Below are 128,134 nucleotides of genomic sequence, written 5' to 3'. Positions count from 1 at the left end.
CCGGCACTAACACAACAGAGAGCATGGAAACAGGTAGAAACCCATGAACAAAAAAAAACTGTAAAACACAAGGCAACCAAAGGGCACAGTTTCTTACTGGCTAGTTTAAGATGTTCAGCTGTTATATTGTCCAGACCGCAGGCCTTATTACTGTATCTCCTAGCTTTAATACTGCTTCATGGACTTCAGCAGGAGTAACAATCACATCATCGTTAAAATCTATCCACTTCAAACAGATTACTCTTTACACAGTTGAACAGCTCAGAATACTGTTTCTGCAATAACTGTGAAATTTCATCAGAACCACTCACACCATCTATATTTGATGAAGAGATGTTTTATGATTATTGATCATTTTTATTTCCTTCCAGAAATCATTAACATTATTCTTTTGCAGCTTCTTTTCTTTTTTTTTGCAGAATCTGACCTTATTATATATTTGTTTCTTTTAATTGGGGCCTATTTAAAATTTAAAATTAGCATCACTGCGTTTTTTATGTTCAAACAGAGGGCCATGTCTACGTTTGGCTGACTCAGCCCATATCTTAAAAGCCATTCTAGCCTCTGCATGGAGCTCTTGAATGTGATAATTCCACCCTGGTTTAGCATTACATACTTTTGACCTATGTTTGTGGAGAGGCCTGCTGGAAATACAGAGAGACTCCACAATAGATTCATACAGGGAAGATAAATCATTACAGTGTTGTACATTCTTGCAGTTCCTGTCCCAACACAATAGTGCATCTTTTGGCACCTTAATATTACAGATCAAGGCATCAGAAAGATTCACATATTTATCAAGATCTTTCTTGGTCAGTTTAGACCAGTCTATTTTCCCTGCACTTAAGCTGTTATCCACAGGCAACAACACTGGCAGATTGCCTGTATTTAGACCACACAAAAGGGTACAGTATGTGATCGGTGGTAGCCAGATCATAACCAATCTCCATTTTATCTATGAGTCATGAGCATCCACTGTACAGAGGCAATGATCAAGCCAGGAAGTTGATTGATTGATTGATTGATTGATTGATTGATTGATGTACTTTATTTAGTAAGACATGAGAACAACAGTACATGGAAGTACAAATTCACAATACAAGGTCTACTAAACTGGAAGACTCATAAAAGCACAGAGCTTGTTTCAAATGAGTTCCCCATGCACACAAATCATGATGAAAGTATTGTGCCAAGCTCGCTAATATAAGCATAACTACTATCAAGCAAAAGTACCTTGCTAGATAAAATCAATCCACTGTCTAAACAAAATTGCATTAAATGCTAAATCATTGTTAGGCACTGTGCAGGTGTCTGAACTGTCCACAGGCACAGCCCACCTCTGAGCCACAGAGTGAGTGGACAGACATGGTGGCAACTTATAATGAGCATTAAGACAAGGTTGCAAAAGTTGAAAGTGCTCCTATTAAATGTACCACAATATTTCTAATCCAAATGATCTGAAATTAAACAATCTGAGTTTTTTTGCACTGGTGGAAAACTAAAGAACCGTACAAAACCTTACAAATGAGGCCTCAGAGGCGCACCTTTACTGCTTAGCGTTAGCCTAATTTGACTCTCAGAGCTAACACTGAAGATTTTACAGTGTTGAGCTCGTTAATGCAAAATATTACAACCCAGAGTAAAACACGTGAGTAAAATGAAAGGGGATGTGAATGTGTGATATGTTTTAAAGGTCTATATTCCGATAGCCTTCTAAACATCTTTCCATCTCTTTAACCACTAAACCCTATAGGTTACTTGTTGACTGGTGTATCCCAGCCAGGGGTCTATTGGCCCCCTCCTAAATACACTTACAATAACTCTAGCCTACGTACTGTATACAATATAACCTGTTCTTTCATAAACCTTCCAATAATCATGTTTCAGCGATTGTCTTAGTGAAAGTTGAGGTTGCATGTTATTGCTAGAGGAAATCTTAGGAACACTGAGCCCCCACCTCCTATGAAGTCAGCAGACTTAATTCCACGAATGGATAATAGTTTTGCGTTCAGCACCGGAGGGTTTCACGCTAATTACTCTGCTTCAATGGATTTAACCATGAGCCTCTCTAACCCGTGACGATCATGAGAATTCCTACCCCTCACTTTTCTCCACCAGATCGTGCTCTGAGGACCAGTCCTTGGAAGCCAGCGAACCTGTCAGAGGAACTGTTCCACTGCAATCTAATTATCTCATTTGGGTGAGCTGACTCTCTCTCTTATATATCAGCAGAATCACTGATAGTCTGACACAGCATCACCTTTCTATTTTATAGGGAAATGTAGTGCCTTTAGGCTTTGTATATTTAATTATATGACACTGACAATGTTTAGCTACTATGTGGCTGTGATTGTGATTGTGTTAATTAACCAAATAGCTTATTTATGTTGGTAATAATGATGCAATAAAAATGTATTAATTCATTTTAAGTCTGATTTTCAGTTAGACTATTTGGGAGAGGAATTTGTTTACGACCACTAAAACATATGGAAATTGGACTTATTCATGCTATCTTTGACGATGTTATTATGCTATGCTATAAAGTTTATAACTGGTTTTCAGGTGGATGCTGTGTAATAATCATACTGACGGGATGCCTCGAGGGGACTTCAACATTTACTTTGCCCACAGACGCGGTGGATATGTCAGAGCTGAAGAGTCAGTGAATTAAAACATTATAATAATAATGATAATGATTTTAAAAAAAAAGATAATATATATAATTATAGTGCCAAGTTAATGCAAAGTAAAAAAAGAAAAAGTTGTGGAAGCAGAATTTACTGTTTAATTTTATGTAAATTGTTAGTGGCCATTTTCTCTTCATTGTGCTGCTTTTGACCCACAGGGCTGTTGGCATCATTCTGCTGGTGATCATCCTGGCAGCTCTTTTCATTCTGGGCTGCTGGTACTTCAGAAGGAGGAGTGGCTACAAACTTATCAGGGTGCGTGCATCAAACTTCTATGCAGATGTAAGATCATTTACAACAGTGGTTCTCAAACGTTTTCATGTCAAGGATCCTCAAATTAAAAGTATTTGGTTGCGGATCCCCATCTGAAAATATTTCGTGCCAATGGGATCAGGGACCCCCAAAAGAGATTTGTGTTGTCAAAATTGTGGTGCGTTGTGATTTTGTATTTATGTATTTATATTAGAGTATAAAATAGGGTTAAAGTGGTTGAACTGATTTTTTTTTGTTCCAGGTTTCTTTATTGGTATTTTCTACCTTCACATACAGTTCAATAAGACAAAAGCATAAAAACATGGAAAGTGGTTAAACTGATTTTGATGCTATATTAACTCATTTGACTGGGGATCCCTATAAGGACCCCTGGGGGTCGCCGGACCCCACTTTGAGAACTCCTGGTTTACAACAACTTCATTTCTCAGGGAAAGCCACAAGTTACAACTATGCTTGTCCACCTCAAGCATCACAATGCAAACCTCATGGGAGTTGTGAAAACTTGGTTGGCTACAGCTACTGTAGCTACTGTACCTTGTGATGTTATTGTCTATTCATAACCTAGCATCACGATGTCCTGCTGATTACTTATTTCCAAATGTCTCTTTTCACTCTCCTCTCCTGTCTTTCCACACACACACACACACACACACACACACACACACACACACACACACACACACACACACACACACACACACACACACACACACACACACACACACACACACACACACACACACACACACCACAATTACCACCCTCCTCTTTCCACTCCTCTCTCTCATTCCTTCCCTTTCTTCCACTCATTCTATCTAAAGACCCAGAGGCCAGGCTCCCCGGGTTACACAGGAGGTCAGTACACTGAGGCTGGAACCTCAGCAGAAAACAAGATGGCTCTAGGTGACTTTGGAAGCCTCCAGTCTGTGGTAAGAGACAGGCAGATTTTATCAGAGACTGAATTGCCTTTTCCTTAAATCTGCTCACCTTTGGCTGAATATATATATAAAAAAAAGACATGAATGAACCAACAGGAAAAAACAAATTGGAACTATAAAGTTAACAACACAAACTATGAATGCCAGTAATGCTGCTGTTAATGATATAACAAGAAAGGAACGGCAGGGATGCTGAACTGAATCAAGTTATTTCTCCTGTCACCTTTCAATAGCACAGTGTCCATAATAGCAATACACAATTCAAACTTATTATAACAGTAAATGTGGGCTTTCTGTGGATGTATGGGAATTCCAATTCTAACAGATTCTCAAGCATTTCATTGTAACACAAAATGTAAGTGTAGATGGTATTCAGAAAACCTTGGGGCACTGATTGCATGTGGAGCATGTGAGGCTGATGCAATGGATGCCTGCAAAACAGATTATGTCACAAGACTAAAGGGGGGATTATACTCTCATTTTCATATAATAGCTGGTACAAAAAAGTATAGACTCTTTAAATCTTATTTGTTATTTAACAGATTTTGTCTGTTTCACTTTTTTGGTATAGGTTCCCAATGCACCTCCTGCCTATGAGAAGATTTCAGCTGGGCCACTACCTCCTCCCTACTCTCCTTGAAAAAAAGCCAATATTGTGTATAATACTCTGAACTTTATTTGTAATCTGTCATTGTTAAACATCAATGAAAAGCCTCTTTTTCCATAGTGTAACACCAACTTGGTTGATTGTATGGTTCCTGTGTATCATAAATACGTCACCTTGCTCGATAGTAACATTTTAGTATTTGCTGTTAAAAAATTGTATATTTCCTCTTTATATCTACACATTGCTTATAGATTTCTTCAGTAAATATGCAACAAAAATAAGGGATTAAACACCGCAAACAAATTCATAGGGGACAGTTGCATTGTTTATTTCCATGCAGAAATGTCCACACAATTCAATGAAAATGTACCCACTAAATATATCTGAAAAATCTATGTGGAAAAAATAAATAAATGTAACATCAAAACTGATATGGGCTCAAACATGTACAGAATTACAAATCTATTATTTATACTGCTTAAATGCAAAATGCTTCTTTCAGACTGTTATCAAATTGACAGACAATATTGTCGTAATTGACAGAGTAAAGTAGTTGTGCCAATGAAAGGGATAATGGCAATAATTTCTTAATGCAGCATCTAATGTCATTGAAAATATTACGACCACATTCAATTGAAATTTGTTTTATCTACCCTGTCAACCAAATGATTTGTTGGTTAGAACATGAATAACTGGCCCATATTAAAAACAACAACTATGCAATCACAACATTCACCCCGGGCAACAGCATGTTTCAAAAATTACAAAACCATCACAGTATACATTTCCAATCTGCCATTTTTGAGAGCCCAACATACTAACAGTATGACCTAACCATAGGATGTAACCTACTATAGATTAGATGAATATCAGGTATGGTGGGCCAAACTAGAGCTGAAAAACTGTTCGACTACCCCCAAGATAACTATGAACAGAGGTTCTACATCATCACACAAAATTAAGCTGCTGGAATATCAGTGTGGACAGATCATGTCCTCACATTAGCTGGCTCACAGTCTCAGTTCATTGGTTCACTTATGTCTCCCTCTGCAGACTTTACAGTGGAATTGTTTGTGCAGGTGGTGGGCAGTGCTCTACCAGAGGAACTACTAGCAGACACCACCAGTGTAGCCAGCGGTTTGGGGCTAATCACTGACATGCCTGCTGGATTGACTGGGCCTTGAACTGTGTTTAAAACAGCACCATCTGGACTAATGAGTAGCTTGGATCCAATAGTGGCATGCACGGCTGAAGCAGAGTTCTGTAGAGAGGGCTTTCCAAGTGCTTTATTGGTCAGAAAGATGGGTGTACAGACGGGCTCATGTGTTTTAAGTTCTCTGTTAGGCTGAGCTGGAGTCATTAGTACAGTGGTGTTGGATGGAGGTACAATTGCCACAGGCGATGCTTGTAAGCTATTGAGGGTGCTTCCAATTGGTGTTACTGTAGCAATAGGCAGTGACTGCATCCTGGATGCAGTGCTAGCAATTGGTGGGACAGCCACTGTTGGTAATAGTTGCGTCCGTGTGCATGCTAGTATTGGTTGCATGACTGTTGCCACCTGGTGTTTGATTGATGTATTGGTAGGTCCTGTGTGCAGTGAAGCTTGCTGTATCACATTCATAGCAGTAGACGATGCTGGAAGTGTAAGTGTTTTCAACTGGTGCGGAAAACCTGGACTCAGAGTGCCCACTGATACCGTCTGCTGGGTAGCTGGAGCAGGTGGTAAGCCTGCTAACTCTGCTGAAGAGAGAGGGGCTAGAGTTGATGTACCAGGACTGATCGAGGCAACAGCGGAGGTAGTGGGTAAGATAGGTGAGGATAATGGTGGTGCTGTTAACCTGGGAAGGACAGCTAGGGCTGATAAAGTAGATGTATGAGGTGAGCACTGTGCTAATGTCGATGTCCCAGCAGGTAACTGGACTGCAGGTAGTACAGAGGTAAGATCTGGTGCACTGGTTATAACTGGTGAAATTAGGGTTGATGTGCTTGCCAACAATGGCAGGGCTGACACCAGGGTTGGTGTCCCTGAAACAGGTGATGCCAGCCCTTGGGGAGCTGGCAACCTGGGCAGAGCTGACACTACATTGGTTGCACCACGTAAAGGTGAGCTCAAGGCAGGTGTTCCTGCTAGTCTGAGTGGGGTTACAGTAGGAGTAGTTATCAGCACAGTTGGACCTGTTGCAGGTGCGCCCACTACCACAGAAGAACCTAGGGCCGGCGTATTGGGCAACCTGGCTGGGGGTGAGGCAGGTATCACGGGCCTTCGTGAGGCATCAGTCATTGGGCTGGGCCCCTGGAGTAGAGCTTTTACTGGAGTGGTGGTGGTGGTACTAGTAATAGGCACTGGTGGTGTTACAGGGCTGGAAATGAGGAGGACATGGCTGCCGGGTCCTAATCCCTGGGGAGGTACCACAAACCGTGTGTTGTTGAGGAGAATCTGTGTGCCAGCCGCAAGGGGTGTGGTGGTGTTAATGACTATTCTCTGCTGCATTGTGCTGGCAGCAGTGGTGGTAGATGGAATAGTACTGGTTGAGAAAGGGTTGGTGCTACCTGTAATACTGGCACGCTTTAATGTGGACGCAGGTGTGCGAGGGACAATGGAAGGAGTAGCTGGAGCAGGTACACTTAGGACATTTTTAGATTGATGGACCAGAGTGGGCATGGTGGTTTTGCCAGGGTTCATTTGTGCAGTAGTAGTGACTTGAGCAGATGGGTTGGTGGCAAATACTCCTTTGCTCAGACTAGCATCTTTCTTGATGACGCAGCCTGGGGGAGGGGTGAAAACAGCAGCCATGGATCTGGGAGGACTTGGCTGGGGGACAGTGGTAAAGGATGAGACACCCTGCACATGGGAGCTGGTGGAAGTAGAGGTGACCATGTTAGAGCTCTGGACTAGAGCCATTCCGGCTGTAGCTGCTTGAGAGCCTGTCATAGAGATAGACACTGCTGTGCTCTTAGGAGACTGTGGCAGGGCACCACCAGCTTGTCCGAGGCTCACTGTTCGTCCTGGCAGTCGGATTTGAACACCTGGAAGTCAATAAATTACCATGAATGAGAAAAGATAGAATTATCAAATGGATACACCACAGAATAAATAGTCTAGAACAGCATTTATGTATTTATGCATGTTCAAACAAAAGTAGACAAATCACAGTGAACACACAGCTTAGCTGACACTGCTACACCAATCCCAGTTCCCACAAAAGTAGTCAGTAGGGTAGGCGGCGATGGCTGATCTAAGCAATCACACCTGGCCTGAGTTATATATGAGTTATATATACTTCATCGACCTGAGTCCCACAGGGGTCACTAGGTCCCCTCATTTATTCCCTCTTGTCTACACTTAATATTGTAGAAGGAATTTTGAATATTCAATATCTAAATATCTTTGTTGGAAATAGCCAATCTAAAAACGCGTCACAAGCAACATGCCACGTGAGCTTGTGGATCTGTAGAATTTTTCATCAAATGTTCAACTAACTATAGGCACACTAGGGTTCATGTAGGTTAACTAGACTCTTAGCTGAGTGTGATAACACACCTATTGTGTACAGAGATAATTATTTTTTTGATTGAATACTTTATTAGCCAAAAACAGCACGGAGGTACAGTAAAAATGTAGGCTAAAAGTATCAAAAAAGTCCTGGGGACTTGTTTCCAATGTGGTCCTATGTATTCAAATCATCAATAGAGCATAGCAAATTAATACATGTCATCAACAAATACAAATTGTTGTATTTACAGAGGAGAAAAAAGGAAAAGCGGTGACAGTGTACTATATGACCCCTCATTTCAATGGGAATTAATATCTAACTACACTGCTAAATTTGGGGGGGGGGGGTACCAGATCGTGGGTGCTCCCTCTGATGTTGTGGCTGTGGGTGTGACTCCCTTTGGAGAAGTAGTTAGATAGGTATGAGGGCACCGTTCCTCTTGAGCATCTTAAATACCAATCCCATTGATATTTACTTAACCCTGTCTTCTACCCTGAGCCATCCCAAACTAGCAAAATGTGTTGGAATTAGGTGGGTCATGGGCTTTAGGCAGAGTAGTAGTCGTAGTCAGTAGTCTGAAGCTTAGTTTTTAGTGACATTCAATGCACACAGGATAAAGGCTTGGGATGAGCTAAATCAAAGTGGATTATTCTACAGCTATTAATAAGGAATATTTGATTATTCTACCACTTTTTAAAATAATAAAGAGTTCTTTCAGTAGGAGTTGTGTGGAATGCAGCGAAACATAAAATGATAATGTACCTGTGGGCAGAGTAATACTCTGGACCTCTGAGTGGTTACTGCTAACAGGTTGGCCCAAACTTATTCCCATCTTCACTGGTTCACTTGGTATTGATGTAGTCAGTGGCTGTCCACCAGCGCCTGCAACTAGCCCCTGCTTTGCAATGCATCCCATAGAGGTGGTAGTGGTGGTGGTTGCTCCTGCAGATTGGCTGATGAAGACGAACCTTGAACAAGGCAGCGACGTTGTGGAAGAGGAAGTGACTTTGTGTAGAGCTGCGTTTGAGGAGGAAGACGATGAGGAAGAAGATGAGGGAGCGACTAGAATTAATTTGGTCAATTGAGACCTCTCGTCTGTACTGGCACATTTTACCCCCAGCTTGCACTGTGCCGGTGTGGTAGCAAGGGGATTACCAGAGCCACTCAGTGACGGGACAATCACAGTGTTTTTTACCAGTGGAGCTGGAAATTGAGAACCAGACGTTGTAGTCACTACTTTCTGCCCAGAATGACTTACTACCATGGGTCCAGGGGAGAGGTTATCGCCATGGCAAAAGGTAACAGTGCTGCCTGATGTTTGACTCCTTAGGCCTACAAGAGGAATAGCTCCAGTGACCAGAGCTGGCCGTGGAGCTGTGACCGTAGAGGAGCTTGTCACTGAATGGACCTGCTGTTGAGGCTGCACTTCTGACAGCTTCAACCCTGCTGGGAATGTGCATGAGGATGTCTGAGATGGAGCAGAAAGGGAACAAGGAGGAGAGGTCTGGGATACGAGGAAGGCTTTGAACTGAGGTGAGATGGTGATAATTGGGCTGGGAGGCAATGACCCAGGAGCATTCTGGTCTGAGGATGTTTGGACTTTGACTATACCCGTGTTTCCCCCTCTAGTGGTGACGAGAATGGATTGAGAGTCACGGATACACACAGTCTTCAGCTCCTGCTTAGGGTCTGTAGGCCTAGAAGATTCAGTAGAAACTGCACTGGTGGGAGATGTGGCAAGCGACCAGTTCTGCACAATGGTCTGTGGTGCGTTTGCTTGAGTACTGGAGGCTTGTGCCACCTTGAGGCTTGCTGTATTCAGAGGGTTCTGTTGCAGATGAGGGGAAACAGAGGGAGATGGATTCCTTACTGCCCTGGCATCTTTAAGCGGAGCCACTTGCTGCACAGGGATTCTACTATCTGGAATAGTAAACCCAGGTACGTTGGTAGTCATACATAAAGGGCCAGCCACTTTAGAAAAAGGAGCTTGGGTGCTCTTATGTAGTTGCTGTGAAGATAATGTCTCTTCGGTTTTCTGAATGAGAAGGCTGGACGGCAGAATTATCACTTGCTGCATCCTCTTCTCTCCAGTGTTCTGATCCATAATAGACTGAACAGAAATGTTTACTTGGCTGTTGTCATCTTTCTTCAAAAGGTGGCCCAGTCCCTCGGGCGCTTTGTACACTACCTGAACAGGACTCTTTGGTAAAGTTGCATGGGATGGTTTAGTCTGTGGGGATTTGGGAAGAGCTGTTGTTGCTGTGGCTATTATTCGTTTATGTACCCGAGTCTTTTGGGGTCCTTGTGAGTGCAACTGTTGGAAGCTCTGCTCAGGCTGAGATTGGGAACTTTGTGCTCGAGTACATTCGCTGGCAGCCACCATAAGTGAAGGCTGGCTCATCACCTGCACTTTGCTCTGACCAACATTGCTGCTGACCCCCAGGTAGTCAGCAGGCCTCTTCATTAAGGTCACTTTGTTTCCCACACTCTTAGCCAGCAAGGTGGGGATGGGTGTGTAGCCTTTAGGGAGACCAATTGTGGGGTGGAGGATAATGGATCTAGATCCCAGTGAAGCTTGAGTTGCAGATGCCGTAGCCAATGTTGAATATCCTTCCCTGGCCTGGTCTGTTCTGTTTAGTCCGGATCTAGGCTCCAATACAGAGTGTGGAAGAGTAGTCATATTGGCGTGGTTTCTTTGCCGCAGAGTGAGGTCCTCATCTGTGCTGCTGAAAGAGCGTTTTAGGTGGTTGGCGGTGACAGTTGTCATCAAGCTGTCGTTTGACTGACCCTCAAATTGCTTTAAGGCTCCTGTAAAAAATATTACATGTACATTTTAGGATAAATAGTTGCTTATTTACAACACAAGTGAAGTGACAGATTGACTGGGGGTGAAACTCTACTACTCTAGGCTGATTTTGTTTTCCAGTTCAGGTTAAAAACTGCAGCAGGGTCAAATCATGGCGGGCTACATACGTACGACTGACCTTATAGTACTCCGTGATGTAAGCAACACAGCTGCAACTAATCAAATAAAAATGTAATCTTAGTTCGATTTAGGTGTGTCATTGTGCTTTGACAATAGGCTCTGCGCATAACAGCAGTTCTCTTTTCCAGAAGTTGGCATAGACATTTCCTGTTCCTGGAAACACAGTCACACCTCGCGACCTGCCTTTTTTACCCCCGGTCTCAGTAGCGGGGGGCGGGGAGAGACATGAGTTGAGTGAAACGAGTTGGGGAAAACGCAGTCCCCACAACATCATTTACGATTCTGTGCCTATCGGTACATAACTCGGACGGCGCTTAGTCGACTAGCAGACCATCGGCCGGTCGTCTGGAGGCGCTCGGGCGCGCCTCCTCGGCCTCAAGGTCTGCTGAGTTGGCGCGCCTCCGTCGCGGTCCGGTCCAAAACTCTACTTTATCGGGAGAGTCTGGGTAAAAAAAAAAAAAGTAGTCCGCGGTTGTTTGAAAAAGTATTGTCCCAAGCGGGAGTCAAACCCAGACTCTCAATGCTAGTGGATTGGGAATCTAATGATTAGCGAGGTGCGCCACTAAGGCCGGTGCTGAGAATGGGTATTTGGGCTGGATTAGAATGTGACAACCCCCAACGTTCCCAACTACTGAGACCGGGGGTAAAAACTGTTCGCCACCTTCATATGTGTTTCCGGTTCAAATCTGCTGCTGAGCCAATCAAATGAAGACATGAGAAGACAAGCCGACCCGAAAGGGAAAATGTTTAGAGGGAACTACAGTGTTGACTACTGTCTATGCTTGCACATTGGCGCACCCATGGCTCTGAGCACGCCAAATCTAACACATCCATTACGGTATACATTTTATTGGATGCAGCTGCTTTGCTTACTTGCCTGCCATGTTTTTAATTTGCTGTAGTTTAACCTGAACTGGAAAAGCGTTAGGGTTTGTTAACTACAAAATCAGCTAAGGATTTCATGCTCCTTTAAAAGTAATCAAATAATCATTTGTCAACGTTTGACTGAATTCCACTACCTCCAGTCCATAGACTTCTGGGGACACCATGGTCATCCTCTTCAGCCCCTCTATAGTGGTCCTGGAGGGAGCACACTTCTCCTCCTATACTGTTGTCTTCATCCTCTTCTGAAGACGACGACACACACTCTTCTCGCACAAAGTTATTGTAGTCTGAATGTTTTCTGAAGTCGTCAAATTCCTTCTTCAAGCGGAGTCTGATGTAGGGGGCAGAAGAAAGTTGAGACGAGGTGTGTTTTAGTCTTACATAATATTTAGCTGAATACTTGGAATCATACGGAACTGGCACAAAGAAGTCTTGCACAGACACAAATGTGATCGAAAACAGTTTCTAATATCGCTGAAACTGATTTGCAGAACAATCACATTTTAGGACAAAAATGGAGGGTGTAGAATTCTCTCTAAAGCCAGTTTAAACTCCCTGGGAAAACCTTGGCTTCCTCGAATACAAAACAAACCATGGTATGCTTTGGAAAATGGTCAGCAGAAATGTCAAGTACTGTATATAGTGAGTCATAGCAAATAAGCAACAGTAAACATGCCAGACCACTAACATGCTCCTTTAGACAAGGGTTTAAAATAATAACTTTAGTTAAGGTTAGTTGGTATGGTTAAGTAAGACATCTTTGGTGCCGTTACAGTTAGGGTAAGGATCTGGGCAGGGAATGCAGTACACCATGTTAATTATAGCATGGCATATTATATGTGGGTGAGTTTTTGGAAGAAAGTGGATACAAGACTAAAAACATGCGAATGGGAGCCACTCGAGCTTGATGCTAGTCATACAGCAATAACACTTGTTTCTCGCATATATTTAATTATCGGGAATCATACAAGAAAAATATTGTTTAAGATCCAGTGCCACATGTCTATTACCCCATCATTATTGGGTAATGGGTATAATTATTGTGTGTATATACTTATATAGTATACACATATACCGTTTATTGTTTTATTCCAAGATTTGCAAGTGTTAAAAAAGCCAGACACACTTCAGCTCACAAGGAATTCCAGATTGGGACCTCAGGATGGCCCACTTGTAATCTTACCAAAATTGGCCCATCACTACATGTCTATCTGCTTTGCTAAATGAAAATAGTGATCTTTTAAAATACTTCTATTAATAAAACACTGTTTCACAACAACAATGCTGGTTTAACTAAAACAATAGCAGCAACAAGTAGCGTTTGTTGGATTATTAATTAATGTTTCAATTCTCTTCAATATACATTTCCTGGTTGCCAACCCAGGGCACAGCCAGGAAAGGACAGAGGCGCACCACCTACAGTACGTAGATGTACTGCTGCATGAAGCGGAGCTAACAACACTGCAGAGACCCTCAAGACCCTGATGCCAGACAGGAGGGTGTGGAGGGCAGCGATTCAGAGTCCCAAGTTGGTGTTAGCTAGACTGCACTCTCGTATGATCGCATCGCATCGTATCGTTGAGGTGCATTCACATCAGGCGTGACACATATATTATTTTGAGCCATGCAATTCAATACTAGTATTAATGTGATGGGAGGTAAATAGTCTTCTTGATAGTTTGTCATAAGATTTGCCAGAGAAGCTAGCAGTTTACAACAATAAACTGGCAAGACATCCTCACACACGTCTGTTATTAAACTAGGAGTAATGTTAACTCCATAGATGAATGAAACACAGACAAAGTATAAAAATCGCGGGACTAGTTGCGTTTCCATCAACCCGTTTTTTTGCACATTTTGGATTTTGCGCATAAATCCCTGAATGGAAAGTGAAACACTTAAATAAAAAAGAATCTTCATATTTCGCAAAAACAGTTTAGCACTTGAGGGGGGGGGGGGGGGGGGGGCTTTATTGAAAAAAATAAATGCACAAATGGGGGATGGAAACAAGTGCCGAATAGGTTTTGAGGTAGAAAGCAATGAGACTAGGCAGTCCATATAAAATATTTTTGTATAGTCTAAAAGAACCTCAAAAATGTCCAATAATATGCATCTCACTTGACTGGTAAAATAGCACCACCTACTGCTTATTTTATGAACTATCTCCCAAGAATCACATTTTACTAGTGGATGGAAACGTGCATAAATTCTCATTTAGTTTTTAAGACTTTCTGACGTTTTATGGAAACCCAGTCACTGCCACTTTAATCAACTCAGATATACTATCCATGGAAACCAATACTTACAAACTGCAAATATTCTCCAGCAATAATCTGTCAGAAACTAAACAGTCTGAACTGAGAGTGATGATCACTATCATAAACATATATGTTACACAGTTCAGCTCAGTGACAGAGATAATCCATGGGTGAGTCAATATATTGCCCCCTGGACATTGCATATGGATACAAAATAAATGACTATCGAGAGCAAGTAGTTGATATAATGATACGCATTTCATTAACACAGTGACACACACTAAAACATGAACGGGACGCAATTCACGCCTATCAAGTCAACCAACTACTCAGGACACATCTTGAGACTTTGCAGTGGAGTGTACGATGTTTCGCAAACATATCAAACAATTTCAGTTTGTTTTTGTAGATGCAAATTAGTCATTATGAAAATTGTCTGTCTCGAGAGTCTGAGGAGAGGAACATGACTGAAATAATTTAGCAACTACAGTATTTCATGCACTTGTCTTCGAACAACTATGAGCCAGTGAAATGTGCGGTTTTCTGCTGTGAATGTTACATAAATTATTTATTTAAAAAATGAATGCATGAGAAGTTTGTAAGTACTATGTTTAAAGATTTGACTGGATGATGAACCCTAGGCCTCGGGAATACCTGTGGCATATCAAGATAAATTACATTTCTGACATGCTTGATTCAAAGCAAAATGTAGTATTTACATGGTTAGAAAGATGAGAATGTCTTCATCCCACGCATGTAACATCCAACTGACTTCAGTGAAACATGAAAAAACACAAATTGTAACAACATAGGCTTAACAAAATCCACTTCATATTTTGCCCCTAAAATTTACTCAACGAGTTGTACCTGTTTCTCTGGTAGGCCTTGACCAGTTTTGGCTCCCATGGTGAAAGCTCATTCAGTAGTCTGATTAGAGTGATATGAAGTTCCTTCACTGATTCTTTGTTGAAATACCATCGGCCCTGTTAATCAAATACAAGAAAATAGCTTCTCCATCAATTTCCTTGTGTTAACAAGTTAAGAAAGATCTGAACATTTATTTCTCTACATAGGCTACAATTCAATTTCTACATTGGCTCTGTGGAAAGTATGGGTACAGGTGGTAATAATAAATGCTACATTATGATTTACAGAACTGTTGCAAATGCTAACCGCTCTCTTTTTTGTGCTTTCCAGGGAGTCAAGCTCATCTTCGGTCTTACTGATCAGCCTCCGCAACTCTTCAAGACTGGTGCACACTAACTATATAAAAGAAACAAAGATTAACAAAAAAGGCCAGAATAATAACAACCAAAGAATTGGAAGATCGAGTGAATGAAGGCAGACTTAATAGCTAAGAACAGTGTTTTACAATAATTATATATTGGCAGTACAGTAATCAATAATAATTCTGTTGAAACAAGAAGGTGTATTGCATCAGAAGTATGACTACCTTAAATGATGGCTCAACTGGAGATTCATCTTTCACTTTCTTTGAAGACTCAAGCTTTTTTCCTGTCAACAAATCAATCCATTGAATCCATTAGATCTTTTACATATTTCCAAGGAAATACTGATTGAAACAGAAAAGAAAAAGTAAAGAAAGTGTAGAATCACACAACATCTGTAGTGAGCTATGCCATATTGCAATTCTTTCTACTGAAATGTAATTATATCTCTATTGCAATGCCAGTGGATGGTGTGGTGAAATGGAGAGCTACTGTAGTTGTCACCTGTTTTGGGTTGTTTCCTCTCGTCTTTTCTCTTGATTGTTGAAGCAGATCTTTGCATGCTGGATTTAGCAGCTTGGGCCTGGCACTGCCTCACTCCATCCGGCTGCTGCAGCTGCCGGTTCCCCCCTTTCACCCGCAGCAGCTGCTCCCTCCCTCGCCCTTTCTTTCGTTTTTTTTTCCTACTCCGCATCCTGTCATTTGCTTTTTCTTCACTTGAATTCTGAGCACTCTCACATGACGATTGTGGTGCCAAAACTGAGGTGCTACAACAACAAACGTGCTCCTCAGATTTAAGTGCAGTGTTGTGTCTAGAACATTCTAAACAGGAAGACACTTTGTGTCCATGGTTGGGGCTATCTCCCCCCATTTTGACCTCTGTTACTTTGCCTGGTGAGGCAAGGTTCTCAGACCGAGCTGGGGACCTGCCTGTATAGCTATGCTCCCCTACACTCAGGCAGGGCTCCCAGGTCTCTGCCTTGATGGTTCGCCCTGAGTCCAAAGAGAAGCTCAGCTCCTGCTTCACCGTGAGTGTGCTGGGTTGGTGGTGGTCCAACTCCTGTGACTCTTCCTTAAAATTCAATCTGAAACTTTTTCCTCTATTAGAGTTTTCAAGATGTGTAGGGAAAAACAAAGAGTTATTGTGCATTTTCAAGTTGGACTTTGAATCTTCACTTGAGTCATCTTCATCTGAGGTCTCTGTATCAGACCCTTCCTCGCCCTTCAAAGGCCACGAGTTAAATCTCTCACTGTTCAATTCTGTGCCGCCATTTTCTCTTTTGAAATCCATACGTTTCTCTTCCCCCTCGTTCCCAGAGTCGTCAGATTCCCCCATTTCTGTAGAGATCCCGTAAAATGTCCTCTTAATTTTCTTGGGCTTCGTGCCATCAGACCCCTCATCCTCTGTGGCCTCTGTCCCCAGCTCTGGTTCAATCCTCTTCACCCAGACAGGGGGTAAAGGGAAGCTGGGGGGCATGCTGGGGCTTTGGCAGTAGATCCTCAAGTCCGCCCCACAGAAATGGGGGAAGTGTATGTAGGCATTCTCCATGCTGTCATAGCCTAATATAGACTCCCTGCACTCGTGAATGGGCTGGGCAAGGACAGCACCCTGCACATCCTTCTGTGTCTCATACACATTGTCACATAGCCCCTTGAGCAGCCAGACTCGCTGGTAGAAGGGTAGTAGGTGAAAGGGGGTCTCCTCCAAGGGGTTCACTTCTCCCAGGGTGCTAAAGAACTGGTGGCAGAGCCCCAGCTGCTCGGCACGGGCCGGCTGGTCATGGGACGCCCCGACTGTCTGGTACCAGCCCTGGACCCGTTGCCTGAGTTCTGACTCCCAGCGTCGATAGGGCAAGGAGGGCCGTCGGTTCAGAGTTGCCCTTCTCTGGGGTGGGCAGAGCAAAGCAGACATGACCTTGGAGAGGAAGGGGCTGCAGCGGGGCATCAAAAGACAGCGTTCCAGCTCAAAAAAGACAATCTCAGGGAGATTAAGGGCAGTCTGGGCCAGGCACAGTAAGTGCCCAATGGCAGGGAGCTCCCACAAGGTTTCCAACTGGTGTGGAGATGCCTGGGACAGCAAGTTCCTTTCCCACTCTTCCACCTCCTTGGCTGACATTTCCTCTGCCTCTTTCTTATCCAGCTCACGTTGCCTGAAAGACCAGGGAATAGATGTTGAAGATTATGATTTGAATTTGTATCAGAGTTAAACACATACATACAAGAATACATTCTATGTTAGCAATATTCAATCCACTCTCTCACATAAACACAACTACACATCAACTCTAAATTTACCTTTTCTCCTCCTTTGCTCTCTGCTGCTCTTCCACCCGAAGGGCCTGGACCATGATGGACTCATGACCGCCAACTGTGAGGGTAGCCAGGCTACGAGGTGCTGACCTTCTCCTGGTGGACGTGCCCCCAGAACCTCGCTCCTCCTCGGCACCAAAACGTCCTTTAGAGGTAACAGCCAATGTTGTCTTCTCTCGCAGTGTCCTAGTTGGACAAATGAATTAGACCGATATGGTCCAAGTTACTTTAGACTGCTGGTGGTTTCAAACAAAGTAACATGTTCTGCCCACAATAATTGCTTAGGTAATTAATTGGCAAAGCAGCTACTCAAGTATATATCTAAATAATTTTTCACATTTTTGAATTTCAATCAGAAATGTGATCTTTAGGCTGTTATGCGGCAAATCTGGATGTAATATTTGTGCCATTTGTTGTTGCATAAAAATCACATCAGGACGTCCGTCATGTTTGTGACCAAATCTCAATTCAGCCAATCAAATCGTTGGGATGTCATCTGTTTGTAATTTTAATATAGGATTGTGTTATAACATGATATCACATGCCACTACATCATGCTAATGTTTTAACTAAAGTTGATTTTTGTACGATAATCCATACATTTTTAATTTAAAGGACCTAAAGATTTAGAGCATTACATAACTAACTAGTATAGTACTAGTTCATTTGACATAGGCTAAAGCAATTTCAGTAATGTCAAAGGCATATGCTTTTAAATGCACAGCTCTAGTATACATTGTTGCTGATTGATCTGTAACTCACCTGGACAGCAGTGTAAGCTTCTGCTCTAGCATGATTTCCAGCTTCTGGGCCTGTTTGGAGATCCAGTGGTCCACCCCATGGTAGCGGTAGCAGTTCTCCAACATCAACCTGAAGTCTGCAACAAACTCTGTGATGGTCTCATACTCACGGCCGACAAACTTCTCTTCCATTCTCCGCAGGCACATTGACTGTTTGAGCTGAGCCTGTCCTCGACCCCGGACTCCACCAATGCCATGCTGGGCCTCCAGGTGGCCAATTGGATTGAGAAATGGGCTGGTTATTGCTTTGTGCTTGTCCAAGAGAAAGCCAGTGAATATCCTATAAGCCTGCTGGACCTCATAGTTCATATCCTCCTCAAAGCTAGTGCTGTTGGTGGAAATGCACACCTCAGGCAGAGAGAGGTCACTATTGGATATCTCTGATATGCCATCATTGCTCAGTGCTAGGAGGTCTCCAATGCCCAGGACATCACCACTGCTACTGACACAGTGAGAATCTATGACAGTTTCCAAATCACAGGTGCCATTACTGAGTGCTTCTTCAGTTATGACCATGTCTGTGCCTTCAGTGTTGCTGCCACTATGCCACTTTGGATCTGAAGAGGACATGACACTGTCCTGTTGGGAGCCTGGCTCACTCAGTCAAGTTCTGGTTGTGAAACAGTTGGTGACTAGAAGTTATTGCCGCTGGATCCGCCAAGTATCCATGGTCCATGGTGCCAGGTGCATGCACCTATGAAGGCACAAGATTCATTGGCCCTCATACTGTAGTACAGTATTCCTAGAGACAGTTGAGAGGTGATGCTATGATATGCAATAGGAAGACGTGCAACCAAAGCATGAAAACAGGTCACACTGAACCTTTAATTTTCAAGCAACAACCACAGCAGTCGCTGGTAACCTTACTATATGTACTGATAGACTTTACAATACAATTAAGTAGCTAACTTAATTTGATGCCAACTTATCTATTACTAAAGTCATGACAGATAACCACACTGCTAAAAAATAAATAATTCAGCCTTGAGATGCTCTAACTTGAGTTTGAAGCCAAATGATTAAACTGCTAAGATCATAAACTTTTTTTTTTACTCGACGAATAATTCTGCACCTAGCTTACTTAGCTAGAGTTAGCATGGAAGCTAACGTCAGTAGGGCAGACATACATCCAAAAAGTCAGCAAAGTTTGTTCCTTGTTTTGACTTGTTGTGGTTGCATAGGAAACTCAATCAGTTGCGATGATCACGTGTTTAAAAGCAAAGCGATGACAAAGTGCCAGAGAGAGACCCCAGCTAGTTGAACAACATACCTCAGTCTCCTCTCCAGAAACACTGTGTGTCTGCTCTCTGCAAGCCAGCCTTCGGCAGCCTTTCAGCGAGCAACTAACTAGCTAGCCGGGGCTAGCTTGTTATTGTTTCCTAACTGAGGCCTGTGCCTTAGCCGCACATTTAGATGACAATTTTAATTCAATTTAATATTATTGAGCCTAGGAAAAAAGTACTGAAGCATCCCCCACCTAGCAGCAAGCGTGCACAGAATGAGTGGCAGCTTGGCTGATGACAGCACGCTGGCTTAAAGAGACGTTAAGCATTAACAGATGTCATCTCATAATTACTATATTAGCCGTCCAGCTAACCACAGCTAGCCTCTTGACAGGCTCGAAAACATTGGATCGTTTTTTGAAAGAGTAAAAATTGTGCAAGTGACGCAGATGAAATCCAACAAATATCAGGTGTTCAAGAAGAAAGTAGTCAACTACTGCACTGTTGAAAAATACTTTGGAACGTTATCCGTTACCATAGAGCTGCGTGCGGTGCGCCCGATGCAAATGTGCGCAAACTGACGTAGTAGCGCGTGCCCCTACTAGCACTAATGTTTATATATTTTTGTTTCATAATAATGATGCTGTCTAGTAGTAGTACCTGTAACACACGTATAATTCACTGTGTATTATTAACCTTACATTGATCTGTAAAGACCTGTCAGGCTCACCCGATGCAACATATTGAGTTAAATTACATATTCATGAATGTATGAGTGTGTATATTTATTTAGTATGATTTAAAATTGCTGCGCACAATTCTGAGGAAACAACATTTCAGGTTGATTTAAATACACATTTATAACTTGTTCAGTTATAATGACAATCCTCATTCACTGAGATTGCTTACAGTCAGGAAGACGCTGATACCAAAACGCTCGCCCTAAAACACAGTTGCCCCGGGGCATATCCGGCGACCTCGGAACGGTCGCCATCTGGTATTCCGAAAAGTAACCTCAATAAAGTAAACTATGCCGCCTAAACCTAACCTAATTCTTAAACGTAACCTCAGTAAACTATGCCTACACAACCCATTCCTAAACTTAACATCAGTAAAAACTATGCCTATAATAACCCTAAACGTACGGTATTTCTAACCGGATCCTCAGTGAAACAAATACCACAATACAAGAACCGCTGGGGGCGAGCGAGCTGTGTTCCGTGAGCAGAAATAACGGAGCAGAAATAAGACTTCCGGTTGACTATCTCTTCAGAATAAGAGTACCCTCTAGAGTAAAAAGAAACCATTGAAAATCATTGAAAAACGGTTCATTTGCACATTAAAACTATAAATTAATCATTTAAATAACGGTCACCTTATTTTAACTGAAGCGTTTGTTGTTCCCTTCAGATTGCTGTGTTGACATCCGTCACATCTTAAATGAACAGCGTTTAAAAAGACGTTTCGTGTATGTGTGTGTGGGGTATGTATGTTTGATTGAGTGTTTAACCCTCTCTTTGGACAGACTGACTAAAAAGACTAAAAACTGCTGTTTGGACGCCATCTAGTGTCCATCAGCAGACACTACATCTGTCTGAGGATATGGGTGTAAAATGTATTTCAGATCTCCCGTTGGAAAAGTGACGCATGTGCATACTCTCTATTGATTTTATCCCACTGTTAGGGTTGTTTTATATATATTTGTTTAAGACTTACAGTAGGCTGCCATGTCCCACTGGAATACAGTGACTGATATTAATTAATATGGGACCATACGTAAAATGAAGAATACCTTGTGATGTCAGTGACATTTTATTACAAATGAAAATAAAAATAAGAAACAGTGCAGTAACAATACGTTTTCGTATAGCAGCAATTTTGCATGTACAATATAAATATAAATATATTGTCTGTCGGGCGGAAACCTCATTATGGCCCAAACTGTAGGGGTGTTTTTTTGGGACGAGCGTTCCGCAATGGTAGATAAGCAAACTGAGAAACAGGCTAACGACTAGCCTCAGTTAACAGGCTGAACCCGCTGAAGCTGCGTGATGCTATCAGTCAAAGATGGTTAATTTAGCAAGATACGCATTCTCCGGTTTACCTCCCGTTTCTGCGTGACGTTGGTGGACACGCCTTTTTAGGAGACCGGAAGCAAGTTGGAGTCCACTCACGCAGAAACGGGAGGTAAACTGGAGAATGCGTATCTTGCTAAATTAACCATCTTTGACTGATAGCATTACGAAGCCTCAGCGGCTTCAGCCTGTTAACTGAGGCTAGTCGTTAGCCTGATTCTCACTTTGCTTATCTACCGTTACGGAACGCTCGTCCCCAAAACACACCCCTTACCGCTGCGGGTAACGGCGACCCCCGTGGACGGTACTGCAGATATATAAAAATAGACGGATTCCATGTAATCTCAACATTGCATGCATGGCGCATTTAATAGCATTGTTTCATCTTGATTGATTGATGTACTACTTTATTTAGTAAGACATGAGACCAAGGAAGTACATATTCACAATACAAGGTCTATTAAACTGGAAGGCTCATAAAGCACTAAGCTTGTTTAACAATTAGATCCACACGCACATGATTGTGTATTACATTCCCATATTAGGAGACGAACCCGGGCCAGGGTGAAAACCACGTATCCTAATCGCTGGACTATATGGATCTGACGATAGATGACTTCCAGAAAATACTAGTATTTTGGTCTCATGTTGTTCCTACGACACCTGATGCCTTGGACGCCATCTAGTGTCCATCAGCATATTAACTTCTATACAATCTGAAATACCTTGTGGTGCACGAGAAAAGCTGAGGTTCCGCAATTAATAGATTGCGGGTTTGAATCTGGGTCCCGGTTAGTATTTATTTTTGGTCAAAGTAAAAAGTTCAATATTATATTACACATTTGTATTGCAAGAGTGTTTGAAAATAGCAGATCTACAAGCGACGCGTTGTGAGCTTGTAGATAATAGGCGATGCATATGCAGGTATGGTTGCTTATTTTGTGGTCTTGTTTTCCTAGACCTGATTGCTTATTTCTCTCACAAAATATGGCAACACTGACGTCCGTCCATACAACAACGCCGACACGCCGTTCATACGACGTCTATACGACGTCCAGGTCAGACCTCAGAAACGACCAAAAAAAACGCAAAACCAACCAGACATTTTACACTACGCCGACACGCCGTGCCTACGACGTCTACACGAGGTCCAGGCCAGACCTCAGTAAGTTTCATGTTGTTTTCACGACACCTGCTGGCTGAAAAAAATCAATGCATTGTTCTATGTCAAGGACCCCCATTTTATTGTATTTGGCCGTGGATGTGGACCCCCATACAAGATTTGTGTTTTTAAAATGTTTCTAAACTATCTAAATACAACACTGTTTGAGAAACTAGTTGAAAACTCTATAGCCACCAAATGTTTTAATCTAATGATCCAAAGTGACAATAACAGCCACTGTACTTGATTACAAAAAAATAGTATAGTTCTGGTTGATTAGAACTGCTCTAGTTTTGGTCATAAAACTAAGAAATTAGTTAGTGGATGTATTTGGAGATTCAGTCAACCTGTCAAGGTGAGAGGTCTTATATTCAAACATCTAGTTCATTAGAAATGGCTGGTGGTGCAAGAGAAAAGCAGAGGTTCCATAACCAGAAGACTGTAGGTTTGAATCTTGGTCCCGGTGAATATTTATTTTTGGTCATATGTTTAACCGTGTGTACAGATTACAGTTAATATAGTAATATAAGACTTTATTTATATGATAGAAATGGAGCGGAGTTGTAAACACCAGCATACCGTTGCTCATTGAATCCTGGAAATTACATCTACTCTGTTAAAAAAAATCCCGGGGAGGGGGGGGGGGGGGGCAGCGTGGTCAGGTTTCCAAAAAATATTTATATACATCCAGGATCCTGGTGATTCATGACCATAGAACATTTGATTCTGTGAAAACATAATTTTTAAAACGGCAAAACAAAGGGTATTTATTAAATATAGTATATCATATAATTAAATATATATTTTTCTTCACAGAATCAAATGAACAATTAAACAATGAACAATTAAATAAAAAAAGATAATGACATAAATACGTGTATTTATTTAATTCATTGTATTTTTTTTATCATTGCGTCTTTTATTTATTTCATTGTATTTTATTTTTTTTGGACCTATGGACTTCAATAGTGTAAGGGTGTAAGCTATGCCCATCTTCCTTTGAGTGGCATACAGCACACAAGATAACACAACCAACAACATTAATGTAATAAGCACTTTTATTGCTGTACAAGTGTTCATTTTATTCAAGCTTTTTGCATAATGTAAAATTATCCCATCCATTCAGTAGCAGATGGATACCCTGTAGATTGCCAAATCATTCCCATGAATCCGCGTCACAGCAGTCATTTCATTCACAGGATCCCAATTAACAGATACGCAATACAAAGCAGAACCTCAGCAATTCAAAGAAAACATTTAACAAAGGGTTGAAATTACAGTTTAATCAATATCAAAATCAAACAAAATACATTTTGAAGAACAATGATCTTTTTTCATAAAAAAAAAAAACTCCATTTAACTTGTGGGATGAATACAAACTACTTTAACAAATTAAAGTAAACCCCCAAAAAAAGGCATGGGTAAAGGTTTAAGATGTGTTTCAGACAAAGACACTTCAGGTAACAAAAGACAAATACCCTAAACAGAACAAAAAAAGATTCCCAATCCATCAAGCATTAAGACTTGTCCATGTATCCCAAAATATAAATCAAATGTTACATTATTATAAAGCTGATATGCCAGCTGGTGAGGTTTATTGAAAGTATTTTGAAATGTTCTATTCTAGGCTGAAATGTTAATATGGTGAGGCAACCAAATGTGTATTGAACACAAACTATAGACTAAAAGAGGTTATTCAGTATGTCAGTTTAAATTGATATTGTATGGTAGTTTATGTGAAACTTCAGAAGTCTCCCACCACTCCCTTGAGTTCATCACAATTTTTTCTTCTGTGCCCAAGAAACTTCAATTCAAGTCAGTACTTAATAAGCGTTGGTTTTCCAAGTAATCTCTAGCAGCACGGTTAAATTTGACCAAAAACTGTTTGTGTAACAGTGGGAGTTCACTCAGTTTTTTTGAATAGTAGTGTAAGGTATGGTATGAATTGAATAGTCAACAGAATAGGCTTTCTTTTACCTGTTCTTCACTCCTAAAAAGCTGTGCTGTGTCTTGGGCAATGAATAAACTTATACAGAAGTGATGTTGAACACATTTTAAAAGCAAATTGGGATGCTCTTTGCACTGTTTTTATTCCACCCTGTTTTCCTTCAGTTTAAAGTAACACATTAAATACAACCCTTGATACCACAATTTCACTGATTTTTAGAAAGAAATGTATACATTTAATTTGTTAGTCACTCTATCTAGATTTGTTTTTACATTATGTTTATCTATCTCATACTCATAATTAAATAAATGCTTTAGATCCATTTGTCATAAACAGTGTTAATCCACTGAGTTGATTCTCTCACTAGACAGTGCAGCTGAACCTATCCAAATGCCTACTAACCACTTTCAACCTGGCATCCTTATTTTGGGCATGTCATTATAGGTGAACATTCACCTATAATCACAATATTCAACGATTCTTAGTTTCTAAAACATAAAAAAAAACATATAGGAAAATAGCAGATCTACAAGCTCACAACGTGTCACCATGTGACAGGGTGCCATTCACTGCTGAGACTGAAGGCAAAGATGCAATTTATCAGCCAGATTTGTTTAAGTATAGGGCGTAAGTGGCTAGTGCTCAAGTTAGCTCTAAATTATTTCCAAAAACAAGACCCAATAAGGTTTTTCCCCCCATCTTTTGCATGATTATTAAAATGTAATATGGCCTTGCCCTCCTGGAAGCATGTGGTGAGAAAACCTTAGCTCTGTGAATCACTGAAACAAGATGATCTAATTGGCATGATGCTTTCCAAGAAGTCCACATCTTGTAATCCTTGTCCAAACAGAATGCTGTTTACCAGTGTGACCATGGTACCATTATGAGAAATCCTAGATTAATAGGATATAAATCATTACTGGATACATTTTAAAAAGGCATCTACTTTGTAGATTGTTCTAGTAACATTAGTAATGACAGCTGCATCAGTCAGCATAATTAAGCTTAATTTATCGCACAGCGGTATTGCTTGCTGACAGTAAATCCGTTCTTGTCGGCAAGCAAGACTGTCACACTACAGAGTATAAATTAGGAATTACAAAAAATGGCAACTATGCAACATAGCGTTAAGCCTAATTTATACTTGTGTTGCGTTGAATTGTTAGCTTGAAAATCTGTTATTTTCGGCGAGCAACACTGTTGTACAACTAAGTATAAATTAGACTTCAGTTGTGAGCATCTGTTTTATAACAATCCCATCACAATAAAGGTATAGGCTTTAAAATGCATTAATAGAACAACAGCATGACATGACAAATAAAAGTCCCCATGACAATAAGGATATTTGAAAAGTTAACAAACTAGGCCAAAGCTTCAAGCTGCACAGTGCTGGCCAACAACTCGGGTTACAGAACAGTCTGTCTAAACACAAGGTCATGAAGCCAAGGCCCAGGTTTATAACTGGGGACCAGTGTTATCCAAATTGGTCTGCAGACTCCTGTAAAGACAACTCAACTCATTTTTAATTTCTTCACCGTCAAAATTGAAGTGATTTCTAGAGTAGCAGCTGGCATATATACTGTACATACTGTACAGAGCACTGAGATTATTTTGCATAATGTAGTGAGGAAAGGCCCTCTCTTGTTTAAATGTTGAAAGGAACACAGGGAGGCCTGATGTCTTGCGTGGTGAGCAATATCATTTACGTTTAGCACACCTCAAACTTTTCACATTAAATCAGTTTCAAGCAATGCAGTAATCTAATTCCTTTGCTCACCAGATGTTACAACTCATGCATATACAAAATATACAGTGGGAAGTATTGTTTTCAAAGCCTTCAACTGCAGTTGAAGGCTTTGAAGTCTAAATCTTTCAACGGACAACTCATTTAAGTAAAAACTATTCTGTACATTGTGGCACTTACTAGCATCAGGGCCATCGAGACACTTATATCTGCAACGTAAACCTTTTGTGTATTTTAGGAGGCATGGCTTTAAGGCAGGAGGCTCCTTCTGGTTCACAGGTCTTTTTTTAGTTTGGTAGAAGCCGAACTGGATTAACCACTTGAACCCTAGCATCCCTTTTCTGGGGGGAGCATTAACCAAAAATAGATGATCTACAATCTTTGTTTGTAGATTGGCTATTTTTGGCAAAGAGGTGGTGTAGAGGAGAATTTGTGAATTAGTTTACCAAGAATAGAGGGTTTAAGTGGTTAAGGGAGTACTACTGGGCATAGTACACAATGAGAGGACACTCCTATCCATTACAAACTGATAAACCTGTTTTCCACTATATCCCAGAATGAGTCAACAATCACATACTCTTAAATCGTATGAGATTTTACATCTTAATTGCCATTTCAACCATGTGATTCTTTTGCAGTAGAAGTCCAACATGCTAGTAATGACCAACATAAAACAGTACAATAGACACCATTTAGGCTGTCTTTTTTTTTTTGCATAGATTTCATTAGAGAGTGCCATTCATTTCTGAAACTGAAGAAAAGGAGACATTTCTTTCATGATACAGCAATGCGAAATGACCAGCCAGACACAGCTATTACAGAGCTAGCTCAAAAACAAATCATGTTAGCAGCAGAGGGAGCTAGACTGCAACCAAAATGTGATGTGAAAGATGACATCTGAAACAAAACAACCAAAATGTGATGTTGAAAGATGACATCTGAAACAAAAACAACCATTGTTTGAGTATTAGGCTGCTCTCAAACAAAACGTTCCCCAAATAACTATACATCCAGAGGAGGACTTGACACTGAAATGTCTGTTAGGTTAGGTGGCACATTCACCTGAAGAAACACTAGTCTGTCTTGAAATGGCAATTGTCAGATGTCTTTCAAAGAACTGAAATACACTGTTTCTCTCCATAGATATCTGGGGATAAACAATAAGTGTGATATACACACAAGTGACAATTAGCCATAGTTAATATGGTTGAGCCATACCACCACAAACTTTAAATCTACCTTGACAAGAGCACATGCAGTGTACAGTTTTGGACATACAAGGTTTCTGCCCGACCGCGATGGGTTTATAGATAGTGAATATAGCTATGGGTGGGGGTGATCTATGGGGTGCCGTTGTAGGCTATTTAAAAGGTCTAATACCTCCCTTGTGTCTTTCATATTATAGCCATAGATAGTGCAGTCTGTCATGTTAACTTTGTTTTACTTTCAAAGTAAAAGACTACAAGAATTGTTAAATAAGAGTTCAAACCTATGGGTTGTTGTACAGCCCAGGATTTACAAATGAAGAATGGGAGTCCTACTTATGTTGCAAAGCTGGCTCTAGTGGCACCACTGAGAAATGTAAGAGTACAGCAGGATTAGTCTTTCCACAATCTGGGAACACATTCGGTTAAAAAAAGAAAAAATATTACATTTATATTCTTTTTGATCAAAAACACATATTAATGGTTGGGGCCAGGAAGATTGCTTATCCAATAGCACAGGCATAACCTTTCACTTACGTGTGCTAGGCATGTCAAATACATTGCCAGAACAATACTACTGTACAGTATATACAGTATTGACCATGTCTGCTTACTTCAGATTGTTTTGCTATTTAATAATGTTTCCAGTGATTCTCACTTATATCATTTATAGTGTACTTATTTGAGCTTGACCAATCTTTTTGCCTGCCATAGCCAAGACGAATATTTCAGTTCTTCAGTGGTGTTGTCAGAGACAGCTTTTTAACATAAACATGAATGGGGACTTAATATAATGTATATTTCTGTTTGTGTTATGTTCCCATCCAAATTTCAAGTAAAGTTTAAGATTTTTTTTCACATGTTAAAAATGTTTGGCTCAAGTGAATACATAGGTATACTGTAGCATTTTTACTTTTGGGTAAGATGAAAGCTGAAATGTCACTGTTTTCACATAAATTGAGAAAAATGTCTCTAAGCAATCATGAGATAGAGTAAATGTTACAGTTTTATGTTTCTATTTAGCTTTTCTGGTACTACATAAGATAATTTGCATAAAATACCGGTAATTGGATTGAAATACAGGGCCTATATCTTGTGGGGTTGTATCTAACAAGTCTAGATGAATGAACTTGACACAGTTTATGTGAGAGTAAGTTACATTAGTAGTTCATACAATCCAATGAAAGCATTATGCCTGTGCTAAGGTTGGATGTGGCTAAGATAACATCCTTGCAATTATTGAATCACAGGGCATTTTACTGTCATTCAAGCACTTGAGTCCACTTTGCCATTTGACTCCTAGCCTCAGCAAGCTAGAAAAGACATTTCCAACCCCAGATAACGCATTATTCGAACTTTTCCTGTAGGTCTCCATACATGCGGTCACTTGTTATGAGACTTCAAAATCTGGCTGTTATTGACATTCATGTAACATGAGATTTTGGGGTGGACTGATCGCTTAAAACAATACCATAATATTTTGAATTTTAAGACTTAAGATTTGTTGAGGCGTATCACGTTACAAACATGTCACATTATAGATTACATGATATGATTATAGATAGATAAGTTACCATTTTGTCCTTGAGTTACCCATTAGCCTCTCATTTAAATTCATGGGTACCACTTGCAATTATCTAATATCCCAACAGAAGCACCCCCACCACCCCAATTCAAAATGTGTAGTTTGAAAAGTAGGACTAAAATTCAAAATGTTAAGGTATGCTGCTAAGCTCAGGTAAGAGAGACAAGGAAAAAACGGTCTCTTTATCCCTGAGAGTCAGGGACTCACTGAAGCATTGATTGCAATAACCCAACATAATCCCAACAGTATACCATATAATCTGTAGTGCAGATTATGGTAGCATTTTTGGTTATTATATTGTTAGCACAGTCTGGTGGAGCAGGTCACACCAACATTTCACACTCACACGCATACTTGTGTGAGTGTGACAAATACATCTCTTGAATCGTGAATCTAGTCTATGGCATGTCTTTCAGTAGAATGTGACAGCCATTCTGCGAACAGCTCCTACCCCAGTGACTGTTTATAGAGAGCAAGGGAGGTAGACATGCAAGGCCATCCATACAGAGATAGAAAAAGAAATTAACAAAATAAGTTAGCAAGAGAAGGTGGGGGAAAGAGAGAGAACGGGGATTAGTAAAATAAAATAAAGTGAAGAGAGAGAGAGAGAAAGCGAGAGAGCGAGAGAGCAAGAGAGAGAGAGAGAGAGAGAGAGCGAGAGAGAGAGAGAGCAGACAGAGTGTAAAAAAAAAAATCTTCCCACGCCCTTTTCATCAAACCAGGAGTGACCACAGGGCTTGTAGTTGCCAGTGCACTGGTCAGTGGTCGGTAAGTTAGTTGGTCAGTCTTGTCAGATCTACATACTGCAGTTAAGCTTGCTTCTGGCGTGTCTCGGCGTGTCTTCCTGCTTGGTTAGCCACTAAGCCTATTGACACAGTGATGGTGGTCTCTCAGGCTGACTGGGAGGAACCTGAATGTGTGTGTATCACTCTGTGTGTGTGTGTGTGTGTGTGTGTGTGTGTGTGTGTGTGTGTGTGTGTGTGTGTGTGTGTGTGTGTGTGTGTGTGTGTGTGTGTGTGTGTGTGTGTGTGTGTGTGTGTGTGTGTGTGTGTGTGTGCGCGCGTGCGTGCGTGCGTGCGTGTTTTGTGTGTTGTGTGTCGGAGTGAAGAGGCAGCAGGCCCATCAGCCAATCCTCAGTATCATTCCTTGACATCTCATCTCTGTGTTTCGGGCCACTGCAGCCATATTCTTCTCCTCCTCAGTATCAGCCTCTGTGATTGGTAGCGTCCTCAGTATCGGTACATGTCATAGGTACTGACCCAGGAAGAAGGAAAGGCCCACGCGGGAAACCTGTGCAGGATGTCCGCCAGCTGAGCAGTCCTCTGGTCCTCACCGAAGAAGTAATGAGATGAGATGGCTACGGAGATCATCCCCTCTGGACCCGATGGGTCTGGGTCTCTGGGAGGCTGAAAGGAGGAGACAGAAGGAGAAAGTACTGATCAACGTTAATTCATATGGTATAATTTCATATATCAGTACGGATGACTGGTCAGTAACTGGCAAGAGGCAATGGGGAATGCTTTGTGTGCATTCATACACACACAATAACACACAAAGACCTACTTATTGTCGTTGCCTGAGGAATTAATCCAATGTAGTTACATAGTTACTATTTAGTTACAAGCTCTTGTTAATACTTTTCATTGGTTTAACATTTATAAAAACCCAGACAAACTTTCCACTTTCACTTTCAACCTGGCGCCCTTATTTTGAGCTTTAAAAAAGAAAAAGAAAAGAAAAAAAATCAAAGGAAAATAGCATGAATTTCAGATGTACAAGCTCACAATGCGTACAACTTGCAGATCGCAAGACTTTCGCTACTTTTGCATGACAGTGTCATACAGCACAAAGTAGTAGAAGTATAAGATAGGGCATTCATTTATAAAAAATAAAATAAAAAAAACCTAAGATGAAATATGGAGATACAAGCTTTCTGCCCGACAGTGACGTTCTAACGTTTCTCTGACTAGTAATCTGCTGTAGGGATCAACCACTGAGGCGCCAAGGTCCCATTTCACATGATGTCCAGACATCCCAGGAATGAAAATGCAGACAAAGACCCAGATTCACTAAGACTGTGATACGATGGCAGAACGCACATTTGTTTTGTGCCCTATTTGCTTAGCCTGGTTCCAGACAAATCTGCCATTGCAAAAAAAAAGGAATTGCCCTCGGCAGATTAGGTCTGGCCCCTCTCAACAGAGATTGGATTTCTCTCCCTCCGAAGTTGTGAGGGACCAATCAGGGCCCAGTATGCAAATGTGGGGCGGGTTTATCACCGGTGGCATTCTTTTGAATTTTCCCCTCTGAAATGCAGGTTCCACACAGAGATTCTAGACTAACATGTACGCAGTGATATTAGTCTGGCTATGCCAGGCTACTATTTGCTTGAACTAAGACCAGCTATCTCAGCCACTATTATGCATTTATGCAAATGAGCTTGTAACATACTTAAGACATGGAAGTACAACTACTCTCACATTTATGTACATGGATGTACAGTATGTGACTTGTCCCCCCCACAAAAAAACTATAAAAATGAAATAAAAGTGTTTTATCATGATAAAAGATTTACTTATATTCTCTAATTCACAATGTTTTTTTGTATGTTTGTGGTGACACCAAATGCATCTTTGCTGAAAACATTTGGGAACCCCTGATCTAGACAGCCGATGGTTCCTTGCCGATCAGTCAAACTCGGCATGTTTCTCATAAAATGCAGGTTTGGTCAAGTCTTCCCTCATAGATGGATCCTGCCCAGAACTTCTTCATCTCACCCCGGCGCCATGCTACCAGGGCAGAGCCCATCAAGGTGAAGGGCACTAAGTAGAGCAGGGCCGGCTGGCCCATTCCTGACAACTGCATCACGGCAAAGGTCACCACCATCCCCAGGAAGTAGGCGATACAGCAGGAGACAAAATAAATCTTCCTGGAGTTGTTGGTCCACACATCAAACCTGCTGCAGTAGGCCACCAGCAAGCCTGGTACCAAGATGTCTCCGTAGCCCAGCATGGAGAACTGCCTCATCCCGCACACTTTCTGAGCCCTTGCTGAGAATCGTGGGACTAGCATCAATAGAGGCAGTTTCTCTGAGGGTGCCTGGGGTTCAGCAAGGAACATGACATTATTGCTCTTCCTATCTATAGATGCACCTGGGCCCAAGGCAACCTGCGCCATTATGCTCAATCCATTCTCTGTGAAGTACGGAGTGATGAAGACGAAAAATACGTCATATACGAGCAGGAGGCTGAGCAGAATCACACAGATCTTGAAGTTGGACACTGAGAAGGTCTTCATGAAGTGCAAACAAAAGGCAATGGCAAGGAAATCTTGCAGGACCCAGATCCATTGTTCCTCATTCCTGTAGACTCCCCAGACCGCTACTATGCTGATGCAAGCCGCAGCCAATATGAGTGACCGCACAGAGAAGTTAGAATTCCGGTTGGAGAACTGTATACTGCAACTGCCACAGCCCATCTTGTCCATCACAGCATCTAGACACCTAAAAAGTGCATTAGCAGAGCCCAAACAGAATATGGCGATAAAGATGTACACAAGGACATTGTAGAAGTGGTACGTAAGCACAAGCGTCATGCACATTGTGGCCACAAAGATGCTCACTGTGAGCGGCGAGTGCAGGGACACAACACTGAGGTCTTCTTTGTTTTCACCCCCCTGTCTACCGGGCGCACCGATGCTCAACCGGTCTCTCTCACACACCCCAGACCAGTAACCTCCCAAGATCACCGTGATAACGGCAATCAGTAGCAGGACAACACTAGAGTCAAATTGAGATGGCAGGGGAGCATATAGTTTCGCTTGCATCCCTGTACCAAACACCCGCTGTGCATCGAGTATGTCTTGGTACCTCATGAGAACCACAGGAATATGGATCCCATAATACGATGAAGGGCTGGCTGAAGGAACGACCAATGCTTCGGTGCTGGCAATGAGCAGAGCCGATGCCCCAAGATCCTGGGCAATTTCACCCTTCTGACTGAATGGACAGAACCCCCTACTCACCACCAGGGTCCTGTCTCTTACCGCCGCTGGTCTGACAATGGGGGCATCACACAACAGAGACGACATCAGGTTCATCAGTGGGTTCTGTAAAGCACTTTCAAGAGTTTCTGGAAGGTGGCTCCACTCAGAATTGAACACAACACAGTACTCTTTACTAGAAAAACCATTTGAAATGTGCAATATACCCAGTTGGCAGTTTATCGGCGATGACACGAAAATAACCGATAAAACAATGATCCAAAGTATTTTTGCCATATTGGTATTTGTAACATTCGCAACTCAAAAGGTCTGTTACCATTAAAACAAATATGCTTTGGCATAAAAATCGCAGTATCCACCCTTGATTCGCTGCATGACTCGTGACTCGGACATTTCATTTTAAAGGACACAGTTATGATGACGACATACGTCATAGATACGTCATAGATACGTCATAGATATGTCATAGATGACTGACGTCAAAGATGATTAACGTCACAAGTGGCCACAAGAAGTCAGCGATCCAAATGCCGTCATTAGACCCGGTCTTGTTTTATTTTTATTTTGACTTTCTAACCAAACAATTGTACTCTGAACTGAAGGTGTTAAAATTATTTGCAAGAAAAACTAAAACAATCATGTTTGCCTCACTACCTGTGCCTTCACTGCTGATGTCACTCACAATGCACTTTTGCAGCCAGGCAGACTTTTGACAGTGTGTGAGTGACAGAGAAAATCCTTTTTGTGTCATTTAGAGAAAACAATTTTAGCTTTTTGAGTCACTTTTCAAAGGTTGCTAAATATTCCAAATACTTTTCTTTTTTTTTTTAACTACAGCAGCTACATTTTTTTTGCTAGGTGCTTTTTGCAAAGAAAAAAAAAGAAAAAAAGAAAATGAAGTAAGTTGCCAGGGTTGTCATAGAAGTTGATAAAACTAGCAACAAAATTGCTACAGTAAGTTAGCCAGTTCAGGTCTGCCTCAACGAACCAAGGCCCACAGAACCATCAACAGTCAAACAACAACTGCAAACTGGAACTCAACATGACAAGACAACACCAGGCTCTGTCAGTTCGGCCCTATTTAGTACCGTCACATTAACTTTACATTTTGCATGCATAACAATATCAGATACAACATAATATATTGAAGTTTCATGGCCTTGTATTGTGATTCAATGAGGAGTAATTAAATAATAATGACAGTACATAAATCGCTCCATGCCTCAACTAATTTGGAGTTGGCCAAAATAACTTGCATAAGACAATATAAACATAAAACAATATAACACAAACAGTACAGGGATATGAAATATTGTTGGCAAACAAAAGTTTGTCACCTCCCTAAAAGAAAAGGGAGGTGAAACAGAAGTATCTCTTTAAGTCCATACCTGTATGTCAAACCAGAAGGTCCATATGGGGGCATCTAGTCCATGTGAGTAGAAGATGAAATATTCCCCATTCAGGTCAAACTGGGGGGTCCCGTCCCCAAATGACCAGGTAGAGAGACTAGCTCCACGGTGAGGCATCAAATACAGGGACATGTGGCTAGGGCCTACATGAGAAATGATAGGCAAGGCACACACAGACACACATGCAAGCAGTTTAACAGAATTATCTATACATAAAGACAAATGGGATGAAGAAATGTATAGTACATTTATATTATCTAATGTGACTAGTTTGCGGTTATGAAAATTCTGTTCTTCTGACTACAGTGAGGTCACGTGTGACATATCATCAATCATCCATGTTGTTGTAGGGTCAACTCGGATATTTTGCTGTTAACTTGGTTTATATGCCTTTTTTATGCCAGCCAACTACATTTGCAGGCTTCAACCAAGAGCGCTAGCACGCTATAAGAAAAGACTGACTTAATCAGTTTCAACCTAGTGTCCCTATTTCATGCATGTCGTTATAGATGAAAATGTAAAAAACTAAAATCTAAAATGTTCACATAAAAAAAAAACACACTTCTACTTTTGCGCGACACTGCCATACGAAAATGAATAAAATAATAGGGCATTCATTTATGAAAGAATTAAAACTAATCAACTATCTCACAACTGACCTTTGACTTGGAAAGTCATCTTGACCGTTCCCCAGCTGGTGTATTCTTTTGAGACCAGGCTGAACTCCACTGGAAAGCTGGGAGACACCGCTGGGGCAGGAAGGTACCAGTTCTTCCTACAATTACACACACGCACCAAATGCACATGAATGACACTGGAAGAAATTCTTTCTGTGCTTTCCCGCCCTGCTTGGTTTGTATTCATAATAACACGTCGGCTACGATCTCTGGCAGAGGAACTTCTGACTGCAGAGAACTCCGGACAACGATAACCGATTGTCATTCAGTATGTGTATTGTACATGGAGAGCTATTTCTGCTGAGAAATTAGCCGATATTCTTACAGCGCTGTGATTGCCCTCTGGTGCCAGTCTAATTAGAGATTAAGAAAATAAGAAAACTAGACCGGTGCCCTCTCAGGAACGATGCAAAGTGGGAATGCATGCCCGAAATAGTTATGTAATACCCCTTGTACCCATTGTCAGAGCACCCGTTGTACCCTGTCTGTCTCCGTTTTGTGCCAAAATATGGAGATCTCTGTATCTGTCTGTCCTTGTCCCTTTTATCCCCATATATGGAGATCCCTGATGTCATCAGTATATGCCCATATATGTGCATTCCCATATATGTAAAGCCCATATATGGGCATATCGGTTGACCCCAGTGACTGGGGCTCCCCTGAGGCCTTTCGTCGTACAGTACGTTTCCTGAGATTTCAGCAAAAAGAGCGTGTGAGAAACATCAGCATGGCAATTGTAGATATGTGCTGGAAGGGACATAAAAGCTTCTAGCAAGATTTCTGAAAGGCAACACAAACAGTGCTACTTCCTGCAAATGCAAATGACTGCTCCACTCAGCTAAGATCCCATTGCTATCCTTAACCCATTAAGGCTGGGAACGCATCTGTGTCATTTTTAGATTTCTTTGGGCTATTCAAAAATAGCAGAAGCTCTGATGTACAAGCTTGTAGATCTGCTATTTTAAAAAAATCGTGAAAATTTGTGCAAATGTTTGAATGCATATATTTTTTCAAGCGAACATTTGTAACTCAAGTCTTTGCTTCTGGGGGGTCCCTGGAACAAAATTTTTTTTAGAGATGGCCGCAGCCAAACACAAATACAGATTATAGGTCTGTTAATTTAATTTTGCTTCACTCACTGACCCGACTCCTAGATATCTAGTCCTAGATATCCAGACGATATCTAGTCTCATATCACAATATTGATATAATATCGATATATTGCCCAGCCCTACTTCACCCATTTAGACCGGGAACACATCTGTCTCATTTAGATTTCTTTGGCTATTCAAAAATAGCAGATATGCAAGCTCATTGCGCAGCACAGAGTGCCGTGCTATGAGCTTGTAGATCTGCTATTCTTTTTTCATCGTGAAAATGTGTGCAATCTTTTGAATATATTTATTTTCAAGCGAACATTTGTAACTCAAATCTTTGCTTCTGGGGGTCCCTGGAACTAAATATTTTGATATGGGGGTGGCGGTGGCCAAATACATATAATTTTGGGGGTCCTTGACATGAAAAAGTTTGAGAACCACTGATATCACATGACACACACATGTCACTTCTAGTTTCCAAACACAATACAAGTTAGGATTTAGAAGACATTTGTAGATGCGTTCCCGGATTGAATGGGTTAAAAAAAACAGTATTACCATATTGTCAAATACAAGGATGTATTACTGACTTGCTCAGGAACTTGACGGGCAGAAACCAAGGGTAGCCACAGAATGGCCGGTCATCGCGGCATCGCGTGCGAACGGTGTCGTTGATTTCGGGGATGTGGGGCGTGATGTGGTTCATGGCGGTGTAGTCAAAGCTGTTGATCCACAAGCCTGAATCCTGGCTCTCCACCTGGCCATGGAGGTTGTGAAATGTCCTCGTGGTGTGCTGCGTGGTGGATGGAGGGGACATGGGAGTCAGACGGAACCAATACTGTGACACACCCAGGAGATACTGTTAAATATACATATATATGACAACCGCACTGCGTTCAGCGTTCCACGCTGTCGGGTGGAAACCTTGTATGTCCAAAACGGTTATACTTTTCAGGAAAAGGAAAAAAAGAACCTGTCTTCCAACAGAACAAGCGTAGTTATATTATTGTTTAGTCACAAGCTCTTTTCATTGGATACATATTTGGATTGGATACATTTTTATAAAATCCACATACAGACCTAACCACTTTCAACCTGGCATCCCTACAGTATTTTGGGCATTTCATACTGTCAGGTGACATTTTCAAAACTTTTCAGCACATTCAAACTTTTTCAATAATAGCCGAACTACAAGCTCATGATGCGTCGCGATTGTGAGCTTGTAGATCTGCTATCTTCGCTACTTGTGCGTGTGGCACTGCCATATGACAAAGAATAAAATAGGACATTCATTTATCAACATAAAAACAAAACAAATAAAAAGACATGCAGGGTTTCTGCCCGACAGCGACACTATACATGTATGTGTTTGCTTGTGTTGTGAGTTCAGACCTGCAAGAAGACCCGTTTGGGCCGTGGGCTATCTGGATCAGCTGAATATGGGAACATGACACCAGAGGACACCACCAGGAACATAATGAAGAAGACTGAGGCCAGGCTAGCTAGGACCCACTTGGTACTCCGCGCCAGGTAGATGAAGTGGAGCTGAGGGACAGAGAGCAGTGGCATTCACCAACAAATCCAGGAAAAGAGAACAAATGACTCCCAATTTAGCCTCCCTGCACTGGTTACCAGTTCGTTTAGATGATTGATGTAACAAATTCAGTTGATAATTATTAACCACTTTCCCTATTTTGAGCATTTAATTATAGGTAAAAATGCTTCCAAAAATCACAAATAGTGAAAATAGCAGATCTGTATAAACACAACGCGCTGCATCACCGCACGTTGTGACCTTATATAGAACGGCTATTTTAGCTATTCGTAGTATGATGAAGTATACGGTTAAGGAATGTACGGGACTGGCTCCTGGCTATATCACTGGCCTTTAACCTCCTACAAACCTTCACACAGCCTGAAATCCTCCAACAAGTTCCGTCATGCAGTCCCAAGCACCAAGCTCAAGGCAGATGGCGAAATTACCTTCTATGACAGGGTGCTGAGGCCCAAGGATCTCAGGCCTTTTTAAAAAACTGTTTATGGTTGAAGTAAATTGTAAATTCTCTTTTTAAAAAGTGCAATATAGGTATATTAAGTTTAATATTGTTATTTAACATATTTTCATGTCTCCTGTTACCAGGAGATGTGTATTAACACATTGACTGCCAGAATTATTTTCAAAATCTCTGTTATTCATGCCAGAGATTTTTCAATGGGAAAAAAAAAGTACTCAAGAGCCGAGATACAAAATTTTAAAGTTTTAAGTTAACAAGGAAGTGGATGAGAGTAAAGATCTTCGAAAATTCATATCTCCTTGGTATTTGGGTCCAAAAGAAAAAAAAAAAAGTAAAAAAAAAAAAAAAAAAAAATTGAATTTTTTTTGAAAAATTAATTTTTTGCTAATATCGAATTAATTCGATCTAGGCAGGCAAGTGATGATAAGCTAATATCGAATTAATTCGATCTAGGCAGTCAATGTGTTAAAACAAACCTTGTCAACATCCTGTAAGCTATTTAATACATTTTAAACAACAACAATAATAGTATTAATAACAAATACAATAAAATGTAACTAACTAAGTAGTTAGCTAACTAACATGTGTTACTGATAGCTTGCCGGTTCCTAGGGCAACGGTTGGAACAGTGGTGTTATAGACATTTTAACACTCTACGACATAAATGGGTGGAAGTTTATTTCCTGTTGCAGTGTTTGTGAATATCAGTAGCTGACAGGAACAGGAAATAAACTTGGACCCAAGCTGTTGCCTCGCAACACAATTCCATTCACAAGGTCTATCGTTTACACCCTGAAGCTGTCACTTTTGCCTACATAAGTAATATCGGAATTTAATTTATTTACACGTATGCATTTATTTTGTAATAAAATTGATGAATTAATCAACCAAATGAACTCAAGCATCCCAATTACGGGTATGTCATAATAGGCGAACATTCGGCAAAACTTGAAACTTGTACATCGGCAACTTTTGCTATTTGACGTACAATAAATTACACACAGGTTAAATGGTTAATTCTGAGTGGACTTAATTGCCATGGTGTTAAGGCCTCGCCCTCAATACTCACAAAGAAGGAAGAGAGGAATATGGTGGCTAGCGTCACCAGCGAGGCCAGCACTACGTCAGGGGGGATTTCAGTGCCGCTGCGTCCCAGGATGGGCGTGAAGATCTCAAACACCACCCAGATGAGGAACATGAAGTGGACGTATGGCAGTGCCAGGCCCAGCATATACAGCACGCTGTATTTCACTGAAGCTCCTGGAGGGGGCGGAAAAGAGGAGGATTCTTGACAATGTCCACATTGTCTTTGCTCAACCCACATTCCCGGCCATGGCCCATGGGCTGGTGCCTCCCTCTATGTAGCAAAATAGTAAAAAAACAAAACAAGATGATAACCTATTCCGTTCACCACAGCTTTCCAACTCAGATGGCGTGCTTGTCGACACAAGAAGCCATCGGCTACTTGGAACGAGTACTCGCTCACCTAGCAGTTCACGCGGGCTCACAAAAGGCCTTGCTGTCTTGTCGTCAAGTGATGTAAAAATCACACCATGGTTTGTATAATTCAGTGGCAAAGGTGTATTGCACACTGCCAATGATTAGAATGGGATAGTTTATTTTTACCTGCCTGACCAGGTGTGTCTGAGTCATCATGTACGCTCTGAAGAGGGTCTGATCGACCGAAAGCTCGTCCTAAATAACTTGAAATATTGTATTGATTATCAGTTTGGACGTCAGTCATGCACAAATGCACTACGGCCATGCCTATGCGCCATTGTGCCATGGAGAATAAAACAAGACAGGGTCTAATAACGGCACGGTCTACATTTGTGATTGATGCATACAGACCAACTCTGTTATAGACGGCTGCAACATTTACGGCTGGCCCCTTTGGTGCCACGCTGTAAAAGTAAAACGTGACAAATTCTCCTTTTAACCCATTAATACCTGGAACGCATCTGTGTCACTTTAGGTTTCTTTGGCTATTCAAAAATAGCAGATATACAAGCTCATAGCGCGGCACCGAGTGCCGCACTATGAACTTGTAGATCTGCTATTTTTGAAAAATCGTGAAAATATTTTTTTAATATATTTTTCCGAAAAACTGTTAGGATTTAGAAAATGTTTAGAAGCGGCCTCAGGTCTTAATGGGTTAACAGGCTGAAAGGGACTAATATTCATATTTGAGATGCAATGCAAAAAATAAGAGATCAGCCTGAATACATAATACATCTGCTACATATTAAGACTAAAATGAATATGTTATGTCATCCAACTTGAGTCAGCTATCTTAATTCAAATTCAAAAGGATTAAAATAATGTTTCCTTTTTTGTACAGTGTGTGCTAATTTGATATCTATGAATTTTGTTAGAAAATCTTGGTAGAAAATGTCCTTGCCTCTTGATTTACATTTCCCAACTGTCATGTAATTTACTTTATAATACAATAGAATAATGACTCATGGAAGCTGTAAAACCTAAAAGGGTAATAGCCCTCAATTTCACCAGTGACAATAATTCACATATTAACTTTAACTGATTTATGTTATATGAGACATACTGTACATATATGTTGTTTGTGAGAATGCCAAATTATAACATAACAAGCAATTTCCAGTATTAGATCTGTTATTGTCCTTAAACATAATATCTGAGCTGCGAGATTCACCCTCAATTTTGACCAAAGATGTCATGTTACTAACCAAAACTAATGTGATTGTACAATGGAGAACTTCAATGCATTACGATGGGAAGTTCCAAATCGACTGTGTTGTAAGATATAAATAGGCTTGGGTACTAATAGGCCTGGAAGCTAAATATGATCCCATTTTTGTTGCTTACATACCTCTATGTTTGAATTCCTTGGCCAGCAGCAGCTTGGTGGCAAGGGGGAAGGCCACCATAAGCATGGGCACGTAGGCTGAGCACAGGTCCTGCTGGGTCAGCCACACCAGACTACAGCACCAGAGCAGCAGGCTAACATCAAAGTAGAGCTCGCCCAGCTCCACTAGACGCACACCCTACATGAAAAACACACAAAACGTGCACAGACACACAAGCAGCACAGCATGAGCACTGCTCGACTTTCAGTGGTAATTCTTCATGCCATCTACTTCAAACACATTTTAGTCAGGAGATGTCAGTACAGGCAGCTTGGTGTGTACTGTACAGCCCTTGAAAAAAAGCAAACCCAGCATAATGATGTTCCTTCTTTTATGGCAATATTGTGAGATCTTTGTGTGAGAGACAGCGAGATCCAATACCGACCTCGACGTTGCCATGCCATCGTCGAAACGCTACTGACGGCGTCGGTAACGTCGCGACGCAACTGACCGAACAACCGACGGTCAGTAGCGTCGCGACGCAACCGACCGAACAACCGACGGACCGACCGAACAACCGACGGACCGACCGAGCGACCGACCGACCCGCGGAGTCCTTCACGCACCAGGCAACGTCAATTTCCATCCGATCCATCGACCTTATCTGCGCTCTTCTGGCGCAGCCCCCCCCCCCCCCCCACCTGTCCCCCCCACCTGCGTGACCCCCCCCCCCCCCGGGACCCCCCCCCGGGACCCCCCCCCGGGACGCCCCCCCCGCCCAAGGGGTGGATAGTAATAATTGTATATTTTGCGCATTTGATCCAGAGTAGTTGAGATTTGATTCGGCCATATCTTTCTGAATGTAACTTGTATTTTTATAATTGTATTTTTTATATGATCTGTAAAGTTTATATTTTCATTTGCTACCAGGCATGAATTCATTATAATTTATTATATATATTTTTCCTTATTTTCTTTCTTTATTTACACGTGCGTAATAAACGAAGCATTTTGAGATTGTATCCGCCCAGATCTTTATGAATTTTACTTGAATTATTATAATTTTAATGTTTATATGATCCGTACATTTTATATTTTCATGTGGTATCAGGCATGAATTTATTTCATTATTTTATTTCATGTATTTACATGCGCGCAATTACACGCATCTAACTATTGGACTCAGCTCTGGGGACACGGTGCGGCTGCAGAGTTTACATTGCAACATATATGATAGAGCAACTTAAGTGCCTGCAGAACTTAATAATATAAGCACACTTATTCTCCAGGCAGACAGACAGAAACAGTCTGTCTGTCTGTCTGTCTGTCTGTCTGTCTGTCTGTCTGTCTGTCTGTCTGTCTGTCTGTCGGTATATTATGTTACGAGCGACCAGAGTCGCTGTCCTGGCGGAGACCGCGGAGTCCTTCATGCCACCAGGCAACGTCAATTTCCATCCGATCCATCGACCATATCTGCGCTCTTCTGGCGCATTAATTACCCCAACCAACATCAAAGTTACCGTGCATTATCATTAAATCAAATAAAAGTTAATTATTACATCTGTCTTGCCTGTATGTCCTTTCACGAAAGCAATTGGCACTACTTTATTTAGTGTCCAAGCATTTGGAGAGATTCAGTTTTAACCTATAACTCATCTCTGAAGTGTCTATGTTACTTCTGTGTATTAATTATGAGTTGATTAATACTCAATAAAATGATACATGTTGAAATGTAACTTTCGGATCAGCGCGCATCATGCGCTGTAATTTCTCCTTCACTTTGCTGCCCAAAAATAGCTGATCTACAAGCTCACAACGCATCAGCGGGACGTTTTGAGGAAATCCGATATTTTTGGAGAAGCTCTTCTGTCTATTTAAATGTTCTGTATGAGTCATAATAGTAGCCTGGTTATTAATCTACAATCACCATTTAACGCCGTTGATGAAATGACTGAGCGCGTGTCTGAGCGCATGTCAGGGTGTGTGTGTGTGTGTGTGTGTGTGTGTGTGTGTGTGTGTGTGTGTGTGTGTGTGTGTGTGTGTGTGTGTGTGTGTGTGTGTGTGTGTGTGTGTGTGTGTGTGTGTGTGTGTGTCTATCTCCAGCAATGTACCGCTTGCCTACAGCTGCCCGCCCCTAAACCCACAAAAATATACAATATAGAGGGGGTCCCTGCTTAATCTTTCTCTCAGCTAGGGGGTCCTTGGGCTGAAAACCCTTGTGACAGATGATAGCCGTTTGAAAATCGCGCAAGAATTAACAGCTAAACTGTTGATAAATAGATAGATAGACAGACGAACAGACAGACAGACAGACAGACAGACAGACAGACAGACAGACAGACAGACAGACCCAGGCCGTGGGAGGCACTCAATCACACTAACCGATGCGCTTTCTTAATTATAATAAGAATAATAATTATAATAATCCTACACTTCGCATATATAAATTATTATATTATGACCATACACTAACCACTTCCAACCTATGTTATACGCTATTTGAAAATAGCAGATCTACAAGCTCACAATAACGAAGCTTGTAGATCTGCTATTTGTTGAACAATCACCGCGTTGGGACCGCGTTGGGGGGGTGGCAGCTGTACCGCTGGAGATAGATAGTTAGATAGATAGATAGATAGATAGATAGATAGATAGATAGATAGATAGTTATATAGATAGATAGATAGATAGATAGATAGATAGATAGATAGATAGATAGATATTTAGATAGATTTAAAGATAGACAGACAGACACACAGACACGCCTTTTTTTAGGGTAAGTTTATTTCATTTTTCATTTCTGAAACAGCTCCATTGGCAGCGCAAAGGTGGAGCTTGGGGGTCCCTAATAAAACCACCAAAAAGGTTAGACTACAATGGGCTATATATATGTAAAGTCGACGTTGTGTATTATTATGTTACGTGCGTAATTACGCGCGTCGCAAAAATCTGATTGATATCGTTAGACAAAGTTCATAATTAAATATAATATATTCATGACTGATACCAAATGAAAATATAAACTTGAAAGATCATAGAAACATTAAAATTATAAGAATTCAAGTACAATTGGCAGAGATATGGCCTAATCAAATCTAAACCGCTCTCTGTCTCCTGCACAAATTATGCTGACTCTCGACGGCGTCGGTTAAGTTGGTTGTGCGTCGCAACGGTACCGACGCCGTCAGTAGCGGCGCGACGATACTGACGGCGTCGGTCAGTAGCGACGCCGTCAGTAGCTGCGCGACGCTACTGACTGCGTCGGTCAGTAGCGACGCCGTCAGTAGCGGCGCGACGCTAATGACGGCGTCGGTAGCGTTGCGACGCACAACCAACGCAACCGACGCCGTCGAGAGCCAACCGACGAAACCGACGCCGTTGGTTGACTCCGTCGGTGGCCACCCATGGAGTCGATCCTTCATGGCGCCGCAACGTCAATTTATCGACCATATCTGCGCTCTTCTGGCGCAGCCCCCCCCCCCCCCCCCCCCACACCTGCGTGCCCCCCCACACCTGCGTGCCCCCCCCCCCCCCCCCCCCCCCCGATCAACAAGCTCTGAAGCGCGATACAGAGTCTGCTGCATTGGATCTGCTCTTTGATGCTCTTGGATGCCGCACATGATTTTTCAAAGTAATTACGCACGTAACATAATCATACACAACGTGTACTGTACATCCCACTGTAGGCTAGCCCCCACAAGCTATCCCCGTGCCACCCCGACCCCCCCCCCCCCCCCCCCCCCCCCCGGAGCCCCTCCGCCAAGCCCAGGGGGTCACTCATAACTATTGTAGGTCAGCATAATTTGTGCAGGAGACAGAAAGCGGTTGAGATTTGATTAGGCCATATCTCTGCCAATTGTACTTGAATTCTTATAATTTTAATGTTTCTATGATCTTTCAAGTTTATATTTTCATTTGGTATCAGTCATGAATATATTATATTTAATTATGAACTTTATCTAACGATATCAATCAGATTTTTGCGACGCGCGTAATTACGCACGTAACATAATAATACACAACGTCGACTTTACATATATATAGCCCATTGTAGTCTAACCTTTTTGGTGGTTTTATTAGGGACCCCCAAGCTCCACCTTTGCGCTGCCAATGGAGCTGTTTCAGAAATGAAAAATGAAATAAACTTACCCTAAAAAAAGGCGTGTCTGTGTGTCTGTCTGTCTATCTTTAAATCTATCTAAATATCTATCTATCTATCTATCTATCTATCTATCTATCTATCTATCTATCTATCTATCTATATAACTATCTATCTATCTATCTATCTATCTATCTATCTATCTAACTATCTATCTCCAGCGGTACAGCTGCCACCCCCCCAACGCGGTCCCAACGCGGTGATTGTTCAACAAATAGCAGATCTACAAGCTTCGTTATTGTGAGCTTGTAGATCTGCTATTTTCAAATAGCGTATAACATAGGTCGGAAGTGGTTAGTGTATGGTCATAATATAATAATTTATATATGCGAAGTGTAGGATTATTATAATTATTATTCTTATATATTATAATTAAGAAAGCGCATCGGTTAGTGTGATTGAGTGCCTCCCACGGCCTGGGTCTGTCTGTCTGTCTGTCTGTCTGTCTGTCTGTCTGTCTGTCTGTTCGTCTGTCTATCTATCTATTTATCAACAGTTTAGCTGTTAATTCTTGCGCGATTTTCAAACGGCTATCATCTGTCACAAGGGTTTTCAGCCCAAGGACCCCCTAGCTGAGAGAAAGATTAAGCAGGGACCCCCTCTATATTGTATATTTTTGTGGGTTTAGGGGCGGGCAGCTGTAGGCAAGCGGTACATTGCTGGAGATAGACACACACACACACACACACACACACACACACACACACACACACACACACACACACACACACACACACACACACACACACCCTGACATGCGCTCAGACACGCGCTCAGTCATTTCATCAACGGCGTTAAATGGTGATTGTAGATTAATAACCAGGCTACTATTATGACTCATACAGAACATTTAAATAGACAGAAGAGCTTCTCCAAAAATATCGGATTTCCTCAAAACGTCCCGCTGATGCGTTGTGAGCTTGTAGATCAGCTATTTTTGGGCAGCAAAGTGAAGGAGAAATTACAGCGCATGATGCGCGCTGATCCGAAAGTTACATTTCAACATGTATCATTTTATTGAGTATTAATCAACTCATAATTAATACACAGAAGTAACATAGACACTTCAGAGATGAGTTATAGGTTAAAACTGAATCTCTCCAAATGCTTGGACACTAAATAAAGTAGTGCCAATTGCTTTCGTGAAAGGACATACAGGCAAGACAGATGTAATAATTAACTTTTATTTGATTTAATGATAATGCACGGTAACTTTGATGTTGGTTGGGGTAATTAATGCGCCAGAAGAGCGCAGATATGGTCGATGGATCGGATGGAAATTGACGTTGCCTGGTGGCATGAAGGACTCCGCGGTCTCCGCCAGGACAGCGACTCTGGTCGCTCGTAACATAATATACCGACAGACAGACAGACAGACAGACAGACAGACAGACAGACAGACTGTTTCTGTCTGTCTGCCTGGAGAATAAGTGTGCTTATATTATTAAGTTCTGCAGGCACTTAAGTTGCTCTATCATATATGTTGCAATGTAAACTCTGCAGCCGCACCGTGTCCCCAGAGCTGAGTCCAATAGTTAGATGCGTGTAATTGCGCGCATGTAAATACATGAAATAAAATAATGAAATAAATTCATGCCTGATACCACATGAAAATATAAAATTATAATAATTCAAGTAAAATTCATAAAGATCTGGGCGGATACAATCTCAAAATGCTTCGTTTATTACGCACGTGTAAATAAAGAAAGAAAATAAGGAAAAATATATATAATAAATTATAATGAATTCATGCCTGGTAGCAAATGAAAATATAAACTTTACAGATCATATAAAAAATACAATTATAAAAATACAAGTTACATTCAGAAAGATATGGCCGAATCAAATCTCAACTACTCTGGATCAAATGCGCAAAATATACAATTATTACTATCCACCCCTTGGGCGGGGGGGGCGTCCCGGGGGGGGGTCCCGGGGGGGGGGGGGGTCACGCAGGTGGGGGGGACAGGTGGGGGGGGGGGGGGGGGGGGGCTGCGCCAGAAGAGCGCAGATAAGGTCGATGGATCGGATGGAAATTGACGTTGCCTGGTGGCATGAAGGACTCCGCGGTCTCCGCCAGGACAGCGACTCTGGTCGCTCGTAACATAATAGACAGACAGACAGACAGACAGACAGACAGACAGACAGACAGACAGACAGACTGTTTCTGTCTGTCTGCCTGGAGAATAAGTGTGCTTATATTATTAAGTTCTGCAGGCACTTAAGTTGCTCTATCATATATGTTGCAAGGTAAACTCTGCAGCCGCACCGTGTCCCCAGAGCTGAGTCCAATAGTTAGATGCGTGTAATTGCGCGCATGTAAATACATGAAATAAAATAATAAAATAAATTCATGCCTGATACCACATGAAAATATAAAATGTACGGATCATATAAACATTAAAATTATAATAATTCAAGTAAAATTCATAAAGATCTGGGCGGATGAAATCTCAAAATGCTTCGTTTATTATGCACGTGTAAATAAAGAAAGAAAATAAGGAAAAATATATATAATAAATTATAATGAATTCATGCCTGGTAGCAAATGAAAATATAAACTTTACAGATCATATAAAAAATACAATTATAAAAATACAAGTTACATTCAGAAAGATATGGCCGAATCAAATCTCAACTACTCTGGATCAAATGCGCAAAATATACAATTATTACTATCCACCCCTTGGGCGGGGGGGGCGTCCCGGGGGGGGGTCCCGGGGGGGGGGGGGGGGGTCACGCAGGTGGGGGGGACAGGTGGGGGGGGGGGGGGGGGGGGGCTGCGCCAGAAGAGCGCAGATAAGGTCGATGGATCGGATGGAAATTGACGTTGCCTGGTGCGTGAAGGACTCCGCGGGTCGGTCGGTCGGTCGGTTGTTCGGTCGGTCCGTCGGTTGTTCGGTCGGTCCGTCGGTTGTTCGGTCGGTTGCGTCGCGACGCTACTGACCGTCGGTTGTTCGGTCGGTTGCGTCGCGACGTTACCGACGCCGTCAGTAGCGTTTCGACGATGGCATGGCAACGTCGAGGTCGGTATCGGATCTCGCTCCTCCTGCTTTGTGTAAAGGGGACTCTCATGCATCACGACGCGTTGAGGGTTTATGGATCTACTATTTTCAAATAGCCAAGAAATAAAATAGTGCTTAAAGTGTTTAAATTCTTCCTTATTTTGCTGGGGACCACTGGAACCCGCTCAAGGACCCCTTGCGGTCCCTGGACCCTACGTTGAGAACCAGATCTCTAGGAGGTCACTGGACACAAAGTCAAGACCAGCCACTGGCCACCTGACACACACACCTGTGCCACCAAATTGATCTCTAGAGGACAATTCACTGAAAGTGGCCATTTCACTGCCACCTGTCTACACTGGCCACCACTTATTTTACAGGCCTTTTTCTTTCTTTTTTTTACCAGAAATAGGACACGTTCCCAGACCAGTGTTACTGTACGTGGAACAGGTTCAGAGTAAAAAAGTAAGAACAATAAAAAAAAATCTAATTTATTCCTTCATCGTCGGCTACATATTAATTAAACCTCAGGAATAAGGCTGGGTGATGCCAATCAAATGTGACATCACAATAAACATGACAATGGATGACATGTTTTATTTAACAAATGATTGTAAAAATGTTGATTGATTGAAAGTATTCCTTGTCTTTTGATTAAGGTAGGCAAGGCTACCTTTTCCTTAGAAAAATAAACGTTTAGGCCTACATAGTAAATATAATACCAACTGTTCATTTATATAGCCTCCTTTAACCCTATATACGGTACACTGTCTATTTTGAAATAGCCGATGTATATCGGGTTAAAGTGGTTAAACTGATTATGAAACAATTATAATGTGGCCTACATGAGGTTCATTGGCATTTTTTTAAAGCATGAAACTGAGAAAACAGCCAGCACACAGTAAATGTCCTTTGCACATAGTTCTTATTTTACCTCTCCACGGACAGCGTGCATTTTTTTAAAGCATGCATAGGACTTTGGGCACAATGATGGTGCTTACCCATCTTTAATTGAGGCTTAATGATTTTGTGGTTCAAAAGACAATATACATGTCGTCACAATACTTCATTACAAAGCGAGATAAAAGTACAAAGGGCAAAGCTTGATTAAAATGAACGATACCCAAGTCTACCTTAGAGATAGAAAGGCACTCCCTAAGAGCCACTTCCCTCAGCCACTAGAGAGACATCTTATACTGTACTTGACATGTATCCTCCCTCTCTCATTGTCCTATGGGGAAACAGTCTGAATAAAGTACTGTTTAAACATTTTGAGCAGCGTCTGTGTAAGCTGAATTATCCCCAAAGAAGTAGGCCAAGAGGCTCAGCATTAGCATCGTTAGCATTAGCTGTCTCAGCTGACTGCTGCTGACACTTGTAGGGCAAGAACAGAAGGCCAAATTATAAATGGCTGCAAAACAAGCAGTTTGACAATTCTGAAACATTTACAAACAATGTATTCCTTTATCATTCCTTGATATAAAAGCAACCATTGCCTACTCTATAATATTACGCTTGCCTCAAGCTCGGGACAACAGGTATATTCTTTCAGTATTTTATTTCGCTGGAGACAGATCGTTACTTACGCCAAATTCACACATTTTCCTGTAAGCATTATTTCACTAAATGGGTGTGTACATCACACCAAGTCACCTTTGTGTGTACGTCTAGTCCACGTCTATTACAGACCACAGTGCACTTCTGGTTGGCTGCCCATAGTACAAGTGTAACTTTTATGAACTTGTGCTTTTTCCTTGCTCCGCCTAGTGCTGATGCTCCTGGTCAGAGACAATGCATGGAACATATCTGCTTTCTCCGACTGTGGAAGTGAATACAGCTGCTAGTGTAAATTCAGCGTTAGTCTGGGATAACGTTTAGCATGTGTCCAGCTTGGAACCTGGCCTTAAGAAACTGGAATTTACACACTCAGAAACTACAACTCAGTGCTGCAAAAACAAACTTAAGCTGGGCTCACAATCTCACACTACAGGATAACTGGGGCAATATCAAGGCTGATTCACCCCTCCCGACAATTGCAGGCCAGGGGCCAGGGACTGATGGCTCGTCTCTATGTGCGATGGGGGCGGGGGGCTTCGCCCCCATGGGAGAAAGAAAGAGAACATGTTTATTCTACCATGTAACTCTAAAAGCTGTGACTGGCCATTGTATGGTGTTACACCAAAAGTGGTGTTTTCAAACCACCTACTGAATGTCACAATCTAATATGCTTCTTTGGGGACAAGCAACTTTAAAACTTGAATTGCACCCAGGTGGTCTCATTGACTTCAATGTTAATGTCATTCCCCCCTCACCCCCCTTTTCTTTTGTTTGATCCAAGTCATTTCAAAGCATTCTCAAAGTGCTTGCTGTGTGCTAGCCCACAGCTTGATAAACCTGTTTTATGATTGGTTCTCACTGGCAACTACCCCCCACCCTGGGACTCTATTCTGAGAGTAATCATTGCTACAGTATAGAGTGTTTGTTCAGTAACAGGTGTCTCTCCAGCTCTCTAGAGGGGACCGTACCTATGTTCCCTGGGTCCTATGTTCCCCGGGTCCTACTGTATGTTCCCCGCTGTCCTAGGGAGAGCGGGGAACATAGGACCTAACCTAAACCTAACCCTAACCCTAACCTTAGTGGGGGAACATAGAACCCGGATAACATAGGGATGACTAGCCTGGTATCCAGCCTGCTTCGCTACGTTCGGCGGACTTTTTTTTCTCTCTTCGCTTCTCAGTCTGGAATGCCTCCTATCTCCAAAGGAGGCGGGACATGACAAACGTTTCGAATCGTGCCGTGGCTTCTGATTGGTCTGTGGTGCGGGGCGGGACAAAAAAAACTGTGTGATCGTTGTGATTCGTCATTCGTTTGAACAACATCCAATCAGCAACGACGTTGCCTAACGTAACATATCAAGTGGCCAAGCAGGCCAGGTTATATCGTATCTTGCATGAGCGGTAGATGTTTGGTTTCCCACGTGGGAAACCAGGGTACGAATCCCAGGTGTTAGTTATGAATTGATGAGATGAGCCCCTCCGGAAGTCTCTCAAGCCGAGATTTTGCCCGTGATCACTGATGTAAACACTATGCGGCCCATTTGGGACAAAAACACTGTGGACAGTTTTCTGTCTTTAGGAAAAAGTCAGATATGAAAATATATATATATATATAAATCGCGATAAAAATACGCGATCTAGGGCATGGACCGTCCGCTCAGGTTTTTAGCTGTGGTGGACTCGGGATGGAGTTAAGAAGTTTTTCTACCGTACCACTCGTCCTAGTGTAATATCATATAAAAGGTAAGAACAACATAGTTCGTGATTCTCCTAACTGATGTGTCTTTCACTTTAGCAGTCGTTTATGTTGACTTTTCACTGCGAATAAAGGCATCAATCTGTATGGATGAGGCGTCAACTATATGAATACTTTTGATGCGATCTCACTGGGGATGTTCATATTGTTTATTCGTCACGGCCCCGGTATGTAAAGCCCTTAAGTCTCCTATCGGTGTTCTGAGGTAGATTGTTGAGCCTAGCATTGGTGAATGATGTCAAGTGGACATGTGCAGTACACAGCCTGGTACCAGCTGGCAGAACATTTGAATAATACATGGAACAAGAGTTCAAACTCAGTCCTGCATCCACTACACAGCACACACATAGTCCAAATCACTGATAACACCGCACACTCACACTCTCACACACACACACACACACACACACACACACACACACACACACACACACACACACACACACACACACACACACACACACACACACACACACATATGAAATGCACAAACAAACAATGGCTGTTCAGTTATCACCATGGAGTGAGAGGAACTCATTGATTACGTACTCAAGTCTCTAAAATGTGAGCTGAAATGGATACAATGGAGCCTAAGTCTTCCTGGTATGTTATACTCCAAGAGTCATCTAGCCTCCTCCAGTCCAATAACTATTATTTAGCCATTTTCCAGTTGGCGTCCCTATTTTGGGCATGTGGACATTGTAGGCAAAAACTTTCTATGAACATCCAAATGTTTCAAAAATGTCAAAGATTTTCTAAAATATCAGATCCATAAGCTCACAAAGCGTTGCATTGTGTTACGTTGTGAGCTTGTAGATTGGCTATTTTTGGTGAGTATAAAATATGGCTAACTGGTTAAATACAATAAGGTAAATAATACAATAATGGAATAAAGGTCCATATACAAGAACACAATTACGTTCTTGAGTTAATGAGAAAGTGAACATTTACTCCAAATTTGATTACATTTCGTCAAGGCGTTCCTCTATCTATCTATCTACCCAGAAACATAATGCCTCCGTCCATGGCTGTCATTTGGTGGAGGCATAAAAAAAAAACAATCTACCCAGATTTTAGTACGCTGTCCCATCAGCAATATCATTTTTAGTAAATACATTTCTCGACGAAACCTCTGCTTTAGCTTGACTACTTCTTAGGTACTATTCTACAGTGTTATTCCAAAAAGACAGGTACTCTCCTCTCTATTTATTTTGCAGCATGTATCTTAGAGGCATCATTTCATTTGAATGCCCACCACTCACCCCATAGTACAGGTTCTTTGCCAGTGTGTGAATGAGGATCATCTTGCCGGTGGCAGCAGTCCCATACAGGCAGATGGAGGTATAGAAGTGGTTGTACCAGAACATCGAGCGTCCCAGCAGAGTGACCATCAGGGCCACAATCAGCACCGTCAGCAAGGTGACAAACCAGCTCAGCACAGCTACTCCTGTGGCATAGGCTAACTCCCGCACATAGCGCCCACCTGGGACAGAGTTCAAGTGTTAGACACACACATTTGGCTGAAGCCCTATCATTATATTACCATGTCATAACTGTCGAGTGGAAACCTTGCATGACCAAAACTAGAAATAGAAAAAAGGACCTGTGTTCCATTGGATCGACAGAAGTAATTATTTAGTGAAATATGGAGATACAAGGTTTCAGCAATTATATCCAGGTTAGGATATCCTTCATTTACATTTACGACTTGCTATTGCCACTCACACACACACACACACACACACACACACACACACACACACAAAATTAAATAATATGTTAAAAAGTGACTCACCCCCATTGCCAGGCAATGAAGCCTTCTTGGCTAGGTAGATAAAGGTGGCTGCAGCCACCATATAGTTGAGGATGGTCCCCACACGGGCCGGGTATGCCACCACCACCACCCCCAACAGGTCAAAAAAGACCATGTTGCCATGACGATACTCCGAGGAATCCGCCAGCTTATCTGACATCACCAGATGCTTCAGCACTGCCAGAATGTTGTCTCCTGGAAGCAGGAAGGGAAATAAGAAGGTGGAGGTGTAACTGCAAACGTGAAAGCCTGCTTAACCCATTAAGACCTGAGGCCAATTCTAAAAATGTTTTTTTTAACAGTTTTTTTGTTTTTAATATAAGAACAAAATATATAAAAAACTAAAACATCTCAAAATATTCTGAAGTAAAGATTTGAGTTACAAATGTTCGCTTTAAATATATATATTCAAAGATACAAATTTTCACGCTTTAAAAAAAATAGCAGATCTACACGCTCATAGTGCGGCACTCGGTACCGCGCTATGAGCTTGTATATCTGCTATTATTTGAATAGCCAAAGAAATGACTAAGATGACACAGATGCGTTCCCAGTCTTAATGGGTCAAACAAGAGTTTCACCTCACTTTTACCTGTAATTGTGCTGTGACAGAGTTGATTGATTTGATTGAAAGAAACTAAAAAACAAAGTCAAATGTGAGTGGTGGTTCCCAACCTTTTCTGAATCAGGGCCTACTTGAAAATCTTGAAAGTGTTCGCGCTCCACCCATCTAACTGCCGTGTTATAAGTGGTCAGAAGGGTGGTCCGTGTGCATGTTTATTTTAATGACCAATCAATCGATTGTGTTCCGGCTTGGATCAATGGAACTAAGATGGTATACTTTAAGTTCCTATTTATCGGTATCACAATAAAAACACATTTTTCCAAGGTTTTAAATAAAAAATACCATGACAATGGTACACAGGCTGGGAATCGCTGATGCAGAGTAATGTTGTAGGGGAGTGACTGTGTGATTCACTGTTGACAAAACAAGTGACTGACAGACTAAACAGTAGGTAAAAGGCAGGCCCAAAGACAACTTGTGTATTAACCCATTCAATCCGGGAACGCATCTGTGTCATTTTAGATTTCTTTGGCTATTCAAAAATAGCAGATATACAAGCTCATAGCAGCACAGAGTGCCGCGCTATGAGATTGTAGATCTGCTATTTTTGAAAAAGAAATCTTGAAAATGTGTGCAAATCTTTGAATATATATAAATACATTTTTAACTCAACTCTTTGCTTCTGGGGGTCCCTGGAACAAAATATTTTGAGATGTGGGGGTCCGCGGACAAATACATATCATTTTGGGTGGTCCTTGACATGAAAAATATTTGAGAACCACTGATATTATAGCGTTATAATATATATTTCTTTTTAAAACTGTTAGGATTTGGAAGACATTTGTAGAATCCCCAGAAGCGAAGATTTGAGTTAAAAATGTTTGCTTTCAAAAACACATATACATTGAAAGATTTGCACACATTTTCACGATTTACACCCCAAAAAATACAAGCTACGAGCTTGTAGATCTTGGAGGTTAAAGCTCCATGAAACCCTAGATCTTGGAGGCTTGGAGGTTAAAGTTCCATGAAACCCTAGACTGATTGTATAGTTTGTTTTCCTTCCTGTACAGGTAAAAAATTACAGAAGGGTAAAAACATGGCTAAACCTTGTACAGTTGTGATGTAGGCAACACAGCTTCAGCTTAAAGTTGTCACCTATGTTGACATGCCCAAAATACAGTAGGCTATGGACGCCAGGGTTAGTGTAGTTAAGGGTTTCGATATGAACATTTGAGCATTTTCACTATCACTTTCAAACATGCAGAAATATGAGTCCATAGTACATTATCATGCTCCCAGGGAAATAATAATAATTATCTAATAAGCATGGTCCAGTTTTTAGACTATTTTCTTTTCTGTTTTCACATGTTATTCTGTCCAGCACTTGTATGCAACTGTTTGCATACACTTGTGTATGCAACACACACACACACACACACACACACACACACACACACACACACACACACACACACACACACACACACACACACACACACACACACACACACACACACACACACACACACACACACACACACACACACACACACACACACACACACACACACACACACACACACAGGACAGGATAAACAAAGATCCATTGTTATGTGGCCTGCTGGCCTCACTATATGGCCAGAACATAAACATAACCCCATGTACTAGTACATCCACCCCTCATCTGAGATTGAATGCTTACTGTGTCACTACCCGGCACCACTTTGCCGTTTCTCAAATTTGTGTCCATATGGCAAAACAAAATGTATAAGGTTATCGTCATCATTTCAATCGATACTAAAATGTTACGTAATTTTATCAGCTGAACTTGGTGAACTTGGGTGAAGTAGCTGTTTTGGGCGACGCCTGCAGCATTCATCACCATGCAAACCCAGCGCTGCAAAGAGCAAGACACCTCCTGCTATACGCTTTCCTGTAACTACCTTATCATGATGATCAGTCCCCCCTCTACACAGAATAAAAATAACATTATCGGTTTCCTCCCCCTCTCTCTCTCTCTGACCTCTACTCTCTCCCTCCTCACTCTATTAGTCTCTCTCTCTCTCCCACTCTCTCTCCTCTACTCTGTCTCGTAATAATGCATGCACACTCTTGGTGGTTTAGTGTTAGCCAAAGAACAAAGAGGGGGAAGGGGAGTCCAGGTCAATCCATAAAGTGTCTGCTGAGTGCTGGTCTGAGGCGGCTGCTGAGGGAGAGAGAGAGAGGGGGGGGGGGGGGGGGGGGATAGAGAGAGAGGAGACTGCTCGCAGTAATAAAGTGCTGACTGACTGACTGCTAAGTAAAAGCAAAACAAACAAACAGCAGCACAAACACATGAGGTAAAATGAGGATGAGTGCAGTGGTAAGACACTGTGGTGTGTGTGTGTGTGTGTGTGTGTGTGTGTGTGTGTGTGTGTGTGTGTGTGTGTGTGTGTGTGTGTGTGTGTGTGTTTTTTTAAAGGCATTTTTAAAAAAAAGGCTATTTTCACTAATTTGAAATGTTTTTCAATACACAAAAAAATGCCTAATAAGATTAGGCGTAAGGGATAAGACGGCGTGCAAGATAGGGCCCTTAGAGTTATGCCAATTTATTTTATACTTAGTTGCGCCACTAGTGTCACATCACCTGCCGAAAAAGAGCAGATCTACAAGCTCACAATGCATCATGAGCTTGTAGATCGGCTATTTTCAGTGTGAAAACACTGGAACGCACTAACTCTTTACTGTGTGTGTGTGTGTGTGTGTGTGTGTGTGTGTGTGTGTGTGTGTGTGTGTGTGTGTGTGTGTGTGTGTGTGTGAGTGTGTGCGTGCGTGTGTGTGTGTGTGTGTCTTAGTTCTGAGAATAATGAGATCAGCAGTGGCGCTGACCAATCTGAAATGGAGGGGAAGAGGAAGGAGAGAGGATGCTTCAGCAAGCGTGTGACACAAGTATGTATCCCTCCTCCTCCCTGTGAACTGTTGGCAGGTTGTCATGGCAGCCTATCATTGTAAGGATCATCATCACCTTGACAGGCAGACACACCCATCAAACAATGTGCATATCATGTTGTCTGTTTTATGTGAGAGGATCCTAATGGAAATAAGTCTCTGACATTATTGTGTTTTTTTTATCCTCGATTGTCTTTTACCTCTCAAGTGTTCTGAGTGATGGTTTCTAGCAATCAAATCAGATCAACTGCTGCCATCACTTGGCAACAACACAACATGGTTGAAGGGAAGAACAATGATGGTGAAAATGTCAAGCTTCATGTGCACATAAAATGTTGATTGTGCGTGTGTGTGCGTACCAGCTCTCTGTATGGAGTCAGTCAGTATCCTGTCAGCCGTATCGTACTTCGTGTGGTAGATATACCCATTCTCAATGAAGGCTAAGTCAATACCTGTGAGAGAGAGAGAGAGAGAGAGAGAGAGAGAGAGAGAGAGAGAGAGAGAGAGAGAGAGAGAGAGAGAGAGAGAGAGAGAGAGATTATATTTGATGTCCTTGAGTCCATCCTTTTCAGATAAATTGGGACTTCATTTGATATTCACAGGATTAAGGGCTGCTATACAAAGAAACGTTCTATGTTTCCAATCTGGACTTTATCACATACCAAGCCTTTATTTATTTCCCCTGGGTAATGGGGTGATAAAGGGCAGATAAGCTAAAGTGCCACCGTGCACTGAATTGTTATTGGCGCAAACGAACCAAAACAAATAGTGGAAAAGAGTGACCTTTGATGGTTCAGAGAATGGTTGTGTAATGGTGAGATCACCAGCCGGCGGACCAGCAGCACCTGCCGTGTTTTTGAGCCAACTTCCTCCATGCAATATCAGGAAATCCCAGTGGGATCTGATATGACAGTAGCTGACCAATCAGCACAAGCTGAGGTGCCACCGCGTGCTGATTGAATGTCACTGTGAGTGACCTTGCTGTGAAAGGAACTCACTATGTCAAACATGGGCAAAAATGATACACCAAACAGTTGCTATGGATGGTGAGGGAGAATTCATGGAGTTGATCTGGGCGCACAGGAACATAAACACAGAGCTGAAAACAAGGGCAAGGACTAACGGCACCTGCTGTGTTCTCATCGCAAATCCCGGCTACATGTCATTCGATGTTCCTGGTGGACAGTAATGTTAAACAGTAACCTATTTATCTATTTTTTTTAATGTATCATCTCCCAACATTCAGCTTTGCCCAAGGTTGTACAACTTATGGCCGGCGTACTACAGTATATCAGTGCTCTCTGATGTAGCCAGGCCCGAGGTTGCTATAATTCTGACAGTTGTCTGTGTTATGCGTGTCTGTCTGTGATCCCGGATTATGCCTAAATATGGACATGCCTGACATCAAAGTACGGACGTCATAGCTGACTGACATCCCTCCCAGAGGGAGGGGAGGAAGAAGCGGAGGTAAAAGGGGGAGGGGAGAGGGAGAGAGCATTATGTGAAAATGTACAGTGACATATACCCCCACGACAACTAAAGGGAAAGGAACATTTCACCCACGCAATAACCCGGCCAATGCTGGGTACCGAAACCTGAACATGCTGATTTGTCAGCAAGCTGATATATGTCCCAGTCCCATTGACAATTTTGAACAGTCAGTGGTGTAAAGTAACTGAGTACAAGACAAGTACTGTACTTAAGTACAATTCTGAGGTACTTTTACTTTACTGAGTATTTCCAATTGTCTATACTTTTACTTTTACTCCACTGCATCTCAGAGGCAAATATTGTACTTTTACTCCACTACAATTATTTGAAAACTTTAGTTACTAGTTACTTTGTAGATATATATTATTACATTATAAAAAACATACATTAACCACTTCAGCCCTATTTTATACCTAGGCTATTTGAAAATAGCCGATCTACAAGCTCACAACGCGTCGCGATGCGACGCGTTGTGAGCTTGTAGATCAGCTATTTTCAAACATTTAGTACTGCATTTTGATACCAATACTTTTGTTCTTTTACCCATGTAAATGTTTACTTCTACATTGCAGTATTGATACTTTTACTTAAGTAAAACATACGAGTACTTTTTCCACCACTGGGAACAGTACCTGGAATGTTGCCAAAGTCCCTGTAGATACGGAAGTCAGTGTCAGAAGGAATGATGCCACTCTGAAATACCTCCTGGCCCACTACAGAGGCAAAGGGATGTTTGGCTGCCTGGACATATGCCTGGACCAGCCATGGGTTTTCTGGACCTGGGAGAAGATCAGAGGAGCTGTTATATGATCTATGACTGATTTTTTTAATTTTTTATCCATTATAGATCATATGTGAGGAAAAATGGGAACTTCAATGGATCATGAATCATGTTGTTAACAAAATGGCCCACAAATGGTATGGGCCAGCCACACGAAAACATACAGGATTACACATTCTATAGAAAAACATGGGACACACAGACACATGCACGAGACTGGCTTACAGAGAAAGGCCAACAAAAATGCTACCCAGCACGTGCACACACAGCGTAGTACCTGTCTGAAAGACAACCTCTTTGCCCCCAACTCCAGCAGCTTCCAGGTTGATGAAGGCCCGGATCTGTTTGGCCCAGTGATGTTGAGTAATGAATCCATGACTGGCCTAAAGGGGGGTTAAGAGAGGGAGGAGACAGAAAGATAAAAAAGAGCGCGCTATGAGAAAGTAAGTTAGAAGATAAAAATGGATTGGAATTATTTGGAGGGGTGAAGAGAGGAGTGGTATTTGAAGGGGCTCACAATGATTTGTTAGCCCCATATGGGATGGTCTTTCTCAAATGTTACCTGCAATACATTTTCCTCTGCCCCATTGAAGAGAAAGACAACTCCATGACGGAGGGGAGTGGACAGGTTAGCTAGAGAATGTAGAACTTCCAGCATCACTGCACAGCTCACCGCATCATCACTGGCACCTAGTAGAACAACATATACAGTAGTACGGGTGTCAAGCTTAGCACTGTGGGATAAAAAGGATAGATGGGGCACTGTTTCAAACCGTTTCAAATATTCACAATCAATATGTATTGAAAGTTTTACATTTGTGACAACAGTAACACTTTTCTGTTGCTGTGCACAGCAAGTGCATTGTACTTTACTATAGGTTCTGTGGCCTTAACACCTACGTCCCACCGCCCATATTAGTTATGGTGTTGGCCCATTAGCCACATTTAATATAGGATTTGTATTTACTTTTAATTTAATACTTTTTTTTGTTTGTGTGTTGTGTTCAGTGTGGTTGTTTGTATAAAAACAAGACCAGGAGACCTGGTTCTGCCAGACCCTCCCAGAATAACCGAGGTCCCTTTTATGCCCATGTATGGACGAAAGGGGGACGAAATTCTGTGTCTTTTATGCCCATGTATGGACGAAAGAGGGACGAACAATTATGCCCATGTATGGACGAAAGAGGGACAAAGCCTCATGTAGGCCGACCCCTTGGGTGCCCCCCCAATCTTCTGGAAGTCGTCCAGCTGGATTTATTGTAAACCATTCTTCATTTCAATTATTTCAAACGTATAAGTTATATGTTATAAAAAGCTAAAGATAACACTTTAGCTTAGCTAAAGCAGGTATGGCCCATGCCCATGCTCCCACCCTGGAGACAACAAAGGGGAAAAAATTGGTTAAGTGTTTCTTGGGGGCAATACCCTGAAATCCAAGCTCAGGAAAAAGGACTAGAAACTCAAAGCCCGGGGGATGTTTTTCCAAAGGACACAATCAGGAATTCTGAACTGGAAAAGTGTTTTTATTGAAGAAATGCTTCTCCTTCCATCAAAAATTGCCGTTGCAACATTATCTTCACTGCTCCCGTACCTCTGTTCATTCATGTTCTTCCCAGGACGTCCAGAAATTTACCAAGGTTATTATAGTTAAGATTAGTATTTTTCATTTGTTAGATTTTTATAGTTTTTTTTATTTGTTATTGTTTTGACATTTTGTTTTGGATTTCAGTTTTAAAAGCAGGTTTGCTAGTTTAGTAATTGTTTTCATAGTAACATGGTATTTGTCACGGGCGATATTCAAAAACGTTAGAAAAAGTATCGTAAAAAGAAATGACACCACTATTTTTATTCATTTACAGTTAAAACTGGCACAGCTAGATAATAGCTCTCATATTCACCCAAAATCAAATAAATTGACAAATAGTTTCCTCTAGTTAGCTTTGTAAACATGCAACACAGTTTCAGTTAGTTATCATTTAACATAAATACAACAATATAATAATAATAATAATGATATGGTCCCCCACTCCTTTGGGGTATATTGTCACAGTACATTTGCACATGTGGAATTTGTCGGATTTACGCTTCCTAACTATTAGGATTAGTGGAAGCCATTATTACAGCACCACGGGAGCAGATAAGTGTCTTGCTTAGTCACACTTGCATAGACCGGGGCTGGGGGCCAGAACCCATTGGGTATGGGCACCCCTTGTAAAGCCTTGTTTTTTTTTTGTTTTTTTTCATTTTTTATAATGCACGTTTGAGTTTGAGTGCATGTACCTTGGCAAACCCTTTAAGATTATTGACCAGACCGAGGTAGTGGTGGATTTTCAACTGGTGTTTTTCATAGACAATTGGAAGGCTGAATGCTCCAACCAGAACGAGAATCACAAGGGTGAGTCCATTGAACAAGGCACCAATGTAAGTAAGAAGCCAAAGTAGCACAGCAAACTTAATGGAGTCCACCAGGTCTTCTACCAGGAAGAGATGTCTCAGCTCAACTATCACCTTGTTGACTTTCTCCAGGAAAGCATCACCGTACTTATGAGCCAGGTCATATGAGAGATACGTGTCCATATCCAGGTACTGCTCAAAGGGGTTACCCTCATTGGACCTGTGGATAGCCTGCAGAGCACCCTTGTATATTCTGAAGGAGATGGTGACATTCAAGAGGGCCAGGCCTAAGTAGGCGCAAACGCTGATAATGCTGTATGCCGTCAGGGACACACACAGCAGGAGAGCTGTTCCAAAAACCACGGATGTGGTCTTAATATCGCGCCAGTAGAATAGATCCACCAGTACAGCAGGAGCTAGGGGTTCTACCGATGCCGATGCCTGTGCTTCTGGGAGCCGTTCTGTTGCCTCTTCCTTCTCCAACGGTGGAACTGCCTCTTCCTTCTCCTCTAACGGTGGAACTGCCTCTTCCTTCTCCTCTAACGGTGGAACTGCCTCTTCCTTCTCTAGCGGTGGAACTGCCTCTTCCTTCTCCAACGGTGGAACTGCCTCTTCCTTCTCCTCTAACGGTGGAACTGTCTCTTCCTTCTCTAGCGGTGGAACTGCCTCTTCCTTCTCCAACGGTGGAACTGCCTCTTCCTTCTCCTCTAACGGTGGAACTGCCTCTTCCTTCTCCAACGGTGGAACTGCCTCTTCCTTCTCCAACGGTGGAACTGCCTCTTCCTTCTCCAACGGTGGAACTGCCTCTTCCTTCTCCTCTAACGGTGGAACTGCCTCTTCCTTCTCTAACGTTGGAACTGCCTCTTCTTTTTCCTCTGACGGTGGAGGAGGAAGAATCGCCTCTACCATCTGAGAGGGCGAATGCATGAAAGTCATTTCCCCTTCGGAGGAATGATACAATGCTGCTTCATACATCTTTTCTTCTCTCTCTGCCCAAAACAAGAAGTTTGCAGTCTAAACGTCCCTTCCAAAATGTTCTCCCTTAGTCGGTTCTCAAAGGCTGGATGGTAGTACGCCACAAACAACAGAGAGACGTCTCTTTCTCTCTGTATATATATATATGTCTGTATCTGTCCCTCTGTCGTCATCAACAACCTGCCACACCATAGGCTGGTCTAACATCGCACACAACACAAACCGTTGCTATGTATGCCTACCAATGCCGATTTGTGCAGCCGTTGCATATATTTTACTTACAGTTCCACAAGGGCTAAGACACATTTCTTGAAACCATGTCAGTCATAGTACCGACATCATAGACTGGGCTCTGATCCAGTACTCTGACCCAGTACTCTGACAACAACGAAAGCATAATCTCAGTCCCTGGCCGTTCAGACCTGGCAGAAGAGATAATACAATTAAAACTTTAATACATAAAACTTACAGAAAGTTATCAGCTACCCCCCTACAAACTTGTTTTGTATCAAAACACTTGCATAACGTTCTTGTACAGGATCTGTTCTGCCATATCTCCAGTGAAAAGCATACATGCATGTGTATATCAATCCAAATTTACACTTCATTGACTATGCGTTTATGTTTCTGGAAGTTGTGCAGTGCTCTACAGATGGCTCCTCCTGTAGTTCAAACGCATTTAATATTAATAATGTTTAACAACCACTTTAGTGTTCCGGCTCTAAAACAAATGCTGCAAGGTCCTAGCACCGATCATATTTTGAAACTTATCAGAAAATACATAAATAATGTGGGGCCAGACTTGCGTGACTAAAAATTGTGTTTGGACAAGATGTCACAAAAAATATATTTCATGTGGAATCATGGTATTGTGAAAAATATGTCAGTGAAAGATTATATTAAAAATAACTTCTGCTTAATTGAAAATGCTACACAGCATCACTTTAATTGTAGTTATTGATCATAATACTGCAGCTTAAATTTTAAGTATCTTGGACTCACAAATAAGAGTATTAGATTTTCATGTTTACATGCATAATTGATGTGATGGAAGCTTTACTTTACTGTGATTAAGCTTCACAACAACTGTAAAAGAAAACTGTTTCCAGTAATCTCAAGCTAAACATCCTTAAAAGCCCAGATCACTGGCCTAGCGGTCTGGGTACCTAGGCTCCAATGTAGCCTTAGAGTCCCGGTCCCGGTGATCTTTACAGCATGTCTCTCCCCATCTGTCTCTCCCCGTTTCCTGTCCATCAACACTATACCTATAAATAAGGCAGAAAAGCCCTAAAGGATATCTTTAAAAAAAAAAAAAAAAAGACTCATGTTAGTAGTTGTCTGGACCAAAGTTGAGGTGGTGCATGTTTGAGCATTGTCCAATAGCAGAGCAGTACATAAGGAAACATGCAGACGAGAGTGCTGACTTCCGAAGTACATCTAGATAAAATGAATTCACAGACCAACCTCCTCAAACTAGGCTAGAATGGAGTGAGTTATTTCCCTATATGAAAGCCAAGCCCCGAGGCTTGTGGCATGTAAACCACCTGTGGAATGCGACAACCTGGCAAAAGAAATGTTCAACCCCTTCCATCTGATGGAACATTAAAGGAAAGAGTGCGGCACTGAGGAGAACTGAGAGAATAAAGGAATGATAAAAAGCAGAGGGAACTGGCTAGGCATGTGATTGGTTGAGATTAGAGGGGTTAGCGGTAAAGAACAAATCTTGGATACTAAGGGGGGGAGGGGGGGGGGGCGACACAAAGAGTTCAGAGAGAAACTGAGACAGGGGGAGAATCATGTGCTCAGGATTTCAGGATTGGAATTGTTGGGGTTGTTCAGTGGAGCTCTGGGTACCATTCGTGCCGCTGTCACTGCCACTTATGCCGGACACAGATTCATCTTTGTGCAACCCAAAGTCTGACCGAACATGAAGAAAGCTTGGGAGGCAGAGATGTAGCCCGTAAAGCAAAGCCTGAATACATAGCAAAATCCAGTAGAAATGTACCCATACGGGTCCATTTGGGTACACTTTATTTTTGGGTCCGCCTTTACACTCAAGAGATGTAGTTTACTGTGTGGATGATCATATAACACCTCCAAGATATCTGGACCACGGGGTGCAGGTCAAAGACAAAATGTATCCTGAAAGACACTAGCCACCCGGATAATGGGCAATTCTCACTAATGAGGTCAGGTAGAAGATACCAGCTGAGACGGAGAGGCTCAGGAGAAGCTTCTACCCCACAGGCCAGCTGGACCTTGAATGCAGACATTAAACGCAAGCACACAGAGGCAAATGCACGCACGTCGCACACACACACACACACACACACACACACACACACACACACACACACACACACACACACACAACCGCCTCCTCCCTCACCCCACCTCAGGACAATGTCTTCTCTCAAACCCGCACACGTGTACAACATCTCTCCTCTCCCTTGCACATATTTATATATGGAATTCTTACATGCAACATTTCTATTCTTTTTTGTGTCACGTTCAATTGCATACACACTTTGTTCTCTTTTTGGTCTTAGTCTTTTGTCCTGTTATTTATGTGCATCTATAGTTTTAAATAATATTAGGTAGACAAGTTCAACAAAAATGACGCAAAAAACTAACCAATCCCTTCTTCCCTCCCCCTCCCACAAAAAAAGGAAAGCAACCAATACATATATGACATTGAAACAACCAGACAAAACATAACAAAAAAACTGGGCAATACAAACAGTTGACATTACACCGCTGCTCATTTGCAACATTAAGCTCTCAAGTGCTACAACATATCCCAGACAGTTCGTATCTCAGTCTTTCCACATGCAAAATGCCTACCAGCTCTCTCTCCACCACGAGTCAAATTGAGGGACAGAGTCCAATTTCCATAAACCTCAGAATGCATCCCTTATCAATTGTCATACTATACACTACAGCAATTTACACGACTGCAAAGACCAAACGGAAGCGGGGGGCAGGCGGGACATCCACTTTACCCCCAGATCGTTTTCTGTGCTTACTTTGCACAGACTGTATGATGGAGTCAAGAGTCTAGCTTGAGAGACTAGGTGTTATGTGAATGTCAAACACAGTAGAGTACCAATGAAATCTAAGATTAATGTATGTAAAGAATTATGTAAACTTGGACATGTCCAGACGGTGTATAAAATACAATTCACTACTGTTCTTAAAAGTGTTTTAAGAGCTGTACGAATGTGACAAATAAAGGTTGAATGTGTACATTCACACAATGTGCATTCATACAAAGAGTGAATTGCTGAAACCCTGAGCACAGAGTTGGTTACAAATTTCAACAATCCAGCTACTGCGTGGATTGTGTGTGTTTTCCTGTACCACACCTCTGGGATCAATGTAATAGTTTGTGGACATTTGTGTGTGTGTGTGTGTGTGTGTGTGTGTGTGTGTGTGTGTGTGTGTGTGTGTGTGTGTGTGTGTGTGTGTGTGTGTGTGTGTGTGTGTGTGTGTGTGTGTGTGTGTGTATTCTCTGAGAACCTCTTTCTGGAAAGGGTGTGGAGCTAGAGCTACAACTGAACTCTGAAAAATAAATTCATTAATTGAAACCAAAGAGTACAATTTTATGACTGGATACAATGTGCTATCTAGCTCAGTAGAGCAATGTCTAGGAACTTGAAGGTTCCCTACTCCTCCTGGCTTCGTGTGTTCTTGAGCAAGACACCCAACCCCTAACTGCTCCCGGTGGGCAGGTTGGTGTTTCGCATGGATGTCGCCACTGTCGGTCTGTGAATTTGTGTGTGAATGAATGGGTGAAAGTAACACACATTGTACAGCACTTTGGCTATAGATGCTTTAGAACCGGGGTCATGTAAATAGGATCACTTTCTACTTAAAGTAGATTACAGTAATTTCCTGGCTTTTGTGGAGGGCTTAACATCCTTCTTTTATAGGCCGACATATTATTGTAAAATTTTAAACAGAAAAAGAATAATAATAACATTTAAATAAACCATGATTTTATTGTTAGGCTAAGAGTAGTTTGTTACCTAGAGAGTGAACACATTTATTTTACATACTTAAAAATATAGATGGTATTTCCACAATGTTGTATTAGTAGTACCAGTTTATTTGTAGCGTAAAGGAGGGGTTCAGGGGTTTGACACATCAGCAGAATTAGTCAAATGACCAACACCAAGGACTATAAAGGTGGGTTAAAAGAAAAGGGAATACTGCATTTTATTTTCCCATTGTATTTCTGGTCGGTGTGCCCTATATACGGGATGTAATAGTCGTTATGGCCATCATGGGTGCTAGTGCATTAGACAAACTTGCACATTGTCAGTGGAATATTGCTGACATATTGATATATGATATTGCTTATGACATATGATATGCTTTCCTCCCAACACGTTCAAGACAGATGGCCGCCCACCCTAGAGCCTGGTTCTGCTTGAGGTTGCTTCCCATGATTAAAGTGAAGTTTTTCCTTGCCACTGTCACCATATACTTGCTCAGGGGGTCGGTGGGTCTCTGCTCTATATGTAAAGTGTCTTGGGACAACTTGTTGTGATTTGTCACCATAGTAACATTTAATTTAATTGACACATCCAAACCAGGAATGCAACATCCACTCACAATACTGAAATTGTGTTAGTGCCTGTGTGGCACTCAGAGAAAACAGCACAGAGTGTGCCAGTTCACTGCACTCAAACTAGAGGCCTCGGTGTACAAACAGTGAAGTTCTGGAAACTGGACACATTATTATTGGCAAGCACGCGCACTCGTACCTGGACTGTTGGCCACTGTGTCAAAGTGGCAATTGGCCAACATCAAGTGCTGTGCCCCAGTCTTGGGCTCCAACTTCACTGCAATGTTGGTGACCCGGTCATAGAAGCTGGTGAAACCACCTAGAAAGTCAATGGAGAAGGAGCCAGTGGGTCGCTGCACATCCACTGTCAACCGGTGGGGACCATGCACACTCTCAGACCGGATGTGCTCAATCTGCTCCAGCAGGTATTCCACTGTCAGCACCTCATTCTCCCGGCTGCCCACCGGCCGCGGGCCCACGCTAGTGATGCGTTCCAGGTGCCGCCTACAGTGGGTAACCATGAGTAGTGTAGATGGAGGGGTGACAAAGAGATAGTTTGATAAATATCCAGAGCCACAACTTAATCATAGCCAATATACTTCATCATAGGACAAATTGTGAAAATAGTAGATCTACAAGCTCTTGACAGTCAACTGAATACACAAGTAAAATGTAAATACATGACATCTCTAATGTACATACTGTACTGCAACATTACAGAATCAAATAGTCAAAACTGTCACAGAAAAATAAAAGTGTTACATCTTCTGTAATGTTTGATGATCATCAATAGGGAAAACAGTCCAGCATGAAAATGAATCCATCTCCGTCAGCTATACACACTGTTAGGATATCTAACACCACTAAGGGAAGCTGACACTATAGGTCCAGGACAATAACACAACTGGTTGACACTGAAGGTGTAAGTGTGTATGTGCGTGCCAGTTAGGGAGCATACCTATGTTTCCAGGGTGCTATGTTTCCAGGATCCCCAGTTCAATCTACTGTTAACACACATTATCCCTCCTATTGTGTTGCAACCAGTCTGTTTACATTATGTAGCTTGCTACTGTAGCTAGCCCTCTACGAGACTAACATGCACCTCATTGTCAAGTACTATTTGCAATTTCAAACCGGGTGATGATAACCTATTCTGTCCACCACGGCTTGTCAACACGGACGGTGTGCTTGTCGACGCACAATCCCATCGGCTGGTCGCCGCAGGCACTCACTCGTTTTGCGGCTTGCATAGGTGCAGCGCCTCACAAGCCTCAAGTCCTCGCTGTCAGCACGCCTGCTTTGTTGTCAAGTAAGTTAAAAATCACAACGATGGGGTCGTAGTTCGACCCCAGGAACTTAGGAGGATCATGGAAACATAGGTCCCTTTGTCAGAACTGGGAAACATAGGACCCTGTTTTTATGTTCCCATATACTGTAGGACCCAAGAAACATAGGATCTGGGAACATACAGTAGGACTCTGGGAATATTACGATGACCCTGTCAGCTATGACCAGCTTTGAGTCCACATTTTTATGGTCTAATCTATTTCCACTGCATCTTGTCTTGTCGTTCACTGATGGGCATTTGTTGAAAAGACAGGCAGCTTAGCAGCATTCTGTCCCTATTAGTCGACCATTCAATAAGACTGTGCCTGGTATTCAATCAGATATGTAGTATAATCCTGCAAAATAAATGTAGTGATGTTAAATAAATCACAAAGGATCAACTCACATTAGACATGGACTTTTACAATTTACAGTCAATTACACACTCTTCACCACAATGTCCAAGCTCATTCTCTTTCTATCTCTGTTCTTTTTCTCACGTGCTCTCTCACACAAACATGCATAATTATGCATGCCTATGCATGCAGTCACACATGAAGTAAATTCAGTGTGAAGAACTTGTTTGTTTTCTGTTTAAGTATTGTTTGTATTCAGCCCATAAGGGGAGCTATCTATTATTTATTCTTTTTTATCATATATTTCACTTACTTTGTTTACTTAGTTCTACCACATTTTTGTGTATTCACCAATGTTTTAAGTTATTTTGGAGTTTTATTTAACATTAATGACGTTAGTATAGCTAATTATAGCATAGTTATAACAATAACTGATCTAAAATGCACACTTTTTTGTGTTTTCTTTTGTACCCTAGATTTTGAGTGCAAAATATGCAGTGCATTATAGTGTATTATTCATATGAAATATGTTAATTCAGTTTTGTGTCACAGTGTGCACATTTGGGTAGGATATGATATAGGACATATTTTTTTTAAACAAGCTAGGTCAGATTCAGAGTGACTCTCGCCAACTTCCAGCAGGTGCACAGAGAAAGAAAAATACATTAATACAAAGAATTTACCTAGTAGTATCAACCTGATATCCAAGCATCCTCCACATGTCTCAATTAGTTATGTGTTGTAAATGCACAGTAAATGAACAACTCGTTTTGTTTTCACTTCAGATCACAGGTACAGCAAGGGCAGCACAATGAATGCAAAAAAACAAAAAACAAACTTAATAAGTTAATCACATAATGGTCCCCCTGCATAAATAAAACATGAATAAATAAATAAGAAATAGCAACATGACGTAAGTATGTTCTATAAATAAAATAAAGTTCAACTGGCATAGAGTCAAATGGTACTATTTGTACCTGTTTTACTAAAGAAAAACACTTCATCAAGATAGTTTGATGTGCAAAAATGCCTGCATGTACACTTTTTCTGGCTTTAGTTGTGCTCAAAGAGAGCATTGAGAATTGAGAATATGCCCACTGGCACAAAACACTCTCTCAAAATGAACACTGGTACTTTAGTGAGCTAGGCAGATTTTTCAAGTGGCTCATGAGGACAGATGATGTTTTTCATAAAGAAGAAAGAAAGTGATATTAATATCTTGCCTCACAGGCTCACACCATTGGCAACCCACAACATTCTTCATGGTACTGAATGTATTTTTGCACACATTTTAACATATAATTCATGAGCATAATTTTCCAGATGCTGGGCTATGGCAATCTAATGTCATGATTATAATAATGGATATTTCAGGGTGCATTCATGCCCCAGAAACTATCAAGATAAATGTCAAAATGTAAAAGTTAAGAGTGATGAGATGTGACAATGTACAGTGATGCTAAAATGCCGTCTTTGAATGTAGGCAAAGAAGTCAATAAAAAAAACGGGGGGGGGGGGGTGTCCCTGGAACAAAATATTTTGAGCTGGTGGTCTGCGGCCAAATATATAATTTGGGGGGGTCCTTGACATAAAAAAGTTTGAGAACAACCAATATAGAAACATGCGTTTTTCAGAAAACTGTCAGGATTTAGAAGACATTTCTAGAAGAATCGGAACCTCAGGTCTTAATGGGTTAAATCCAAATGCACATCCTGTATAGATGGGAATGTCCAGAGCCAAGGCTCTGGGAATGTTCTGTCTCTGTAAGATTGTGGGTGTGGTTAGGTAGATTCCCTGTGGCAAGTGACATCCTCTTTCCTCTCCTGCCATGTCCTTTCCTGTATTATCAGAGGAACTGTGACAGTTGTGCATCATCATGGAAATTTTATTTTGCTGTGGTCACCTTATTATTGATTTCTCTATAGCGGAACAAATAGTCTTGCATTGCTAAAACAGCTATTACAGTATAACTACTACAGTATTATTCCGAGTCAGACTTTTCTCCTAAAAACCGTTATGACAATTTAAGTGGCAAGTCGTGACAGCCAGGGAACATGTGACTCTTTGAATAACTATGACATGTGATTACAATTTTTAAGATAATGGAAGCGTTTTGGTGGAGAAAAATGTACTGTCTTTTTGTTTTTGACCATAACTCGAGTCTAACCATATGTCATGTGCTAAATATACTAGTTACTTCCTCATCCTTGCCTCTGTTGTGTCAACTTGCAACCGTTACAGACAACAGAACCTACCTGGAATACCAAAACACTCGCCCCAAAACACAGTCGCCCCAGAGTAAATCCGGCGGTATTCACCTGGTATTCCTAAACGTAACCTCAGTAAAAAAAAAAAAAACAATGCTAAACCTAACCTTAGTTATTCCTAAACGCAACCACAGTAAAGCTATGCCTAAACCTAACCTTATTCTTAAACGTAACCTCAGTAAACCTATGCCTATCTATCCCTAAACTTCTTTTTAACCTTATCCTCAGTAAAAAAAATAATAATAATTCAAGAACCACTGGTCCGCGAAAACAAATGGGGGCGAGCGTGTTTTGGGGCGAGTATTCCGGTTACCCCTACCTGCCATACCTTGAGGGAGGGGAGGAGGGGGAAGCCCTGTAACTGTTTCTAGGCGGGTCTGACGTTGTTAACACAAGCTACACAACTAGAGGAAAGGTTAGAGCACATACGATGACAAGGGAAGAAATCAGCCATTTAAAACCCCCTATGTATGTATGAACTTGCCAGCGGCAGCACTTTAACTCACCTGGCCCGTATGGCGTTGAACTCGCCAGTCGACCTGCCGATGACAAGCTGCTGTAGCGACAAATGCACGAGTCCCCATAGCACCAAAATAAACACAAACACCAGGGAGGCTGCGACCCACTCTCGCAGCAAGTACAGGCTCACTTCTGGCTTCTTCTTGGGGTCACTGCTGTAGCCGTTGTTCCCCCACTGATCCCGGGAGTCGTGGGTCCCTTGCGACCCATTGTTTTGCGCCCCGAAGGCTTTTATTCTCCTGATAGTGGTGTCGCTCTCCATCTTTGTCAGTCAGTGATGGTACATCAGCAGCAAGTACAGTAGCTGGACTGAGGCGTCGCTTACCCAGAAAGAAAAGACGGAGCGCGCAGAGGGACAAACTTGTTTCAGGAAACGATTAAGTCCGACGACGGCAAACGAAAAACCTTGGGCTTGTAATATTTAAATTTGTGCCCGCCTCTGTTATAAATGCAGCCATTCATAGGTAAACGAAACCTTAGCGTCAACCAGTAATGGAAGAAGTACTCAAATCTGCACAATGAGTAGCTACTTTTTCTTTTGGTACTTTTTATTTTGATGACAATACTTTTGTACTTTTACTCAAATACATTTTGAAAACTGGATTTTTAACATAGCTCTGGTCCACTCCAGGCCGAAACTCCTTCAGGCTATGTGAGTACATGTCACATGTACTCACATAGCCATGGTTCACATGGTATGACAGTCATGTTTCAGGGCTAGTACTCACATAGCCTGAAGGAGTTTCAGGCTATGCCTGGAGTGGACCAGTAGAGCTATGTTATAATTCCATTTTTTTAAATGTACTTGAGTAAAAGACAAAAGTATTGGCATCAAAATATAAAGTACCAAAAGTAAAAGTACTCATTGTGCAGAATGTCACAATTGATGAGTTCAAATTGTAAATCTTTTGAAAATAGCAGATCTACAAGCTCACAATGCCTCACATCGTGAAGCATTGTGAGCTTGTAGATCGGCTATTTTCAAAAGGGCGAAATATATGTAGGGCTGAAGTGGTTAATATGTTTTGTGATTATAATCTAAATCTGCAAAGTAACTAGTAACTAAAGCTGTCGAATAATTGTAGTGGAGTAAAAAGTACAATATTCGCCTCTGAGATACAGTGGAGTAGAAGTAAAACAAATATTTTAAATTGTCAATATTGAAGAAAATACCTCAAAATTGTACTTAAGTACAGTATTTAGTACTATGTACTCAGTTACTTTACACCACCACTGGCGTCAACTGCTAAGGCTCTCACAAACGTAATAAGTTCTTTCTGTGGTGTCTCACGCGGGCATTTAGCTGACAACACTCAGTATGTTCAAAGACATCCTAGACTGGAGATCAGTGAAACTGGCAGGGTCACTATTCCCCAAATAGAAACCATGCCTTGGTCCATATGTGAGCGTCTGGGGTTATATTCTGCACCCTGCAGTACAATTCTTGATATGACAGGATTAGATGTAGAATGTAGTAGTAGGCCTACCATTTCTCTCTCAAGAAATACATTTCACAAGGCTGCTGACAATCAAGACCATCAAAGCATTATAACGGAGGCTTATATTTATTGCATAACATTGTTTGTGGGGATTTGTTTTGGAAAATATGTTTTGGGGATTTGTTTTTTCTTCACCAAATGACAAAAATGACACCATCCAGCTTCGCATTGGCCTATCAACTGGTTTTCAGAAATAAACAACAGTAGCACGTGCATCTTGTAACTACATAATTTATAAAACAAAAGCAGTTCAACAGTGAATTTACTCTGGTATCCTCATGAATTTGTTCTTATATAGCCTAGCCTGCTTGTACATTAGGCTAACATGGCAATGCTAATGCAGAACAGAAAAAAAGTATTACACCCATAGGCATACTCTAAAATGTAGTTACCATGGACAGGGATATATATATATATATATATATATATATATATATATATATATATATATATATATATATATATATATATATATATATATATATATATATATATATATATATATATACATACATATACACATACATACACACACACACACACACACACACACACACACACACACACACACACACACACACACACACACACACACACACACACACACACACACACACACACACCATATGTATAAAGACAGAAGTCAAGCTCAGTCAGTGACTCTTCAGTGACTTAAAAGCACAACTGTATGTCTAATTTCCCCAATACACTAAAATGAGCATTTGGATTAGGTTGGACTTGGGTTTTTAGATAACCCAAGTTCTTTAAAAAATACATAAAGAGGGAAGGAAGTAAAGGAGAGCTCAAACCTCACATTCTCTGCAGGCCTCTGGACAGCAGTGCACAAAGTACAAAGCAGGATTAGTTGTAAATTCATTCTAGCAAAACATTACACATATTTAGGAAACCACAGTTCATGCATTTTCATAACATCATTATAAAATAGTAGGGGGATAGGCAGTGTGAGTGTCTAATTCCTGAATATGAAATATCCATCTGCAATTTTCTGTAGTGGTCCCAGTAATATTTGTCATAATGTACTGAAGGAGCACTGTGTCCTTGAGATAATGTGTTCTTGACAAAATACACATACAGATACCTATTGCACACACCGTTCTACAGTCTATATAAATAGGCTTAGGCTACATACATACACATACGCTACATTAGTAGCCTACACATGCACATCTGTATGTGTACTACTAATAGTACTCCCCAAATGCATAATAATATATATGTATACTGCACATCATATCACAATACCCTATATTACAAACAATTGTCTCAGACTCTCAGGAGAGTGTCTTTTGAATATGATCTACAGAATGGAACCAATAGTAAATGTGCTAAATGTTTAGTTTTCCCCTCATATGAATGATTTACTGTATATAAAACATATTAACAAGAAGACAGTCTACTTTAAAGGCTGTTTATATCTATATATCTATATCTATATCTATATCTATATCTATATCTATATCTATATCTATATCTAGATATAGATATAGATATAGATATATAGATATATAAACAGCCTTTAAAGTAGACGTGTCTTCTTGTTAATATGTTTGTTTTATATATATATATATATATATATATATATATATATATATATATATATATATATATATATATATATAAACACCACTAGACTAGACTGGGATCAATTTGCTTTGCATGTTGCTGGTCTGGCTCTAGAACGGATACGGAAAATGTGCGTACATGTATGTTATTATTGTACCTTTTTTTTTTTTTACAGGACACAGTAGGCGGACTCTAGACCGGAACTGCGCACTGAGCAGTAAATATAACCAAAGCTTTCCACAGGTACTGCGGAAAACCTGGTGACGCGAGGTTACTTGCAGCGTTGCCATGTCTGCTTACTATAAGCTACTTTGGGCTTGTTTTTCTGTAAAGTTGCTTGTAAATATTGATAGTTGCGGGTTGCGGTTTCCATTTTTTAGGCTTGCTTCTAAAGTGCAGTTGCTTATTTTGGCTTGTTTCCTAATGTTGTTTAAACCAGTGTTTCTGGTCTGGGGGTCTGTGTGTGGACAGACCCCCCCCCCTCCATTTAAAAATAATCATGCTGTGCCAGGGAGGGACCCCCATACAAGATTTGTGTTGTTGAAAAATATATTCCACATTTTTAGACATTTTCTTCAAGATTTGTTTTAGATATAGCCGATCTGCAAGCTCACAACGAGCTTGTAGGTGTTGGCTATTTTCAAATAGCCAACACATATGTTTATGTGGCCTAATTTTGCTTCTTTTGGGATTGTTTTCATAGACCTGTTGCTTGTTTATCTCGCAAAACCTGGCAACGCTGGAGGTTACTTGAGCCACCGTCTCATCGAATGCTGATCATTCTACAGCCGACCAGAGCAGTGAGCAGTAAGGCCCGTCGAGTCTCTCTCCGAGGCCGGATGGTAAAATCCAACCTCCAGCGGATCCTGAACAGTCATTGCTTTGCTCGCGAAAAAGAAGGACACAGCAGTATTTTCACTACCATGGCGGATTTAAATAGTAGTATCTGTGATATGATTGGCAAGTAAGTGACACGGTGAAAAAATATGTAGCTTAGCTAGCTAGCTGGTGTGGGGGATGGGAACCCAAAGCTAAGCTAGCACTTAAAGCTAACGAAGTAGGGACTTATGGAATTGTGTGACCCCAGGGGTCGCTGTTTTGTGGTGTCTTTATTTTTATTTTATTCACGCTTTGCGTATTTTGTTTGTCTTTTAAGGTTGTTTATTGTACAGCCACTGTCGTTTCACATCATGATAGTCTTTTCATAATTTTTACAGCTCAGCATAATCGCACCAGTGAATTAGCTAAAAGAATTGCGAAACTGGCTCGTGAGGTCCCGGAATTTGGCAGGTCACCATTTCTGGTGTAACTGGTCCAGATAAGGTTGCATGACGTTGTTTGATTCATCTTTTGCCAACGTGTTATCATCTGCCGATCTGTGTCAAACTCTTAAGATTGTTGCTGATAATCATTTGCCATATTGGTTTGTTATAAATGTAGTTACAAAAATGTACTCCGATAAGTTGTCTGGCAGAAAGCTTAGGTTAGCTAGATTAATAGTCTGAAAATGTATTGAATTTAACGTAATTAGGTGTAATTAAAAAAAATATTTTTTTTTAAATGCACAGAAACAACCCATAATTACTAACGTAGCCAACGTTTACTTAAACATCGAGAAAAGTGACTCAGCTTGAAACCCGGACTTTCGATGGGAGTTAAAGAGCCAGTGGACTTCCTCATTCAAGAGAAAACTGTCAACCACAGCTGCAGCAAAACAAAGTCTTTATGAGATGATGATGATGATGATGACTACTTGTTTGGAAAAGCGCTATATAAATAAATTCATTATCATTATGTAATTACTAATAAACATTTTTGAAATGGCCGAAAATATATATAGAGCCTACCTGGTTAATGTATGTTAAGTAACAAAAATCTAAAAGAGTAAAAGTATTGAAAAATGGAAATACTCCACTAAAGTAAAAAATACCTCAAAATTGTACCGTAGTACAGTACTTAAATGCACTTAGTTACTTTACACCACGGACTACAAAATAAACAGTGATTCGAGGATTAAGCACTCTTCATTGTTGGCTCAACTTGACATGTTTATTTTAATATTAATAACGACCTCGCTGTTCGGTTTAAGGTGTTATGATCGCATGTTGTTGAGGTGGCTTCTTCCCTCTGCACGCGCTCTATGGTGCTTCTAGTACATTCCTCATGAACCAATGACGGTGTCATATTCCACAGGGTTCGTTACGCAGCACGGAATGTGCTCAAATACACCTCATCATTTCCATGCTGTGACATCAAAAACGGAATAGTTCCAATTCAAATATGGTTATAAAACATGAGTTAATCAATGCTAGGATCATCCAAGCAACGGAAGCTAATTACCAACAGCATTGTCACACACATTTGCTTCAAATGTTGGCGATGACTGATGTGTCATCATAATTGCCTATTTGCCTATATAGTTCCTTTTCTGTGTCTGGTCTAATTAAGTCGTGGGTGAGAGACGGATGTCCCATGCAGGACTTGGGAGTCATTGGTCAAGTCAACTGCCATCTATTGTACAGTAACATGACACGAACGTGAGCACATGACACCAATGTGACAAGCGCATGTGTCTACTCTAGGGCCACAACTATCAATCATTCTTTTGGCATTATTCTTCTGTCGATGACTTGTTCGATTAATCAAATAATAAAGAAGCATTTAAAAAAAAAGATGGGGTAGGTGATGACACTTCTTGGTTAAAATATGTATCAAAATCTCTATTTTCTGATAGTAATCATTGCTGTAACGTTTTTGTTCAAGCCAGCTCCAGCTCTTTTGTAAACCGAAAATGCAGTAAGGGGAGAGAACTCATACAGGATAAACAAGTGAAATTGGAAATGAGCAGGCAAAATGTTAAAGGAGTGGTTCACCCAAAAAATGACTTATTTTCTATCAATTGCACACCCCATGAAGCCTTGAATTCGTGGATTTTGTTTTTGTCGCATTCCTTAGCCAATAGTTTAGTAGATTCCCGTCTCCTACCGGCTATTGTATCCGGTAGGAGACACAAAGTAGATTCTTTGTCTCCTACTGGAAATACACCCAGTCAGTATGATCAAATTATTGGCTTAGGAATGTGACATAAACAAATCCCTGAATTCAAGGCTTAATGGGGTGTGCAATTGATAAAAAAAAAAAAGTAATGTTTTGGGTGAACTACTCCTTTAACACAAACAATTGAAGCTGATAAAACTCCTGATTGGTTGAAATTGGCAACCCAATGGGGGATTTTTTTATTATCGATTAGTTTGAACAGTTGTAGCAATACTTCTTCATTGCATTGTTTTTTTGTTGAATTCTAAATGGTATATGCTTATGTTCATCATAGAATGGCAATGGATGTAAGGGGGGATCACAATAGTGTTAATCTGTGTGTCTTTCATCTCTAGCCTGTCCCTGCACTGTAGTAGTACCCGCCACCCAGGGCCTCTGTGTAGTAGTACCCGCCACCCAGGGCCTCTGTGGTGTTCCTGATGTCCCTCACCCACCTTTGAAGATCCCAGGTGGGCGGGGGAATGGTACACGGGATCACACTCCGTCAGCACGGCCGCTCTACTCAGTAAGTCTCTGTGCACGTACATGTGTATAGTACAGTGGTTCCCAAACTTATTAGCTTATTAACCCCTACAAGGTACTAAAATTTTAGTACAAAAGACAGATTATTGCCTAGTTGCAGAACAGGTAACAGCAGTTGACAACGCATTGAGCACTACCTTGTTTGAGAACTGAGTTTGTAAACTAATGGGGCTCAAGGTGTATTTACATTAGCTAGGTAAACATTGTATAACAGTCATGTCTCCAAATGTTTTCACACTTACTCTATGTCTGTATTCCCTTACTGTCAGATATGTTTATAGTATGTTTGTACACAAATGCATTTCAAGTCAGGAGGAGCATTGCAACTAATTTCCCTCAATATACTAGTGGAAGCACACAAGACTGTTCGATGTTCTATAATTACAAACAATACTAAAGAGCTGTCTCTTCATTTTTCTATGAGCTTTCTGGAAAAAGTATAGGTACTGCTGTACGTGTACATAATGTCTATAGTTTAATTTTGACTCTTATTTCATCATAGCTGTGAAGGGCAGAGGAACACATCACATAAAATTAAGAAACTTCAGCACATGCTTAGATATTACTTTACACTAATAACATTGGCCATTATTATGCTTTTGTTTTTTGTCCCTAGGACAGGAAGTTGACTGTGACGGAGGAGCCAGCAGGGAGCGGTCGCCCTGGGATTCTCCACTTCCAAAGCCGCCCTACCATTACCAAGGCGATACAATGGGATGCTGTGTTAAGCGGCAGTGCCCTGTATGTGGAGATACCTCTTGACCCTCTTCCCGAAGGCAGTAAGGAAAGGTGAGACGACCTCTGGGCAAGAAAGAAGTTTAGCCACTCAAACTCTCTATACCCTAACCCTGAGTTTCAACTGCAGTTGTAGTCGTTTTTTCTGTGTACACCAAATCTCTTATCTCTCTAAAAAAAAAGAGGCACACGTTGTGAGCTTGTAGATCTGCTACTTTTGGCTAATGTCCCCTCCAGAGAATGGATGCTGGGGTTCAAGTGGTTACAGTATGAGTACAACAGCCAACAGCAACAATACATTTTATATGCAGAATAGAGACACACAGCGCCTTATCTCGATGCTGCTGGTTTGTACGATAGTGTAAATACAATGCAAAAAATACACTGGCCTCAGGTACAAGTGCTTTGGTTGACACACTCATTCACTTAGGCCTCTAGTTTAAGGTCAGTCCATTTGAATGTTTATTGCCAACACAATTCATGGGTTTGCAAGTTAAAAGTTGGGCCCAAAATGAAAAGAGACAACCCACCACAAAAAATGTATTCCTTTTTATTTTTCGGCAACTTGGTCGGTGCACCCTATCCAGTTGAGAGACATAACATTTGCTTGTCAGCTATAGCTGTAGTGGGCACTACTGCATTAGTCAAACTTACACATTGTCTGCACTGCAGAATAATGTTGACAGACCCACATCAAGTACGCCACTTCGATGATGACTGCATAGGCCCAAAATCTCGGCACTGATAGGACATTTATTCCTGTCTGTGTGGAACTTGTTTGGTCCACAATCACATGGCTGATTTCCCTAATTCCCTTACACAGTTTTAAAAGCCAAATAGAATTTTCGAAAATTGATTAATTAAGAATGTCTACCTTTGTTCTTAAGTAGCAGATCTATTGGTTCGCGACAACGTTGTGAGCTTGTAGATGGGATATTTCCACCATTTTCACACAACACCATCGTACGACCAAGTATAAATTGGGGAATGAGTGGTTAAATAAAAGTAATCAGAACAATGTCTCTAAATCTAATGTGAACAAGGCATGGCTGCATCTAGGTCCAAGATAAATGTTTGTGTGTGTGTGTTCACATTCCAGCATAATTGCCTTTGACATTTATTAAATCCAAACCACCTTCTATTTTCTCCCTCTAGTTTTGCTGCTCTTTTGGAGTATGCTGAAGAACATCTGAAAGTTGTCAGCGTGTTTGTCTGCTTTTACAAGAACAGAGATGATCGTGGTATGTACCAGCACAGCCCTTACATAAGCAATACCTGCATGCCAATGCACCTATCTTACTTACCCACTTTCAGCCCTATTTTGGGCTCATTTAGACTATATTTTTTTAAATAGGGCTAAGTGTTTCAAGCTGTAATCGACTTTCATGAAATAAGTTCTGGAGTGCAGCTTTAAAATATCAAGGCAGCTATCTTGTTTGTACAAACAAAAATATTGTTTTTTGTTTTGAATGTATTGGCTAATACTTTGTCTAACATTCATGCTACTATTCAAACCCTACAGCCAAGCTGGTGCGTACGTTCAGCTTCCTGGGCTTTGAGATAGTGAAACCGGGCCATGCCCTCGTCCCACCTCGACCCGATGTTCTCTTCATGGCCTACAATTTCGACAGGGACTCCTCCGACGAAGAGTAACTCTCGTAACAACCGCTCCGCCCTCCCCCATTCTATCTATACCTCCCTCTATCCTTTCTTAACCTCTTGAACCCTAGCGTCCCTATTCTGGGGCAAACATTTTGTGAAAATTGTAGATCTACTGTAGATCATGTACAAGCTCACAACGCAACACATTGTGAGCTGTAGGTTGACCATTTTCAGGAGATTTTGTGTAGAAGGAAAAAGGCGAGGACCAAGTATTGAGCCCTGGTCAACTAAGTGTATAGGGTTCAAGTGGTTAAAATCCCTTTTACCCCCGTTTCAACAACCGCACCTCCCATCACTTCTCTACCATATCTCCCAAACTCTCATCTCCTACTTTTCCCACATTCTTGCACCTGCCTCAGTAATATACACAACTCTGTCAAACCCTCTGCTTTAGCTTCCTCTCCCTCTCCCTTTTTTTGTGACTCAAGTGCTCACATCCCCTGTACACCATGTTGTATTCCAAGGGTAGTTTAGATATGCGTTCATTTTTCCACGCATTTATCTTTATGTATGTTTGTTATCATTTAAGATTAATTAATTGGTATAAAAAAAAATCTTAAACTTGAGCATTTTTGTTGTTGCAATTCCCATTGGTGTCAGAGACGTATTACTTCTCATTCCGTTTTGTCTTTGTATTTCATATGTGATAGGTTGAGGAGGATTATTCATTTCTTGAATGTACAACAAAAGGTCATCAGGTTTACACTTGGGTACTCCAGCTTTTGTGTAATTGGCCAAAGGTGAACTGTAAACGTGTCCCTCATGTCTTCAATTTGAATTACAAATGTGCATCAGCAGGACCAGTTATTATAGAGCACTAATGTCCTTTGCAAAAGCCTAAAAGTATTGTGAAATGTGTTGCTTTTAAGTGGCATCTCCAGTAATTGGTACTTCATAGCTGGATAGTAATCCCCTTTAGTGTAGCAAAGTGAGATGGAATGCAAATGTGAATGCTGTTGTATGCGACTGATTTAGGTGCTTCAGTTTAAAAATGAAAGATACATTGACTGGGGTATCGGTACAAAGTGTAAGGAAGGTGAATTATCCAAAGTGCTTTTTCTTCTTTGTCATGTATACCTGACCTTAAAATTGCATTTTGTTTTGGAATTTAAAAAAGAAATTGCTGTGATGTTCTGGTTGATTTGTTAAATTAGCATTCCTTTTAACTTTTTTCATAATAGTAATTTGTTGTTCACCTATATAGTGGTACTGTTGTGCTTCTGTGATAATTAAAACAAAGAAATTACTACGTGGCTTTACTTATAATGCATGCAATACATTTTCTAGTTCATATGTGAAGTGTTATTTAAAAGTGCTTCTAAATATTGACATTCCAGTGGTATATTTATCTGAACAAATATTGCACTTATACCACAACACAGGCTAAAATTCAGTTAAGTTCAATTTATTCTCAAGGGCAAGGTGTTGGTTTGTAGCTGGGTCTATTTGTCAATCGATGGTCATATCTAGTATGAATTGGGGTTTACCTATCTTCCCCATTCACCACCAGGGAGCGCCAAAGTTGTGCAACAACTGCTGCCAAAAGAAACATTGTGTGTTAATTATGGTTTGAAGTCATTTGCTTGCGATTTTGTTTTTTCCAAAACAAATTCATTGACAGGTGGCTTCTACAACATGGAGCAGAAATAATACTTGGGCAGTGAGGCCTTTTTGACCCGATATGATGAATGTGGTCTGTAACAACTACTTACATTTGACTTTTTACTGCAACTCACCACAGCTGTAAGTGGCTGGATTCCATAAGTGTGACACCAACTGTCCTCTCCTAGCCAAGGAACAACAGAACTGCCTCAGTTTAATAGCAGGTAGTTGACTTAGTGAATAATGTACAGGAAATTAAAACTGTCATATGTGAATGGTGCCTCTTTCCGCTACACGCGCTTTTAGTAAGCAAATCTACCAGGAATACTGGGAAAATTAATAATGAAAAGATTTCTCATTGTGAAGAAAACTACTGAAATTATTCTGTATCTATAAGCTATAGGCTACTTAGGAGAACTTGGAACACTTCGCAGAAAATAGTTGTATTCTGCACTTTCACTGAGCGAGAACAGAAGACTGAAAAAGAAACACCAGACTGTACAAAAAAAGTGATATTTGGTGTGGTTTTGTCATTGGGCCCTTTTCATGTCCAGTCAAATTCTTTGTCAAGTACTTCTCTGTTCAAAACATCATTCTGTGGTAAATCTTTTTTCTTTTACTACTTGCAGTTGTGCTGACATGCAAATATTTAGTAGCTTTTCAAATAATCCAGCACAGAAATGGTTCCTACCATTTGTAAGAGACCAACTCATTGGCATTGACGTTTTATCATGACAAAAGTAAGAAGCAGTGCAGTTTTCTGGAATCATTTGTAAGAGACCAACTCATTGGCATTGACGTTTTATCATGACAAAAGTAAGAAGCAGTGCAGTTTTCTGGAATCAAAATATTTAATAGGTACATAATATCAAGTATTGTTATAACATGTATAAAATTTCAGATCACAATATGAAGCGATGAAACTCTTCAGGCTGGCATATGCAGCAAGGTTTTGAGGTCGCCACATAAAAATAACTAATGATTAAAAATATAAGCAACTAAAATGATACAAAAATGGCATAAGTACATACATAATTGTAAGCATATAGAAAAATTAAAAGGTGACTTGTCTTTTCAAACTTTTTTTTCTTCAATAGAGTGCAATAATAAAACCATATAACAACACTGAAGCCAAGCGTCAACACGACGTCTAAAAACATTAGTACTGTAGATAGAAGGTTGGGGTTGAGGACAGGGAGATAGATAAAGAGCATAGCTCACAACAGAGAAAGAAAGGAGTTCTATTAGCTTACCAGTCAATGCAGGAAGAAAATAATTCTGCTTGCTTAGAAGCGCTTTGAGCGAGAGTGGAAATAATGCACATCACATATAGCTTTAGAGACCATAGTATCATAGTACTTGCATGTCATTAAAAACAAAAAAAGAACAACCCTGAATTCTCAGAAAGAAATAAGGACATCACCACAAACTAACAAACAGCCAGCCAACAAAAGGGCAGAAAAGGGGTGGGGTGGGGGTGAACACAGGGGCGTGGGGGTCAGGTAGACAACTTTCAATGAAGAATCCATCTTAGAGATGAATGCTAATTGTCCAATAAGAAACTGATTACATGTTTACAGCAGCAAGTTACACATCGCTGGCATTGTCTCGGCTCCAGACGTACCAGGCACTGGCTTATATTAGCCAGATGCCATCAAGGCATAGCTGAACTGATAAATGTTGATGAACAAGGACCAGATTTCCTGAAAGGAAAAAAAAAAAGGTAGGAAAAAACTAAACGCCATGTTCAATTTACAACCTTTTGAAAGCTATGGGGCAGACATTATGTCAAGTCGATATTCTTATATTGCAGTTGGGTATGCCATGAACCATCCATGGTAAATAATAATAATTCATGATTTATCCATATCCTATCCAAAAGTGAAAGAATAAATGACTATGCTTGCTAAATAAGATAAGAGTGTTGGTAGGGTAGGAAGGATTTCTCAATTACAGTCACATGTTTGAAGCAGAGCAACAGGAGCCTGATGAACCCCTCAACAATAACCACAAAAACTAAATTCAACCCAAGTGTATCAGCAGAGATGAACTGCTTCACACTGTGATGCATTGGTAGCATTACAAACAGTCATAGCCACTTAAGCTTATCACCAACTGTCTTTGGATAGTTTAACTTTATTCCACAGTAGTTAGTGTTACACACACACCCTGTCACCATATCACAGCATGCCACTGTGGAAATATTTGGGCATTTCACAATGTGACATCAAATAAGCTTGTTGATCAAAACTACCATTGATTCTGGTAATAAATGGAAAGCCAGGAACATAATAAATAGAATAGGTAGGGATGAGCTGAATAACATTTTTTAAATTTCTCTATGGTTTTGCACACCAAAGATGTATACTTTTATGGGAAATCAAGATTTAAGTTTTGAATTTTTTGAAAATTGCAGATCTACTCATGGCAATGCGCTGCATTGCAACTTGTAGATAGCAATAGAGCACATAGGTTCTATTGTTTCTTCCCAGGATACACATATCCATTTGACTAAGACAGATGGAGGCAAAAACAAAAGTGCCATTTCTTTTCATAATACTACCTTCTCTTATCACAGATCACAGTGGATCACGGATGGAAATTAGCATTCTTGCTAAATCCGGTGTATTTACACAGCATTGTATGTGTGGTGTTCATTTAATATGCACTGTACCGTCCAAATAAACACTAGCTGGGTGGAATAGTGGAATTGATGTATGTATGCATGCATGTACTACGTTTGTTGTCGTACTGCAAGTAGCACATGTGCCAATCTAGGACAATGTTTTGGGGCTACCGCTTTGGTGGTGTAAGCCAAAAGGACCCAATCAGTGTTTTCCGCAAACAAATAAAATATCAATCTTTTAACTCCACCATAAAAGTTGTTTTGAAAGCGAGCGGCGGGCCACTTCCACCCCATGGATTTGCTTGGAATGGAAGCATAAGTGAACACAAGAACTAATGTGCAACAATGATTTTGATCAGGACAATGGTGTACATTCAAAGTGATGTATCTGATTACGTGGTAAAAGACAGGGAAGGCTCCACCAAAAAAAGATGTGTACACAAAATATCATTCCAGCATGTAAAGAAGAGGCCACATACCTGTCCATCCAAGAACCTACTGAATCAAGCATTCCATACCTTAACATCTGTCACTAAGTAGGTGGAAGAAAAATTCTGATGCTAAACTGTAGCCAACTACAAAGGTGGAAATAATGTGAATATTAAAGGCTGGTAGACAGTAGCCTACCAGATAAAAAAATTCCAAATATAATCTTACATGTGCATGTATTTACTAGCTGCCAAATATGTATTTATTTGTTAGGCTATATCCTGGGATAATATAATCAGTGAGAGGAATCATAGCAAATAAATAAGAGATAAATACAAATAATGGGAAAAGAAAAAGAAAGTTTCTCCATTTAAACACCTCAGCATTAACCTGATCAGAGTAACTGAGTTTTCCAGTCATAACTATCTGTAACTGATAACTCCATGTAATGGCTCTAAGGTGAGAAAATGTTCAGAAATTGTCCTCCTGAGATACTGTGTTGGTGTCAAAATTAACCATGTGAAACTGTTGTAATAAGACTAGGTTGCAAATGTGTCCACCAGAGTGCTGCAGCTAAACTATGCACACCTCTAGCTAAATAATGTGGTTTTAGATTTTGTAAAATCTTGTGATGCATGAGTTATCTCTTAAAACTTTGATGAGGTCGGTATGCTCCATGATAATTAGTTAATGATGTTTCCCCTTTTTTGGATTCTCATTGCACCCACACAGCATCAACTGCCCATTTGTGATGAAGAGACTAGAATGTGTAATTAATGAAAAGGTAACTTAACCCTTTTTACTTTTGTATCAGGGACAACAAGCCAGAATAATAACATAAAAATTAATGTAACTTCTTCTGAGCTTTGGCTTGTAATGTGTCATAAATGAACTTGTCCACCACCTATTCAATTCCTTTGCAAAGGGATACTTGCTGCAGCCACATTGAATCACAACAGCTCTGGCAATATCTTATCCTCCAAAAATTGTAAATGTTCTCCCATGAATGAACCAGCTTTCTGCCAAAGTCAGGGAATCACATCATCTCTAGTTGGCACTGCAGACCACTTTATTCAGCATAGCCTATATTCTGCCTCTATTTCTACCTCACACACCTGCTCTCATCCAGAATGCACAAGAGCACACAGGAACTCCTACTGCAAACACTCAAATCTGCCTCAGTTGACAGTTTATCTTCACAGAAAACACATTCAAAGCCATCTCCTAAACCACATTTCCTATCATTAAATAAAGCAAAGTCAGTATCCCAAGTAGCAACTGCATTCTCTGTTCAATAAAGCTAACATGACCTTGGGACAACAGTGGAGGCTGTGGGCATGGATCAAACAAAGAGTCAAATAATTGGAAAAGGTACAGTATGCAAAACTACAACATGAGTGGTGTGATGTTGACTGAAATTGTTCATCTTACATGCTTTTGATCAGGGCTGGGCAATAAGGGTAAAAAAAGAAGAAGCTGATCACAAAGTTTGTATTGTTTAAAAGGCAATATGTTGAGCTTTCATTTTAAATATTACTTTATATCAGAGCATGACACACTATTCGCTCATAGGCAACATGTCTTACAATGATTGCAATGGCATTAGTGATTTGTATTTAGACGATGGGCCTTACATGTTGCTAGGCAGAGTTGGAAAATACTTAAAACATTAATTTGACGTAATGTTAGTCATTGCTTTCATTCTGTGTGCTATTATGATATAACAAGGTTATAGTGTTGTCAGAACACTATAACCATCCTGACATTTTATGATATTTAACACTTTCAACCCGGTGTCCCTATTTTGGGCATGTCTTAATAAGGCATGCCCAAAATAGGGACACCGGGTTGCCTATAAGTTGTATAAGATAAGACAACTATAGGCGAAAACTTAAAAAAATATCAAATTGCGAAAATAGCAAATCTACAAGTATCAGCATTTTTTGGCACTTGACGCCATTATACAACGAAGTATGAAATAGGGCTTAAGTGGTTAAACAGCTGATGGTAACTCACTAACGGCTCCTAGTATTTTAGATGAGATACCCAGTAGTATAGGACTAAATATGTGGCGCTTACATTTGTGCTTGCTAGCCGTACTCTACCATAGATCTCACACTAACTGTTCTCTCCCTGAATCCATAGAGACACTTACTGCTGAGACCTGATTGTCTCCATGTATCGTACTCTCATTTATCATAATAAACATAGTTTATTATTGATCAGACCGAGACTTCAGTGTATTCCTGGCTCCAAGTTTATTTAGCATAAATCAATAGTATGGCCTAACTTTGTGGCATGGAGCTTTGACACAGATTACAAATATTACGATATTGGATTTGGATAGACAAAATATTTCACCCAAAACACAGAAGCTGAATTGCCATTTATTTTAACTACCTAGATTGACTGTATTAAAATTACTCTTTTCATGTCCCACCAATGAGAGACTATGATGTATGTGAGAGGACTCATTTTAATGACTCTGGTGAAGACACCTGAGGTTGAAAAGTTTGTATTTTTTTGCACTTTCAATCAATTGCCAAATTGACATTGTGCTCCAGAACTAAAATGTTTTTTGTTCAGATACCCTCAGTCCCATTTTGACCTTCGTCAAAATGTTTGACCTTCCTTTGAGTTAAGGATTGTGGCCAGACAGGTCTCTCTCTTTGTTGTTGCTTTAATTTACATTTGCGAGGGACATTCATTTAGCTCATTAGTGAGCAAATGTACCAACCTTCTAATTTGGGCAACCAAAATAGTGGCATGTGACACTGTGGTGTTTGTATGTCAGGGATATGGCCAGGACTTCAGATATACTGAGCTCATGAGTCAGTTACACACACAAGTATAGTAATATATTATCTTTTATGAAAGTATAAAATGCTGTCATGTACTGCACTTTGGAGTAAAAGTACAACTTCATTTCTGGTGAAATTAGGCCCATTTGGTGTTCAATTCTGTAGTGGCCTTCTGACTTTAATTCATCAACTCGGGGCTCCCAAACAAATCACAGCTGGATGAGCTGTACTGCAGAGCTTGCGTTTGTAGCAATGTAATGTCATCTTCCAGAGAAAATGACTAAGGTCTTCATCTCAAAGTGTCCTCAAACATAGCTACAGTCTTGGTGGAATGTAGCCAACATATTTCAGTCATTGTGAAATATAAAGTTAAGAATTTCAAATGCATGTAGTAAATTTAAAAATGTAAAATAGTCTTTTTAATTCATTACGTAATACGTTATTTATACTTTCAGCACACATTTATGACTGCCATGTTACTTTTAGATTATGGATAATTTATTTGGATGGCATGATAGCCATAATATGACTCATGAGAAGTTCTAAAATCCTGGCTACACTCCTATATGTGTAGCACTGTGCCACATGACTCGCTGTTTGTGTTGTCATTTGTCATATTGCTAACTATATAAAGACATTTCTGTCAAGGAAATATAGTTATGCCATTGCCCAACCCATAGCATATTCAAAAACATGTTTTGTTTCTTTTGGATGATCATACCAGCATATTTTGATCTAAAATGCATACATGGTATGCAAAATGTTTAGATTGGCAGGAATGTAATTGGTTGTTTTATCATTCATAATACCTACAGGGGTAACTCATTCAGTGTGAAGCCTCCACATCAGTACATGAAAACAGTAGACAACATGGCAGTGGGTAGATTAACCATATTAACCCTGGCGTCTCTATTTTGGGCCATTATAGGCAAAAGTTCTCAAAAATAGCCTAAGCCCATGTGCTGAAGATGAAAATAGCCGATCTACAAGCTCACAATGTGTCACAGTGCGACGTGATGCAAGCTTGTAGATCGGCTATTTTCGGCACGCGACACCATCGTACGACTAAGTATAAATCAGGCTTAAGTTGTTTTAAATATAGAGATGGGACACAAAGAGCAGAGAGAGGAAAAAGAAAGATTAAAAGGTGTTTGCGATGAGGTGAGGTACATAGCGTGTTGAGGGACAGGTTTTGGGGTAAGAAGTTCCTTGGAGATTGAAATTCAAGCTGGTGATGTCGATGGAGACAGTACGTTCAACAGGTGGGGTCAGTCCCTGCTGAGGGTGTTGGTGTGTGTGTGTGTGTGTGTGTGTGTGTGTGTGTGTGTGTGTGTGTGTGTGTGTGTGTGTGTGTGTGTGTGTGTGTGTGTGTGTGTGTGTGTGTGTGTGTGTGTGTGTGTGTGTGTGTGTGAGATGATTGTACATGTAGATGACTGTATATGCAATGTTACATTTGTCTGTAGGCAAGTCTGAGCGTATGTAATGCGCCTTTATGTGAAGCTCTGGGGTATTTCACCGTGTTTAAGTGGGTGCACAAAATGGATGCACATTTGTGAGAATGTTACGCGTTGTAATTAATGCATTTGTGACCTCATCGGCCCTTGCTGTAGCCAGGGAAAAACTGGTCGAGTAGCATCTGAAGCGTCTTGTTGAGAGTCATGACGTAGTCCTTGCCCAGGTCATGACGACAGGCAGGGCAGGTATACACCTCCGCACGGAAGGATCTCTGGAGACAGGTCTAGAGGGCAGCAAGAGGAATACAGAGAGAAGAAAAACTGGCATTTATTAGCATTTCATATGTTCGGATATACTGATAGTCGTGTTAATGTAGCGGGGAAAACTATAGATATTTCAGTTCTTCACTTCATTAGAGACCAACATTAAAGGAGCAATAGACAACACGCCGCCACTAGATGTCCCACTTTTACAACACCTTTGTATCATAAGGTTCACCATTTCCCTGTTGCCTCTATAAGGCAGCAAAGGCAGCAGTCATGTGGACTGCAACATTGTAAGGCGATGGTTGCCTAACAAGAATGTATTTTAGGGTAAAAAGTACAGTATCCAATGAAAACAAATGATGGCTGCCTTTAAGTTGTGGCTTACAGAGGTAAACAAACCAAATTTCTTGAGTTTTGACATCCCAGCAAAGTTGGCAAAGTTATTCCACAATAATAATTCATTTGTTTGAGAAAAGCAATACTTATATTACACACCTTTTTTTAAGCTCTGTGGGTGTGTCATTTTATTTTTCAGAATCAGAATGTTATCTATATACCCTTTACTAAACATTAAATACCTACCTTACAAACACTGTGTGAACAGGTGGTAGTGATGGGCTGGAATGCCAGCTCCTGGCAGCACACGCACATAAAGCTCTGCTCCACCTTGCGCAGGAAGTTCTAAATATTCACAAAGTCATGGAATGAAGTCAATAACCACAGAAAACAGATGTTGTATACTGTGTTTCAATTAGCATAGGTCTGTAGGTGACGGTAAAACATTCTGTCAAACAAACAAAAGTAGTCAAGTTGTCAGATTGTTTGGGGACAGATTAGACTAAAGCAGACATTGGAACTTAAAAATGTACTTCCAAGGAGGATTCATATTTTTCCACAATTCGATTATTAGCATTAATTCCAAGCTCAAACCTCGTAATATAATGTATCCCTAGTTTAAGCCCCACTAGCGACAATCCATCCAAAACTTGTACTAAACAACCAAAACTACTGGCTAGACTGCCATAAAATGTGCTGTGCACCTTCATGCTGTGGTCTTAATGGGACAAAATACCAATTTGACAATAGGATTGGAGCAAGTTACATGCTCGCCAACACATCTAACCGAATTAGACAAGTTTGAAGGAAAACCTAACTTGTAAAGATGCACAACAAGCTGCACAAGATAGGACCAGATGATTTATCTTGTAGAAAAATGTGTCAAGATCGTGAGGCTTTGTTCGTTACAGAGCTAATTATCTTAATTTATCCCAAACCCAATGCAAAAACGTCATTGGAAATCTGCTGTAGGAACCGATGTTGGCTGGGAATTCTGGGAGGGCCTGCAAAAAAACAGCACCTCTACCACACAGTAAAAAATGAAACACTTGACTATTTTGGCTGAACTTTGCTTTTTGAGTGGTGCCGAAGGCAACCACTCCTATACATGACTTTGTCTGTGCGTCCGTGTGTCCGTATGTATGTATGTATGTATTATGTATGTATGTATTTGTATGTCTGTCCACAAACATTGATGACAACATCAATACGGGGGTCAATACGGGGCTCATCAAAGGCACCACTCACTTCACACAGGGTGTGATTTTTTAATTAAAATCCAACCATTACACTGCTGTTCAGTATACTATTTAGAAAAGAAAAAGAAAATGAAGATATATTTATGTCTTCTAAGAGGAATCGAGGGATGGAGTAACCTTGAGTTACCTCATTCACATGTTAAAAGACTTGAAGTGAATACGGATACATACCTCATTTACAGTGATGGAAAAAGCACTAAAATGTTTTATTTAAGTACGGTAGTATCAATAATGCAATGTAGAAATACTCTGTTACAAGTAAAAGTTTGGAATTATCTTTAACCTTTTTTCTCCACAATTTGGTTATCATTTAGCCAATTTAGCCAATTAATTCCTCCCCACACACAGAGTTGGAGTTCATAAGGATTCATACCTAATTCACATGCATGCATTTTACAGAATTGGAGTGAATTAGAATACAGATCTCATTCAAGTGTTGTAGTTAATTAGGATACATACCGGGCCCTCTTTCAAATGTCCCATGGCCTCATCCCAGAGTTTCCTGTTGGCGCCGTCCTCTTGGATTAACTGTTGCTGCTGCTCTGACAGCTTGAAGGCCTCCTCTATCTTCACCCGTTTGGAGGAAGGCTCCTCTGCTGGTAATCCCTCTGCTAAGTACACACACACTGTAAGTGTACAACACCTAGAAAAAGAAGGACCCTAAATTCGGATTTATTCTGTTGTACAGCGTAGGGATACGATGTGTTGTGAACTTGTAGATCTGCAATATCCTGGGAGGGACACCATAGTACGATGGAGTATAAATGAGGCATAACTCCTGGACTTGAACTTTAGGAATGAATGCACCCACCAGTGTCCCTGGGTGTCTTCTGCCCTCCGTTACTCTGTGGCTTCTCCTCCTCTTCTTCAGCGGCCATTGGCTGCTCCTCTTCAGCTTCCTCTTCTTCATCTTCTTCCTCCTTGACTTTGAGGTTTATCCGAGGTCGGCTTCTCCCGGTGCGTCGCTTTCCACGTGTGGAACCGCCACTCTTAACACTGGCCTCCTTCTTGGTCTTGTTAGCCATGGCCTCTACGTAGCCAGGTGGATACTGCACAGAGACAGGGAACATGCCGATATGTACTGTGCCGATGTATAACTGTTTTAAGGTTATTTATACTACTTTGTAGCTTTCCTTGTGGTCAGAAACGTCCAAGCGCAAACTTGAGAGCCGATCGCAGATTATCACGAATTGCGCGCATACTACATCACAGATCATATGTAAAAAACATATAAAACAAATAAAATGTATGTAAAATGAGAAGTGATTGTACTAGACAGGTTCTAGAACGGAGGTACAGTGCCATGATATGATTGAGGGTAAAAGCAATAAATGTAATAATTTTTTACTTACTTTTAATTTTTCACCTACATACATTTTTTGCTCAATATGACCTTAAACCACTAAAACCATGGTGGGGTTCCCCCAGGGCCCAATATCTAACCTGTACAGCTAGTCCCAGTTTCTTAATCCTTTCCAATCCCTCAGGTGTCCACGGGGCAGGCTCCAGATCATCACGTCTTAACAGGTACCTCCACACCAGGAAACCGCATTTCCCAATCTCTGGCCAATACTTCACCACCTAGTCCAAATACAAACAAATACTGTAAATCTGATAGGATCAAAAATCAATATCAGAACAGTAACTTATATATCGTTGCTGTCGGGCAGAAACCTTGTATTTCCATATTTAAACTTTTTGTTTTTTTCTAAAATTAATTCATCATTCAGGAGTGTCGCACTAAAGTAGTGAAAATAGCAGATCTACAAGCTCACAACGCAACACATTGGGCATTTGTAGATGGGCTCACTATTCACTATTCACTATTTTTTTTTCTATTTTATTTTAAAACGGTAATAAAAAAGGAATGGTTTTGGACATGCATGTACAAGGTTTCCAAGGTGTTCAGAGACTGACTATTGAGTCTAGTGTAGTCTGTACCTTGTAAATACCGTCATAACGGTTCCCCTCCTCAGGGGCATATTTGCTGATGCGTCGGCCCTTGGAACTGCGTATAACTCTCACAGGCTTCCCAGCCCGCCAGTTCCTGGACTCTGCCCCGTCTTTGTCATTTAGAGGTGCGTCGCAGTTCGATGCCAGTGCCCTACAGGTATGACCAGAGGGCAAAAGCCATAGGATGTAGTATGTCTAACTCAGTTTTGCACTCAACAGCTTCTCCAGGGCTTTTCCAAGATTTGCAGAAGGCTCAATTAGAACCCCAAACTATCTATAAATATCTACAAATGTTAACCATTCCTGTGGGGTTCAGCCTTTTAGTAAGAAACTGTACATTTTCAAAAGATCTGTAAACTACACAGTGGTTTATTCATTTGTAATTCTGACAGTGTACGAGTTAAATTAACACTGAGGATTTTACTGTGTAAATAAATTATATTCTTTTTCAACAATGTTGAGTCAAAGCTTGACCCCCAAACCCAAACAAATTAAGCAAGAAATTCCATCTGACCCCATCCAAGTCCACCGAGTCCAGTTCAATCCTGTTGGGCTGCATTAACATCTTGCTTTAGTACAATGGTGACTGACCCCCACAGTTAAGTGTAGTACCTATTCATGTGGGTCAGGGTCTGGTCAAACGAGTGCTCGCCAATCCGCTTGTTTCCCGAGAGGTCGCGCCCCCCACTTCCTGTGTAGGTAAACTCATCTCCCCTGTCCTACAGGGCATGCCCACACATTGCACAGGTCAGTAACTGTAGAACAAAACACTCAAAACAACAAGGAAATGTCCAGCTGAGAAAGATGTATATACACTTTCCCTGCGATATCCATCCACCATCCTGTCAATTCAGAAATCTCTTAAAGCTGCAATCCGGAACTTATTTTAATAAATAAAATGATAATTTAAACAATCTGTGTGGTAGTGAATGTTTAACTATATAAATAGCTCATCTGCAGTCGTTGGTCTCCCTACTCCTCCATTGAGAAATGCAGACTTTGGTGTTGGGTAGGACATGTATGTACTGGTTGACAACTAGTACTGCCTGAAGCTCATAGTGCAATATCTCCCCTGACCAAGTGGGGATGCCTTATTGGAAGAGCAGTAGAAATGTTGTGTCATGTGGGAGACCCGGGTTCGAATCCCGAGTCGGACATGGACTCAGTCTCTAGTTGAGTTAAGTGATCAGAGACTGACTTGTGACAAGTTGTGAGTCTAGTTTAGTCTGTACCTTGTAAATACCGTCATAGCGGTTCCCCTCCTCAGGGGTATATTCATGCTCCTGAGGAGGGGCATAATATGCAATGGATTGCAGTTCTAATGAGTTACTGTGATCTGGTTTGCACCAATTAAAATGAGATAGAAATGTAAGTATACATGGAAACTGCTGACTTTAATACTCCCGTCAAACTACTTCCTCGAGGAACTTCAACATTGAAGAGAAGAAAAGAAAGGAGTGGGGAGTGGGTGCATTTATAAGGACAACAAAACAATTTAACCAGATGGAATTCACCCATTTTCAAGTACCACTACAAGTACACTTGAATAACTACTGGGGTAAAGGAAGAATATTCATGTGGAAGGCATCGTTTAATAAAAACATCAACAACCCACCACTTCGTCCTCAAATCCCCCGGCAAGCACAAGAGAATAGGAGCCATCATTACTGCGCCCGTGGATACCGCCTACATGTGGTCTGTGCACCCCCGCCTCGCTGACCTGCAAAGATGCACATGGATGATATGAGAATGATTTGTGGAAGGATGACGAGGGGGAGAGAAGGGGAGATAGCTTACATAATATAGAAGGAAGGTTAGAAAATGATGTGCTGGTTAATATATTTGAAAAACGACAATCACAAAGATGTCACATCATTTCACTGATAACAATGTGATATGAAGAAGGAATGCAACCTAAATAGATGATGTGCAATGTTATCAGAAGCCACTCTTTAGACCATAATAAAAGCTAACCTGTACTCTGAATTTCCAGGTGGTTCCAACAGGAACGCCGGGTACGGGCCCATAGTGATTGGAAGGAACAATAGTGCATTCCTTAGTGCGACCCACGCAGGCCATACCCTGCAAGTGCAGAGAGTAACAAACTACTGTAACATACAAAGCTTATAGGCACAGAAAGTCCCATTTGAGTGGAATTATCTCTTAAAGTGTAAGTTTCATGTCACATACATCATAACTTCAGTCCTCCTGACCTGACCTAATCTGCACTAAAAGACTAGTAGGCCTACACTTTGTTCAATTGCAATTCATGAAATTGCAACCTCAAATAATTGCTTTGACTCATAACACACTTTAATGTGGCCCAATATAATGAGCTAGACTATTTTCTATTAGTATATAGACTATAGAGTAATAGGAAAGTAAATAATGTTCCACTGAGGGTTGTAGGAAATGGCATTGTCAATTTTGCATCATAGTATACCTGTATAGTCTAATGTCAGAAAAGGGAACTTACTTAAACTATGAAAGAAAACAGGCAAGACAAAAAAAAATGTCTAGGAAAATCTATATACAATGCTTGGGGTACCAAAGCTGTCAGCTTGGCAGCTAGAAAGGAATAGTCTTAGAGAAAAACCTAAATTGTTCTGATGAGAGAAGATATAGTGTGGGGGAAAAAACTGGGTTAATTAACAGCGTGGCTTCCAAGTCGATTTCAGACGTCATGTGGCCAGTCGATTATGTCAGTCATCTATGACGTCAGTGAATATGACATCAGTCAACTCCATATTTGGGCAAAGTTTGTTCTAAAAAGTGGAAAGAAAATCCATTGGGGAGTTACTTCCTTGGGCTTACTGGCAGTGTGCACAAGACATTTGGTTGGTCCAGTACACCCAATGATGCCATTCACGTGAAAAAACGCGTCTGGAGATGTCAACATTTTGTGGAGAAATACACAGACATAGGATCTCATTCTGCTCATAGATATCAGAAAGATAGAATTTTGAAGAACGCATCAAGTACAGAGGCAATTCATGTCCAGTTTACCACGGGGGGAGGGGGTATAGAGAGGGGTTCATTCCTAGTCTCGTCTCTATCAAGTGGTACTTTTGGTTGTTCATGACTGCGACTCACCTTCCCCCAGTCCCTTTGACTCCCGGTCGTTGCAGAGGGCATTTTGGCTTTCTTCTTGCTAGCTTTGAGCTTCTCTCCTGCTTTTATCACTTCACTCGTGTCGTTCTTACAGGTGGGACAGTACCTGAAGGAACACAGGGAACTCAGTTTGTGCTGTCATTAGTTCTGACAAAGCCACAGATGAAAAGGCCAAACAAAGGGCTTTAAAGATCGAAAAACAAAAGGCTACTCATAAATCATTGTCATCAGATTTGATGCACGAGCGTGTGTGTGTGTGTGTGTGTGTGTTTGTGTATATGTATACAAATGCATTTCTGCACGTGTTCTTCTCTCGATAAAGTCACGTTCATGTATTTGTGTGAGCACACAGCACAATCCTCAATGTTAATTGAAAGTCACTTAGTTAAGCCTGACATCATTGTATTTTTGTATAACAAAAATACCTGATCTACAAGCTCACAAGGTTTCACAACAACGTGTTGCGCTGGTAGTTCCTCTATTTTCAATTCAGGCATTTAGCAGAGGCTCTTATCCAGAGCTACAATAAGCAAGGTAATCACATACGGTACATAGGATGCAAAGAAACAAACAGTGTAGTGCCTCAGGAAACTAGGATCACAGGAAAACCAAGAAGAACCTAGCATCAAGTATCGTCTAAACAATATACTATAAAACGTATAAGTACATTGAAACTATAGGATACCAGGTAAACAATGAACCTAGCATCTGTTTAAATAATGCTATATAAACTCCAAGCTTAACAGTGTAGTCAAGAAAAACAATACGATGTGCATAAATTAACCACATAAACCCTTAGTTGCTTAGTTGACCAGGGTCCCCTATAACTCTATACTAAGTCCACTCCTTTTTCCCCTCTGCATCAAATATCTTCAGTGACAATAGCACATCTACAAGCTCACAATGTAATGCATAGCGACGCGTGAGTTTGTAGAATAGGGACACTAGGGTTCATGTGGGCAAGAATTATAGGCTTAGGCTATCTGAGCGAGCTAAGGCAATTCGAGGCTATTTGAGCGCAATTTGATACTGTACGTATAAATTACATATAAACGCTGCAATGTGTTGTGAGCTTGTAGATCTGCTATTTTCGCTGAGCGTTCGCCTTGGAATAGGCTAGAGTTCATGTGGTTAACAATTATAGGCCTGGGTTATTTTTGAGAATGACATTCCCAGAATAGGGAAGCCAGGGATAACGTGGTTCTCTGGGTCCATTGCATTGTGTGTGTGTGTGTGTGTTGTCTCACCAGTCCTCGTCATCGGGGATGGTAGCTAGCGGGGGGTTGAGACAGTAGATGTGGAAGGCCATGTTGCACTCGTCACACAACAGCTGCATGTGAGCGTCCTGCTTGCCACCACACACACAGCACGAGCAGAAGCGGCACTCCGCATCTGGGTCTGCTTTGCAGTGCTTACACTCTATGCCACTCTTTCCTGGAGAGAGAACACACGCACGCACCGCCAGCATTTTGTTTAAAAGTGAATATTTTAAAGTGCATTGTATTCAGAGTTCAAGTCATGGGCTATAGCCTGCAGGGAACGGCAAGACTTGCTATTATTTGTACATGCAGGCATTTACAAAGAAATTTAAATTACTGCATTATAGAGCAGACAAGGCATAATACACGAAAAATAGACAGGTTAAAAATGACACGCCCGGGCAATTATACTTAGTTGCACGCCGGAATTGCATGTCGAAAAAATATTCCACCAACAGGCTCACAGCGCATAAGGTTTGAGCTTGTACATTTGCCATTTTTGGCACACATGCAACAACATTAACAAAACCAAATTAAGCATAACGCCTGCGACTGGGTAAAGCAGTAATGTACTCATTGCCTGGACCGTATTCATCCTGAACAATCCTATGAGCTTACAATGATTCTTTCTTAATGTCATTAAATGAGAATTTTTTATGGGCTATTCGTGGCTTGTTTGTCACTGGTCTTCTGTAAAAAAACAACAACACACATTTAAGTATGGATGACTATAAAACCGCTCTAGTCTTGATTTTAGAAAGATTACTAATAACATGGCATGATCATTTTTGTCCTCAATAAATTAAGGTAGGGTAAGTGATATTTTCTTTGTTAAAATAAGTGTTAAATAGCTCTATATTCTGATAGTACTCATGCTATAGAGTGTTTGTTCAGTAAAGGAGTTTCCCCATCTCTCCAGCTCTTAAATAAACAGAAAATGCATAGTCAGGTTGGGATACCAATTCTATCCAATCAGGAGAGAGGAGATACAGGATAAACAAGTCAAATTGTAAGTGATGACAAAGAAATTATCAAACAAAAAATTGGAACACTATAAAATTGAAGCTGATAAATGGGTACTCTCTCTAGATTGGCTGAAATTGGAAACCCATCTGAAAATATGTGTACGTGTGCGTGTGTGTGAACATGTCTATGTGTGACCACACTGAGACAGACCGTTCATGCTGGCTCTGTGCTCCCTGCAGCACGCAGGGAGCTTACGTCTCCCTTTGCCACATAAACTTGACTTGCTCTGTTAAAGTTTAAGATACTTTCATATGACAACAGCAGAAATGTAATCAATACATGAAACAGTGTTTCTCAACACTGTGGACAGAGGATGGAACGGTGTGATGGATGCATCTTGCTTGTTAGTAAGATACTAAGATCCATAAAAAATATCACACACCTAACATCCCACAAGTATTGTCGACTTCGACCCGCAAGTGAGAAACTCACTGTGGGCAAGTTGAGGCACAGCTGTTTACAAATTGGGGGGGGGAACACTATCAGGAGTCACTCCTGATGAACAAAAATGGCAGACAAAAAATGTGAGAACCACTGCTCTATAGCAACGATTACTATTAGAATATAATGCTTCTTTTAACAAAAAAACATTTAGTTTTAACCAAAAGATATCACTTACCCTACCTTTAATGGTGACCCTAAAACAGAAATGTGACTATTGTGCCATGCATGGTGGCACATGTGCCAATATGTCTGTGCTCTGTGCGTGTCATACGTTTGAACGGTCCATCAGCAGCAGAAAGGGCACGAGCTCCTGGTTTCTCCAACTGGTAGACTTCGTCCAGAAAGTGAATTTTACAATCCCCTATAATATCCCCTGGACCCCTGCAGAAGGGAGCCAAAGAGAATGATAGAGGGTGTGTGTGTGAACCAAGAAATGGGAGAAAGAAGGGAGAAGGAGATAAAACCAGCGATGAAGTCACATGTAGAGAAGATGTAAGGAAGTTAATATTAGAGAGGTGGAATGCACGTCAATTCATTTTATTAACACACACGAATCTGCAGTGTATTACCACCCTCTACACAATGGAGACAAACAATAAGGCATAGAGATATTCTAATTTGAGTGACTTCAGGAAGTGATTAATGTTCCACACCACCCGCCGTCACCTCACCCTAGCAGGATTTTGACACGGAGCTCCTTGTTAGTCCGGGAAGTCTGTTTCAGAGACTGAACCTCGGCTTCAAACCAGAAACCCCTCTCCTCGGGTATCTCCATGTTGTAGTTCACCATCACCAACAGGCCCACCTTTAGCTGGTCCCATCGCAGAATGGTTCTGGCCCGTGGCCGCACATCCACCGGTCTCATCGGCACCACACCATTCTCTGGATAGCTACAGGAAGGGTAGGGGCAGAGACAGAGCGCAGGGGGTTAAATCTAATCTTTATACAATTACCCGTCATCATCACAGGCATTCTCGTATCTGCTGGTTTTCTCATATACTTGCATCTACTGTTGTTCTTGGGAGGTTTGAGCAACAGTAAGGGATAATTGCTATAATGACATCCTAACCATGGTTCTAGATAGAAAGGGAGAAAGTGAGAGGCAATCTTCATCATCATCATCATCAGAAGCAACAGCAACAGGTTTAGTGTGGATGTAGTTCCACTCCCTGCTGAAAAGGCACTCCCACCAACCTGTAGGAGTGACTAGTGCAGACACAGAGAGCGCCCTCCCGACCCTACTGGCTTCCCACCCGCAAACACGGCCAATTGCATTCGCTGCACCACCCGGCCAAGCCGAGGCGCCGTGGAGTAATCGAGCCACAGAGCCCACGGTGGTGGGCACTTTACCCCTGCACTGCCCGGACGCTCTCTGTAATATGTAAATGTCTAATGTCTTAACGTGAATGCAGCAAGGCAAACTGGAAAGCCCCAGTCTTCTTGATCGTCAATAATTCCCTCACAGAGAATATACAGGCCCTAAAAGTAACTCAAATATTAATTGACCACTTCCTTGCTAGCCAATATCTAGGCTTATGCCTACAGTGAGAACAATGCATTAGATGGAAGTTTAATTAAAGAAAGCCTTGCAGGCAACTCAGAAACCCCCTTGCACAGTGGGAGGGGCCGAGAGCAAAGCACGAAAGAGAACAGCAGTGCATGTGTTCGATTCCCCCCTCCCCTTTTTTTTGGCAAGAGTGAGCCTGGCTCAAGTGCTTCCTCTGAAATTCTGTACCGGTCCAGCACAACCCTGCCAGGGTCTGTTGTGACTGGGCTCAAAGTGTGAACTCTAAACTTCATGAGAATATTAACCAACTTATATATTTTGTTGTTGTATGGCAATTAGCGAAAATAGAAGATCTACAAGCTCACAATGTGATGCGATCCGTTGCGAGCTTTTGACTATTTTTGAAAAATTGACGAATTCACGACATGCCCCAAAAAAGGAATGCCAGTTTGAAAGTGGTTAATTGCAATTGAAAATGTATCTTACTTTACCCAATTATGCATTATCCTTTGTTAGTGAAAGCCTGTAATACAGTGTAGCTTAATTCAATGTGTCCGTTAACATGCCCCTGTCAACATCAGAGGAAAATGTGCCGTTAAATCTGGCTTATTTACATCAAAGAATAGCATCATTAATTAATGTGTAGTGCTCCTGTTAAATACATGAAAATAAAAGTGAGCAGGCCTGTTGATCTGGTTAGTAGGGCCATTGGGACAAGCAGTGTATTACATGAAAATGTAACTGGGGCATGGGGCAAAGATTTCTTCTTTTTTTTTTTAGGCCCAAGGGATTACTGGGGCTCTGGATGGGGGTACAAGGAGTAACACACACAAACACACCATAGGAGAGGAGCACCAATCTTGGAACACAATGGGACCCAGCACGAACAGAAGGGAAACATAGAGGTGACACACAAAGGAGTTGAGGGAACCTAGCCGAAGACCACACAAGCTCTCTCCCACACTGACTGTACTATTGTACACTGTACCAATTTGGCCTACAGGCAATCCAGTTACAGTGGAGCTGAAATAATGCATGAACCCACTGCTACACTGACCATCATGTAAGCTAATGAATATACATAATTAAGTAAGATGAGAATGCAATAATGATTATGGCAATTCATCTAAATTAAAAAAAATCTATGCAATAATGGTTATGGCAATTAATCTCAATTCAAAATCAAGAAAATCATGCATCTGAGAAGAAGAAAAAAAGTAAAAACAAACATTACTTCCGTCACTGACAAGTTAAACTGAAGCTCTGGGCATTGCATTCTTGACCCATTAATAGACCTACCGTATATCGTAGCTGTTAGTTGCAAATGTATAACCCATCAAATGCAGCCATCGGATACCAACTATAATCCATTACGGCCTTTTTAAGGCCTTTTCGATTATATACCTTTTGAATCTCCTAAAGTTAGAATAGCAAAACATAAACAAGAATACTGCTGAATGCAAACTAAGTTAGCAAGCAATCAGACCACTAGCTGAGACTCATAGGGGCAGGAGGGCATGCTTTCAGTAAGAGGGGAGATATCAAAGTGACTGAAAAAAGATATCGTACTTGCTATGCTTAAATTTTGCAACAATCATTAGTACTTTTTGAGTAACCGGTTTGGAAAGCTGCTGAGCCTGTACATCCGAATATACTCCCAGGGCCATTTACTCTACTGCAGAGGAGCAATGTGTATGCAGTCTGTCTTAGCTCCTGCTTAATGTGTGAATGAGTCCTTAATGGTAAATTACAAGGCTTTTAAAAGCATCCATTTAATCAGCCTTAATCTTACAAAAAGGAGATTAGGAAGTGCAGCACACAGCGAAATCTGGAGTGTTCGTTCAATACTAATTAACACTCCAGATTTTACAGTACAGTGAGCTCCTCACTGTGGGTGGTAGACTGTACTGTGAATATGAGAGTGATCGTTTGATTTATTGCAATTGCCACATATAAGGATTTATTCATTGATCAAGGAATAAAGCTATGGCACATACATACATTTGACAAAATGGTGCTATACTTGGCTGCAATGATGTGTTGAAAATGTAATTTTGTTATTTCTGGTGATCAAAGATTTCTATAAATTCATTTCTATATTGAGTTTCTCTACTCTGATTAGTTGCACTGTGTGAATCTAGATCAAAAACTAAGTCAAATCCCTTGTGCGAGCAACTGTAAAACACATTTTCCAATAACTGCAAGGGCGCTCGGGTGGCGCAGTGGTAAAGAGCCTGCCCACCACCGCAAAAGTTGCGGGTTCAAATCCACCGTGGCGTTCCGGCTTTGTCCAGCGTCTATACGAACACAATTGACACGCGTTCGGGGAGCGAAGCCGGGCGGGGAGGTTAGACGTGATATTTGACACTGCACGTATTCCTACAGGCTGGGGCGGAGCCTGTCAGCAGGGAGTGTTGAGCGGGAGGAGTAGGATGAAAACTCTACGTCCTCCCGGTGGGGGCTCCTCACCGGCAGGTGAGTCAGTAGGATACAACAGCAGTGACAACACACAAATGTGTGTGGGGAGGAATCAATAGGCATTATGACTAAATTGGGGAGAAAAAGGGGTAAAAAGTGACTGCAAATCTTTCATAATGTAAACAAGGGAATGCAGATGTTCAGGGGTGGTGATAAAACATTCTAAAAGAAATATATTTGCAAGATTCCAATGTTCACGTTTGCAAGATTCCAAAGTTCACGTTCATTACAATGATGAATTATGCTGATAAATGCAACTGATGGAGTTACAATTTAGGCATTTGGCAATTTAGGCTCATTTATTTAGACAGAGCCAATTTCAAAGTGCAAGATCAGAGTATGTGGCATGAACCCTGGGCAACGGGGTAAATGGTCACATAAAGAGTGCAGATAAATCAATTAAGTGCTACAAAATAACTAGGATAAGAGGTAAACATCAAATCTAGCATCTGTCTAAACCACTGGTTCTCAACGTGAGGTCCAGGACCACCAGGGATCCAAAGAGACCCTTACGGTCTGTAACTCTGAGTGTTCTAATGGAACCAAAAGGGTCCATAAAAGGCATCAAATGCGGGGGGGGTTCTTGAAATTAAAACAGCTGAGAATCATTTAACTAAACTATACTGGAACCCCAATCTACACTGTAAAATCCTCTGTTAATTTAACTCTGGGAGTGTACAAAAATTGTCCCGTAGTTCCATTTGTACACTGTCAAGAGTTACAGACCCGCAAGGGTCCCTTTGGGCCCCTGGTGGTCCATGGACCAGACGTTGAGACCCAGTGGTCTAAAAATCATTCTAAATAACAGATTAGAACACTCTCTAGGCTGCCCCAAAGGGATGATTATATTTGGTCAAAAAGGTCAAAGGCCATGGTCACAATCAAGAGACATCGAACAAAAGATGTGGGCAGGATTTGCATCCCCTGGTGGATGATGTGGGTAGCGTTTGCAAATTGCAACCCCTGGTGCAGTTGTAAATTAAAAGTGTTGTTGATTGATCAAATGCTTTTCTCGTAGTCTTTGTGATAATAATAAATCATGGTAAAATAAGGCTACTGTATGTAATAAACACATTATTGCTCAGCATTTGTCATTGCCCTCGGTATCCAGCCTAAGGCAGGGCTGCACCAGCCCTCATCCTTTATCATATATTAACCAATATGTATGCAAAATGGTACAGTACACAATTGTACAAGGAAGTATGCTACAGCCATCTTAAATAGAATTTGTTCCAATATATGGAGCCACAGCTACCAGCAGGCTGAAATGACAATGTTACATGGCATAATGTCGAACATGACGTATACCATCTGCACATCATCTGTGTAATGATAAACATGGTGACTAAATTGCACGAATTACACACTGCATTAACATGCGATGTAAGTCCAATTTTATGTCTATATTTGTTAACTCTCCCCACAGTATGAGCATGCTAAATATGTGTTCAGCTGAGCCAAGAGCTTAACTGTAAAACCAGATCTGAGAGGCTTGTAGCGGCACAGAACACACACCCTGGTGCCAGAGAGCAGTGGAACGGAGATTCTCCTAGCAACATCCAAACCTATGGTTATGAGGCTCATACTCATTACATTCTGTTCAAAAGCTGTGCAGCATCACTACAGGCTGAATGGAGGGGAGGGGAGGGGGGGGGGGTTCAATCATGTTGTGGAGTTGGGTTTTCTGCTTCAGATTATGCAGACGGGTGTTTGTGGGTGGGGGTTCTGTGGGGTGTGACTCTGTGTCAGGCAATCAGATCCAGCCTCCGTTTGGTCTGGTAAATAATGGAAAAAACCTGTAATGGTGGTGGTGTTGGTGGCGGCGGCGTAGTAAGCAATTAGGAAAAGGTAAAATAGAAGATTAAAACACTGTCTCGGGGGCATAAATATTTTTTACGATTTGACTGCAGTCGGTTAAGACTTTTCTGCAGGGTCTTCCCATAAGAATGCTTTGGTATAGTGGCCTTGGCTTGTCAAGAGGACATAAGCCCGATTTATTTCCAGTTGTACTGCCAGAAAACAAACAATAATAAAAAGCACAGAACCGGTGAATTGGAAGGTTGAGGAACGTTGTTTAGGCAAGTTAACATATTAAAAACTCATATTACTCAATAAGCCATCCCCATTATGCCATACCATATCCCACAGCAACACACACACACACACACACACACACACACACACACACACACACACACACACACACACACACACACACACACACACACACACACACACACACACACACACACACACACACACACACACACACACACACACACACACACACACACACACACACACACACACACACACACACACGTATGTTCACAGCAATTAAAGAGATAGAAAAAGAGAAGGAAAGAAGTAACGCTCCCAGAACTCACAGGTTAGGTTACCATAGAAACGGCTGCTTCTGAATGATTTCGCTAGAAAAAAGGGGAGCAAAAGAGAGGAGTCCAAATTGTAGCATCATCCACACCAACCCCCTCTCCTTCCTCCTGAACAGCAAGACCAAAGCCAGAGCTGCTGCAGTTTCCAACAAGCCCACCCACCATTACTGACAGCAGCAAGATTTCTACCACAACTTTCGACGACACACTTACAGATCATGCACACAAACACACACCAATTCATGTGTGACAAGCAGCTAAGCGGACACACACACACACACACACACACACACACACACACACACACACACACACACACACACACACACACACACACACACACACACACACACACACACACACACACACACACGATGCTTGCAAACCTTTTTGAAGCATACAGAAGCATACTGTATCTTGAAGGTTATTGCTGCCTCCTATACTAAACAGTATTTCATTCATCCTAGGGTGACTATAGCCTTAAATTGTGAGAACAGAGCAGAACAAAACTAAAGAATGCTGTGATTTCATGTAAAATATGAATATAACCGAAAGAGGTTTCCAAAGGAAATGCTACCAGATTTTGACCTTCACATATCCCTTTATCCTAGCTTCGCTCGCAAGCAATTATACTATCAACCTTCACTAGCATAAGGACCCATCACTTACTCTTCATATTTAATATGGTAAATAACATCCTCTCCGTTGGCGGCAGTCAAGCTTTTGGCCGTTGCTGCAGAGTCTGTTTGAGAGGTGGAGGCTCCACTACAGTCTGAGTTTAAAACCACATTATTTCCATTATTGTCCGTGGTTGTTGTGGTTTGACTCTGGGTTTGAGTCTGTCCGGGACCGGCCTCCAGCTTGCCATTAGTCCTTTTGGGAGGCCGGCCAACCTTGCCTTTGGTGGGGGGTGTCGGTCCCTTGGGGGCTCGTGTCACCTTGTCAATGCAGGCCTCGAACCAGGCACCAATGCTCACGTCCCTGCAGTCCACCAATTCATTGACCTGAGGAGACACATACAGACAACAATAATACTCTGGCGAGTAGATTTACTAATGATTTGAAGATTTACAGGTTTACAAGTGACAAATAGCATGTGTCTGAACATGCTTAAGGTACTGCACCAGAGGTGTGTGGTGGTGAAAAGCACAAATATATTGCATGTTTAGATTAATGCATGTGTATTTTAGGGCGTTCAGACATCGGTCTGTATAACATTATGTTTATTTACCATGGCTTTTGACCGCTATGGCAAAGGCATGATACAACATGTGGACAAAGCAGGTTTTTGTGCAGTGGTTCTCAAAGTGTGTTGCGACCTGTTATAGCGCCACCATGAAGCCAATTTGTAAAACATAATTATGTGGCAGTTCTTCCTTGGCCTAGTGAAAATCTGCATGAAAAATTTCATGTCAATCGAACACTGCATTTTGTGCAAAACTAACCACTCCCCCGGAATGGAATATGAGAAATCTGTTTTCAGGTTTCTGAAATGTTTATTTACTGTATCTAAATGAATCTGATGAATTCATTTAGTAAATAAATGCCACCTCACTTCAAGAAGGCTTTATTTGTCAATAACTTATACACAAGCACAAGCAGCAAAATGTTGTTGGGACTCGGGACCCCCCCTCGGGACCCCCCCCCCCCAAGAGTTCTCTAATTTGGTGATGGACTTATGCACTAGTACATGACCAATGTGAACAACAACAAAAATGTAAGTGAAAATGACAAATCGTTTTACAATCGTTTCTCCCTCGTTAAGTGGTTTCTCTGACTGTCTTTACACAGAGGTCTCTGCAACAGGCCTCTGAAGATAGCCGAGGTAACGCACTGCAGCTGTGTTCATTTACATCAGTCTTAATAAATATCCTGCTAAATTAAAAACTAGCGACGACAGATTGTTGCAGCCTTGGTGGCAATATGCAGCATGTTTAGTAAATATGCCCTTGAGACTTCATTTTATGGCAGCAGGTTTTTCTTTTTTCCTTCCGTTTTTAAAACCCTCTGTGTTAATCGAGGAGAGCTGCTCCCCCGGGATCCATAAAGGATTCATTCATTCATTCATTCATTCATTCATTCTCTTTCACCCTATTAAGTCCTCCAGAATTGCGATAATGCTGTTATTCAGGAAAATGCATGTACAGTCCTGAAATAAACTAGTCCCAAGTCCTTTGACTAATGGCTAAATACAGTATATCTTTCTCCAAAATCAATGAAAAACAACTTTGCAGTGCAGTAGATGCCTACTACCAAGGAAAGGTATGCGTTCTTGACATCCTGTGAGGTCTAACAATTTACCAGTCATCTGCTTAGTCATCTGTCTGCCTGGCTTCTTCACTAGCCTACTGGCACAAACAAAGTCAGTCCAACACATAGATTCCCCAGATAGCTAGGCTAGCCAACCGGCAGATCATATAGCAGCACAAGGGCTCACGGAACGAAGCAACCACACAACCACAAACACGTGCAGGTCCTGCGTATGGGTCCTGCATGGCTAGCCTCCATTTTCAAATGTGTAGTTGGTCCTGTGCCTGTCTGGCAGCAGTACTCGCAGCATCAGCCCCCCCGCAGGTTGGCTAGCCTGATAGGCGAACATTATGATCACATAAAGCATGTGTCACTGGTTTTGTGTGTGTGTGTGTGTGTTTTCTTTTTTCCTACACACAAGGAGCCCGGCAAAAAAGTAATGCCAATTCCTGAATATAATATATATTATATTATATTATATTATATTATATTATATGCTTTTTTTCCTGGTTAAATGGTTAAATAAATGCAGATTTATTTAACCTTTTAAGATACCAAATATCAACAAAGCCAACATCAGGTCTGGTGATAAAGAACGCAGGAAAGTGCAAACAGGCAAGTTGCCAACATTCTGCGTCTTCATGGGCAAACAAGAGAGTAATTAAAGTTACTCTCCTGACACATTTTAAAGTATGTAAAAATACTCCACTATGATTAAGATTTTGTTCAATGTGGTTTTGCCAACATAAAAAGGGTCTGGAACCATCAATAAGAAATATCTAAACCATGAATATACAAAACACAGTCTTTGGAACCCATCTGCCAAGCTGCTCAAAACAAAGTGGTTTCAGGTTTCAGCAAGTTGCTAATTTGCATATTGTACCATGATAGGTTTGTGGGATTTGTGACATCACACAGCTGCTCTGATTTTGAGGAAGCACAGAGAAGTTGCCCACCTCCACTGGACAAATGTGATAAGGGAACTATGGTGACAAGTTCTGCACACAATCTGTATAGTGTAAGTCATGCCTCTCAGAGGAGTTAACTGTTTTGTAGTCTCAGTAGAAAAAACTAAAAGGATATATAAACAGCCGTGTCCCGAATAAGAGCCCAACTGGGATATAACCCAGTATCTGGGATCGCTGGCATTTTTTAAGCTTTTTCACATGTGGAAATTAGGGCTATTCCAAAATGGTTCCCCAAATTTTACACTAATACGCACCCATTCTCACCTTGTAAATCCCCATGCCGGGATCAGCCAATGTTGTTGTCTTGCCGGATGTGGATGGCTGGGTGTCTTGTGCTGGGCTGGAGGACTTGGACACAATATTGTTACTGTTGCAGTTTTTGGAAGCACTAGGGTCTGGCTCGACTGCGTTACTGGTGCTGGTGGTGACGCTGCTGCTGCTCTGGCTGTTGACAGTAGCAATGTTGTTTGTGTTTGGAGAACTAGCCATGACCACAGCGGACACCGCCACCGGTGCGGACGGGTTCTGTCCAGCAATCCCAAAGCCAGGGGGAGGAGCTGAAATACAGGCCACACCCCTAGTATCTTTGGAGGCGGGGCCGTCAGGAGGGTCAGACTGGGAGCGAATCAGCAGCTGGACGATGTCATTGAGGCCCACACTGTAGTCAAAAAGTGTCTGGCCATCTTCCATCTAGAACAAAAGAGACACACATGAATGAGCATCAATGCACTGATGCACGGACAAGCAAACATACAATTTCACCCAGGCGCTTAGACAAATGCAATGCACTTTAACGTACACATAAACAATATTCTTTGCCGATTTCCTAATTTCCTTCCTGACAGACATCTGTGTGGTATCAAATGAACACCACTGGGTTGCCGAGTGCCCTTGGACGAATGCTTGTCAAGGACAAACAAAGAACACAATAGACAGAGACATTATTCCACTGTGCTGCTGATCGCTGTGAAAGAAAACAACCATAATTGGTAACAGCACTGAATGTTGAATTAAAGACAATACTGAATCAATCTTTAAAGTGATTATGCCTAGGCTATAAACTGTTAAAAATGACAAAACCTATGACTGTTAGGCCAATTTCATCCTATTAATAAATTGCATTGCAACCTCTTACATTCCAAATCCATAGGAAAAAAACCCTGACATGTCTGCAGCATACATAAGGGCAATAAGTGAAAAACGGTCTCAACCAAATCGAACCACAACTGTGGATGGAATTCAATCCTGGCTGTACCTCCACTCCCCATCCACTGCAATTTTCTATCAAATAAATAAATAAAATGAATAAAATGTGATAGGAAAGGAGATGGTGTGTGTGTGTGTGTGGGGGGGGGGGGTGACCAGGTTGCTATGACAACCCAGGAAGAGTAACCCCCCACCCCTCCTATTCTCCATGGCTTGATTTATACTTGGTTGCACGCCGAAAATAGCCGATCTACAAGCTCACAACGCGCTGCAGCGCAACACGTTGGGAGCTTGTAAATCGCCATTTTCGGTGCACGACACCGGTGCGCAACCAAGTATAACAGCGCTTTAACACCCCTTCCCACCCCAAGGAGCCCAAAGCATATACACACACACACACCATTTCTGTCTTCGCACCCCTCCAACCCCCTCATTCTGGCTTTCAAATGGCGAAAACAGTGCATTATCACAGTCATGGTTGGCGTCAGAAAATGACTTCACTCAGAAACATATCCTCCTCGAAAAGAAAACAAAACGCCCTTCATCGCAAAGGTCCATTAGTATCCTATTTTCTTTTTATATTTCTGTGCATCGCTGTAACATTTACTGTAAGCAGGCGGCTACAGCTGTGAAAACGGAGATTATGGTGGACACGGCAGCGCATTACAGACGCTATTCACTTTAGACCTCAACTCCACAACCCCATTGTGTTGGGAGAGACAAGAATGGCAGCCGTTCTCTCACCCCCCCTTCTACTACAATATAAGGAGGACAGCGTACAGTGGTACATGTAGATGCATAGCGGTAGAGTGCCACGGAGGGAGCGCAATTTCCCCATCCCTCCCCATTTTTAATAGTCTCATGAAATTTAGATCAGAGGAGCAGTTGCACGAAAACAGCCATGCAGTGGTTGCTATAGTCACCTGCATGTCTTTCTGTCTGTCTGTCCGTGTGACTGACTAACCGGCTGAGTGTTTGGCTATCTGCCTGACTGTGCACAGTATGCAGTAAAAAAAAATCCATCTCATGCATTGTCGCTCTTTGTCCAACATCGGGATTCTGTGCAGCTGCATTAGGGACCAAAGCAAACAGGCATTGACAGAAATACAGACAAACCAATAGTATGAATCCTGAACCAAGCAAAATATAGTTGGCGGGCACTGCAGTGAGCAAGCTCTCCATTAGGTACTGGGTAGACAAAGACATACAGACACACAAATGAAAAAAGAAATCTGTCACCCAAGTGCCCGAAACAACATATTTCAAGCCTTGAATGAAAACCCATACACCATAATGTCTGAGTTGTCCCACCCGTCTTTGCCAACCCAATTACGATCAGTATATGCCTGGGTCGAGAAATAAGCACAAATCTTCTCACGGCCATGTTTTACTACTTTGTAGTGGGTAGAAAGAAGCTGCATGATATTCAACAACGAGAAGAGGTCAACACAAATAATATAACATTTTCCTGCACCATGAAAGATGCAGTGTAATAGAAATTACTCTCTTCTTCTGGTAACTTCACCAGTCTCACTGAAATGCCAATCAATGTGGCAGTAAGGCATTCAACTGGAACAAAATCATTACAAATATTTGTACATTTTTGTACCAATTGGAAAACTACTCTGCAGCACAGTCAATTTTATTCTGTATGGGCTGTATGTTAATTAAGAACATAATTAAGATATTCCTCTAGGAATAATTCCTCACTGGAATATCAGACCAACTTTGAAAGACAATTTCTAACTCCAACATACTGTTCAACATTTAGGGATGTAGGCTATTATAAAGAAAAAACACATTTAAAAAAACATGCAGGTTTGAGTGAAAGCAAATGTAAAACCAGTCTGCACACCATCAAGGCGAACTGATTTAATCTTGAATTTTAGTTGACAGTGTTGGGGATTGATGCCCGAGTGCCAAAGCAACACAAAATGGATAAGACAAAAAGGTCTAATGAGCCATCAGATGCCAGGTTAGGAAAAAGGAAAGACACGCACAAAAGATAAAGGTAAGCGGATATGTCATCTCTTTATGAATATAATATGCATGTAATGAAATAGGCTAACAAATGTTATACTAGCCTGTGTTGCTTGTTATGCAACTACACATTCTGTTTTCTTTGTTTTCTGGATATCATTTCACACAGTTTCGTCATGAAGTTTGTAGCCTGCATCAAAACAGGTACAACCCTAGACAGCACATTATTGATTTGGTTAACTTTCATTGAGGTGTCATCATAAAAGCTGAAGCAATAACCACCTCTGTTGGGTGTTAGTAAATCAAAATAACATGTATAATAAAAGCTATAGCCTATAAAATGTGCAAGACTACAGGTCTAAGAAATAATAAATGTAAAGTCAAATATTTTCACCTCGCCTAATTTGGCAAGTGGTTTGCATCTTTTATTTACATTAAGTTCTACAGTAGAAGGAAGAGAAGGACACAGGCAGTACGGTATCATCTGCATTAGTTGTAATACCAGGATAACTATGATAATAGTAATATATAGGGGATCAATTGGTTGTCTTGGGTGCGTTGACTGCGTTGTTAAAGAAATATCAGCGCTAGAAATACCTAGAAAAGATCAAAATGATCAAATAACATGGCTTGCATCTTGCAGTACAAAGCCTGACATCATGTCCTATAGCAGAAACAGGGGAAGGCGACACAGTAAGATCAGAGTTCTTTTTAATGCCAGATGTTTGCAAGTGGAGGTGGGTTGCCAAGTTGTCAATGCCATCCCTCTGCATCCTCCCAAATTGTGCAAACTACGACCCAATCGCCGTGATTTTTACACCAATGCAGGTGCTCCGACAGCAAGGACTTGAATCAGGAATGAAAATAATCAATTTGTCATAATTCATACAGTTGGCAAGCCATGGTGGATAGGTTATCAGACCCATTTTGAAATTGCACATAGGCAGTATGTTAGGCTAACTAAAGTTAGCGGGCTAGCTAGCTACATAATGTAAACAGTTGCAAGTGGGTGCACATCCCTCCCACTCAACCAAAGGGAGGACAGTGTTGCCATGAAAACGAAGGGTACAGGGTTTGTGTTTTCAGAAGGAATAGCATACACGCTGCTGTTGTTCCAGTTACGGGGGAGGGGGCAGCCATGATATGGGGGGTCCCCCATTATTGCACCAGGTACAACAATTACCAGTAAAAACAAGGCCAACTAGGAAGGTGTGCTCAGTAGATCACAACAAATCTCTGCCAGGAGGCATGGCCTACCTCATTCCATCTGTCTGGGGTATGCGATGACAATGTTTTAGGGTTGTGTGCGGGCTGCCAAGGGGAACCAAGACAGACTATGCAGTCAGCTGCAAGCCTGCGATTTAACACCAATCCTCTGTGATAATTTCACTCTGAATGTTGTATAAATTCAGTGAGCTGTGCACGCACACATGTGCACGTGTCATAGTTGTCCCAAGATCTCTATGTATCTAGTGTTATGTTCATCACGGTGTGTGTGATTGTGTCGAATGACACATGCCCTCCGTTTGATGCGTTGATGATTGTCATTTTTGACAAAAATGCACATACATGAACATAATCAACATATGTGCATTTGTATCAGAAGGATAAAACACTCAAAAGCTCAAGAGCTTATTCCAATTGTGGTATTTAAGGTGAGATTGTGTTGTCCAACCTGCTAATAAGAGCTGCTACAGTTGCAATCATTGACTTATATTACTGTCTGTGTTGCAATGGAGCGATAAAGATGTAATGTTGTGCTTGATGTACTTAGCTGGATGAATCACTATGGTGTCCTTGATTTGGTAGCAAGCAATCATGAATAGTCCCTGGCTTCAACAGTGTGAGCTTGCCGTGTATGCTGGCAACAACCAACATTATGGACAAAACGCACTACACTAACACGATACGCCAGTCATTATTTCTATTAAAATTCCATTGTGAATTATAAAATGATCACTTGCGCCATTTGTGTGTACTGGTACCTTCTTTATGCGATGAATGACCAATGTGCTATAGTCTACTTAATTGGTACTTAACTCAATTCCTGCCAATCACGCATAAATGCGATCTATTAATTAGCGCACTTGGCCGCCAATCACGCATAAATGCGTTCTATTGAAAAATTATTATTATTTTTTTTTCAATTTGACCCAAAGACCAAGGAGATATGATTTTTCGAAGATTTAGACTCCCATCCACTTCCTTGTTAACTCAAAACTTAAAAATTCTGTATCTCGGCTCCTGAGTACTTTTTTAATTTCAATGAAAAATCTCTGGCAGACAACAGCAAAAAATCTGAAATAATTCTGGCAGTCATTCAGTTAATTGGCCAACATTGATATCAGTGCCTATTTAAACTTTCTACCCATCATGTAAATAATTTGCCTGATGGAAACTTCTATAAAATTATTGGGAACTGCAATTTATTTTATACTCCCCTACTCTACCTGCCTTGGAAAATTGATCCAGTAGTGCTGAGCTACCAGGACAGCCTACGCCGAAATGGACTTACTTGAGGGACCTTTTTGGCTCAATGCCAGGTGATCGGCTTTGAGTCTTTTGCATCTTGGCATTTCAAAAGCCTGGTTGAAACCACCATTTTCATCAGCCCAGAGGTCACCCCGTTCATCAAATGTACTTTCTGCCCAGAGACGCTAGCTCTCTATTCCTTGAACCAATGAGACTGGCTTCCCGCCAGTCGGTCTTCATAGCCATTAACAATAACTCTGACCAGAATACCCGTGTCACACACTGGATTTTGCTGCTGTAGTGCCACAACACTGACCAGTATTCCCACCATTACACAGAATGGCGGGAACTCGCTTCTTGGCAGGTGCATCGCTAGCAAGCTAGAGCCCTTTCTGGGAACTGGGAGAAAGTGGTCTTTTTGGAGGAGCCCTGCCGTCACAGCATAACAGCTATGACAGTGGCCTGTATGTCATTAGTAATGTTGAGGCCATGTGTGAGAAAGCAAGGGCACATGGTTTGCCACATTTCCCAGAGTAAACCATCACACCCGGTCTATCACCAAGAAGATAGCTGACTAATGCAGACTAAGTAGAGACTGGCTAAAGATTGACCTGCTGCTCTCTTGATCAACAATCTTTCTGACTGCTACAATTGGCTAAGCACAAAACAACCTGGTTAATCCACAATGAACACCAAAGCCAACGTCAGCTCGATAGCTGACAGATAGATGTAACTTACACTGGGATATCCTCGACTAAATATTTCTTATTAGACTAATAGTCATAAGAATTTGTTCGACTAATCGATTCATTGAGTTAATCAACCAATCTCAATCTGTAAAAGTGTTTGCCACATATGCAGAGACCAGCCTTTTCGGGTTGAAGGAGTGGAGATTGAGAAGAACTTAACATTTTAAAGTTAATTTCACAATTGCTGCTGGCTATTGGCCAACAGACTGATAGAAGTGCTATATCTCAAGTTCACAACAGATGTTCTCAAATTCTTTCAAGAAATCATTCAACATGTAAAAAAGCATAACCACTACTTTAAGTATCCAACAAATAGTCCAGGGGCCAACACTGATATTTTCACAAATTGGTACCACCTGAGGTGGCCGTAAAGTTTTTGTATTTTTGTATTCCTACATGTCTCTAGTTTATATTTTGGTATGATACATCTTCCAATTCAGTAGCTTAATGGCAGTTATCACTACCTACCGGCTAATGTATCCGGTAGGAGACACAAAGTAGAATCTTTGTGTCTCCTACCGGAAATACACCCGGGCATCAAATTATTGCGACAAAAAACAAAATATATCCATGTATTCAAGGCTTCATGGGGTGTGCAATTGATAACTTCTCAGATTTTTGGTGTTTGCAAAAAGACTGCTTTCCATAAGCTTGTAAAAGTTGACCCTCCTTTGGTCTAGGGTGGTCATAGCTGAATGGGTAGAGAGTCCCCCTGGGAAACTTAAAGGAGGAGTTCACCCAAAAAATGATTATTTTCTGTCAATTGCACACCCCATGAAGCCTTGAATACATGGATATATTTTGTTTTTTGTCGCAATAATTTGATGCCCGGGTGTATTTCCGGTAGGAGACACAAAGATTCTACTTTGTGTCTCCTACCGGATACATTAGCCGGTTTAGAGTGATTACTGTCATTAAGCTACTGAATTGGAAGATGTATCATACCAAAATATAAACTAGAGACATGTAGGAATACAAAAATACCAAAAATGTACGGCCACCTTAGGTGGTACCAAAATCTGCCTTGGCCCTTGGACTAAAAGTGTTGGTCGACTAAAACCACACAGACGCCTCTTGCCTCCAAAAGCACTGCCCTCTCCATTGACACAATTTGTGCCATAAGCCAAAAAGATTGGGGACCTGCACAAATAACACTTACACAAGCTCCTCTTTAGCCAAAAGCAGGCTAGCAACAATAAGTTACAAATACATAATGTTAGCCAAATACATTTCAGATACTGATTCCCTTCAGAATTAGTTTGACACAACTACATAATTGTATAGGTCATGTCCCTGGATTCCTATGCAAATGTGTACTTGTGTGGTTGAATGGTTGGAAACCAGGAACAATACATTTCCCATGGATGAATTTACTGGTCATTTTATGCTGACTCAAGTTGGAACCAAAACCGTGTTGTCAAGTACTATGTGCAGTTTAATCAAATAGATCCCACCCTATCGGTATGCAACCCGGACAGTGCTCACTTTACTGTGCGCCACTGCACCGCTTGTTACAGGCACTCGCTCGGGCGTACCTCACAGGGCTCAAGCCCGCTTCTGTTAGTGAGCCTTGTTCAGAACATGACTGGATGACTCCAGCACGAGTATACTCTACTGATTATTCAAACGTCTAACCCTTGACATCCTAGGAAGAACAAAATGTGGCATGTTTAGCCCGTAGGAAACATTACTGCAGTGCAGACCATTTTCCAAAGCATATCTAAAGCCATTGGATTCATTTCCTTTCAGTATGGTATGAAAATCAGCATGCAGAGACTAATCCAACACACTAAATACCATTGTGTGGTTATTTTGTTTTATACCTTCAAGCATTTTGAAGTTTGACCCAATTATTCAGATAAGATTGATAAATTTCTTTGGAAAAAAACGTATAAAATAGTCATAAATGGTTTATGAAACATGGCCAAAACCAGGGCTGACCAACTTTTCAGAAAGACTTGGAGTGAGATTTTGTGTGCTGCAATTCTTTTGATGATCAGCAAATTCAGAGTCACCACCACACACCAAAGATCATTCATTTTTGTACTTGGATATATCCATTTTCCCAGTTTCTTAACTTCTATAATTTAAATTTTAATACAACCCTAAAGAATTAAAATCATTGGTCCTATAAAGTTATTTCAACAGGTAAATTGCAGTGGGTGGGCCATAAGCTATGAATTATAACCATGGGTGTCGAAAGCAAAAACAATGTGGGTGGGACAGGTTTGGTGTGGGTCCTCCCCCAGAAACATTTTCAACAGAGTAGATGTAATTTCAAAAAAAGCTAAAAGTAAGAAATTAATTTGATGACTGAAGCAATAAAGAGCCATCTTACATAAGCACCACGTATTATTAAAAAAAAAAATATCTCTTTATGATTCATGCAATGAAGTGTATTCACAGTCATAATATACATAAAGGGAGTAGTGAGAGTACCTAGGGCTGTCACGATTACAAATTTAAGTTGACGATTAATTGTCACACAAATAATTGAACATTGGGACATATGAATACAAATTAAATTTCTGTTTGCCTTTTAGGCTCTGTAATAAAAAATTGCACAGGGCAGAAATTGACATATTTAATACTTTTATACATAAATACATATACAGAAATAGCCGATCTACAAGCTTACAACGCGTCACAAAGTGATGTGTTGTAAGCTTGTAGATCTGCTATTCCTGCTTTTTTTAATATTTTAAAATGTGAAAAAAAATCAACTTTGAGACGATTATGTAAAAATAATTGCCATTATCTCAAATAATTGCGATTAGACGATTATGTAATAATTGTGACAGGCCTAACTGTACCAGTGTAACAGCCTAGAGATAGTGGTGGCTCTCTAAGGTTGGTCATATTGTGCACCTGATTTTAGTTTTCTACTCAATATCCACATTGATTTTCCACAAAAGGCTGATAAGACAGTCTGCATCACAAATTATTCTAAATTGTCAATTCCATTTAATCACTCATCTCAGTAATGGAACTCTCTCCACTGTCCCTGCATTCCACCTCTGACTCACTCTTTCAAGCTAGATTTATAAATAGCAGCAGAAAAAAGCAGGTTTTTATTTAAAATGGGGAGCCCTAGGCATTAGGGTAATATGGCATTTGGTTGTAATTTTGTATAAATGAACTCATTACTATCGCGGCAATGACTCCTCTTCGACGGAAATCTGACCCCTAATCAGGTACTAAAGCCTTTATGCGGTGTCATGCGCAGAGAACAGCCAAGCCTAGCAGAGCTACAAGCTCACAATGGTCGCATCCCCAACACGTTGTGAGCTTGTACATCGGCTATTCTCGGCGCGCATTACTGTTGCGACATCCCATAATATGTCTCGCTAGGGACCGTCTCACCAGCCTACACACAGGAGGAAGTTGATTGAACTGAAAAACAACAGGTCTGGGGATCTGTTGGGAATTGTTATAACGCCCGGAACTCGAACCCGGGTCTCCAGTGTGGAAAGCCAACTTAACCACAACTTAACCACTAGCCTAAAGGGGAATTCCCTCTTGGCCAGGAGAGATATTGGTCATCAGGCAGAAGCTCTGAGCCACTAATGCTATACTCACCACCCTTTAGACCCCCCCCCACCGGGATACGGCACCAATGTAACGCCCGGGAAACTAACCCGGATCTCCCGGATGGAAAGCCAACATCTTAACCACTAGCCTAAAGGGGTATTCCCTATTAGCTGGGGGAGATATATTAGGCTTTTGGTCATCAGGCAGAGGCTCTGAGCCACAACTGCTACAATTATAGACATGAGACTGGCACCTGAGCATGCAGTCTCATGTTTGTAAACAAATAATTGGTCATCCATGTTGTTTGAGGAGCAAAACTTCACACCTCAATAGTCAAAAAGCACACCAATCTACTCTATAATGACACAAGATTGCGTTGCAACGCAATTCATTACCTTTATATGTTCTACCTTGGAACTATTTTTGGTGCATAACCATAACAGCATATTAATAATATTTGTACTATATTTGTTCTCGTTTATCTTTTTCCTCTGTCTTTCTATGTATTTATCCGTTTCTTTTTATATGATTTTGCAATATCATGTCATCGGTGTCACTGGACGGGGGGTGGGTGCGAGGGAGGCTGGGGAGGGATGGATGGATGAACATAAAATATATATATATATATATATATTAAAACATAAATAAAAATTATGAAACAAAGTGGAAGTAATACAGCTCACATGAGAATACTTTATTTATTGTCTAGTTCGCATATTCCTTTCTGTAGATTGACGAAATACGATATATGAATGAACAATCATTGGGCACAACACCTGTCCCTCTAGAGCAGTGCGCAAGCCGATTTCTTTATTGCGTATTGTGTATTGATGTATGAGTGTTTGCTGTAGGCCTACTTTAAAGATTACAGAGGCTGCTTTAGGTAATTGTAAATGTTTCCATGCACACAATGTCACTGCACTACAGTCATTTAAGAAACAAAAATAACAACATTATAAACTTGACAGGACAGAGGAAATTCCAGGGACACACAGGCAGTTAATATTTTGGATGTGTAATAGAACATGGAACATTAATTAATGTTGATCCTCTCTGCGACGTCTGGGGATATCATACTGTAAATGATCAATGGAATTATGCTGCTGTGCCATGAGGGTAAATGCACGCAGTGTCCCTCCACAGGGAGCGAGACGCACCTATCATTTATGTTTTTAGTTAGCGTCAGGGTAGGGCTACTACAGAACAATTTAATTCACTGTGTTCCTCAAATACGGGCAGAAGTGGATGTCTCAGTGGTGCATGAGGTGACGCAGTATTCCATTTGAGATGATTTGACAGCGTGAGAAATTGGATGAGGTGTCATTTGCGTGACTTTCACGCTGATCGCGTGAGAGTTGGCAACTCTGCCAAACTAAAGCTGTGAATAGACAATGAGTCCCCCCAGGGCTCTATACTAGGCCCCCCTCCTGTTTTCGCTCTACACTAAATATCTATAAAAAATAGCCACATGTTCACACGTTGCAACGTGAGCTTGTAGATCTGTTATTTTCACAGAATGTTCGCCCCAGAATAGGGACACTAAGGTTTAAAGACCCCATGACACGGCCAGAAATCATCTTATTTCCATTCTACATATAAGGTGATTCCTGTAAAACAGTAAGCTAGGGCAGGACATTGATTGCAGTTTACAGTAGCCAATAGGACAAGGTTATCAGTGACAGACCGTCAACCTGTGTCAACCTTTGTGTCTGCTATGAGGTGAATGTATGATGTAGCGGATTTTGTAAACAAAGATTTCAACTAGTAGCTGCAGATGCAAAATTAATATTGAACAACTACATGACTTATTTAATTTATAAGTCCTGTGGATGAAAAAATGGGTTGCAAATCGTGTGATACATTTTTTTTTTTAAGAAAAGACAAGAAATGAATAGCCTATAACAAAAGATTGTTACTCATTTCTGGTACTTACTGGTGTACACAATCACATCCCTGGCAGATATTTCTTGTTCTTGCAAAAATAAAACATATCATCACATCATGACAACAATCCATCTTTAATTAAATAATTAGTTTAGTCTGCATCTACAGCAGCTTCCCAGGCATTGGAACGCAACTACAGTAGCATAGGAAAGTAGCCCATCTAATCACATATAATATAGGTTGCTCCATTCTGAACTGAAGTACATGTCTGACTTTTTTTTAAACAAACAACCACCTTATTAACCGAGCCTGTAACTGCCTAATCGACAGGGGGCTCAATTTAAAACTAGCCAATTAAAAACCCGGAAGTGTGCTCAGTGCTGACTGAGTAGAATGGCACATGTTGTACAGCAATTTAAGCATGTTTGTAACTCTGAGTAGCATTTGATTGTGCTCTTCAAACTAATGGGTGTACACACAGACGGGTGGACGTAGACGGGTAAGACCATCAAAAGAATAATGTCAAGACGTGTGTGCCTGTGCCAGTTCCTTTCAGACCCAAGGGCACACAGAACTATGAAATACCAATAGTCGGACTGCATGCGCAGTGAGCTGGGGGGGGAAGAAGACGCCATTTTGAAAGCTAATCATACTGTATAGTGAGTTCTGCTTCAAATCTATATCCTACACGGGTAAGGCCACCAGTATACTTAAGAAGAGCGCTAGCTAGTGCATGCAGTGTGTCAATGGCTCAGTTCATGTATTACTTAACACATGGAAATCCCCCCAATCCACCCTCCTTACTTGTTTTCCTGCAAGATGGAGGAAGCACAGGATTTACAAACTCAGCATTGGGAGCAATGTGAAGCCACGTATTAGCATGTGGTGTTCATGACATAAATGTGAAGCATTGCAGCCAATGTATCAGCTTGTTTTTAAATCAGTTTCTTTATGTGTGTAAGTAAGATTCAATTTCTGGGACCAACTTGTTTTTACTTGTCATGTGACAACAAAGTGTATTTAACATTTTTGAAGTTACATATTTTGAAAGGGCTTTGGGGATGATGGATGATTTTTATTACTATATCATTTTTATCCCACAATTTTTGTAACCCATTTTTTCACCCAGTGCCAAACAAAAATCAAACAGCTGCAAATTACTGCAACGTTTTTGAACAATGGAAAAGTAAACTGTGACTGAAAAGTGTGGTTACCTAATACTGTACGCCTAATACTATGTCACTTTTATTAAATGAATAAAATAACTTATACAATTGGGGAGATTGTATTTTGTCTCCCTGCTCTTCTATTGAGACATTTAGATTGTGTCAAAGGTCATGTCTTACCTAGACACAGGATCATCTGACACAAATTTCACAAAGATTCAATTTATACCCTGAGCAAGGTACTTTCAGCACTTGCGCAGGGAACCGGGTTCAAATCCGGGGTAGGAGATGAAAGTTACACACTGTAGTGCAGCTTTAAACTTTAAAAAGGCCACAAGCATTTCTGAATCCTTATCTATTCTAGAACTAAATTCTTAAATCATTAATTTCACCATATTTAACAGGCTTTACCAGAATATTTTTTTCCTTGAAGACAGTCATGTCTGCTAAGGCCCTATGATGACTCCTATTCAAAATGACCATCACCTCGTGCCATTCACCACGACACGTCATAAAAAGCAGTAACATTCCATGCAGTGGAATCTTTCCTCAAGCATGTAAAAGGCCATTATAAATTTTTTCCTTTTCTGTGTTTCAGCACAGTATTTTGATCTTTCAACTGAACAGTGCACAACAGCAGAAAAAGATGGTCCATTACATGCCTCAGAATTACATGCTTCAGTATATTTTAATTACACAACAGGAAGCAACGATTAGGCAATTAATATAGAACGTAGAGTAGTTGAAGGAATTCCTCAGGCAATAATATTTATATAATTTTAGGACAAGAACAATGTGTGATTATATACCAAGTATGTGAGAGCAACAGAGATCATGTAAGCTCAGCTACTGTATTTACTTCCTAGGGGGCCTGCCTGGCTGGTTGAGTCATGGCATGCCAATATTCAATTTCTAATGTCACACAGGGTGCTATTCATTGCTGAATTTACCCCGGGTTCTTTCTCACAATAGGCATCTACTTATTAGTGAGATTAATAACAGTTATGATGGGGTTTTGCCTGGTCACACACACACCATGCACATTAGGATGGGTGTTGTCTCATTGTCTACGTCTCTCTTTACTTATATCTCTAGCAGACACACAAGGGGGATTTTATACCATTGTCTCGGCAAAACTGCTTGCATTTAGTGACATTACATTTTGTTCAACCACTTTGGTGTAAGGTAATATCTGTTCATTTTAATATGAATGACATTTCAAATACGAACTGCCACCTAAATGCGACAAGTGGTCCAATTACAAAATCCATACTGCAGGCTCTCAGAACTGGTCAGAGGTCTCAAGATCAAAACCTGGTGTAAAACTCATGTTGGGTCATTTTAGATCAAATTGTGTGTGTGTGTGTGTGTGTGTGTGTGTGTGTGTGTGTGTGTGTGTGTGTGTGTGTGTGTGTGTGTGTGTGTGTGTGTGTGTGTGTGTGTGTGTGTGTGTGTGTGTGTGTGTGTGTGTAATAACAAGTATATAGACATAATATTGGTCAGTGTGGAATAAAAATAGACTTGTCATAATGGAAACGATGGCATGGAAATGGTAAAAGATCAGTAGTGCTGCACTTGGGACAAAGAAAGTTGTGTGCGTGTGCTTGTGTGTGTGTGGTTGGTTCAGACAGTGCAGCAGGCAGCAGGACGCTGGTGTAAACATAACTGCACTTTTGCTTTGATGGCAGGGCACGTGGAGCTACGCATTCCCTGCTACTTCATGTATCATCATCCCATATAGACACACAGAAGGTCAGAGGCAGAGTGAGGGCCTGTTAATCAAGAGCCGTGAGACACAAACAAACATCGCCATGTAGCACTAGCCAATAATTTTGGCTCCTCAAATAATCTAGAACAGGGCAGGGTCTTCAACAGGGGGTCCGAGACCCCTAAGGGATCCGCAGAGTTACTACAAGGGGGCCACCAAATCTTTGTGTGATATGATTATTATTATTTTTTACATTAACCACTTGAACACTAGCATCCCTTTTCTGAGGAGAACTTTAGCCAAAAATAGTAGATCTACAAGCTCACAACGCCTCCAACTATTTTTTTTTGCAAAGAGGTATAGGTGTAGAGGGAAAAAAGAGCAGACCTAGTTAAAAAAAAAAGTTTAATCTGAAACACAATTTTATACAATATAGAGGGGGTCCCTGCTTCATCGCTCTCTCTCAGCTAGGGGGTCCTTGCTTGGTCTGAAAAACGTTGAAGACCCCTGATCTAGAATGCAATATGAAATAGGACGATAAACAAACACAAATCAATGCACGATTGCATGGATTATTATCATGCACAGCACTGCATATTATATTGTTTTGACATAGAGGGCGATGTTCTGTTCTTCTCGGTAATGTAAACAAACATGTCTGGCCGTGACACATTGTTGCATGTAGGAGGATCTAGTGTTACCTGCAACAACGTATGCCTAATATGAAGTAGTACTGTATACATGGGCTATTTGGAAATAGCCGATCTACAAGCTCACAACGCATCACAATGCACGCGTTGTGAGCTTGTAGATCTGCCATTTAAAACATCTTGATAAAAAAATGTATTTTTTGGGGGGGAAGATTTTCCAACGTAGGCCCTAATATAAAGTAGTATGTATACTTTATTAAGTAACATTATAGTGGCATTGCTCACAGCTCTTGCGCAAGAACTATTGGCGAATTCCTATCAAAACAGGAAGCTTGGGTCGGGAACGATGAAGGGACAGTGTTGCCATGTCTGCGTATTATAAGCGACTTTGGGTTTGTTTTTCTGTAAAGTTGCTTGAAAATGTCGGTAGTTGCGGGTTGCGTTTTTTTTAAGGGCTCGTTTCTAAAGTGTAGTTGCTTATTTGGGCTGGTTTCCTAATGTTGTTTAAAAAAGTGGTTCTGAAACATTTTCATGTCAGGGACCCCCAAATTAATCAGATTAATATGTATTTCAATTTGTCCACAGACCCCCCCTCCCCCCCATGCAAGATTTGTGTTAAAATGTTTCAGAAATGTTCCAAAATTACAATTTTTTCCCCTCCAAGATCATTTTTCTTTTTTTGAGAATAGCCATTACCAAGTCACTTCTTTTGAGCTTGTTTTGATAAACCAGGTTGCTCATTTCTCTCGCAAAATCTGGCAACCCTGATGAAGGGACCACTGGCACTTTGGCACCAAATCCTTGCAAAGACATAATAACTCCGAATATTGCATCAACATACCGACAAGAAATGTGTATTTTACCTGCTTCCCTCGATAGAACAGCCGCTGTTGCTCGGGGTTCACGTTGAAAATGGCTTGTATTTTCAAACGCAGAGTCTCGATTTTAGTCAATCTAGAAAGATCCTCAATGGTCCGCGTCTCCTTCCCGTCTATGGTGCGAATTTGAATCCACATCGTTACAGCCCGCCCTGGTAAAGCTTCGAAATAAATAACAGTAATTTCGTTGTTTTTTTTAATGAATAAAAGGATTTTGGGGGTAAAAGGGCAGAACGATGAGAATGTTGATCAGTGCTCCATTGCGTGTCTTTCCTCTGCAGGGGTAGAACGCTCTCACATGGGGTCACGGCGCCAAGCAAATCTCGCGAAACAACATTTAAGTATAATTTGCAATTAAAGGGACAGCGCACATTTGTTTTTTACTGCTTTCCAAATGTATGCATCTAGTACCTGCATAGGCATACATTTGTGATTTTCAACCCTTTTTTCATGTCAAGGACCCCAGATATTATTTTCTGGGACTCAAATCTACACTGTAAAATAACCTCTGCTCATTCAACTGTGAGTTTACAAATTAAAGAGGTAGTTGTACACTCGAATGTACAGACCAGTAAGGTGCATTTGGTTCCTAAAATAGCAATACTTAGGGATCTCTGGCAGTGGCTAGTAGTAGTGTAGTGGCCCCCTGGACCTCATGTTGAGAACCAGTGCCCATGTTGAGAACTCAGTGGTACCCGTGCTGTGTCTGTCGAGTTTTGCGTCGGTGTCTAGTGACATCTAGTGGCTAAAATAAGAGCTTTACTTAACATGTAGTTCTTACACATGGGACACAAGCGTCTTCGGTAACCGGAAGACTCGCCCCAAAACACGCTCGCCCAGCTCCGTTCCGTGAGCAGAAATTGGACTTCCGGTTTTCGAGCTAGCAGAAATAAGGTTTCCGGTTGCCTTCAAAATAAGATCGTGATTTTTTTATGTTTTTTAAAAGACACAAATCTATTTTAAAAATACATTTATGATGTATGCCTTTTAAATGGCTCATACTAAAACACTTCTAAGTGGCAAGTTTTTAAAAAAAAGACACAATTGTATATAAAAAATACATTTATGATGTACAGTATGTCTTTTTAAATGGCTTATACTAGATCACTTCTAAGTGCCAGGTTGTTCCAGTTTGAAATTGGCTATTGACCCCCATTAAATGTGCACTTAGCACTGTTTTGCACTTTAACTGGATATTGATTTGTGTGTGTTACATATATGTATTGTTTTTGTATTGTTTGTCCATTGTTGTAATAATGCTGACTCTAGGCCAGGTCACTCTTGTAAAATGATGATGATATAATATTGTTTATTGCAGAAGCAAATAAACAATGATAAAAGAGACCACAAAATATGCTACAAATAATAATAGTAGATAGTGCAGGTGAGATTAAAAAAAAGAAAGGATTTGGGGTTTATAAAGTTGATCTCACCTATTTAAAAACTAAAATACAATACAAATACAAATGTAATCAGACAAAAATCATTAAAAATGTATATTATTTAACAACATATATACAACATGGAAACACAGCATAAAAAAGATAGAGGACAGAAATATTAGTAGATTTGTGTGTGTGTGTGTGTGTGTGTGTGTGTGTGTGTGTGTGTGTGTGTGTGTGTGTGTGTGTGTGTGTGTGTGTGTGTGTGTGTGTGTGTGTGTGTGTGTGTGTGTGTGTGTGTGTGTGTGTGTGTGTGTGTGTGTGTGTGTGTGTGTGTGTGTGAACTTCTCCATAACTGAGCGCCCCTAAACTTGATAGAAAATGGATACAGACCAGTACAGAATGTTGGTGAACATTTGAGAGATAATTTGTAAAAAAAGTTAAGTGGCAGGCCGCCCAGTGCGGCCTGAGGTAAGAAAAGTGCCATTTTCAGACAATACTGGACACTGGACAGGAGACGGCTGTTGGCGCCAGCACTTTTGACATACGCACACTTTCAGGGAGACCCCCTCTACAACGCCACACTCTCCGCTAAGCCAGACAGGTGTATTTGGAAAAGTGGCGGGCCGTCCAGTGAGGTCAGGGGTCAGAAAAGGTCCATTTTCAGTGCATAGACTTCACAAATTGGGCGCTGGACACGAGACAGCTATTTGCGGGGGCATGTGTGACATACGCACGCGTTCAGGGAGACCCCCTCTACAACGCCACACTCTCCGCTAAGCCAGACAGGTGTATTTGGAAGAGTGGCGGGCCGTCCAGTGAGGTCAGGGGTCAGAAAACAGCCATTTTCAGTGCATAGACTCCACAAATTGGACGCTGGACATGAGACATTTGCCGTGGCACTTACTATTACTTACTTACAATTATAACAATCTGTTCTTGCTTACAATTGACCGCTGATCATTCAGGCTACAGTCACAATTTAACACAAAAAAATGTAGATTAATATCACAGACTGAGGTTACCTATTGTTGTCACGTCACTGTGACGCAGTGTTAATTTTGACAGCAAATCTTTATTTAGTTTTAGTCATAGTATTTTGAATAACATTTAATTTAGTTTTAGTCATATTTTATTCACCTGAAATGTTTGTTTTAGTGTAGTTTTAGTCGACTAAATATAATACGATTTTAGTCTACTAAATCTACAGTTGATTTTGTCGTCAAAAATGTATTTTGGCGGGCCTTGATGGCGTCGTAATGCTACATTTTACACTTGGTTGCATGCTGAAATTAGCCAATCTACTGCTGTGACTTCACGTATCAAATTAAATAAAATACCTTTTAAAAAGTTCTATTGATGTCACCTCCTTATGATAAAAAAAACTCCATAATAAATCAAACCTACT

At 41.0% G+C, this 128,134-nt stretch overlaps 6 protein-coding genes and 1 pseudogene across 10 annotated transcripts; 3 read left to right on the top strand and 4 right to left on the bottom strand.

Moving 5' to 3' along the window:
* The first annotated feature begins 2,120 nt into the window (after nucleotides 1–2,120).
* mlana (melan-A) lies at nucleotides 2,121–4,932 on the top strand. Its single transcript, XM_084046043.1, has 5 exons — nucleotides 2,121–2,200; nucleotides 2,563–2,658; nucleotides 2,846–2,942; nucleotides 3,782–3,889; nucleotides 4,470–4,932. Exons 2-5 carry the CDS (start codon nucleotides 2,567–2,569, stop codon nucleotides 4,536–4,538), a joined length of 366 nt encoding a protein of 121 aa, XP_083902169.1. The 5' UTR covers nucleotides 2,121–2,200; nucleotides 2,563–2,566; the 3' UTR covers nucleotides 4,539–4,932.
* On the bottom strand, nucleotides 4,818–20,299 carry brd10 (bromodomain containing 10). 3 transcript variants are annotated; one of them, XM_084046041.1, is made up of 10 exons: nucleotides 19,738–20,299; nucleotides 18,430–19,209; nucleotides 17,653–17,853; nucleotides 15,862–17,507; nucleotides 15,582–15,643; nucleotides 15,302–15,391; nucleotides 14,996–15,111; nucleotides 12,005–12,201; nucleotides 8,762–10,807; nucleotides 4,818–7,532 (listed from the first exon to the last, which is right to left on the bottom strand). In XM_084046041.1, exons 2-10 carry the CDS (start codon nucleotides 19,035–19,037, stop codon nucleotides 5,524–5,526), a joined length of 6,975 nt encoding a protein of 2,324 aa, XP_083902167.1. In that variant the 5' UTR covers nucleotides 19,038–19,209; nucleotides 19,738–20,299; the 3' UTR covers nucleotides 4,818–5,523. The 3 variants fall into 3 exon arrangements, with proteins under 3 accessions (XP_083902167.1, XP_083902168.1, XP_083902166.1); XM_084046042.1 differs by having other exon boundaries at nucleotides 18,430–19,161; XM_084046040.1 differs by having other exon boundaries at nucleotides 18,430–20,299.
* Nucleotides 20,300–24,195: 3,896 nt separating this feature from the next.
* ermp1 (endoplasmic reticulum metallopeptidase 1) lies at nucleotides 24,196–72,196 on the bottom strand. The gene is made up of 15 exons (XM_084045989.1): nucleotides 71,886–72,196; nucleotides 67,630–67,934; nucleotides 60,054–60,181; nucleotides 59,769–59,874; nucleotides 59,343–59,489; nucleotides 57,579–57,671; nucleotides 53,706–53,918; nucleotides 53,173–53,393; nucleotides 41,458–41,632; nucleotides 39,679–39,869; nucleotides 37,987–38,139; nucleotides 37,185–37,387; nucleotides 35,480–35,595; nucleotides 34,800–34,963; nucleotides 24,196–30,815 (listed from the first exon to the last, which is right to left on the bottom strand). Exons 1-15 carry the CDS (start codon nucleotides 72,158–72,160, stop codon nucleotides 30,639–30,641), a joined length of 2,667 nt encoding a protein of 888 aa, XP_083902115.1. The 5' UTR covers nucleotides 72,161–72,196; the 3' UTR covers nucleotides 24,196–30,638.
* Nucleotides 32,119–33,687, bottom strand: LOC311037259 (signal peptide peptidase-like 2A; the record flags this gene model as incomplete). Its single annotated transcript, XM_084046381.1, has 1 exon — nucleotides 32,119–33,687. One exon carries the CDS (start codon nucleotides 33,685–33,687, stop codon nucleotides 32,119–32,121), a length of 1,569 nt encoding a protein of 522 aa, XP_083902507.1.
* Nucleotides 72,197–75,773: 3,577 nt separating the features above from the next.
* oaz1b (ornithine decarboxylase antizyme 1b) lies at nucleotides 75,774–82,203 on the top strand. Its single transcript, XM_084046904.1, is given in 6 exon segments — nucleotides 75,774–75,945; nucleotides 78,374–78,455; nucleotides 78,457–78,543; nucleotides 79,177–79,349; nucleotides 80,451–80,536; nucleotides 80,818–82,203. Coding segments are annotated over 6 exon segments (684 nt in total). The 5' UTR covers nucleotides 75,774–75,820; the 3' UTR covers nucleotides 80,949–82,203.
* A 6,628-nt stretch (nucleotides 82,204–88,831) lies between these two features.
* On the bottom strand, nucleotides 88,832–125,628 carry uhrf2 (ubiquitin like with PHD and ring finger domains 2). 2 transcript variants are annotated; one of them, XM_084046742.1, is made up of 16 exons: nucleotides 125,330–125,628; nucleotides 109,385–109,810; nucleotides 106,572–106,906; nucleotides 100,196–100,414; nucleotides 99,796–99,905; nucleotides 98,043–98,229; nucleotides 96,778–96,901; nucleotides 95,659–95,766; nucleotides 95,300–95,404; nucleotides 94,297–94,403; nucleotides 93,673–93,835; nucleotides 93,175–93,312; nucleotides 92,543–92,780; nucleotides 92,191–92,342; nucleotides 90,719–90,817; nucleotides 88,832–90,153 (listed from the first exon to the last, which is right to left on the bottom strand). In XM_084046742.1, the coding sequence occupies exons 1-16, from the start codon at nucleotides 125,480–125,482 to the stop codon at nucleotides 90,007–90,009; spliced, it is 2,811 nt and encodes a 936-aa protein (XP_083902868.1). In that variant the 5' UTR covers nucleotides 125,483–125,628; the 3' UTR covers nucleotides 88,832–90,006. The 2 variants fall into 2 exon arrangements, with proteins under 2 accessions (XP_083902868.1, XP_083902869.1); XM_084046743.1 differs by having other exon boundaries at nucleotides 92,191–92,339.
* On the top strand, nucleotides 114,769–115,315 carry LOC311037258 (sentrin-specific protease 8-like; annotated as a pseudogene). The gene has a single exon. The product of its transcript is annotated as a sentrin-specific protease 8-like (transcript).
* Nucleotides 125,629–128,134: the final 2,506 nt, after the last annotated feature.

This window comes from Gymnoscopelus microlampas (genome assembly GCF_963454915.1).
Source record: "Gymnoscopelus microlampas genome assembly, chromosome: 21".
NCBI classification, from domain to species: Eukaryota; Metazoa; Chordata; class Actinopteri; order Myctophiformes; family Myctophidae; genus Gymnoscopelus; species Gymnoscopelus microlampas.
Note: the sequence above shows the minus strand (reverse complement) of the source record. Positions and strands in the feature narration are given on the sequence as shown.

Bases quoted from the DNA above. Each gene is read 5' to 3' on its own strand.
- brd10 (XM_084046040.1), bottom strand. From the start codon at position 19,037: ATGTCCTCTTCAGATCCAAAGTGGCATAGTGGCAGCAACACTGAAGGC. The intron at 15,644-15,861 runs GTGACAACTACA...ATTTGTTGACAG, and splicing joins GAGGAAACAACCCAAAACAG to GAAAAAAGCTTGAGTCTTCA. The intron at 15,112-15,301 runs GTTAGCATTTGC...TTTGATTAACAG, and splicing joins AAAGCACAAAAAAGAGAGCG to GGCCGATGGTATTTCAACAA.
- ermp1 (XM_084045989.1), bottom strand. From the start codon at position 72,160: ATGGAGAGCGACACCACTATCAGGAGAATAAAAGCCTTCGGGGCGCAA. The intron at 57,672-59,342 runs GTACTGTTCCCA...TCTCTCTCACAG, and splicing joins GGACTTTGGCAACATTCCAG to GTATTGACTTAGCCTTCATT. The intron at 37,388-37,986 runs GTCTGAACTCAC...TCCACCACGCAG, and splicing joins CCAAACGGGTCTTCTTGCAG to CACACCACGAGGACATTTCA.
- uhrf2 (XM_084046742.1), bottom strand. From the start codon at position 125,482: ATGTGGATTCAAATTCGCACCATAGACGGGAAGGAGACGCGGACCATT. The intron at 100,415-106,571 runs GTAAGTGATGGG...CCCTTCCTGTAG, and splicing joins TACCATATTAAATATGAAGA to CTATCCAGAGAATGGTGTGG. The intron at 95,767-96,777 runs GTGAGTCGCAGT...CTGCACTTGCAG, and splicing joins GTCAAAGGGACTGGGGGAAG to GGTATGGCCTGCGTGGGTCG.
- mlana (XM_084046043.1), top strand. From the start codon at position 2,567: ATGCTGTGTAATAATCATACTGACGGGATGCCTCGAGGGGACTTCAAC. The intron at 2,659-2,845 runs GTCAGTGAATTA...TTTGACCCACAG, and splicing joins GGATATGTCAGAGCTGAAGA to GGCTGTTGGCATCATTCTGC. The intron at 3,890-4,469 runs GTAAGAGACAGG...TTTTTGGTATAG, and splicing joins TTGGAAGCCTCCAGTCTGTG to GTTCCCAATGCACCTCCTGC.